Source organism: Phaseolus vulgaris, chromosome 5 (genome assembly GCF_051622355.1).
Source record: "Phaseolus vulgaris cultivar YP4 chromosome 5, ASM5162235v1, whole genome shotgun sequence".
NCBI classification, from domain to species: Eukaryota; Viridiplantae; Streptophyta; class Magnoliopsida; order Fabales; family Fabaceae; genus Phaseolus; species Phaseolus vulgaris.
Window position 1 is genome coordinate 29,002,570 of NC_143502.1, and position 144,179 is coordinate 29,146,748.

Genomic DNA, 144,179 nt, shown 5'->3' on the forward strand with positions numbered 1-144,179 from the left:
ATATCATATCCATATCATGTTATTGGAATCATATTAAAGACACATTTCGAAACGCACTCCCGTAATATCAGGAAGCCACTACACACGACTTAAGGACCACTACACATGTCTTGGCAAACTAATTATCTGGCCCACACGAGTAGAGGCCTAAGTCAACCTATAAAGGAGACTTCTAAAGGGAGAAAAGGTACGTTTTTCATATTCTGAGAGAACAAACAAAACACTAGCACTGACTTGAGCGTCAGAGTGCAATCGCAGGTACCCCGTCCGACCGACGGAGCACACGCGTAGGAGAGGAAGAGCTTTGAAGGATTTGGAGGCTACCAGCACGACAACGAATTGTGTACCAAGTGGACAAGCATTACTTAGGCCTCGACATCCATGCATATATATATATATATATATATATATATATATATATATATATATATTAATATTATATTCTTAATGATGTTTTTTAAATAAATAATCTAAAATACAAGTATTAAAATAATAGATAAAATTAAATTTAATATCTTTAAAGTAATTTATTTTAATATACTATTATTTAAAATATTTTTTATTTTTTAAATTTATAATAATATTTTATTTTAAATTTAAATTTATCTTAATTTAAATATAAATTTTTAAAAACTATTTTTTATATCAAATTTTTTTTAAATATATTAATACAAAATATTTAATCAAATAAACTAAAAATTTCTATATTTATTTCACTGAAATTTTTTATTTTTTTCTTTAATGTAAATAGTTATACTTCCTATCTCTTTTCTTTTCCATTTTTTCCTGTTTTTTACTCCCTCCCTAATTCTAAAAACGTAATTAAAAATACATCAGACAATGATCAAGAGTAAATGCACTTGAGTATAATAACAATTTTTTTTCAATAACTCGTTAGCCAGTATATTTCGATTAAAAATGTCGAATTCACGATAAAACATTTCGTATTTTATTTTTTGCATCTTATACAGTAATTTAAAAACATTAAAGTTATAAATATAATGGATAATTGCTTTATTTTGTCTTTCTTTATTTTCAAAATTAAATGTGAAAATATAATATTTTTGTTGTTCATATCGAGGAAAACTATTATAAATACAAAATAACCAATCGTGCAAAAGTTTATCAAAACTAAATACAAAATATCAATTTAAAACACTATTTAATTTCAACCAATCGTGCAATAGTTTATCTTAAACCTTAATTGTTCGTTATTTCATTGTAAGATGTCTTTATCTAAAAATGAAATTTATAAATGTAATAAATGTAATAAATGAATACAAAATAACCAATAAATGAGCAAAAAGATATTTATTAAAATCATTAATGTCTATTACTTTTTCTCGATATTTCATAATAAACTAAAATTAAAAAAATATAAATGATGTATTGAAAATTTAGGCTTAAATTCATATTTGATTCCAATAATTTTACTAGTGTGTAATTTAAGTCCTTATAATTTTAATAAAAAAATTTATTTTTCGGTTTTTTAATATTAAGTACTTTTTGTTCCATGTTTTTTAAAAATGAAGTAAAAATGTTATTGCATGTACTAATAGACAATCATTAAATAAAAATCAATCTTAGAGACAAAAAATAATTAATTGTTATATAAACTAAATTAAATACTATTTTGGAGATTAAAAAATTTATTGATATCTAAATTAGTTTTATTATTGATGAATAGTTTCTAAATTGATATATAATTAACTATCAAGACTTTAACTACCAATTATTTAGTTGATAAAGTTGGTAGTTAATCAAATACCAATTTAGAAACTAATTTAGATAGCAATTATTTTTTTAGTTTCTAAAATACTATATAATTTAGCCAATATAATAACTAATTATTTTTTGTCTCCCCCTCTCTATATATATATATATTTTAGCATGAAAATGTTTTGTTATTAGGGAGAATGGGAGACCCAAGTTTTAAATGAAAAAAATAGAAAGGCCATAAATAAACCATAAGCATTTATTCTTTACTTTATTAAGAATTTCATCTCACTAAATAGTTTTTCTTTGAAATCTAAGTTTAGAGAGAATAATTAAGATATTATTATGTTGTTAGCTTACATATGTGTGAGGAGGTAGAAAATGAAGACGATGTTAGTGTAGGGTTTGATAATTTGAAAATCAAAAACTATATTGGATTTTTGAAGTGAAATATGAAATATTTACTTAATTAGATGTGTAAAAAATGTTATTGTTGATTTATAAGCATGTAAAATGTATATCTTTATACTTATGAGCGAGAATAATTGTAAAGTATATATGAAGTTAATGTAGTGATTATCAATAAGATTGACGTATTAGAAGGATTTGAGTATAATATGAGGTTAAACTTAAAATTAAATCACTTATTGATTGAAAAATGATGCTTTTTCAGTGTGATATCACTCAAGTGATAGGTTACACTCAAGTGATACTTAAGTATGACTTAAACGATGAGTCATGCTTACATTTACCATTAATCAAGATGGATTGTAACGATATAATGTATAACTCAAGTTAAGTTTTGTAACTTGGTGATAGTGAAGTTTAAAAAACCTTTTCTCCTTTTTCGAAAGAGTTGATGTTTAAGCAATAATGTTTTCACTCATGTATGAAACATGAAGGTGAAACATTAATTTATAAAACATGTGATATACAAACATAATTTTATCTACCTATCATTTTTGTTATGTTTACTTTAAACCACTTTTAACCTATGAATTGATTAAAATGATTTGAGAATATAAGAACATAAATTGTTTAAATATAATTATATCTTTTAAAAAAATAACATTTTAATAGTAAAATGTCAAATAAATAAGATATGGATATTTGTTTTTGGAGTTTTTATTTATTTTATCTAAAACTGAATTGAAAGTTGGTGGTTTCAAGTTGTTTAATTTTCTTTTACTAGTAAAATAATTTTATACATTAACTATTTAGTCTGACCCACTTAAATTATTTTAATACGAGATGGTATATATAAAGAAGATTTTTCTTTATAATTGTTTTTTTTTACACAATTTTTTTCTTATTATACTCTTATTTAATATATCTTATTTTATTAATACAATGAAATATTTTGTCATTTCATACGAATTACTTAAAAAATGAAATTTTAATTTTTAAACTAATGTTAAGGGACAATTTTTATATGTAAACTAATTTTCCACTCTTCTCTTAATTTCTTATTTTAAGGGAACAAAATAAATAAATAAAGAAAAAACATATACTCTCTCTTATTCGGTTCTCACACCAAATCTCATATATAAAATAAAATAACATCAATTTCCAATTACTCTCTCCACTCCATTTTAAGCAACTCTATTTTTTGGATCTACTATCAAGTGAATCATAACCTTAATGTAAATCTCATCACACTCTTCGATTCCAAAACCACCATTCGAAAAAGAGAAAAAACTTGAAAAATAAAAGAAACTCAAACTAGAAAAGAAAAAAAAAAGATTGATTAATCAATTCATATTTTTCTTTACATGTTATTTTTTGTTTTTCAATTTCAACTCCTCCAAAATTATTTCCGTGTATATGTTAAATTTCTATGAAAAAGTTGAAAAAAAATGAAAAATGTAAATACAAAGTTGATGTTGCCCGCCTGTATTTCCGCTAATATCTATAGTAAATATCATAAATCAATAACATTCATACGTGTGTGATGTAAATTTAGCACCATTAAACTATTACAAGTATGATGAGAAAAATAAAATACTAGATTAATGAAATACATAACGTAAATTAATGTTTTCTTTAATTTAAAACATGTCATGGTCACAATTAGGATGATTAACATGTCACGGTTCAAGTTTACTAAATTACAAGACATATCACGTTTAAATTTTCATTAAAAATAAAATTTTCCAATACAAGTTTATCTATACAGATAATTCTCTAAATGCTTTTTTAGTGTATGTAATTACTTTTCCATTTTATTCTTATATAAATATTTTATATTATTATTATATAATTATGGGCATTCTCTTAAGTGGAGGGACGATTTTGAATGGAAATATATGTGGAGAACACTTTTAAATTGAAAGATTGAAAGAGATTGTTTATTTTCAAAACCAATTGTATAGAGAGTGTGTGTCTCTTCAAATTTTCTTCAAATTTTGAGAGAGAGAAAAATATGAGGAAAAATATTGGAGAAGATAGAAGAGAGTACTGTTCAAGAGAATAACTCGGCTTAGACATATTGAGTCGTAGGAGAATCGACACATGTTGGCATACACCACCACTTCCGACTACAACATTCGTTTAACAACATAGGGTTTGGTACAGGCATGTCACGCCGGCGTCCGCCTTTGCCGTGTGATTGGTGTCTCTGTCGTGTGGAAAGAGTCACAGATTTGGGAGCAGGATTTCTAGAACTTTCAGGTGAAAGAGAGGATGAAAGTAATAAAGGAAACTCGCAAACGTTTGGAAGATTGTTTTATCGCTTCTTCGTGGGAGAGTCTGCTACCAATGTTTCTTATTGTGTTTCAAATAACCTCTTTCTCTTTACCATTCCTCTCCAAATACTGCTCATTATTCTTCATTTTTATTTAATTTTATTGATAAATACTTTAACGGTTTAAATTAACAGGATTTGAAAATCATGAGGAAAGGTAAAGAGCAGAAGCACAACAACCGTCTTATATGTTAAATTTCCCTTTCTTAATTTTTGCTCAATTTTAGGTTTTCTCTTCATATCTTTCATTTTCACCCCATTCAATTACCACAACAAAATGTTGACGCAGCAGCGAAAAACTGAGAGCTAAAGGAATTGAAGTGTTAGGAGTTGTTTGCCATTTTTCTAATCCTCAACAATGGAAGGACTTGATACACAAAACTCTGCAGGTCAGACCTTCAGATAAATGATCTCTATCAGTTGAGTTGTTGCGACTTGCTGTTAGGGATGAGCCTCGTTGTGGGGTACGTGGCGACGAAGGTGGCGTTGGAAGGGTGGAAGGACAAGGAGAATCTCATGCTGATGTGGATATGTAGAGTTATGTGGATCACAAGAATGTGTGCGACATGTAATTTTTTTGTTTGGATATTCTTTTTTAATGCAAATACTTTAACACTAATCATCATTTTTAAGTAATTCTTATTGATAGTTTTAATTTACAGTATTTTTATTGTTTTTTTTAGTGTTTCATTTTTGTAAGAAAATCATGCCTTTATTTTTATTTTTTTTTCATTTCGTTGGTAACAAGTACTTTCTTATTGTAAAGAAGGATAACCTGCATTGTTGCCAAGAGTTTTGAACAGTAGAAACATTTTAACTTTCAAATCTTGTAAATTGCTTGCAATTTGTTTTTAAAGATTAAACATGAAAGAAACCCATGTCGTACTTTCGGCACAAAATAACTAAGGAAATCTTTAGTTTAAGAGCTAACTAAGCTAAATCATATTTCATGTGTATCTCCACATTAGACAGAAAACTGTATTTTCTCACCATTTTTAGTGTTTAGTTACTATTTGCATTCTTTTATACCCAATTTTGATAATAAATTTATATGTATATGCACTTTCTAATATGCAATATGTGTCATATTTGCTAATTTATTTGTAGGTAGTGTAAGATATGATTTGTTATTGTGTCCTGACCAGTCATCGGTCATCGACCTAGAGACTGGAGCACCTATGCTTGGTGATGGAAGGGGGTCACGAGGTGGACCCCAGACACACTTACCAGAAGATTGGTTAGTCTTTGGACGTTGGTAACCTAAGCCCGATGTTGGAAGATCGATATCGGACATCGCCAGCAGAGAGAGGAGATCGGACATCGATAGTTTGAACGTTGTAGAAGAACACGTAAGGTGGGCTTAAGAGTTACGATGAGTTAATAGTCAAAGACATGAGATATGTGAGAAGCCTAAGTCACGAGGAATCCATGCACGTGGTGTGTATGACGGATGAAGGCACAACACGTGAGGATAATCCTGGGAGGTGTTAAAGCCCATTAGGGTTAGGGTTTTCAGGGAAGCTACATGCATGACAGTGAATACTTAGGACACCCACGAAGCAGATAACGCTAGAGAATAGGTGCACAGGTTGGTACCCAAGCGGCCACTCTGATTATTCATTGCACTCCAGTTAAGGAAAGTTTCATGTGTTAGATACGCTAAGATTACCTAAATAGCGACGCAGAGACATTTTCCTAGGAACCCTAGATAAGAGTAACAATAGAAAGGCAAACCCTATAGTTTCAGCCTATATAAAGGGTGCCCAGAACCCTAGTAAGGTAAGCAATTTCTAAGACTGAAGCTAATATATACACTTGGTGTTTCTTTGCCCTAATACTGACTTGATCGTTGGAGTGCAAACGGCCGCTAGGGCGTCCCTTTGTCTTTGCAGGTGAGAGGTTTATTGATTAAGAAGGCACAATTCTCAGACAAGATTGAAAGGCCAAAGCAGCTGTTGGAGTCAACCGGTGAACGAAGTGAACTGACAGGATCAATTATCGTATATATTTGTAGTTAATAATTAAGGATAAACAAAATTAATTTAATACATATTATAAAAATCAATTACGCTACCTATATATATATTTGGTAGATTATTGTCATGATGTTATATCTATTATATATTATAGTAAGCTGTAATTAATTTTATCACAAATTTATCACGCCTGACAATATATTAATTAATTTAATAATAAATACAATTAAAAGATTAAATATCATAATAGTAAAATAAAAAATATTATTAAAAAATCATAAAATAAATATTTGACTAAATTAAATATATATTAGAAGTTGCATACTACACTACTTAATGTATACTAGAAAGTGCAGATAGGATATAAATATATGTACATTCTCATATATTATTTGTAGGTATACACTACCTATTTCGTATATAAAACTAAATAATATATTATAAAAGCAAATAGGATATAAAAATAATACGGAATAAATTTTGATAAACTATTACTATTATATTGTTCATCAAATTAAAAATCACAAAAAAATCACCACAATTATTTCCTTAATCTTTATCATTGCTTATTCATTATTAGTTTATATTCCTTAAATTATGTGATGCAGCAGGATGATATAATATTTGAGATTTCCTTCCAAATAGTTGTATATAAATTGTAAATAAGACATGATGACGTATTTTTTAATTTTATTATAATTTTAGTTGTATATATATATATTTCAAATATTATTACAAATTTATACCGTAATATTTTCATTTTATTGTAATTTTATATGTATCTAAAGTTTTAAAATATATTATTATATACTTAGGTGTAATCACATTTTATATTGTTATAATTTAATAAATATAGTATGATAGTTAAGGTATTAAGATTCAGATATAAAATTATAGCTCATAACTAATTTAAAAGGTCTGTTGTATAAAAAATATCTGTACATATATGTTGATATTTAAAAAATATAAATACAAATAAATTTATAATAAATTAAAATAATATAATATAAATTTATGTTTTATTTAATAAACATAAAAAAACACATATATAATATATATATATATATATATATATAAATAAGATAGTTTTATCCTTAAATATTTATTTAATTTGTATTTTTTTTGGGTAAGGTGATCAGAAATTATTAGAGTAATCACTTAATTCACATCCACCTTTGAAGCCGACATCATACACGATCTGAACGGTCCATAAGAATGAAATCCAGCGGTAGCCATCATCGATCCGTGTCATTTACTCTCATTGGCTCAATTTCCATGCAGCCTACTATATAAATCTCGCAACTGCTAAAATTATTTACTTTCAAATAAACTCTCTTCTCATATTCCCTAAAGCACTAACCTCCTATAGGCAATTCTTGCATCTTGCATTTTCTCTTTCCCACAATTAGATCACAGTTCATCAATGGCAGGTCGAGGCAAAACCCTAGGGTCCAGCGCTGCTAAGAAGGCAACCTCCAGGAGCAGCAAAGCTGGTCTCCAATTTCCTGTTGGCCGTATTGCCAGGTTCCTCAAGGCTGGAAAGTATGCCGAGCGAGTTGGTGCCGGTGCTCCTGTCTATCTCGCCGCTGTCCTCGAATATCTTGCCGCTGAGGTAGTTCCTTGTGTTCTTATAATTCTATATATAAATTAGTACTTGATGTTGTCAGATCTAGGGTTTGAAATATAGGTTCATTTCCCCTAATTAACCGAAGAATTATTTATTTACTTACAAGCAATTGGATGATTTGACTTTGGTTTTTTTTATTGTGGCTTCAATTGATAGTTTGATTTTGATGTTTTCAGGTTCTTGAGTTGGCTGGAAACGCTGCCAGAGATAACAAGAAGACTCGAATTGTTCCTCGCCACATTCAATTGGCAGTGAGGAACGACGAAGAGCTGAGCAAGCTTCTTGGTGATGTTACCATTGCTAACGGTGGTGTTATGCCTAACATTCACAATCTTCTACTTCCCAAGAAGGCTTCATCCAAGGGTGCTGCTGGAGCTGACGACGACTCTTAAATCGACTCAGTCTTCGTTTCACGAAACGTTATTTAATTTTATTATATTTTGGCTCTTTGTTTTGTAGTTTTGATCGTCATGATTTGTAGTTGTAGTTAGGGGTTTCTTTTAGTGATGTTGTTAATAGAAAATCTGTTACGCTCCAAGAAAAAGATTATTAAAAATTTAGTTTATTTTAATGTTTCATGATGTGGTTTTGTTCCTGAGTTTGATACATAATTGTTATTTGTAAAACTCGATTTAAACTTGCGGATTTGTCATCGCTTCTTAGACTTTGAGAAATTGGTTGCTGGTGTTTTGGCTCTGCAAGTGCATTATTTATGCGTGAGCACACAATTTAAGTGTTAGAGACAGTTCCAGTTCTCGGAATATAAATATGTTTGTGATAGTTTAAAGTGCTTAATAAATTTTAATGTGTAGGTTTTGAAACAGAAATAGCATGGTTTGTGCAGATAGATTGTTATGTTGTTTGAAATGTTCGACTTTCAGTCTAACCATATGCAATTTTGTTTGTCGGAAAGTGTTACATGATGGCACATAGTTATGTTTCGAAGGGTAAAATCAATTGATAGATCTAGTTCTCTATTTTGGTTTCTGGGTGTTTTTTTGTGTAATCAGTGTCTTGTTTTTGAAATGTTTGTGGTTCATGTTTTTGAAACTAGTTCCTCAGGTTACGAGTGAAGGAAAATTAAATCCTTAGTGCGAGATCTCTTTGGTAAAGGATTGAGATCACTTTTGTAAAGAATTGATTATCATCTTAGCGGGAAAGAAAAGGGCTAAAGCGGGAAGTTTGGATGTTGATTCGTGCATTCAATAGAAATCAATTTTCCCAGGAGCTATAAGCAAAGGGTTGTATATAATTTTTCAAAAATATAAAATTTAACAAAAGTGTTGAATTGAAAATTGGAGTTATTAATTTGATCTTATTATCAAGAAAATATTTATTTTCATTGTAATGGCATTTTGTAGGATATGTATTGTTTTTGGATTAGAGAGCGTAAAAAAAGAAAATTAAAAAGAAAGAATAAAAAATGAATTTTAGATATAAAAATTAAAAATTCATTAATTTTTTCAAAAGATTTGATTGATATAATAAATTAAAAAAATTAAAAATGTATAAAATTATTAAATTATTTTTAATTTTTAATTTTTAATTTTATTGTAGTTTGTTTTATTATTTAATGATTAATATTATATAAATTTATAATATTATTATCGATATTAATTTTAGTATTATGTAATTTTGTTTTGTTATTATTGTTATTATTTATTATTAATATCATTATATAAATGTATTTTATTATTATTATTTTTATCATTTTTTATTTTAGTTATTAATATTATTACCATTATTATATAAATCTATTTTATAATTATTATTATTTCTATTATTGTATTATATAATAATCGATATAATGTAAATATAAGTGATTAAGATATATATTATAATCGATTATCACCAATTAATTTTGGAAAACAAAGCTTTATCTACGTTTTTCTTTATCTCTTGCAAATTTGTCTGGTCTTTTTTCCCCAACATAATTAGATACAAATATCATCATTCTATCTTTTTCTGTATATGCTTACAGTATTCATTTTGAAACAAAGAGACGGTTAAAGTCACGAAATGTTTAATATTAATGTAAATGAGAGTTTTTGTAATTAGATGCTAAATGTTTATTTTTCATTTTTACCTATAAAATTAATTTAAACAAATACTTTTAATTTAAGGGAAATATTTCTTTGATATCTAAACAGTAAAATACGTATACTTGACAACCATTTATAATAATATATATTTTAAATTGAAACATAAATTAAATATAATTAAAATATTAATTTATTTATATGTAAAGTGTATGTAGGTTAAATACCACCACCCTTGTATGTTTTTTATTGACATTTTAATCTTTGTTCTCCACATTTGTTTTTATGTATGAACTGTTCTTGCAGAGGGATTTAAGAAATGATTATGTGTTTATTTCGACCATTTTGCGTGCATGTGGGGGTGTGGAAAATGGATAGGTATTTAGCATTTTTTCGCATGATGAGAGATGACCGCGAAAACCATGTTGACTTGCATTGCATATGATTACCCTTTTCTCTCAAAATTTAGTTGTTTTTTAAAATTTATTTATATTATTTATTGTTAAATTTTGGGTCAATATTTAATTTAGTATCTTGGTTTTTAAAAAAAATCAATTTGGTTCCTATATCTTTTAAAATGTTTCTAAATTGGTCATTTCGGTTAAGTGAGGGTATGTTTTATGTGTAAAGAGAGTTTTTATGTGGAGAGAAGAAGTTAGATTGAGAGTTATTATTATTATTATTATTAATATTATTAATATTATTATTGTTATTATTATTATTATAATTATTGTTATTAATAATAATAATAATAATAATAATATTATTATTATTTTTCTTAATATTAATATTAATATTAATAATAATAATATTATTATTACTATTATTATTATTAATATTATTTTTCTTAATATTAATATTAATATTATTATTATTATTATTATTATTATTGTTATTATTATTATATTATTAGTATTTTTAATAATAAAATAATAATAATAATAACAACAGTAGTAAGAATAATAATAAAAATAAAATAATAATAATAATATTAGTATTAATTGTAAAGATTGAGAAAAATAGTCTTAGAATAAAAGTTGTACAATTAAAATGATATATGAATATTTTATTATTAAATTTAAAAGAGCATATAAGTAGAAATTCTGATATTCAGCTTTCATTTTAAAAGGAATCTCCATCTCTCTAGAAAGTTATTTTTCCTTTTCTCTCCCTTCTTTCTAAGATTCTGACTTCCTCGCTCATCAGTTTGACGATCTGAGTCCACCATCAAACTCCTGGCAATGAATACTATAAGACTGCCCGATCAGAATCTTTGATAGAGTAAATTCATTTTTGCTCTTCTCTTTGAGTCAAATTTTGAACTTGTTAGGTTGTTTTTGTCCTTGCTATGCATATGACCTTTTTAGCTTCAGGGTTAATCTCGGTTAGCTTAGGGTCCTAGTGATATAGTTAGATTTTTGATTAGGACTCTGTGGTGCATGTTAAGTTACCTTTAAGTTCTTAGTGGATTTGGAGCTCTTAGCGAATATCTGCTAATTTCCAGGTAAGAGAAACTAGCCTTAATTTCAAATAGAACATTAGGCTAGAAGATCTGGATGTGGGGTGACGTGGTCACCAGTCTCAAACTTTCTTCCATGATTGTTTATTTTAAGTATATTAGAAATTGACTGAGATTTGAATGTGAAATTTGATATATGGTTGCTGTTATACAATTATAATGTGTTAAGTATTGGTTGTTTGATGTTGATTTAGAGTAATTTTCACCCATAACATGGACTTTGTTATTTTTGGGTGCCCTCTGGTGTTATTTAGATCAAACTAAACTATTTTCGATCAATCCAAATTTACTAGGTACCCTTTGGTGTTATTTAGATAAAACTAAACTATTTTCGATCATTCCAAATTTACTGGGTACTCTCTGGTGTTATTTAGATCAAACTAAACTATTTTCGATCAATCCAAATTTACTAGGTACTCTCTGGTATTATTTAGATCAAACTAAACTATTTTCGATCAATCCAAATTTACTGGGTACTCTCTGGTGTAATTTAGATCAAACTAAACTCTTTTCATTCAATCCAAATTTTATGGGTTCTCTCTGGTGTAATTTAGATCAAACTAAAATATTTTCGATCAATCCAAAATTTCTGGGTGCTCTTTGGTGTAATTTAAATCAAACTAAACTATTTTCGTTCAATCCAAATTTCCTGGGTGCTCTCTGGTGTAATTTAGATCAAACTAAAATATTTTCGATCAATCCAAAAGTACTGGATGCACTTTGGTGTCATTTAGCTCACACTAAAATATTTTTGATCAATCCAATTATCTATACACATATAGACATTACTATTATTATTATTTTAGCATAGTTTATTTTGGATTACTATTGTTAAATAACTTCTTAGATATATTTGGATTGTTAGAAAGTTTAAACTATATGTTATGATTGTATGGTGTATTGATGTGGTAAATGAAGTGTGCAATGATCTGAACGTAAGATCAAGACATAGTATTTTCAGGAAAGGGAATACCGTGTTGAGATTGTTATTGGGTGTATTGATTTCTGAGTATCCTGTGACTGAGATGATCCTGACTCTACTGATATAATGGAATCACATAGATGAAGTTATTCAGTTGGTGAGAGTCGAAGGAGGTCCATTAGGCCGAGTCTGAGGTTTGAAAGAACCGATAAGAGAAGATCAAATGGATTTACACTATCATATGAGTGGATGAGATGATGAGATACTGAGATAATTATGCGCATGGCTATGTGGATTTCACAGTAGTAGTATGACAGGTGCAGGTCTCTGGATGCTAATTTCAATACACGAGTCTTCCGGAAGTAGAGTCAAGTGTCTATGTGATATGAGTCAGTGGAAGTCTGACATGTGAAAGATGAATATTGAATTTTGATAGACACTTTATGATTTGAGAAATTGTATGAAACTTAATGATTTATGTTTATTAATTTCAAATTGAAATTATATATAATTTTGTTTTATATAGCTAGCTTACCCTGTTATTTGTTTGTGTTGTTTTTTTATCTGTGATGATCGTGTATTTACACGGGAGCGGATGATGTTATAAGTGATTGAGCTCCTCCTCAGTGAGAAGCCGAATGATGAAATTATTTTAGTTGAAATTTGAATATTTGTTTTAATTTTGTGTAGATATTTAAAGTCTTATGAAGAGAAATATGTACTGAAACATTTTAAGAAAGAGTTGTGGACATATTTTTATTGTGTTTATATATTCATTTTTAATAATTTATACAAATTATATTTTTTTTAGATGTGGGAAAATATAAGGATGTTACATTAAGAAAAATAATATTAATAATAATAATAATAATAATAATAGTAATAATAACAATTGTAATAATAACAATAATAATAATAATAAAAATAATAATAATAATAATTGGTGTTGTTATTTAATTCCAGGTTGAGGCTTTTCCCTGGAAAACTCAAATCAAAATGGTCAGGACCATTCCAAGTCAAACAAGTAAAACCATATGGAGCAGTGGAATTGGAAGATCCTATCTCAAAAAGAAGTTGGGTGGTCAATGGACAAAGATTGAAGCATTATTTTGGTGGTGAAGTTGAAAGGCACACCACTATGATCCACTTCAATGAGCTAAAATGGGCTAGCCTGAGCTAAAGAAAATTTGTTGCTCTTTGCCAAACTTTAGCTTGAGCTAGAAAACTCTATTGCTCTCGGCCAAACTCTAGTCTGAGCCAAACAAATTTGTTGCTCTCTGCCAAACTTTAGCCTGGAAAAAAAAGATCTTGCTTGAGCTAGTGAGATTTTTTCTAAAAAAAAAAAAACTGTAGCATTTTAAAATTACATTTGAAAACCCTGCACCCTAAATTCACATTTTCAGTCAAGCGTACTCCATTTTAAAAAAATTCTATCCCAAAGCTTTCATCTACATAGCCATTCTCAAACATTTCATCTACATTTCCATTATCAAGGTAAGTAATTATTCATCTCCATAGCCATTCTCATGGTTCTGTTGCCATTTCCATTCAACCATGTCCAGTCAAACATGTTTCCATTTCCATTTCCATTTTACAGTTTCGTTCTTAAATTGGAAGATTCAATCTTTTTGAAATTTCAATGTCTTGATGTTGAATAGGATAATCAAAGTTAAGTATTCTTCCAGGGATTAAATACCAAAACAAAAAGTACTCATTCAATGTCATTTTACATATCAAGTGTTTGTTACAATGCTAATCAAATAAAACACTTTGATTTTGACAAATGTTTATTCTTATATGTGCAGAAAAATGGGTCGTACCAAATCTACAACGGGTATTAATCTAACACGGTTTAACAAAGGCAAAAGAGCTAGAGTTGAGTCACCTAGCCAACCAAGAAATATTGAGCCAACCAAAGACAAGAAGCAAATATATGAACAGCTGAAAAGTTGGGCCTTTATTTTAGAAAGGAAAGTAATACTTTTGCCTGAAGAATTTGATTCCTTTTTGAATGGGCTACTGCAAAGAAATTGGACAAAGTTGACAGATCCTTAAACCAAGTATGATCCAAATATAGTTCTTGAATTTTATACAAATGCTTGAGTTGTAGATCCGAATGATTTGAAGGCCAAAGTCAAGGGTAAATGTATTTACTATGACAGAAATGCAATCAACCATTTTTTAGGAAATCCATTACTAGATAATGTGGAATGTACTTATCAAACAATAAAAAATTCAAGAGATGAATGGTTCAACGAGAGAGATATTGTACAAAAAGTGTGCATTCCAAACAAATCATTCCAAACAGGATCCACTGGGCACTCATTAAGGATCAAAAGAAAATACATGAAGACTCTAGCTAAGGTTTGGATGACTTTTCTGTTGGCTAACATTATACCTTTAGGACATGTCTCTTATCTGAATTTACCTAGATGCCAATTGCTTTATTCTATCATGAGAGATGACTATAAGGTTGATGTGGCTCAAATCATATATGGTCATGTCAATAAAATTGCAAGGTTGGAAATAAATAAAAATAATGAAAAAGCCAAAGGTTCCTTGGGGTTTCCAACACTCATTACAGCTCTATGTGCAAGTCAAGGGGTGGCAGTGAATCCAACAATAAAAATCAGACCTACCATTGACAAAAAATTCATTGATCAAAATTGTATCAATCTTGAAGAAGCTCATCAACAACCACATCCTCCACATCCAGCTCATGTTGAAGATCAATCTTCTACGGTTCCTTCAGAACAACATTCTGCAACTCCAATCACAATGGAGTATATCATGGAACTATATTAACTTTAATTTCAGTATTAATTTAGTTTAAGTAGTTTAGTTTAGTAAGTTGAATTTAACAGTTTAGTTTAATATTTCTTACTTTAGCTTTTATTGATGGCAAACTTAAGTTAGTATAGTGGCTGATGTTTGCATATTTTGTGAAATCTTGTATATAGATAGATGATGATATATTTTTTTTGGAAAAAGAAATCAAATCATAGTTCTAAATTAGAACAACCAAATGGATTGATAATGGACTTAATTTGAAAAAGAATTTGTGGTTGGAACCATCACTCAAATTGAGAAAGGATAGTGATGTGTAAAAGTTAGAACAAGGTAAACAATTGAAAGCAATGACTGGGAACAAATGAGGAATTGAAATTAGCCAACCAAGTGAGAGTGTGAAACCTTTAAACAATTTGAGAGACTTTCACTAGTGAAGATTTAATTGAGGTTGCCTAATTTTCTAGTCAATTTACATCACAAAATCAAATATGGAGATGATTGATGCATGTTTAATAGATTTGGATGTGAGAAAACTCAACGCCAAACAACTAACCTTTGCAATGCGATATATAGTGAAATGTGTAGAAAAATAACCCTTTTTGAGCTGAAATTTGTTTTATTGCACCCTAACTTTTGTTATACATATATTGTCCTACCCTGTGGTATGCTAACAAAAGGGGAGCATAGGTGCAATTCAAATTTCTATAATTAGAATAATTGGATTTGGTGTGGCTGCTAGGATCTTGAGAATGAAAAAAAAAACAAAAAGAAAAAAAAAGGATTACAAAATAATCCACATTCTCATTCTCTTTTCTAAAAAAAAAAGAAAAGAAAAAGGGAGTACAAGAACAAAAAGGGAAACAATGTTGATGAATCTTATGGAAGCGATAATGAATAACACAATTAGAAATTGAATTAGCTTGTGGCTAAAGGTTATAATAAAGAAGAAGGCATAGATTATGGTGAAACCTTTGCTCTAGTTGCAAGATTAAAAGCTGTAAGGTTGTTGCTAGCCTTTGCTTGTATGAGTGGATTCACATTGTTTCAAATGGATGTTAAAAGTGCTTTCCTCAATGGAATCATCAATGAGGAAGTCTATGTTGAACAACCACCGGGCTTTGATGATCATCAACATCCTAACCATGTATACAAGCTGAAAAAGGCTTTGTATGGGCTTAAGCAAGCTCCAAGGTAGTGGTATGAAAGACTTAGTAAGTTGTATGTGTTCATCCTATGCTTTTGGCTTCATAAGACCAAATGAAATTCTAAACATGCTTGAGGTAATGCAAAGGTATGAATGTATTTCAGTATGCATTTCCCATCACTTTGAAAGATGATTTGCTTTGAAAAATAACATTTTCTTGTTGTCTTAGAAAAACAACCTATTGTTTTCACGAAACAACCGATTGTTTTACCTCTGGCACATTTGAATAAAGCTGTTATGATTTCTTATGCATGATTACAACTATTTCTTTTCTTTCATAACCCATTATGAGTCAAATATGCATTCTTTGTGCCTCTGAATTAGATCATAAAGAGGTATATTCTTTGTTTTCCTTGAAATTCAAAGCTTTTTATGAATGGCAACCACATTGGTGGTCATGGGGTTGAGGAATATTTGTGAATGTATCTTTGGAATGTCTGGAAGGTTTTCTCTTAACAGAAGAAAAAATATTTCTACCAAATCCACCTCTTCAGCAATCATTTGACCAACTTGAATTGCTGGATGAAGAAAAGATAGGGGGAGAAACTGTGGTCTGCTTGCTGAAATTTTTGGGGTCTATGGTACTTTGATTATGTTGCTATCATAGCTCTGATACACCATAGATTTTGCTGCAATTCTGATATGGTATCAAAGATTTGTTGTTGCAATGGTGCTGCTACACACATTGGTTTTCTGGTTTATTATGTTGCTGCTATATGCTGGTTTTCAATGCTGGAAAACACTGATGCAAACAGGTTATTATGTTTTTATCCCTTTTTTCATTCTATTTGTGAAGACAAATAGGGGGAGAATGATGTGGTTTTATGTGTTGTATTGCTGCTGCTACACTCTGGTGTTATCTGGTTTTATCATGGTTTAAATTTTGTTGTTGCCATGTTCTTATTCACCATAGTTTTGCTGCACACAAGTCTAATTTTGGTACTGGTTTTTATGGTTATTTGACTGGTTTTTCTGCTTAAAGGCTTATGTAGAAAACTGGTTTTGTGTGCCTTGGTATCCTGCTGGTATACTTGCTTTGTATATGCACAAATTCTGTTTTGCAGGACCTTTCAAGTTCAAAAACAACAACACAAACAAACTAGGGATTTGTTTTCATCAAATAGGGGGAGATTGTTGAACAAGATGCTTTGCTCCAAATCCAAGAGGAAAGCTTGAAGACCTTGCTGCTGGGTGTGTGTGTCGTCTAGTTGTTTGAAACTTGTTAATTCACTCCTTAAGATGGGTTTTCAAAAATGAATGATCCAAGTTCATTTGAATCTTTAACCTTTTGAAAAGATGGGTTTTCTAAAATGCTGTTGAAATTTCAACAGGTTGAAATTTCGAAATAACAGGTTGTTTTACCTTAGTAGTTTTTGAAAAGGTTTTGAAAAGCTTGACTTTGCTGTCAAGTCAATTCAACCGATTGTTTCGACAAAACAATCAATTGTTTTTCTGAAAACCTTAACATAATCATGTTAAGTGGTTTTAATATGTTTTAAATGATCCTAACTACCTTGACTCCTTTATTAAATGTTTTTGACCACTTGGTTGGTCTATATAAAGGCGGTTTTACGCTCCTAATCTCAGAGTAAGAAAAAGAGTTTATCAAAAACAGTTTTTCTAAGATTTGAAAGAGCTTTGGATCATTCTTAAGTGTGTGGAATAGGATTGGGTTGTAATTTTGAACTTTAAGCTTTGTAATACCCAAGTGTATTCTACTCCCTTCTTCCTTGATTATTGTATTTCTGGTGTTGTGTTTCCAAGGAGTGTTGTGTGTTCTTGAGGTGTTCAAGATCAACACTTTTGGTGTGGTTTGCCAAAGGTAGTGTGTATCTTGAGGGGTTCAAGTTCACTACTTTGGTGTGTGGTGTTTGTAATCTGGTTTTGATTGCATAATGGATTATCCAATGGTTTTTGGGGACTGGATGTAGCTCTTGGTGTAAGAGTGAACCAATTTAAATCTGTTTGTGTGACTCTCTCTTTCCCTGATCTCACATATATCTGTTTTAAATTGTTTTTATTAACTGTTGATAAAAACAACCGGTTGAATCACAAAAACAACTGGTTGATTTTCTGGAAATCAACTAAAACAACTTTGTGCATTGTTTTCCTTAGTTTCTTTTTATGTGATTCTTTATTGGCTTTCATTATACCTTCAAAGTTTTCGAAAATCTTTCATAAACAATTCACCCCCCTCTTGTTTAAGGCTACATATTCTAACAGTAGCTAGAGAAGGTTCATACATATGAAAACTTGTCTGACATGTTGACCAAAGCAATTTCAATTAACAAGCTAATAGACTATTGTAAGGGAGCCAAATTGATGATACCCCTCAATTAAGTCGAGAAAGGGGATATTTGTTGGAAATTCCTCCTTAATTATTAGGAGACCATGACCAATGAATCTTGGTAATTAATCCATTGAATATATTTAATGATGGTGATTCCAAAGTCTTGGAAGTATACCTCTCTTGAAGATTATGAAGTTCAACCTAGAAAGTTGAAGATAATTTTTTCAAGGTATCTTGAAAATGTGACAAACATTAATTATCCATTATCTCTTTATGATGAAGTATTTCTCTCATTTTCTATATAAAGGGAACTTGTGAGGAAGAGAATAGCAACATAGAGAGAAAATGAGATAATTTATTTTCACTATAGTGTGAGATTAAAATCCTAGTGAGAACTGGACAGACATGGTATTCGATCCTTGTTGGATGAGATTAAGTGTTACTCTCATAAAGTGAGAGAAAAAAATATCGTAATTCTACTTTCATAGTGGAGACATCTTATGAAATAGGTCTCATGAATTTTTACTTCTCAAGTTGATGAAGTTTCGCAATGTTAAAATTCTCGATATCCGAAAGTAATGAGGTTGAGGTGTGTATGCTACAATTTGCGGATGATACTTTGTTCATGTATATAAGTTCTCTCACCAATGCAATCACCATCAAGGCCATCCTCAAGGGTTATGAGTTGACTTCAGATCTGAAGATCAACTTCCTTAAGTCAAAAACTAGCTGACTTTAAGGTGGAGAGTAACAACCTTGCGTTCTATGCGAAGATTTTAAATTGTAACCTGATGAGGGTTCCCTTTGTTTACCTAGGGCTGGAAGTGGAAGGTAAGCCAAGAAAAAAGCATTTCTGGGAGCCAATCCTAGACAAATTAAAAGCCAGACTCAGTGGGTGGAAGGGGAGATTCGTGTCCTTGGTAGACAAAATATGCTTAATCAAGTCGGTCTTTACAAAGATACCTCTTTTTTATATATCCTTCTTTAAGGTCTCGAAATCAGTCTGCAAAAGTATTATCAGTATACAAAGGAAGTTCCTATGGGGTTGGAGGAAGGACAACAGATCTATCTCATGGGTGAGCTGGGAGACTCTGTGTAAACCTAAACAGGAGGGAGGTTTGGGGTTTAAAGATATTCGAAAGTTCAATTATGCTATGTTAGCTAAATGGAAATGACAGATAACGAGTGAAAAGGAAGGGAAATGGAAAGATCTGTTGGTGTCAAAATATGGCACAGAAGCAAACAACTTTAATGTACATGATAAACATCAATCTTGGTGGTGGAGGGACTTATCAATGGTATGTTGTGAGGGAGGAGGAGCAGGTTGGTTCCAGGAGGCTTTAAGCTGAAAAATAGGAGCAGGAAATAAAGCCAGATTTTGGGAGGATGGATGGCTTGACAATTGCAATCTTAAAAACCGTTTCCCTAGGCTTTTCTCCCTGTCCTTGGACGAGGGTCTAAAAGTGGGAGAGGTAAGGGAGTGGGAAGGGTCAGTTTGGCGGTGGGGGCTTAGGTGGAGGCGCGAGAGGTTTGAATGGGAATCTCTATAGAAGGCTGATATGTTCTTGTACCGCCCTGGTGGTCGGGAGTGATGACGTGGCACCCTGCTACAGTATAGGCGTGTTGGCAAGGCGCCAGGTTGGCAAAAGGGAAGGAAGTCGGGGGGCTCGTGAAGCCGCCAGTTATTAAGTTGGCGTGTTCCGATCTCCAGCATATCAGAATAGGCGATCACCGGGTTAAATACGAAGTCGCCAGATGTGAACTCGGGCGATCAAGCAGTTGGAGATCGCCGGAGAAAGCACATCGCCGAAGATGAAGGAGAAGCAGATTATGAAGGCGGCCGGCGAGACCACAGGAAAGGTGTATGAAGGCCCCTAACTCGCCAGTTCCAGTAGAGATCGCACTCCCAAGTTAGCTATGCACTGGGCAGTACCATGCATAAGTAACTTAGCCAAAATAAGAGTAGAAGCAGCGCCAAGTCAAGGAGGCTCCAGAGGATGGCACGTGTACGACTGGATGCGAGCCACGTGTCCAGGTCTGTAACTGCTAGGAGAGAGAAAACAACCAGGTATATAAGAGTTCTCAACAAACTTTCTGAGGTACGCATGTTCAGTTTATACTCTTTACGCTTGCGAGTTGTAGAGCTGACTGTGAGAGAGGATTTGCACGGTTCTTGTTCTCTTAGTATTTGGTGATTCGGTCACTGACTTGAGCGTTGGAGTGCGATCGGCCGCAGCGGCGCCGCTCTGTTTCTTTGCAGGTTCTTGAGGTGGATCTCGAAGAGGAACGGAGGTGAGAAGCGGTGCGCACGTCGATCCTTTGACGAGGCAGTTTCCAGCGTTCCGGTCAACAGGCAGGATCAGTTCTCATTATTATCAAGGGTCCCTCTAAATAGGGAGGCGAAGGATATTCTGAAATGGGGTAGCGATTCTGGGTCGTTTTTAGTGAAGTCTACATATGATAGACTTGGTACTTACACTAGTGGGCAACATAATGAAGTTTTTAGCTGTCCGTGGAAGACCAAAGCTCTTCCCAATGATTTAACTACAACTTGGAGGGTCCTGCTGGATAAAATCCCTACCAGAACGTGTCTTAGAAGGAGAGGGGTACAAGTTATCTCATCTTTATGTGGCTTGTGTCAAGTTGAGGATGAAACTAGCCAACACCTATTTCTAGAGTGCAAATTCGCTCAAAGTGTATGGTCTTTCTTTTTATGATAGACCGGCATCCTTAATTTCCGACATAATGATCCGAAACACCATTTCGTGAACTTTCATCTAGTACATATCAATAACAAACAAAATCTAGTTTGGAAAGGTCTTTGGGCAACGATAGTGTGGAGTATCTGAAAATATAGGAACGCTATTCTATTCAAGCAAGGTGTAGTTGATGTTGAAAAGATCTTTCAAAATGCACAACTTAAATCTTGGATGTGGTTGAAACACAAGGTACCGTATTATGACTACTCCTTTGTGGATTGGGTGTTAAACCCCCTTCCTTGCATAAGAAGCTTTAGGTAATGTTATGAGAGGTATGGGTAGTTTGTGCAATAATGCTCATCTCCTCTAGCAACACAATACTCTGGTGTCTATGTCTTATGCAGGTCTGGTACAAAGATCTTTCCTGAGCTGATTTCTGCTATGTTGTTTGAGGTTGGGACTGATCCTAGTGATCTTAATTACGGAGGGTTTAGCTTGAGGCAGTGTAGATTGCAGTTTGGTGCTTTATGGACATGTAGAAGCAGAGCCTTGTAGGCTCTTGGGCTATATCTATAGGGAGTTATATAGTGTACTGTGTATTGGTAGGAGTTGAAGCTCTCTGTCTTCAAACTTGATCATGCTAGTTAAATTGAGCAAGTAATAGGCCTCCAAATGCTGTAATCTTTATTGAAGGAATGCATATGGAAAATAATGCAACTTTGGTTCACTAAAAGGTAGTTATCGGTTCTCTAGCAGATTAGAAGTTAGCCATGGTCTGTGGTGGGGTGGAAGGTGCAATGGTATGTGGAGAAGGTCATGATGAAGATGGCTTGATGTAGTTAGCTTTGGATGTAACGAGAGGATGGTGCAAAGGTGTTGCAAAGGCGTTGGAGTGTATGCAACGTTTTCAGTATCTCTTGTTGTAGATTATGGAGCAATGTTTTGGTACGACCACATATGATCATGTTGCTATATTTAAAGATTCAAGGCCTAGGAATATGGGCACGATGGGTGGAGGTGGACTTAATCGCTCCATAGGTTGAGAGATGAGATTGTATAGAATTTGTGGAACTATATGTAAGTTTTGAACTTGGCAGCTGGGCCTGTTTTTAGAGCAACCATAGGTGATACCTTTATGGTCACAAGTGCACCATTTGTTTCTTAGTTAAACAACTTATGCTACCATGACCATTGGTTTTGTCTTATTGCAAAGGGCCTAAGTAGGTCGCTGTGTGGGCTGATTATGGGCCTATTCTGGGCAGTTTTTTGTTAACTATGGATTGTAATTTTGAAAATCCTAATCCATAGTGTAATAAAAGGTGTTGAACCAAACCTTTACAATTGGAGTCTGATTTTTAAGTATGGAGTGGAATGATGTTTATGGAGGAGGCTGTGAGGGTGTGTAGCTGCTAAATGCCTGTTATATCAATGACTACGGTGGATATTTGGTCAAGTTTTAGTGGTAAAAGCAATTATGCCGCATCTGAAATGGAGTGGGAATCACCATCCGATCATGTTCTTTTTGCTAAATTTGATTCGGAAGGGTGTTTGTCGGTAACAGTATAGCATCACTGGTGGTATGTTTATGTTGTAGCTGTTTACACTGCCAAGGGAGCCAAACTTTTTTGCTTTTGAGTGTTATTATAAAATAGATAAGAGATTAACATAAGAGTAAAAAGGAAGACAAATGATATGAGAATGAATATCTCTAATATTATTCTATTGAGATCAAAACAAATAGTCTGAATATATACAAGCAGTACACTCATTCTAGGTCTAGCTAAAGAGAGAAATAATCAATCAATAAATACTAGAATCATAACATCAAAACAAAATAAAGGTTATTCACCTCTATAAAGAGAAACAACTAATAATTAGAAAATACACAATTAATATTAGGATCATTCTATAACTCTGGTATCCATATCCTTTAATACCCCCCACAAGCTGGGGAGCAAATATTGATGAGACCCAACTTGGAAAAAATACTCTTAAAGATTGAGGACTTAAAGCTTTGGTATAAATGTCAGGAAGTTGTTTTGTGGTGGAAATGGGAAGCAAATGGATGAGACCCTTCTTTAATTTTTCTCTAACAACATGACAATCTATTTCTATATGTTTTGTACGCTCGTGAAACACTGGATTTACTGCAATGTATCTTGCCGAGTCATTGTCACAGAATTAAAGAGATGGTTGCTCAAAAGGAACTTTGAAATCTTGAAGAAGATAAGTTAGCCATTGAATTTCACATGTAACAGTGGCCATTGCCTTGTATTCAGCTTCACAAGAACTCTTTGATATTGTTCCTTGCTTCTTTGATTTCCAGGATATGAGAGAATTCCCAAGATACACACTAAAACCAATCATTGATTGTCTTGAATCACTGCAGGTGCTCCAATAACTATCACAAAAGGCTTTTTTGAGATGAACATAAGTGTTGGAAGAGAAAAATAAACCAAGACTTGGAGCTCTTTTAATATATATGACAATTCTAATAACTGCAGTATAGTGAGCAATTGTAGGCTTAGCAAGAAACTAAGAAAGTTGTTGCACGAAAATGTTATGTCAGGTCGGGTATTAGTGAGATACATAACCCTTCCAATCAATCTTCTGTAGACTTAAATATCTGTGAAAGGAACATTTCAAGTATAAGAGAATTTTTCATGATTATCAATAGGAGTGGGTGCAGGTTTGTAGGCTAAAAGACCTGCATCTGTTAACGATTCCAATGCATATTTCCTTTAATTCACCATTATTCCTTTCTTACTTCTTGCTACTTCTAGACCAAGAAAATATTTTAAATCTCCAAGATCCTTAATCTTGAATGTTTGATTCAAGACTTGTTTAATTCGAGCAATCTCTTCTTTATCATTTCTTGCCAATATTATATCATCCACATATACCAATAATGTTGTAAAAGATCATTCAGAAGAATTAATGAACAAGGAATGATCATTCATAGATTGAGTACATCCCATAAAAAGCAAAAATGATGGCAGTTTGGCAAACCACTCTCTGTTGGCTTGCTTAAGGCCATATAAAGCCTTTTTTAGTTTACAAACTTTTCCTGGTGGAATAGAAGTCAATCCAGGAAGAGCAACCATGTATACATCTTCTTTCAAATCTCCAAGTAAAAAGGCATTGTTTATATTTAATTGTTTCAATTCCCAATTATAGATAGAAGCTAAAGAAAGAAGCAACCTTATGGTGGTCATCTTTGCTACTGGAGATATAGTATCAAGGTAGTCAATGCCTTCTGTTTGTGTGTATCCCTTTGCTACTAACCTTGCTTTATACCTTTCAATTGTCCCATCAACCTTATATTTTATTTTGAATACCCATTTGCAACCTATGGCAGCTTTGTCCTTAGGCAGAAGAGTAGTCTCCCAAGTTTGATTTGACTCTAAAGCAGATATCTCACATTGCATAGCTTTTCTCCAACAGTCATGTTTCACAACTTCAGAAAAAGTGTTTGGCTCAACATGTGAAGAAATAGACATAACAAAAGATTTGTAAGAAGGTGATAAATTGTTATAAGACAAAACAAAATTCAAAGGATATTTAACTCTTAAGATGTATTGGAAACATTAAGATTGCAATGATAATCCTTTAAATACTTAGGTGGCTTTTTATTCTTGTACTCATTCGGACAGATTGATCATATTCATAATTTTGTTCTATGTCATGATCTTAATTGAGGTTTTGGTCTATATGGGAACAAACTTCTTCTAGAATCTCAATGTTTGACTCACATCTATTATCATTGTTATTTTCAGCATTATCACAAGGTGCAAGATGGTTTGTGATGGCTGACTCAAGACAGGTTGATCTTCAGTAAACAAAACTTGATCATAAATGTTAGGACTGCTAGTTTCATTGCTAGTATATTGAACCCTTTGATATGGAAAAACATGTTCATAAAAGACAACATCCCTAGACACAAAAATTTCTCTTGATTGAATATTCAACAAAATATATCATTTGGTCCCCTTTTTAAAACCAATAAAAACACATTTTGATTCCATTTTGATGCCCTTGGATCAAATTTTCTTCTATTTGTTGACAAAGAGCTAGCATAACATAAAGAACCAAACACCTTTAATCCATTAAAATTTGTTTCAGTTTTGTAAAGCATTTCACGAGAAGAAAAATAGTTTAAAACAGGTGTGGGAAGCATGTTTATAATATACGCAACATGTATCACAGAATATGACCAATAAATTTTGGGTAAATGAGATTATATCATGAGAGCTCTTACTACATTTAATAAATGATCATGTTTCCTTTCAACTATACTATTTTGTTGTGGAGTATTGACACATGATGTTTGATGTATTTATTGACAAAAAAATTAGTCATGAAAAATTCAGTCTCATTATCACTTCTTATTATCTTTATTGCTGCCTCAAATTGTGTTTGAACAAAAACAATAAAATGTTCTAAAACCTTGACAACTTCATATTTTTGTTTTAAAGGAAAAATTCATGTGTACCTCGAATAGTCAACAATTATGGTCAAGAAATATTTATGACCATGAATTGATGGTATTGAGGATGGTTCCCAAAATCAAATCAAAACATTTTTTTTAGATGTACTAATAGGAAATGAAAGCTTTTTTTGCTTTGCAAAATGACAAACGTCACAAACAAAAGATTTATTATATTTAACAAAAGGAAATTTATTCTTGATAACATCAATACATTTATTTGAAATATGACTTAATCGAAAATACCAAAGGGTTTCTAGATCACTAGCACTGACTTTAACAGTATTGATGGTGTGTGTAGATTTGATGGGTTTGATTTGAAGTTTCTGGTAAGATGGGATCCTGAGTATATAAAGTCTATCTTGCATCTTAGTGGAGCCAATCATCTTCAAGGAATTCTTGTCCTGAATGTGACAACCATTAGAGTTAAAGGTAAGGACACAAGATAGTTTATCAATCCATTTTGCTACCGAAAGAAGATTCAAAGTAAAGCAAGGAATATACAAAACATTGTCTATGACATGATTTTGATTGAGAAAAATACTTCTAGAATAATTGGCAATGACTTTATTACTATTTAGTAATTTGACATAAATAGGATTAATTTGATGATATGAAGTGAAATAAGTTAAGGATGAACACATGCGATCACTAGCACCTCTATTAATAATCCAAGAACTGAAGGAAGAAATAAAATTATTACCAGTTTGTGTTGACATGTTGGAAGGAATGACAGAGACTTGATTAGAAACATTGTCATTGGATTTGACCTATTGCAAAAGAGCTAATAATGTTTGATACTACTCAGGATTAAAACCAATTTGTTAAGACTCCACTTCTGACTTTGAACCTTCTGCTCATTATTAAGATTTGTATTCTGAAAAACTGCATTAGTATGACTATGATCATGGTTCTGATTTTTAAAATCGAAATGAGGTGGAAAACCATGCTTTTTATAGCATGTATCAATGGTATGCTCTGTCTTTCCACAATGACTGCAAATTTTGGGAGTATAACCTCTTCCATAGCTTCCTCTTCCGTATCCACCTCTGCCATAGGTTGTAGTATTATTTTTATAATCTCCTTTGCCAGTAGCAATCATTGCCTTGGATTGATCACCAAAAATTTGTCTCTCTTGTTGTGTAACAAGAGAACAACAAACTCTATTCAAGGATGGCAGAGGATCCATCAAAAGAATTTGAGTTCTCACAGTCAAATAATTATCATTTAGCCCCCTTATAAATTTAATAATTTGATCTTGTGCTTTATATTTAGAAACATTCACAAGAGCATAACATGTGCATTTAGAGGCACATGAACAAATAGGTAGCAGGCGAAAAAGATCAAGTTCATCCCAAATAACTTTTAGCTGAGTGAAATAGTTTGTAACAATCAACTCACCTTGTTTAAAAGAGGAAATCATGTCCTGGATATCAAAAATACGAATCATGTCTCCTTGTGATAACCTTTCCTTTAAATCATTCCATATGTCAAAGGCATTATCCAAACGGATGATGCTCTGTGCGATGGATTGAGAAACCGCCTTAAGAATCCAGGAAACAACCAGCATATTGGCTTTCTGCCATGCTGGAAACAATGATTTGGTATGATTGGGAGCTTCTATAGTCTCATCAATGAAACCTATTTTGTTCTTTGAAATTAGGCTCATTTGAAACGAACAGAGACCAATGATGATAATTTGGTCCCTAAAGAATAATATGGACAATGAGAAAGGAAGGATTATCTTATGAACTAACATGGTAAGGTGAAGAAAGATCTTGTTAGTGATCAACAACTTCACCCATGGATAAATGTAGCAACCAGAGCTCTGATATCATATTATAAAATAGTCTGAATATATACAAGCATTACACTCATTCTAGATCTAGCTAAAGAGAGAAATAATCAATCAATAAATATTAGAATCTTAACAGACAAAACAAAATAAAGGTTATTCACATCTATAAATACTAGAATCTTAACAGACAAAACAAAAATAAGTCTGGTATATATATCCTTTAATAGAGTGCTTGCATATTATGTTGTTGGTTGGTTATCCTTCAAGCATTCTATGCTGGTTTTGGATGGTATACTGCAGTTAGCACCTCAAATTTTGTTGGTCCTCATGTAGATGAGGGGTGGAAACTATAATCACGGTAAATGAGGCTTGTTTTTTAGGGATGCTTTGCTTTAATTTACAGCATAATTATGCAGTAAAATTAGGCACTCATAAGCCTTATCCTTGTTTTGTTCAAGATTGATATGTTTATGGTTTTAGTAGTAAAATGGTTAGGAATTTGTATTAGGGGTGTAACATTCCTGAAGTGTCTCTTTTCTTAATTAATAAATTCTTTACTGATAAAAGAAATCAATATAATTTTTTATTTTGTTATATTTTTTTTGTTAGTTTATTGCTTTCACAAGTGTCTATTTTATATTTATACAAGGAAGGCAAATTAGTTATTATTTTTCCACACATTGGTCATGAGATTCATCCATTACGAACTAGTTCGAAGTTTGGATTCCATGTAAAAACATGTATATATAACCTGGTTGAGGATCCCGAGATCCACTTACTAACATAGGAGATATTTCAAAGGGGAGTGAAAATTCAAAGAAGCCTTTCCCTAACGAAAATGCACTCTAGTGATTTAAAGGTTTCCAAATCTTAGAAAGCCGTTGACAAAGATCTTGATATGTAAGTGACTTATCACTTTTAGAAAAGATTACTCTTTCATGAAGATGTGTTTTACATAAATCAAGTTCTAATTTGTATTCCTCCTCCGAAATCTTGGCAACTATGGCATCATCTTTAATGCACGGAATAAGAAGCTGATTAATAAGATTTTTCTACTATATCAGTGGAGAAGAAACCTTCAGAACAGAAGAGATTTATCTTTTGGAGTTAAAACAACCAAAAAGATGATAAAATAACCCATCTTAGGGTTGGACAGAAGAATGAAGAAATGAATCTCGAATCAAATTTGAATGAAACAAGAAATTCACTCGTAAACTAAAAGTCCAATCCCAATGGTTTAACAGTTATGATAACAATATCAAATTCTTTGGTTAATGTTAGCTCCACACAAATTTGTATATGAATGACATTTTTAGTTTGACACAAAGAATCAATACCATGCCACTTTGATATAGAACCTCTAATCATGCATCTCTACAAAAGGAATGTTGATAAAACCATGAATCTACATTTAAATGATTAATAAGACAACTTCTTCCCTTCAAAATTAGACAAGTATAAGCAAGTGGTGACTCTATTACAACATTAAAGCTATACAACAAGGACATGGACAAAGAAAACGAGTTTTACAAGTACCACTTCCAACTTAAACCTAAGGACTCTCATCATCTGAACTAAAGTCATCCATCCCCCTATTTGCGATTTGTGGAGAAATTCGTTGACGCATTAAATCATGAGAAGGAGGAAGAGTATCAGAGGAAGAAGGTTTTCTAGAATGATTAGGTGTTTCTTGCTTTGCACTTTTTGCTGCTGGCTTCTTTGGTGGTGCAAGTTGTATCTCCTTGCACACCTTATCCAACATTACTAAGAAATCACGTACTATTATAAACAATCTCAGCCCTTCATCCTTCCCTGAATCCCCATGAAAGTAATCACCAGTGCTCTTCACTAGACCCATGATTTTCTTCTCCTCTTCTAGCAAACTTTTGACATCAGCCTCAGCTTTCTCCACGAAACTCTTCACTGTCTCATAAAACCCTTTATCACCCTTCACGTTTCTCATGTCATTGATTACGAAGTCTCTTGTCTTTATGAGACCATGCCCTAGTCTTGAAGTTGTTCCTACTAAGCCATCAGCATCTAAAGCTGCTGCTTTCTTCACATTCTCAAGTTCAGTGCTTAATCGTGAAACCACCTGAAGACCAAGTTCACGATAGTGGTCATCTGATTCATATGAGAAGTCCTCAAGAAGGTCTTCTGTTTTTATGCTGGAGAAACTGTGATTCTCTTTTGCCATGCGTGCAGCTCTTATGCCCTCAGTGCGCATTATCTCTTGAACAACGAAGTGCAAGAGCGTGGTCTTGCCATCTACTCCTTTTACATCAGATAATTTCAACAGTGTATCGAGTTTGAATGCTTGTGCACCACCACGGAATGTCCCATCATTCATACGATTGCCAGTTTTGAGAACAGCTTCAAGAAGCTTGAGGAATAATCGACTGCTTCTTAGCTTTTTACAAGCAACCTAGCATCATGTGAAAAGTGAAAGGAAAATTAGATCTGGTTTTGGAAGGAGTTTTTCGTAGAAGAAAAAGTGCAATAAAGTCTTGAGTGTAGAAATTCACTCTTAAGTAAAAGGAATGCTAATAAAAGGATGTAAACAACTACTAATGCATACTTAATTGTGCTTTTTTAGAAATTAACTAATCACTAGCATAAGAAAAAAAATTGATCTCACGATACTGAATAACACGATCTAACCATGGCATGTGTGCATGTGAAAGTGAAAGAAGGTGTGGATTTAAATGAAATCTGGTGGTAATCTACAGTGTACTATGAGCAATTTTGACAAAAAAAAAATTGTTTGTAGATATGTACGTCTCAAATTTTGTTTTTTGTACTGTACTTACGACATCTAGATATTTTGACACTGTAAAGTTTGAAATATGCCATATTGAAATGGAATAACACAAGTCATTTCATGATCTTGTTATTCATTAGCTTATCTATTTCTTAGGTATCATGCATCATATTATGGTATAAAGAGTGTAATCAAGCAGAAAACGAGTAAAGGGGGAAAATAGTAATGTAATTTGGAAATCGTACCTCTAAAATTGCAAAGGAATCTCGAGTACTAGTGAGATCCTCTTGAAGAGTACCCATGTAAATTAGTGCTTCCATTCGTTTATAAGCACAGGGAATGTCAACTACGGCTTTAAGGAACCTATCTGCAGGGGTGAGTAGGGCTGTATTACCAGTGAAAACTCTAAGCTTAAGTTCTTCCTCTGACGTTGGTGCCATCTTCAACAAGGTCTGAAGGAATTCTGTGGGGAGCTCATTTCCTGATCAACCAAAGAAAGGATTCAAAGCTATTATACTAGTAGAACCGTTGACAACAAACTATTTTAGTTTTACATTTCTCTGTACTGTTATCTTTGAAAAATATATGTATCATGGTTTTGTACCTAATATCCAAAGGAAAATATGCATATATTTTGGAAATCTGTCTCAGTGGCATAAAACAACTTCTTAAAAATTGAAAAAAACCAGTTCATCAAACTAGTGATAATTTGTTGTCAATATTCAACAAAGGCATTTGTGTGTAAGTATATGTATATTGTGAATAGTGTGAAATGAAACCTCAACATGATTCACTAATGACACTTGTTTGTACGTTTATATATTAGTTCAATTTCAAAACTTTTCCCCCTAACTTCATGTCATTGCGAATCTCCCTTTTATTTCTTATATACTTCTAAGTTGTCTCATATCACTCTTTTGTATCACAGTACATAGTCTACCACCTTAAATAAATGTTTATGCACATAAACTCAAGGCCAAAATAAAATGTAAGCTGAAGGATGTCATATTTAAAAAGAAAGGTAATTTACATAAATGCTTGAGAATCACTAAATCCTTAACATTGTGATATGTGACTAAGATACTTTGAAAATAATACACAAGTAACAAGAACTCCCGCATGTCATCTGCCTTAGTTGCAAGAAAATGATTTTAGTTTCAAAGGATCTACTTCATACTACCATTATGAGATTACAAGCATCTTTTGGAACACAAAAAAACCTAATAAATAAATTATTTGTTTTTATTAGACGAAACTAATATTAATATTATAACTGTAAATACTTGTAGAAAAAAGTTGTAGTAACAAAATAATCACCTTCAAGAAGTGCATCACAAACTTCATCTGAGGTCACATTCAATGCTTTTAATAGAATAGATAAATTTTGTGCTTTCTTTGAGTTAATGATTTGTATAAGTTGGGGAGTAGCTGGTTGGGAGGCAACCTCTTTTTTTGCTTGGCCTTTTCCTTTATCCGCTGCCATGGCATTATAGCCAAAGAGTGTCTCCATCATTTCTTCATTAAACCTATGGAATATTCACCATTAAGAATATGTATAATAATAAAAAAAAATTACTTTAGGAGCAAGAGAAGTTTGAGATGTATATTACTCACTGGAACGATCCTGCTTTGAGTTGATTCCATACCATTGTTTGATCTGAGTTAGCTTGAACCTTATCCCAGAAGAAAGGCTTTAACTTAGCTTTAGGAACATACCCTTCACCTTCATAGTCGGGTTCTTCCTCAACAACCTTACCGGAAGGAGCTCTTGGTGGACCTGCACCACTTCTGGGGGGTGGAGGAGGTCTAGGACCAGCACCAGGACCACCCTTGGATCTAGGTGGTGGTGGTGGTGGAGCTCTGGGGCCTTTGCCAGGAGGAGGGGGTGGTGGTCTAGGGCCATTCCTAGGAGGTGGAGGGCCAGCATTGGTGGGCTTTGGTGGTGTTTGAAGACGAGGAGGAGGAGGGGGAGGAGGAGGAGAAGGAGAAGTTGGAGCAGGTGGAGCAGGTGGAGCAGGCGGAGCAGGCGGAGCAGGCGGAGCAGGTGGAGAAGGTGGTGAAGGAACAATGGGATCATCAGGAGGTTTAATTGGTTCAGGAGGAGGAAGAAGATCAGGCCTTCCAGGAGGAGGTTTCAAAGGAAGCAATCCATTTACTACTGCTCTCCCAGGAGGAGGTTTTAGTTCAAATGATGGTCTTACAAAAGAAGCACTAGCAATTTCTCCTAATTGAGCTTCATGCACCGAGACTGACTTCCTCTTCTCATCAACCAATTGAATACTTGATGAGTGAATCCCAATTGGTCCTTCTTTCATTGAATTTTGGAATGCAATATTATTATTCGAAGAAGAACCTGTAAGATTGAAGTACATTTGTCAAGACTAGTCAGGTAGATGTATGTCACTTTAAGAAGGTAAGGTATTAATGAAACTTTTGTATGTACCAACTGAGTATTCATTCATGCTCATGCTGAGAAGGGGTCTCTCATCATTTTGGCTAACTTGTCCACTCCCACAAAATCGATAACAACATAAAATGAGCAATGCTGCAGCTACAAATGCCACCACTATAGGTATTGCCATACTAGTCCCAGATGCTTTATCTTTATCCTTAGAGTGGGAAGATTTAGATGCAGAGTCTTGATCTTTAATATTTGTATGTAATTTATGTTCCTTGTTTGGTATTTCAGATAGGTGCTGGGGCAAAATTTGACCCAAATATCTTCTAGATGAAGGTGATCCCATGTATGTTGCATGCCAAATCTTGGAGACAGCCTCTTCCTTGAGAGGATGGAATGGAAAATTGTTTTTTCTAAAACAGTTAAGAACATTTTCCTTCAATTGAGGACAACATGCATTAATTATTTTTTGGATGTTTTCTCTAGCTACTGAGCCAATTTCTAAACTAACTTCATTGGTGTTTCTGCATAATTCCCTTGGGAGGCAAAAGCCAAATTCGTCGACTTCTTTCTTTAATCGAATCAAATCTTCCCAACATATGATCCATAGTACCTCTGCCTGTGGTCATGAAACTAAAACCAATTTCAGAGTCCATTTAAGCACTATGTGCTTTCAAATATGAATACATAATAATCTAAACACTGTAATTTTGTACCATGTGGTCATAAGCAAAAAAAGTACTAGTAAAATCTGAAACTTGTCCTTACAAAACAGAGTGCGTGCTTATTTATATTGTGCAAAAGATTTCTAAATGTCAAATCAAAATTGGATTGAAGTAGAAGCAGGTATGTACTCTTAACTTATATCATCTCACTTGATCAAGTAAGTATGCACATCACATATTCAACAAAAATCTTAAAAGAGCTCAAATAAAACAAAAGCAATGATGTCATATAATAAAGCTTTTCAGTTGTATGATCTTTAAGATAGAACACTTGGAAGACTAAATTCTGCAAGCAAAGGATAAAAGTCCAAAAGGGAGCATAAAAGGAGGATAGCATTCATGTTGAAGATGTGTGTTCATTTACCTTTCTTATTTCTGGAAGAGGGGGAAGTAAACTGAACTTAAAAACTATCTGTATCTACAATAATTTACTACTGAAATGAGTCTTACCGTATCCTCAGTTAATAGTGCAGATGTAGGATCAAATAGTTGGCTAATGAATTCTTCTTGAGTTTTCTTCTCTTCACTGCTGACTACGGCCAAAATATGAAAAACCAAAATGCTGCAAAAGATAACCTTTGTTGTGATACCCATAAATTGTTGAATAGCCATTCCAAAGTGCTTCATCTTGTTCTTCGTATTACATCAAGGTCTAAACCAACAAGCATGCAGGTTTCCATTGTTTTCCCGATCAACATCGTTTTTCATCATACACCGTCAGTCAACCCGTTATGATGATCATTGGCTTAACAACACAAATTCGAAACCAAATATGTTGCAACTTGCACAATGCTAGGATCATACATTATGAGCCAAAGCAAAACCACCTCTTTCTACCTTCTCCAAAATTGCCAATTTGTTATTAAATTGGATAACGTTCAACAACCAGTTATGATAATTATAATAACAAGAAATGCAAAACATCCTACAATGGATCTTGGCACATGGCTGATTGATCAAATTCAACGCAATTACAAACGAAAATCAAAATTCAACAAAATGGTCGCTTGTATTCTTTTTGAATGTGACAATTGAAGGAAAGCAACAAAAAAAGCAGGTGGTAGCAGATCAATGCAAATAGAGGATGTTGTTATTGTTGATAATGAAACATTGGAGAATGTAACAACAACAACATTTGTTGTGGTAATAATAATAATAATAATGAATTATACTATGAAGTTGATGAATGCGTTTTTGTGCGTCCAGGGTTACGATGCGATGATGGAAAATTTGTTGGCGCGAGAAACCCTAGCACAAAGGGCCGTCCTATCAATTCTTCTGGATTAGGACATTGGCGCCTACTCTCCAACACAAATTCTCCTCTTTATCTTTCTTTCTCTTTCTCTCTCATCTTCTCTTTTTTTTTTCTTCATTTTTTCCATATTTTTTTTCTTACCATTTTCTAATTTTATAGAAATTACATCAAAATTTAAGAGCCATTGTAAAATCACATTTTTATTATTTCCTCTGCAATAATCTATATAATATACATACAATAAATACTGTTCGCCCACATATTATATCTATACAATACATTACTAACCTTATATTTCTTTAATTGGTATATGCTAAGTTCATAATACTTTAATAGATAAATATCAAAATTAATAAAGTGAGACAAAAAAGAAAAAAAAAACAGCAACTAAACAGATAGTATGAAGTGGTAACAGTTATTCATATTACTAATTATTAATATTACTACAAAATTATTATCCATTACTTATCAAATAATATTTTCAGTCTCATAATTCATATAAATAAAGTCGTAATTTGGACTCTTGAAGCTAGAATAAAAAATATAATAAGATTAAATATACTAATGTTAGAGTTAGTTGAATGTAATCTTGTTCAACTTTAAAATTTAAATTTTTTAGGTTAGTTGACACTAATCTAATTATTTTTTAATATTTATTTAGATTAATATTAGTTTATTTTACTTTATACATTTATTAAAGTTATTGTTAACTTATCTTTTTTTAGTATTATTTAATTTTAATTTAAGTTATTGTGGGTTTAGTGATATGAATATAATTTATTTTTATATTTATTCAATTAGTTGGCGTTAATATAATTTTCTTAATATTTATTAAATTTAGCGTCAATTTAATTAACATTGATAATTTGTAATACTTATATTTATTTAGTTAGTATTAACTAAGCTGATAATAGTTCTATTTATTTAAATTAATATAAATTTAATTATACTAGATAAATTCAATATATTAACATAACACAAAAAAAACCCACGAAAAGAAGGAAATTTTTCCTTTGAGAAGTAAGGGCACGAAACATAACTGAATTTTACTCATCGACAATGTTGGTTTCTTTGGAAGAGGTGAAAACGTTAATTATAACTTCTTCATCAGAATGAAACTAAGCATGTTACACCATCGCATTGAATATCCCAAGTTATTTAGAGTTAGCTTCACCTTAAAAATTTCACTCTACTAAAACTATTTTTAATTTTTTATTAATTTAATTCTTATGAAATGTAAATTCTTATTAATTTATTATCTTTTATAAAAAACCAATCTTATTTGAAAATATATTTTAAATGTCAACACCTCTCTTAAAAACTGGTAATTCACCACTCTACCAAAAAAATTCCTTTCTCTTTTGCTGAATTGAACATGTTTTTGGTTGATTCCCAAATGCTGAATTTTTGAGGTAGCTGGTTGAAGTTGGTTTATCCCCAACTTAAAAGGTAATGATAACTGATAATGTTATCAACACCGCCCTAAAGGACCCCACCATTTAAAGTAGCTTCACTATCTGATGTGCTACAAATTCTAACATCCATCAAGTAGATTCCAACCCCCCTTTGCCAAAAAAGCTTCTCCATCAGATGCCCCATGAATGATTACCAATGCCCTAAGCTTCATTGCTACAAGTCAAAAGTTCACAAAAATGTATAAAATATATATGTATGTATATTTCTGATATACACCCACTTTCTATTAAAATATGCTTGAATGTTATAGTTAGAAATGTATATGAGAGTAGTTTGTTTACAAAAGAAAGTAGATGAGAGGGTATGTCAAACAAATGTTTGTGGAATTTGTTATGATACACCTTTTTTTTTTGGTAAATATGCTCATATGATGGATTGAGGATGTGCATCGAGACAACACACATCCACTCCTTCCAAGGCATGCAAAATCAAGATTCCTTCCACACATCTTTTCTCTGTGGAGAGGCATGTCATGAAGAATCTGGAGTAAATGCCATGGATTTGGTTAATAACTCAACTGAAAGGCCAACTACAGGATTATAGGAAAGGACTTATATTTTCTTCTGATATGATTAAAAAATTGAATAGGGGCAATAGAAAGTTTTATAATGACACTTGTAACAGTTTATCACGCTTCAGAAAATTTAAACTTTGTGATGATGAGCCATTATTAGCATAGCAAAATTGCAACCACTTGTATATCTGCTCTTGTTAAAACATGCACCATGGCAAAGTCCTTTGTCTTGATTTTATCATATGCAAGCAATCTACAACAAGAAAGCATCAATTCTTCATGCCTGGCACGTGACAAACAGGTAAATAAGCCGGTTGCAAAGTATCTTAGCAGAGAAAAGGAGCAAGAAAGTTGATGCTTGTCGGTGCTCAATCTGTGAATTCAGTAATCTTCTGTTCGAGTTTATGAAGTACATATACATTCATGATTCATTGAATAGATCAAAGCATGTCCCACTCTAGCTCAGTAATTGGAAAACTCTTGCCCGAGTAATATGGATGTATGGCATAAGATAGAACATGAAAGTTGAATCCCTTATTTTCATGTAACAACCAGAAAGAGGTTGAAGTATGTTTGGGAACTACTTTTTCTTGAAAATAATTAATTTGATTCTTTAAAGTTCTCTTGAAAAGTTGACAAAAATAAATGATTATTTCTTTAAAATAAGCTGACAGAACCAATACTGTGATGGCTAGTAAGTAATTCAGTAGCCACTTAAAAGAATAACTAGAGTTGCATAAACATTATTTATTACAATGAACTTAATTAAGCCAAATCATTCCCACAAAGGGTTCACAGATTCTGCTAGAGCATCTATCAGTTGTCAGAAGACTTTGACTTGATTGGTATCCCTTTCCATTTTTCACATCTTGTGTTAGACAACCAAAATGCATAGGGATACCACATATCCTTTAGCTATACGCAATATGCCTGACATGGTTTCTCTTTTGATGGAAGAAAAATTTAGAAAAGAAAATATTCCTTCATTGCTTTACAGCCCCCAAATATGCCAAAGGAATTTGTTCTGTGTTTCATTAGATGGCTTCTCTCACACTATAAGAGAAAGGTAACAAAACTCTCTCCACCAGAGCCTCACAATTATTCAGTTTTTCTAGCATAGATGACTAGTTCTAACAAGAGGCTTGAGGTTCAAACAGAAGATCAAACTCCACATAAATGGTGTGTTTCACTGGGAGAAGAGCCTTTCAAGAGATTCTTCGGCCAGACTAATCCATCAGTGCATAAGGTTTTTGGTGAAGGATCACTTTTCAGTCCACTGTTGTTTGGGAAGTTCTTTGATCCTTCTGACGCCTTCCCTCTATGGGAGTTTGAGTCAGATGTATTGTTATCTCATTTAAGGAGCTCCAGCCAAAGCACTGTGGATTGGTGTCAGACAGGTGAAGGCTATATATTAAAAGCAGAAATACCAGGTAAGACAAAGAGCTTTTCAATTACCCTTATTTTGTAAACTGAATATATGTTAAATTATGATACAATGAAACTACCCCATCATTTTATAGATCTGAAAAAAAAACTATGATCTCAGAATTGGAGGAACTATATTATATTTGTAGGCACCTAAGGAGAGCTTTCACCTTGCTTCAAGAATTTTCTTAACTTGTACTAAGGGGTAGTAATCTATGAATAAATAATATAGGCACTAATAGTGTAACACTGTCACCTAACTATATCTAATTACAAACTGTCATGTATGCTAATTACTTTGTAAAGTAAAATTAAGAATAATTTCTGATTAAGAATGGTTTCCGATTAGTTGATAGTGCAAACTTACATTTGTTAAGCTCACAAACTATAGTGCAGTGGATCTTTGAAGCAAATAACCAAATAAATGAACTTGAGCCGATTGGAGTTGATGGGGCCAAGTTTCCTTAGATTCAATTAAGAAAAGTGCTTAACTAGACAAAATTTCTGTGACACCAGTGGTTTGTCAAAACAGGAACTGGGAAAAGTAACATTCAAGTCATTGTTGATAAAGGGAAGGTTGTGGAAATTAGTGGACCGTGGAAGCAGCAAAGAGACTCAAAGGCACATGACTGGAGATGTGGCCATTGGTGGGAACATGGATATGTGCGAAGGCTTGAGATGCCAGAGGATGCAGATTGGAATAATATAGAAGCATACATACATAATGATATATACTTAGAAATACGGATTCCGAAGAGCCAACAGGGTCGTGATCTTCCTCAGGGAAAGGACGTGGCTTAAACATGCAGAAGCACTGTAAATTTAAGAAATAACAGGTGAAGAGCTACTAGAGTTTGTCACAATCTATTAGCAGCTTCTATGCATATTAACATTTAACAAAGTTATAACTCTCAAATCTCAAACTGATATCAGCCAGCATGAGAAGGCCTTCTGATGATGTATAACACATATATATGTGCTAGGGGAAGGGAATAAAAAGAAATTGTGTTTATTTAATGTTAGAGTTGTTTTTTTAATGATTATTTTGATTGACAGTGATCATTGAAAGACGAACAGAGGACTTTACTATTGTAGTAGCCAATGCAATATCATGATCCCCATCAGCATACATTTCTACTGAGAGTTTCAAGTTTCCAGATTAAATACATAGAAAATAGTAGAAAATGTTCATACTACATCAAAGAATACTGTTTCATTGGTTGCTCTAAAAAATCATAAATTTGTAATAAATTGGTCTCTGTAGAAACACAAATCGGTAAGAATCATCTAAAAATAAAGTTACATGAGAGTGGAAGATGTACCTAAAAAGATATTAAAAGCAATTTATCCAACTTAATTTTCAAACTTAAATTACCCAGATAACTGCTCCTTACAGCATAAAAAACAGACAAATCATAACAATGTCCTAAAAAGAGAAATTCTGAAGTTGTGCTAAAAACTAAGTTTAAATCAACATGAAATACATACCACATAATAATGAAAATGAAGAGATAGAATGGAATGCAACACATCTATATCTTTATATATACATATATTTTATATAGTGAAGGCCAATCCTCAATTTCTAGATGCACAGGCAACAGAACAGCATTTAATGACGCAAACAAAATTATATATGCTTGAAGTTACATAAACATTTGTTTCATAAAAATATGCAATGGGTAAAGCAGCAATTCTCATTCTTAACAAGTCCATGGACATGTATATTAATCATCACAACTCCATTGTGCATGCACATTTCAAAAGACATTCATGATTGAGTAAATGGGTTGGTTGTAAAAATTTATTGTTAGTTGAACGTGAGCCTCATGACATTTAAAGGAATTATAATCCGACAGCTGTTTTACCTGCAAAACTTAACAAGATTAGGCACCACAAGTCACACATGTTTTCTACTCCTAATAATCTCTTGCATTGTCTTCAGGGGCACCTGGTTTTACTTATCCACTTGCAACATAAAGGAAACATTATTTTGTAAGTAATAATGTGATGTAATAGACAAAGAAATGTTGTTGTACAATACTGTGTGAATAACACAATTCTAAGTATCTTGAACAGTGTCATGCAATTTTCTCACTGCCATTGTCCATCTCATTTTAGAGGGTCAATAATTCATTATGATGATCAATTAAGCATTGAAAATTGTGCCCTCACATCAGGTAGCAACAAAGGAAACGAGATAAAAAAACACCATGACAAGCACTACTCGTCCAAATTTACCTGATTCACAAATTGCATAATAATGACGACTTTCATGAAGGATTGGAGCAAAACAACATGAAAATTGAAAGAATCATCAGACCTAATGAAAGCCAGAAAACTCAATGACAAAATATACTATTCCCAACTTCAAATAGTTATACGAAAAGAACATTGCATCCATGAACTATATAAATCTTAATTTTGGTGTGTAACGAAAAGGGCTATTAGGACAAATGGACCCTAAAACACTACTGATTAATTAAAACCCGGCAAAGATTCCATATCAGCTAAATAAGTAAGTGAAGACAAACTCCCCTTACAAAGTAGGTTTTACATGATTAAATTATATCTTCTAAACCATTTTTGATATAGCTTAATACTAAGGCACCCTCACAAAAATGTTAACAAGGGAGGGGAATTTCATCTCTTATGGGCACTTGTTAAATACAAAGAAGGCAATGTATAGCAATTATATAGCATAAAGAGCTGAAACTTTTTGAGACAACCTTATCAATGAAGAGGCCCAATACACCTGGTTGCGTATGATTTCTGAAAATATAACTGTCCCAGAGGCAGTTTTTTCCCGAACATGTAAATGGCATTAATTGGACACAGTTACGTGTAAGCCATAAACTTTGTAAGACACATTTAACGGCTTGCCAAATGACACTGACAGAGACAACTCAACTGTTTCGTGTAAAATAATCAAAAGGAAGAATTTCTTGCAAAAACAATGTTACTGTTTTTTCTTCTTCATCAGAATACACCAAAGAAATGTTACCAGTACCTCTCGCATGCTAAGCGAGCGCTCTACCATATGAGCTACATCCCCATGTTATTTTCATTTGGAATTATTCTATAAAACAAATATAATATCTTATTTCTATTGTATGTTTATGGATAATGGATGAGAATATATAAGATTAATTAGCGAATGATCAAATAAATTTCTGTTCAAATATCGTCGATTCTGAATTAAAATCTTTGAATTTTGAAATGTTAAATATGCGATGAAGACAAATTTGCCTTTTCATGGTTTTCAGAGTTTTTGAATACCGAGTGAATTACGTTTTCAAACTTGTTTTGTTCGACTCTTTTAACACATTTCACTCTCTCTAAATTTAGTTTATTTTATGGGTGTTAGTATATTTTAAAATTATAAAATATAATTCAAATGTTTTTTAGATATTTCAATTAAGAATTTATAAAAAAAAATAATTCAAAAGAAAATTTTAATTTGTCTTTTCTATTTATTTGATATCTAAAATATTGGAAAATAAAATTAAATGAAGTAATTATAATAATTTAATAGCAATAAATATGATATGATAAGATTTTGTTTTTTACTTTCAGAAAATGAAATGAAATTATGAACTGAAAACAGTTAAAGTCATAAATGATTGAGCAAGAAAATCATGAGATTGATCAAGTCTTTGTGTTGAATGCTGACTTCATTTCCTTCATTTTCAATTTTTTTTATCATAAATATATAATAAATTAAGAGAAAATTTAAGATTAAGCCCAAAATTAAAGGAGTGAAATATATCTTATCTCACTGTAAGGAAATCATGAAATAAAAATCAATTTTAAAAGAAAAAATAATAATTAGTTGCTATAATGACTACATTAGAGATCATTTTAGAAACTAAAAACACTTTTAATTTCTAAATTAATTTTTATTATTGTTAAATGATTTTTAAATTTGTATCTAATTAGCAACTAATGATTTTGTTACCAAATTTAGAATATAAATAATTGGTAGTTAAAACCTGATAGCTAATTAGATACCAATTTAAAAACTATTTAACAATAATAAAAACTAATTTAGAAATCAATTTTTTATTTACTTTTAAAATGTCTTTAATTTAGTTACTATAGTAATTATTTATTTCTTATTTTTAAAATTGATTTTTATTTCAGAGTTTTTTTTTTTATTGTGTGATAAGCTTTAATTTTGAAACCATAATAAATGTCTAAAGATAAACAAACAAGAGAATTCCAAATTCCATGTTGGTTTCATCATCCAGGTTCCCTAGAGCAAAACCAAGCAGACCAAAACACTCAGATATGGCTTCAGTTTGGTCAAACCAAGGTTCAACTTTCATTGTAAAGTACTAGCTAGGTTTCAGGATAATCTTCAATTCATGACACTTGGAGAAGTCACTGTTCAGATTACTGCAGGCCAACAAGTGCAACCAAAATTCTCTACTTGAGTTGATTTCAGTTTTAATTAGTCTACTCATTTTGTCCCACACTACCTTGGAATTGTTAAACTAACATTAACCCCAAAAGCTAAAGTGAATAATCAAACTTAGTTTACTCAATGATCATGTGAAAGTCAAAGGGCCACACATAAAAAAAAATGATGCCATATACCATTTATAAACCAACAAATTTTAAGCTACATGTGCTCTTTGTTATATGTAGAAACTTATGTGTGACCAAGAGCTTTGTATTATACACCCAAATGATAATTACAATGTCAATAGTTATTGGTAGATCAATGAGCCGATGGAACAATAAATATGCAATACTTACTAAGCAATTATGTAGTTATTACTCATCACACCTAACTGATAATATTCCTTGCTGCCTCCAACAAAGACTTAATTAACCTTTCCACATACTTAAGAATCAAGCACGGAATTGCTTGGCAATCTAGCAAAGGAAAATTATGTGGTTAAAATAGTATTTGTGACAAGCCTAAAATCACCAAAAATTTCCTAAACGCACTTTCATTTGTGGTAACACAGACCAATACTTAATGAGAATTTATGCAAAGCAAGACCAAGCAAATGGTGTGTGATTGATCTATTATTATTCCCTTGTAATTTTGCCGACAGTGCCAAAGGGCAAGATCCGAACATCTAGAGTGAGATCGTGACACAAAGAATTTTGAGCTTTATTCTACTTAACATGGACAATGATGTCCACTATATATATTATTGTAGCAATGCAATGCAATGGAATGCAATGAACACGCTTAGGACAAACTTTCTTTTGGTGCATAGAGGGAGGAGGATAAGTCAAATCAAGAAGCATAGTTGAAGAAGAAGGCTCAAAGAAAAGAGGGGGTCATAAGAAAAGGACAAGGAATGCAGCTGAGTACCAAGAAGTGAATGGAAACACCAACAAACAACTACTTGTGTTGAGTCATGTATGGTACCTTCTTCACTGTTTCCCCTTTCATAACTTGGCACTTGGCAAAGGGTGTGCAGGCTAATTAACCTCTCTTGGCAAAGTGTAAATTCTTAACTCGCTTCTGACACAACTCAGATAATTGTTTAGTGGTCTAAGAAGGCTGCAAAAGTTTGGATTTAATTAATTATTAGGATTTGGATGATGTTCTGTTGGATCCTGCTACAGCAGCAGAATGAACTAATAAGGTAATTAATTTATTCTTTTTTATTTATTTAAAGACTGTTGAAATGGATTTTATTCATTTATTTGTGTCACTTGTCTAAGGTCTGTTGCTCCTGCAGTTTGGGAATAAAATTACCATCAAGAAAATGTTTCTTTCTCCCTAATCATCTTGTGTGATGGAAAAAACACACAACTGTTGTAGCAGTTTAGTTAAAATGCTGAGAAAAAAATTATTGGTACAGAAAAAAAATTCACCCAGTTCCACTTTTTTAGATGTGTCTTCATCATTTTTTGTAATCCAAACGTTGGGATTATAATAATGTATCACGCGACATCACTGCTAGCTTTCAAAAATCATAGACAAATAGATATTAAAATGAAAAAAACAAGAGGTTTTATATGGTTTAGCTATTTATTTTGTAAAAGATTATATATGAATCTAAGGTAAATGAAAGCATTTCGTATTCCTGAAGGTAACTTCAGTGCTACCAAACCATCACTTTCAAGCAAATATTACACATCCTTTTTCAATTTGTTGAAGTCTTCATCAACTGGTATTTAATAAGTTTCAGTTTAACCCTCTTTATAACAATACAACAAAGGCAATACATGTAGTTTGTATAAGATTCTTTAATGTTAACAGATAATATGCAGTTGTGTTAAATATTTAGAAAATAAATATTTAACTTCCCTGATATGGTATAAAAAAAAATAACTTGCATAAAATTATTTAAAATAAGTGAGAAGACATAAAGTTTAGTAAATATTTAAATTTAAATTTCTTGGGGTAATTAATGTATTGCATGGAAAAACGAATCTTACACGTGATGGGCAGGAGGTGATTTAAAAAGTTGAAAATGTGAGGCAGTAAAAAATCTAAAGTAAGTCCTCACTGACAAACAGTACCAAACACAACACAACACAGATCTACAATTCATTGGAAGTCCACTTACCAACACAACAATAACAACAATCCATTAACACTTTTTCACCTCTTTTTTTCTTTTTAAGGATCCACCTCCATTTTTCTTTCTCCTCTCTCTTTATGCTCTTTTGTGTTTGTGTGTGTGTGGATTATCACCAATCTCTTCTTCCTAAAGCAACTTCTTTCATCTCTTGTTAGCTTTCAACACAATCCATGACATGACCCCACAATACTAGTTCTTTCTTTCTCTCTTTACTGCAGTTAGTGGAGTGGTGAGCGTCAAAACGGAGACTGATGCCAACCATCATTCACATACACACCTTCAACCTCTTCAAGGTTCAAAGGTACCTTCTTTTCTCATGCCCATGATTTGTTTTTCCCTTTTTCACCCGAGTTTCAGTCACGGGGTTGTGTTTGTTAGTTTCCCGTAACATTTTCTCAGTGCAAGTTAAATATCACGGTTAAAAAAGTTATCTTTTTGTTGTGGTTTTCCCAGTTTGTGGGTAATGAGCTCCTCATAGACAAAGACCAGCGAGCTGGGTCAGAAAGAAGAGATGGTGGGAACTCCTATTAACGGAAGAACAAGGCCAGCTTTTGGGGTTGTAAATGGTGGCCATGATCTTGGCCCTAGTAGTGCTCCACCAAGCAATGCTGGCTCAGATTATGGCATTATAGAGTTCACCAGGGAGGATGTGGAGGCCCTGCTGAATGAAAAGGCCAAAAGGAAAGACAGATTTAATTATAAGGTTAGTTGAAGTCTGTGGCTTGGCTTAATGGTCATTGAGTTTGTGTGATATGTATTTTATTTCTAGGTTGTTGGCATTGGCTATTTATGTTTGAGATCCAAGGGTTGCCAAGGTTTTGGTCCTTAATTAGGGTATACTTGTATATATGGTAGTTCTACTTGAATTACTGCTTGGTTAGTTATCATTGCCTTATGTTAACATCAGGTTTTGTGCTCTTAGGAAAGATGTGAAAATATGATGGATTATATAAAAAGGCTGAAGGTTTGCATCAGGTGGTTCCAAGACCTTGAGATTAGCTACTCACTAGAGCAAGAAAAATTGAAGAGTTCATTGGAATTAGCCCAGCAAAAATGCAAAGAGATAGGTTGAGATTGTTTCTCCTTTCCTTGTTTGGAAAAGCATTATCAAGTTTCTGGACTAATGCAGTTAGATTTATTTAATTGCAGAGTTGTTACTAAAAATCAAGGAAGATGAACTAAACTCAATTATTGTTGAAATGAGACGGAATTGCACTTCTTTACAAGAGAAATTAGTGAAGGAAGAATCAGAAAAAACAGTAAGTGAGATTTTCAAGTCAAGTCAGTGGAATTTCATGGGTGAAGCAAAATGCTACGGAAAGGTTAATATTTGATAATAATTTATACTCATTATCTCTGAAAACACTAGGCAGCAGCAGAAAATCTTGTTAAGGAGAGAGAGGCCAGGCTGAACTTTGAGAGGTCACAGAATACACTACAGGAAGATCTTGGGAGAGCACAACGGGACCTCCAAAGTGCAAATCAGAAGGTAAAATAATATCAAAGTCTCAATTCAATATTTTTTATGCTTCTTGTCTTGTACTGTTAGTTGTGTCAGGAATTATTCTTATATCTAAATGTCCACATCAATGGATTTCTACAGATATCATCACTCAATGACATGTATAAGCGGTTACAAGATTACATAACGAGCTTGCAGCAGTACAATGGAAAACTTCATTCAGAGCTTTCTTCAGTTGAAACTGAACTTAAGCAGGTGGAAAAAGAGAAAGCTACGGTAGTGGAGAACCTTACTATGTTAAAGGGCCAGCTTACTTTGTCTATGGTGAGTTTGCTGCTCTGGAGTCTGAACTGTTTTAAATTCAAATTCAAGTAGCCATGGTTAAGAGAGCAATAATAGTTGATACCTACAAGTAATATGCATTTTATCTTTCTTCTGTATTTTCTTCTTTATTTCTAATCATAAGTAAATGCGGACATGTTATTATTATCCTTCCTTGGAATTTCAGGAACACATTTTACTTACCATGCAACTAGTATCTTACGTAGTTTCATTGGTTGTTTTACTAGTCTTCTCAAGAAGAGGCCACGAAACAGAAGGATGCCTTGGCCAGTGAAGTTGGATCTCTTCGTGTTGAGCTGCAACAAGTGAGGGATGATCGGGACCGCCAACTATCTCAAGTGCAAACTTTGACTTCAGAATTAGAGAAGTCTAAAGGTTCTACGGAGAAGTCCTGCTCTGAACTGAATAACTTGACCATAAAAACAAATGAAGTGGAGGTTGGTTTAATCTTGTTCTTTTCAACAAATGTCACATTCTCTTATTATTGTAGAAATCTGATTATTTTTCTGCACAGGCAAAATGTGCTTTGCAAGATGAGCGGATAAAGATGCTGCAAGAGAAGCTCACCATTGCAGAGGAAAAACTGCAGGTAATGAATTAGGCATAAGGTTAAAAGAAAAGGAAGTCCCATTGGACTTGTGATATGATACATTGTATTTTGTTCCTTATTAGGTTTCTGACATATCTGCAAGTGAGACAAGAACAGAATTTGAAGGGCAACAAAAGCTTGTATATGAGTTGCAAAGACGTCTGGAAGATGCAGAATATAAAGTTATAGTAGGGGAAAAGCTGAGGAAAGAATTACACAATACGATTTTGGTAATTCCCTGAGCCAAATATTGTTGATTATGGAAAAAAATAAAACAACATCCACACCATACTAATATCTGTTTTTTACAGGAACTGAAAGGGAACATCCGTGTGTTCTGTAGAGTGCGGCCTTTGTTACCTGATGAGGTTTGTAGCACAGAAGGAAAGGTTATTTCTTATCCCACATCAATGGAAGCTTCTGGACGGGGCATCGAATTGACGCAAAGTGGTAAGTCTCATGATACTAACCTTGAAGTTGCTCTTTTTTCTGATTGATGTATGCTTGTTATATTTTATTACTTAACTATGTAGTAACTTATATTGCTATTTCTGTTTTAGGCCAAAAACATTCATTCACATTTGATAAAGTTTTTGCACCTGATGCATTACAAGAAGAAGTTTTTATTGAAATTTCACAGCTTGTGCAAAGTGCTCTTGATGGTTATAAGGTAATCTCTTACAGTTTGTCTCTTATTCCTTATATATTGTTTCAAAATCATATTATATAGATTGCACAACTGCTGACAATTGAGTAATTGCTAGTCAGATATGGAACAAAACTAATCAAAAAGGCTTTCAAGTTTTGATTTATAATGTGATATAATGGACATTTTCTTTTCCAGGTTTGTATTTTTGCCTATGGTCAGACAGGGTCAGGGAAAACTTATACAATGATGGGCAGACCTGGACATCCAGAAGAGAAGGGCTTGATCCCTCGTTCGCTAGAACAAATATTTCAAGCAAAACAGTCTCAGAAACCCCAAGGCTGGAAATATGAAATGCAGGTGATAAAGAGTACAGTTTTCTTTATTCGTGGAACATAAACTGTGATGTTAAGGTCTAAGAAGGTTTTTGCTTCTTAAAAACTAACAGGTGTCAATGTTGGAAATATACAATGAAACCATTCGTGATTTGTTATCTACAAATAAGTCATCATCAGATGGAACACCAACACGTGTGGAAAATGGTACTCCTGGAAAGCAATACTCCATCAAACATGACGCCAATGGAAATACACACGTTTCTGAACTCACGGTAGTGGATGTTCAGAGTGTAAAGGAGGTTGCATTTCTTTTAAATCAAGCTGCTAATAGCAGGTAATTACTTCATAAGGTTCCTTATAGGTTTCTATTGCTCTTATTCAATGTAGATATTATGGCCACGTTATATTGCACATCCCTGTGATTCATAGTATAGGATCAAGAGACAAATGAACTACTAATTTTGGGAAAAAAAGGACATAGTTCTAGTGCAACAAAATATTTTGATACACTTCTAGAAGTTAAAATCCTTTGCCTGTAGTTGTTGAATTTAAATGTATTTGTTTTTCTTTTAGATCCGTGGGCAAAACTCAGATGAATGAACAATCTTCTAGAAGTCATTTTGTATTCACTCTTCGAATCTATGGTGTGAATGAGGTATGGTTGTTTCTCCTCTGATGAAAATTGAACCATTTAATGCACTCTGAAACATTCTGACATGCATTCAAATTGCAACCTGTGTTGTTCTGCTAGAGCACTGACCAACAAGTACAAGGAATTCTAAATCTCATTGATCTTGCTGGGAGTGAGCGTCTTTCGAGGAGTGGCTCAACCGGGGACCGATTGAAAGAAACCCAAGTATGTAAATTCATGATGTTTTGTATTTCAAATAGCTATACTTATTTGCTTTCTATCAATCTAAACTTTCCTTCTCTTGTAATTAGGCAATAAATAAAAGTCTGTCATCATTAAGTGATGTCATATTTGCCTTGGCCAAGAAGGAGGATCATATCCCATTCAGGAACTCAAAGCTAACATACCTACTTCAGGTGATTATTTTTTGTTCTTATTTTAAAATAATCTGTAGTACATAGTTGTTTACCGTATATTAAATTCAACACAGTCTCATAATTTTCTCGCCTTGTTGAAGCATATATTTGAATGGTATAACATTATTAGTATCCCTTTATTGTAATTTCTATACAAGAAACTATTTCATAACTAAATTATATTTCATCTATAGAAAACCAAAGAAATCATGTCATGTAGCTGGGATATTAGATAGGCAATCAGTTGAATGTTCAACAAAAATTGCAATGCAGCAGATTTGACAATTTTACTATATTGATTGCTTCTTTGTTGTCTTGTAATCATTTGAGGTGATCTAATTTGCTGTGCTCGATGGTGAACAGCCTTGTCTAGGTGGGGACTCAAAAACATTGATGTTTGTTAACATCTCTCCGGACCAAGCTTCAGCAGGAGAGTCACTATGCTCTCTCCGGTTTGCATCAAGAGTTAATGCATGTGAAATTGGAACACCACGCCGCCACACCAATGGACGTCCTATAGAATCTCGCTTGACCTATTTCTAATCTTTCCATACATCAATGAATGAATGAATATATTGTTTAACCTATTTGTGTAATCGCTACTATAGCCAAAATAACTCCAATTCTAACATCAGTGATGTTACATCACCTCTATAGATTGTAATGTATAGTAAAGAAGTTACTAAGTATTCATTTAGTTAAAAAGAGATTTCTCATTATTATAGTTCTTTTGGAAAATTCAGCTTGTTCTTATACTTGTCAGTCTTGGACATTTTTGGAGTATTTAATTTTGTCAAACGTGTAAGAATCAAAGTGATAATCATTGTTATCTTCGAGAATGTTTTATAAATCAGACGTACTAAATTCACTCTCGAAATTGTTTACATTCTATACTGTGGAGATAGTCACGTGCTTCTGTACTTTTGTGTTCTTAAAAATTGTTGGATTGGTTTTCACTCAAGCATCAAGTATGCCATTTGGGTGTAAGGTAGCATTAGCATGTTTCTAAAGTATAATGCAGACATCATATAATGGCTAGGGTGGTGATACACATCCATCAATAAATGAAATTACTGTAATAGTACTTGACACTATCATACATTTGCAATTCTTCTGAAAGGCACCTATTAACATCTTCCTATGTTCTTGATGAGCAGCCCTTCTCTTGGAATCAGTATTTTACATCAAAAACGTATAATTGGTTTTTGACAAGAGAAATAGTAACACAGCTTGGTTAAGATCATGTCAAATTGTTTCGTACAGTACATCCATCCGGTCCATGACCTCTCTAAGCAAAACTTCAGTTTCCTGATAGCATGATTGTGTCTCAGGTAGACTTTTATTCCTTGAAGCTTCTTCAAGCTGTCATTGAATCACAAAGTCACTTTGACAATTAGTCCAGCTACTATTATAGCATAATAACTGATAAAACACATAATTTTGATTGGGGAGAAAAAGAAAGAGTATTACCCTTTCAAAATTATCAAACAATTTGTTAGCCATATCAGTTAGTTGCTGCTTTTCATCATCCACTGGAGTGGCAGAGATAAGCTTGTCAAAATCATAGTATATGATGGTAGACTTGAGTCTTAGGTACTTCCTCACATAGTTGAGTGTGTCTGCATGTACCAAATCTGCCATCGCTAGAAGATCAAAGGAATAATGCTTTATCCTTTGCACACTTCCTTTCAGTCCAATATTTGGCATGAACAATCCCCTTTTAAGAAAAGAACGTGTCCCCGTTTTCTCATTTGCAATATCTAACCAAATAATAAACATTCACATCAGAAGATATGAAATGCCCTATTTTACTCATCAAAACTTGCAGTACAAAATTTAGGTAGTTTAATGTCTACCCAATTGTGAGTACAACAATTTTTACACTATTAACTAAAAGAAAAAACTGTATCAGAAATCATTTTTAAGACAGTTATTGTAAAAATGAACAAAACTAACATGTATGATTATTAAGTCATGTAAGAAGTTTTCATAGTATCTGTACACATTCTTAGCAGGTTAAACAATAAAATACCGTAATAATTGAAAGAAAGAAGTGTGAGTAGAATAAATAATGAAATTATTGAAAATTTGAACTGTTCCTTTGTTAGCCAATACTTATTGTATCTTACTTCATCTTTTAGAATACAAGATGCAGATTTTAGAGGGTAAAATAAAAAAGTACTATTGTCCCAATATGCAATGAAAGCCAAATTTGAACTCATTTTATTTGCCATGTATGTAACTATGTGTTTAAACTATAGTTACAAGAGAGCTTACTGTTAGTGACAGTTAGTCGAGGAAGAGGGTGATCTTCAACCCAGAAACCATTATCTTTGGCTAATGAAATCTTGTCATTGAATGGCCATGTGAGCACTAGAGTGGCAAGCCCTATTGCTGCTGCTCTTCTTGTGGCTTGAACTGGACATTCTGATGGTTCCTCTTGTGTTTTGCTTCCAAGAAATCCAACTACTTGTCCTCTTTTTATGCTATTGTGTGCATTTGGAAGACATGTGAGGGGTATTAAGGTTTTGGAGACTCCTCCATGCAAGTTTGTGAAAGGAGCCATGGTGATTAAGGAACTCAAATGAGTGAAGTGTGAGACAGAAAGATGGTTCATCAAAGCTTGGAAAAACAAAATTTATGTTATATCACTGATATCCTTTGCCAAGTGATTTATATCCAATGTGTGCCAATAAAATGTTTATCCTCATCAAGGATTGTATAGTAATTTCAATTTATCTCATGTATGGGTTTGCTGGGCCTGTTCTGTTATGTTGTGGCCCAATTATTTTTTTAAGTCTTCTTTTTGCACCAATTTAAAATATTAATGCATTTTAATTACTCGTAATTTATTATAACTTAAGAGAATATCTCGTTTTATTGAAGTAAAATCCTATATTTGATTTTTATAAATAAAAGTATGGTTGAAAAATATATATTTCATTGAAAATAATAATAAAAGCATTTCACTAAACATCAATGATTAACAAAATTAATAATGTAATCATTCAGAGGCTGAAATTTGGAAAACTATAATAACATCTCATCAATATCGTTCTTTCTTAACTTTTTTCATTCTTAGGTTATTTAGATTTTGGACTAACCCTTTTTTTCAAATGCATGAAAATATTATATTTCAAGGAAAAATAAAGCTTAGTAAATTAAATTGTCTAAATTTCAAAAATATTTTAATCTTTTATCTTAAAATTTCATTATTTGAAATTATAATTAACTAAATTAATTTATTTGAGAGAATAAAACTTTCTTAGTCCCTGTTTTTTTTAATTCATACAAAACTTTATTAGAAGCTTACTTGTCAGAAATTAAATAATCACGCACAATATCAACCTTATGTTAAAATGAATAAAAGTAAGAGTTAAATAAATATATTAAAGAAAATTCCAGTGTTTAAATTTCGAAGATGAAAATATACTTAAAAATTAATAATATAAATAATTGATATCTATTTTATTCTTATTACACGATGAAAAAACTTTAAATTGCAATTTTAAGCTTTCTAAATATTTTATTTGGCAGTATTTTTTAAAATTTTAATTTTCATATCTTAGAAGATATATTATGTTTCTCTAATATCTATTCTATATGCATTTTACTTCGTTTATTTTTTTTCAATTAAACTCTAAATCCAACGTATTCATTTAAGATATTTGTAAAAATATTTAATTAATTAAAGTATAAAAATATTTATAAAATTTAGAATGATATCTGATGCAATATATTTAAAGGTTCCACATCATTTAAAAGTAGGTGATAATTTATAAATATTTTCTCTTTTAACTTATCCTTTTTTTCCATAAAATAGTGATAATGAATAATAACTTGAGATATCATAATTATTCTTAAAATTTTTATTTTTTAAAATTTTATATATAAAAATATTTGTGTGTCCCTCTAAACAGAAAATATGAAATGTTTAGTATGTCATTATAAATAGTGAAAGAGATATGAAACATGAAACATCAGATAATATTTAGATATGATAATGATGCTATTATTTAAGGCGGAAATAACATTAAAATTGTAAATGTTTAAAAATATTAAAATTACAGAAAAAATAGAAAAAAGCAAAATCATATATAAGAAATAAAAGAAGGTTAAGATTACTGTGGAATTAATAAACTGGTGTATAATCCAACAACTGGGTATGATTAAATAGGTTAAGTTACCTTATCACCTTCTAATGCTTGATAAGGTTGATACCCAATAATTTTCATGAATGGAGAGCCACATAAATATATCAAACATGAATCTGAGGGCAATAATGCCCTACATACCACAAACCCAAGTTTGTTTGATATACTATGTAAAATGATAAGGTTAATGACAAATAATAACATTTTGTACGCATTAAATGATGAAAGGGACATTGATGAGATTGTTACAACCTTAACTATATTGAGATATTATATTCGATTATTGTATTTGAAGTATTATTCATTTTATAGTTTGAAATTTTGTAAAGATTTTGTTCTTAAAAAGTGTATTAGAGAATTAAAGGAGGAATGTGTATTTAAATTATTCTTAACATCAACTCTTTAACAATGTGAGAAAGAAGGTTTTTCATCCCCATAGGCGATGTCAATGTTTCGACCTTAAATATGTTAAATAACATTGTTTGGGTCAATCAACTATTGTCCACTTTGGAGTTTGAAACTCTGTCACGATTTTGTCCTTAAAAGGTGTCTCAAGAGATTAAGAGAGGAATATGTGTATTTAAATTGTCTTTAACCTTGACTCCTAAGCAATGTGATACAATTGGGTGTATCGAAACTGAGCTTATTCACCTGTTTATTGGATTTCAAACTAGGGGTAACTACCCGCAATAATCAATAATCACTCAAAAAATATGATAATTAAATCATAATGATCAGTTCATACTATGATCATCGCTTATTTCATGATTTATCTATCCATAATGTTTCATAATACCTATTGAATATTCTTGACAATGATTTGGACGTAGAAGATTTACAAATATATGATAATTTCCAGAAAGTACACATTGAATCTTTCTTACTCACTTATATACATTGATATTTCCAAAAAACTCTAACTGACTTGAGTTGGAGAGTCTTTCTCATGTGTACCTTCCCTTTTTTTCCTTTTTCTTATTGATCCAGCCGGTTGACTAAACGCAAGAATGTTGCCTCGTCACGACCTACACTCACCAGCTTCAACACCACGTGCACTTCAAATCCTCGCTCCAGATTTCCTCTTTGAGAACCTGAAATTACAGAACGACGCCACTGCGGCCAGTGGCGCTCCGACGCTCAAGTCAACAGCAGGAACACCAAAAACTCAGAGAAAATGGATCTTGTGGAACCGTGCTCAAGTGCCCTATCTCTTAAATGAATCGTAATGAATCCCCCCCTTGAAATTCTGTTAAGTTCAGCTTTTATACCTAGGCATTTTCTCTCTCCAGACAGTTACACTTTTGGACACGTGGCTCGTATCCAACTCTACATGTGTCATCATCATCTGGGGCTAAAGTAACTCAAGCGTCATTTCTACGTATCTCGGTACGCGACTAAGTTACCCATACAAGGAGTAACCTAGCACGTAACACACTCTGGAGTGCACACCTGACAAGGCAAGTACCGGGATGCAACAAAGTACACCATCTTTGTGGTATCGTCTGTCGCAAGTGCCACCTTCTTCACTGACACGCCATGCATGTTCTAGCTAAGGAAACCTCGCTATCAATGAATGTCCATTCTGGGAAACCCCATCACCGATGAGCAAGCTGCTTCCTCTAACTCACTTCTCATGCTAGGACATGATCACCTTGTATCTTAACCTCTATGTTCTGTGATGATGTTTACACGCCTGAACCTCCTAACAGCCTTAACTAAGTTTACTAAAACATCCGACAATGTGTTTCTTACGGCGATTCCTGACCACTTGATCTTCTATTCTCAAACACAGCGATGATATGAAACTCTAGCGACAACGGACTATGTACACTAAAGAACGCCGCTTCAACGAATGGCGACTATGTTAACTTCTTGACTACTCGTCTTTCTCTCGACCACGTGTCCCTCTAAGCATGCTCCACATAGTCACTCACTGTCCACGTCACTTATCTTTTGTCAATACTAAATAACTTGACTTGCAACACAATTATCTCTTTACCACCTTAGATCTTCAACACTTCCTCCTAGTAAGAATATATATGATATAGAACAATCTCCAATATATTTTATATTTTTGTTAGCTATTTTCTACCCTTAAACTTCCAAATAGTGAACCATAAGAAATTAATAACATTTTCATATTCAAAGTCTCAAGACACATGATAGCTTTGACCAAAAGGACACTTGTTAATTTTTGTTATTCAATGTCATGTATTACTTATTTCAACAATGTGTGTTGATCACGAGTTCATTAGAGATAAGATTAATTTAGAGTGTATAAGTGGAGTAATCCTCACTTTCGATTTTGTGAGGCTGAGTTAAACTTTAATTTATTTTCTAATATGATATCAAAACTTATTAGTTGGTTTTTCATGTCACTGTGAAACCACCCTCAAATATTTAACTTTACATATGAGATGTTTATGCCACGTGATAAAAACATTAAAATTCTACGTGAAATAAAACTAATTTTTAACTAATTTAAAATATATAATGGGACCATTATCACAATGTATGTTGAGTTATTCATTACTCATACTGTATACGGTCCATTCTTCTGTGCTCTGATGGTGAAACATAGCAGCATTGATTATATCGCTTTTATTCGTGTCAACCTACACTACACGAGACATCAAGAGAAGTTGATTTGGCAAATTTCTAGACATCATTCACTGTTACAAATTTTTCTCAGATATTCTAAGTGAGACTTGTGTTATATTTTAATTTAATGCATGAACCATATGCACATGATGATAACCACAAAATTGGCTAATCCATAGGCCCCAGCTTGACTATTTTTGTTGTATCCCATACACATCAATCTAAAACCTAATGACTTATTCAAGAGAACAAAAACTATTTAGTAAGATAAGATAAGTGCAGTGTTGTTCTAATATTTTCTCCTAGAGCATTTGTATTTGTATAAACCTTTCAAAGAAGCAACAGAAGCATTGAGAAATGGAGGACAAAGAGAAGCTCAAAAAGTCCAAGGTTATCAAAATAGACTCCCAAAAATCATGGGAACACTACATCTCTCAGGCCACCAATCAAAAGTACTCTGTGAGTCTCCTTTGTTCATGTGAATTCATCATCAAGCATAAATCAGTATAAATTTGCTTTAAACTATGTTTTTTTCTTTGTATGAAATTTTGCAGGTTGTGGTTCATTTCTCTGCTTTCTGGTGTGTGCCTTCTATAGTAATGAATCCTGTTTTCGAAGAACTGGCCTCCACTTATCCAGATGTTCTGTTTCTGACATTGGATGTGGATGAGGTTAAGGTAATTTGATTCCGACACAACACATGATTTGTTTGCTACAACATTACATGCTTGGTTTGGTCTTATTTTAACACATATCTCCAATTTCAATTCATTAATTTATGTGTTGTGTTGTGCCTGTAATTGGCAAAAAATGCATTGTTATCCAGAGTCAATAGAGTAAAGGGATTCCACAAAAATTCTTCCAAATTGTTTATTTTCTGATCCAAACCCACTTTCAGTTCACGTGATTCTCGTTTAATACAAACAATCATAGTATAATAACTAAATCTTATCTCTAATATAATCTTCAATAAAAATATTCACAAGGGGCTTTAACTTACACCAATGAAACTGTTGATTATACTATATTAAATGCATTCCTTTTTCAGAGAATCTTCAAATTTTTCTCTCTAATGCATTGTGTTTGCAACTAGAGTATCTACTTTCTCATCCTTTTCTTCCTTTTTCTTGCAAATTGAAGGAAAGGATTATAAGCATAACTTCATGATGAAAGTGGAATGATTGTTCATATTTGTCTTAACCCCTTTTGACATCCACTTTATGTGCATTAATTATGTGCCCTCAATTCAGGAAATTGCCTCCAAGATGGAAGTCAAAGCCATGCCCACTTTTCTGTTGCTGAGTGGAGGAACTCCTGTGGAAAAAATTGTGGGTGCAAATCCTGATGAAATAAGGAAAAGGATTGATCATTTGGTTCACTCAAATCCTTCTTACAAGTCTGAGTGAAGTTGCACATGGTGAACAATGAGTTGGACAAAACCTTGAAGTTTATTGTAGCAGGAAGCATTTAATATATGTTTTATATTTAATGTAATGATACATGTTGTTCTGTTCTTGTTTGTATATGTTTGGTGAGCCGTGGAAAGTCACTGGAGTGTTAATGTTATTTTAGTATGTATTGAAGTTTCATCATGATCACATCATTCTCTTATAATATTCTTTCCTTTCCTATCATTCCAAGTTAACCATATCATTTGGTTTCAAATTTGTATTATTCCTTTTTTTTACTCATATTGGAGATTTCATATTCAAAATGATATGTGAGTGTTTGTTATTTTTCCACTTTTCTACTTTATTATTATATTACTAGATGTCAACCATGTGATGTGCATGGTTTTACATTGAAATGTGAATTAATACTTAATTTATATTGGAATATAATTTAATGATATTTCTACTCTGAAAATGCATTAATTTAACACAGACTATATATAACTAACAAAAAATCTTGTTGGGAAGCCAATGTGGTTGAAGTAGAGTGCCTACTTAATAAAGTCATAGTTAGGGATGTACAATGGACCCCAACTTCTCTCAATGAAAAAAAAAAAAAAAAGTAGTACTGTAGGGAAAAAATGGCTAATAGTTTTTTTAGGGGAAAAAATTGAAGTGGCATGTCTTAAGAATAAAAAAAAACATGTTATAATAAATTATGATATACAAATACAACATAAATATCAAATAAGACACGAGTATAAGATAAATTCCCAAAATCAGAAAATAAATCTTTCAACTTAAAACTTCAAGGTTTTGTTGTAAGTTTTATTTTTTTATATTTATTAAAAAAATTATTTTTATTCAATATGGACTTTTGAATTAGATTCTTGACACTTCAAAAACCAGATAGATATCTCTTCCAACATGAATATTTTGGTTGTCAATAGTGTGAATGTATCACAAATGATGAGTGATAGATTTGGATTCTCTCCCTCTCCCAAAATGTCTATATCATTCTCTGATCTTTCTTCTAATAACTTGTTTTTATAATCATGATGATGGCCCCTCTTTTTTCTATTTGCTCCCATTCAACCTATTTTATTTTTCATATAGTAATATTATTTCCCTTTCAATCATTATGTATTCCATCTTAATATATCAGCTTATTATTTCGAAATGAGTTACCTGTAAAATCATTATTTTTAAAATTTAAGTTAACTCAATTTTATAAATTTTATTTTATTTTATTTTTAAATAGTATGAATTTTTCCCACCAAGCATTTTGATCAAGATTTAGTGAACTACTTACTTTAACTCCATTGAGTTTTTTTAACTACTATTGGGAGATATCATTGGTTTAGTATATCTTAATAAATCTTTAATGTTATGTTTAATATAGAGAAAGACAAAAAAATAAGTTATTTAGTTGAAAATAAATAAAATTTATTTACTATTATTAATACTATTATTATTTTAATTATTTACTATTATAATACAAAAAATACATATACAATTATAAGATTATAGAAAAACACTTTAATCTCCTATAGTCAATTATAAAAATAATCATCATCTCTATAAAAAAATTCATTTTCTTTTCCTCTGCCTTCTCTATAAGATTCTGATCACCTCACTCATCAACTTGACGATCAGAGTTCATCATTAGACTCTTGACCGCAAAGACTACAAGATTGTCCAACCATAATCTCTGATAGAGTAAGTTCATATTTGCTCTTCTATTTGAGTCAAATTTTGAACTTATTAGGTTTGTCTCTGTCTAGGCTTTGCATGTGACTCTTTTAACTTAAGGGTTAATCTCTGTTAGCTTAGGGTCCTAGTGATATAGTTAGATTTTTTTATCAGGACTCTATGGTGTAGGTTAAGCTACCCTTGAGCTTTTGGTAGATTTGGAGCTTTTAGTAAGCATCTGCTCAAGTTCAGGTAAGGGAAGTTAGTTTTAAATTCTCCAATAGAACCCTAGGCTAGAAGTTCTGGATGTGGGGGTGACGTGGTCACCAATCTCAAAATTTCTTGTAGGATTGCTTGTTTTTTAGTATATTAGAAGTTGATTGAGATTAGAATGTGAAATGGTAGATATGGTAGATGTTATAGAATTATATTGTTTTTTATTTGAATAAGTAAATGAATGTATTTAAAGAGTTTGATGAATCATTTAAAGGATAATGTTGATGAGTATTAGTCATTTGATTTTGATTTAAAAATATTGAATATGTGGTATTATAGATTTATAGAATAGTTATATTAGAGTAATTATCCAACTCTAGGAGGGAATTTGTTTTCTTTGGTTTAGTATATTTGATAACATAACAATTTGAATGAGAATTTTTGGGTGAAAATATGAAATAGATCAGATTTTATAAACTGTTTTCTACATATCTCGCTTGAATGAAAATATGAGGTGCTCTCGAGTCCATTTTCGCTCAAGCAAGATGGGATCTCGTTCAAGCAAAAATGGAGTAAATTCTGAGGTGCTTTTTGGTCCATTTTTACTAAAACGAGATGGGATTTTGTTCAAGCGAAAATGGTGAAATTCTGGGGTGCTTTAGGTTCAATTTCGTTCAAATGAGAAATATTTTGCTCAAGCCAATTTTTTTTTAAAAATAAATTAAAATTTTTATTTTTGCCTTTGAAAGCATAGTTTATTATTGCTTGTTTTTTTAAAGTGAAAATTCTAAATTTTATTTTAAAATGTGATTAAAGGAACTTAGTTATGTGTTTAAGTGAATTTTGAGATATATTTTGATTGTTTAGAAAGTTTAAAATATAATGTGATTGAATGATGTATTAAATGAAGTATGCAATGAGATGAAATTGTGATCAAGAGCACATGACTGTGTGGATGACAATAGTAATGTAGCTTACCTGTGTTGTATATGTTTATATTTAATTAGATATTGCTTGCATATTATTTATTAAATATGGATAAAAATAGGGATGTTACAATTTATCTATACATGAGTCATAATATTTATATTTCACTACAATAAAATTATTAAATAGAACTAAGGTATTGTCCGTTTTTATCGACTCTTAAGCGATGTAGGACTATTGGACATACCAAAACAAGCTTCCCAATCGAGGGCTAAGGGAACGAGGGTTCGTCTTTGGACGCCTCAATGCATCAAGGGAGGAATGAGTATATAATCTGTCTTTGGCCTCGACTTTTAAGCAATGTGGGACTATTGGGAGTAATGGAACACAATGTTCCGACCTCAAGGGTCAATCACCACATCTGAGGTATTGTCCGCTTTGGAGCTTGGAACTCTATCACAGTTTTGTCCTTAAAATGCACCTTAGTGGGTTAAGGTAGGAAGGAGTATATTGGCCTCAACTCCTAAGCAATGTGACACTATTGGGCGTATCGGAACAAGCCTCAGTCGAGGGCTAAGGGAATGAGGGTTCGTCTTTGAAAGCACTTTTCTACTCCCTTGGGGAGCGATGATTCGTCTTTGAAATCTTGCCGATCCCCACAAATGGCGCCAATGTTTTGACCTCAAGTCCGTTGAGATAACATCGATAGGGTCAATCATCGCATCTGAGATATTGTCTGCTTTGGAGCTCGAAACTCCGTCACAATTGTCCTTAAAAGGCGTCTCAGTTGGTTAAGGGAGGAATGAGTATATAAATTGTCCTTGACCTTGACTTCTAAGCGAGGTGAGACTATTGAACGTACCAAAACAAAAACTAAATTTTTATAATTTGTAAAATAGTATCTAATTTAGTCAATATTTTTTTTTTCTAAAATTAGTTTCTTTTTAATGATTTTCTAATAATATTTTTAATTTATTTTAAAATTAATTACATTTATTTTTTTGCCCAGAATTAGTCGATCCATCCTTTTCTTTTATTTTCTTACTTTTATTTGGAATTAAGTACTTGGTTTATCCCTAAAACCTCCAATTTGTATGAATGTGAACCTTTAATTTTAGACAATATTTTAGGTTAGCACGTAGATGTGGCTTTGAGTTAAATGGGCTTAAGTTGTAACAGTTCACAACCTACTATCTATAAATTGGTTGTTTGAATGAGGTAGAAGGTACCAAAATTTGTGTCTCTATTATTGAAATGGAAACACTTAATCTATTTTAATCTTTTATTTATTATTATTTATACTATGTTATATTATAATAGAAGGGGGTAATTCTTTGTAAAGTAGAAAAAATTAGAACAACCAACTAGATAAAGGATGAAATTAAAGATAATTAATAAAAAAATTGTTGTTGTTCATGTTATTATTTGTCATATTAAAAAAATTATACTTTTTATTTAGATTAATACTTGAATTTTAATTTATTTGAAATCTAGTTATTAATTACTAAAAAAATGTGTTTTCACACATGAGTATTCAAATTTTTATTATTTTATTATTTTTTAATAATTAATTAAAAAATAAGAAAATAATACAATTTATAATATATATATATATATAATTTTATGAAATTATATTAAAAAATCATGTAACGTTATTTAAAAAGATGTTATTGTTATTTTGAAATAAAAAAGTTAATAAACTATTTATTTCATTAAATAAATAATATAAAATATAATTTTGTGTGGGTAGCATATAGGCTAGATCTACGCAAAAAAAAACACACCACTTGTGTTCAGCGCATCCACCACTAATTTTACGTCGAGCATATTAACTTCCAAATCTGAATAAATGCTAATCTCATGCTAATTACATTTTTGGGTCCGTTTATTTTATCTAGTGTCCGATTTTGATCCATGCTAAGAAGGATATTTATTGTAGTGGTTTTTATTTATTAAAACATAAAATTATTTAATTAAAACATAATATCAAAAAATATTTTCAAATGAAATATGTCTTATATAATAATATAAACATATGTAATCTTGTAAAAATAACACTAGAAAATAATGTAATAGTCATTTAAAAAATATTTAATTATTTTAAAATAAAAAATATTTAATTGATTTTGTATTAAATAAATAAATAAATAAATGATTTTTTATTTATTAAAAGATAAAACTGTTTAATTGAAAAATGATACAAAAAATAATTACCAAATATGTATATCTAATGATATAGATATTTGAATTGAAAAACACGTTTTGATAATTTATGTATCAAAAGAGAAAAAGGACAAAATCCGACATTTGACAGCGAGACAAATGTATTTAATATTTACAACTTTAATAATGACCCATTTTTGTCGTCCTATTTTCCCATGTGCAACTTATGCTTAAAATAATACTTTCAAAATTAATTCAGGTTCAAACTATTTTGAGTAACTTTCATTCATTTATTTTTATTTATTTATATAAGATTCAAATTTTTATACACCAAATTAAGGCATGTACTTAACACAACCCTGTCATGAGTAGTTGTAATTTCTTTCATAAAAGTTTCATGCTTATTCTTTTATCTTATTTGTTAAAGATTTTTAAGTTTTTAAAGCACAGAAGATATTAATCTTCACAAAATATTAAGAGGAATATAAAAATAAATTTAAGGAAATATAATATTTTTCTTAAAATAACTATTTTATGCAGTAAGCATCACAAATAAATAACATTAATATAAGTGACAGAGATATAAATAAAGATACAACTTTTGTTAACATCATTATTCTTTCAATATTGATGATGACCATTTAGAAGCGATGATTTAAAAAAAAACTAAGATATTAAAATATAAATATGAGTAATAATTGTAATAAAAACATGTTTCAAATTAGCTTTTAAAATATTTTTCAAATTAATAGTGAGTTTATATAATATTCCTAGTTATATCACTTAAATAATATATTATGTAAGTAATTATCTAATTAAATATATATATATATATATATTATTTATAGTATTACAAAATATGTCTTAAAAAAATTAATATATATATATATATATTAAAAACAAAATAATAAAAGGATATAGAATACTCTATCAATTCAATATGGAGTTTTACCATTTTTTTTAATCATCAAGAGTTTTGCCACTTAGCAATATCACATGCTTTCACACAACAATAAATGAAGTTAGTGTTTCGAAACTTTCAACATAATTATAATTTTCAATCAGAAACATCTAATTTACCATTTTTCATATATTACATTTTAACAAAACAGTCATGTTTCTATAAATAATTCATGATCAACATTTCTTATGTCAAAACTCCATTGACAAACATACATAGATTCTTAACTCTACTTTTGAAAGACGCGTATGATAAACATAATTTTATTCACACTTATTAACTTTAATCATAAATTTTTGAAGTGTAATAATAAATTCATTGTTTTAATTAATATTATTCTAATTGGGTTTATTTGGGCCTTAATTATTATTTTTGTTAATTTGTATTTTTAACCCAAGTTGCTTCTTTTGGATCAAAACAGAAAACAAAATCTAAAATAAAAAATTAGAGAACTAAATCTGCAAATCTCTCAGAAAATGAACTGAATACAAATTTCTGCAAGGATATTCTCTAAAAATCCTACAATTAAAATTCCTCCGCATGGAAGGTTAAACTTTTTTTGTTGATTCCTTTGTAATTCCCCATTGAGTTCTGAGGTTTGATCAATAAAAGTTTCGCTTCTTAATTCTCTATAGCAGTATAACAATTGTTTTAATATTCTAATATCCTGAAAAACTAGTTTTTATGAGAGGTTGTACTTGAACGCTTGATTGAGAGTCTTCGTTATCTTAAATTGGTTTCTTAGTTATTTCACATTGTTCTAATTAATTTCTTGGGTGCATGATTCAAGAGAGAGGAGATGAGCATGTTAGAAAGTATGACTTTAAACTGGGGGGGGGGGGGAGGGTGAATGGTTTAAAGAGAGTTTTCGCAAACTTTTAAGTCTAGAATGAATTTCTTTCGAGAAAACTTGATTCAAAATTCAGTTTGCCAAAAACACAAAGCAATTTAGCATAGCACCAGAAAAACAATCGGTTGTTTCGCATAAACAATCGGTTGTTTATACCAGTTCACAAATATAAACTGAATTTAAAGAGTTTAAGGGAAGAGAGATTGAACACACATGTTTATACTGGTTCACTCTTAACCAAGAGCTATATCCAGTCTTCCCAGAAATCACTGGAGGAATCCACTAAGCAATCAACCCTATATTACTTACAACACCACCAAAGAAGTGACCTTGATCCCCTCAAGACACACACTTCCTTTGGCTCAGCACAAACACCACTAAAAATGTTGATCTTGACAACCTCAAGAACACACAACACTTCTCAGCTTCACACACAAAGTTTACAGAAGGTACAGAAGGATTACACTTGTTACAGAAAGATCTGAAATCAATACAAGATGAAAATCCTATTCCACACTCTCTTGATCCAAGCAATCTCAAAGCAAACTTCAACTCTTCAAAAGAAAAATCAGTGAAAAACTCAAATATGTTTTTCTTTGATTAAATCTCAGTTCTTGTTTGTTACATGAACATAACAAACTATTTATTGCTTTCAAAGACTGGTCAAAGTATTTAAAACTGGAGCGTAATCAGTTATAAAATCATTTAATGCTCAGTCAAAGCACAAAACAGTTTTCTGTTATAGTCCCAAAACAAACAATCGGTTGAATACTCGAATCAATCGGTTATTTTGGTTTGACAGCAAGTCAACCATCAAAAACAGTTTTCAACCTTTCTAAAAACACCTAAGTATAAAACAATCGGTTGTTTCGACAAAACAACAGATTGTTTTTCACTTAGTTTGAAAAACACTTTCAATATAAAAGTTTAAGAATGCTTAAGCTTTGGATTCAATCAAGAGTAGATTTACACAGATAATCTACCCCAAATCCTATTCTAAAACACATCTGCAACAACAAGCATAACCAGCCTTCCATCAAACTTCAAAGGGTTTGGATTCTTCAAAGCTTGAACACACTTGATTCAACAATCTCCCCCTATTTGATGAAGACAAATCACTGGTTGCTTGTGTTGGATTTGATTGAATCTGAAGCAGTTCCTGCAAAAACAACATATATACAATCCAATGCTTTCTACAACAGCAGGTTAGTTTTAAACATATTCAAAACAAGATTCCAGAAAAACAATCGGTTGTTTACACGAAACAATCGATTGTTTCTATCAGCAGAAGCATAAACAATTTTAATATCAGAGATTTCAGCAGTTTTAAACAATTCTAGAGAAAGATACACAAGAACCAATCAATTCTCCCCCTATTTGTCTTCACAAATAGACTCTAACAGCTATTAAAACAGATTTAGGAAAGATTTTGAAGGTCAAGGATACCTATCTCATTTCGCAAAAAGAAGAACCTCTCTTTTGGTAAAGGTTTTGTGAAGATATCTGCTAGCTGCAGTTTTATCTCGACAAACTTCACTTCACAGTCCCCATTGCTCACATGATCCCTGATGAAATGATGGCGTATCTCAATATGCTTAGTTCTTGAGTGATGAATATGATTTTTGGTAAGATTGATAACACTTGTATTGTCACACATCAAAGGGAACTTGCTGATTTGTAATCCAAAGTCTGCAAGTTGTTGTTTGAGCCATAAAATCTATGCACAACAGCTTCCAGCAACTATGTACTCAGCCTCAACAGTAGAGAGAGCCACACATGCTTGCTTCTTGCTATGCCATGATATGAGGCTTGAACTAAAAAGGTGGCAAGTGCCACTTGTGCTTTTCCTATCTAGCTTGCATCCTGCAAAATCAAAATCTGAATAGCCAATTAAATGAATGGGAGAGTGAGAAGGACACCATAACCCAACAATTGATGTTCCTTTGAGATATTTCAGAATTCTCTTTGCAGCTTTGAAGTGTGACTCCTTCGAATTTGCTTGATATCTTGCACAAAGACATACCGCAAACATAATGTCCGGTCTACTTGCTGTTAGATAGAGCAAAGAGCAAATCAAACCTCTGTATTTAGTTTGATCTATCCCTTTTCCAGCAGCATCTGCATCCATGTAGCAGCTTGATGGCATAGGTGTGCTTGCTTCCTTGCAACTTTCCATTTCAAATTTCTTAAGAATCTCTTTACAATACTTTGATTGGCATAGAAAGATTCCATCCTTTGTTTGCTTAACCTGCAATCCAAGAAAGAAAGACAATTCTCCCATCATAGACATTTCAAACTCACCTTTCATAGAAGCCACAAATTCTTCACACAAACTATCTTGTGTAGTACCAAAGATGGTGTCATCAACATAGATTTGCACAAGGATAATTTCAGAATTTGACTTTTTGATGAAGAGAGTCTTGTCAATCATTCCCCTTTCATAGCCATGAGACAACAAGAAGTTGCTAAGACTTTCATACCACTGCCTTGGAGCTTGCTTCAGCCCATACAAAGCCTTTTTCAGCTTGAAGACATGATTGAGATATTGGTAATCTTCAAAGCCTGATGGTTGATCCACATACACTTCCTTATTGATGTAACCATTTAAAAAGGCACTTTTGACATCCATTTGAAAGAGTTTAAAACCACTCATACATGCAAAAGCCAGCAGCAACCTCACAACTTCCAATCTTGCAATAGGGGCAAAGGTTTCACCATAATCAATTCCCTCATCTTGATTGTAGCCTTTGGCTACTAGCCTTGCTTTGTTCCTTGTGATCACACCACCCTCATCAAGTTTGTTTCTAAACACCCACTTCGAACCAATGATGTTCATCTCAGCTGTTTTAGGGACAAGAAACCATACTTCATTCCTTGCAAACTGATTCAGCTCTTCATGCATAACTTCAACCCATTTTTCATCTTTGAGAGCTTCATCATTTGACTTTGGTTCAATTTTAGAGACAAAAGCAGTGTGCCTGCAGAAGTTTGAGATGGAGCTACGTGTTGAGACACCTTCCTTTATCTGCCCAATGATGTTCTCCACTTACAGATCTCTAGGAATCCTCCATTCTATGGGCAACTCACTCTGCTGCAGAATTTCAATCGGTTGTTTCGAGGAATCAACCGGTTGTTTTTCTGCACAAATGTCCATCTTCTCCAAACTGATGTTCTGCTCATCCTCTTCAGCACTGTTCTTCGAGATTTGAATGCTTTTGCGATCCACTTCATCAAAGACAACATGAACAGACTCTTCTACAATCATTAGCCTCTTGTTGTAGATTCTGTATGCATGACTAGTTAGAGAATAGCCTATGAAGATACCATGATCAGCTTTTTCATCAAACTTCCCTAGGTTTTCCTTTCCATTATCAAGAACAAAACAGTTGCAACCGAAAACTCTGAGGTGATTGATGTTTGGCTTCCTTCCATTGAAGAGTTCATAAGGAGTCTTCTTCAGAATTGGCCTAATTAGCACTCTATTCATCACATAGCAAGAGGTGCTAACTGCATCAACCCAAAAATACTTAGGAAGAGAAGATTCACTTAGCATTGTTCTAGCTAGTTCTTCAAGGGACCTGTTCTTCCTTTCCACCACACCATTCTGTTGTGGAGTTCTTGGAGCTGAAAAGTTATGCAGAATTCCCATCTTTTCACAAAACTTGCTGAATTTTTCATTTTGGAATTCACCTCCATGATCACTTCTTATTGAGCCTATGTTGTTATTCTTTGTATTTTGCAATCTTCTAGCAAGCTTCTTGAATGCAGAGAAGACATCACTTTTTGATTCCAAGAAGAGAGTCCAAGTGAACCTAGAAAAATCATCCACAATAACAAGAGCATAGTAGTTTCCACCAAGACTCATGGTTCTTGAAGGTCCAAAAAGATCCATGTGAAGTAGCTCAAGAGGTTTTAAAAAAGAAACAACATTTTTTATTTTAAAAGAGTTTTTCACTTGTTTCCCCTTTTGGCAAGCTTCACAAATATGGTCCTTCTCAAACTTGAGCTTTGGCAGCCCAATCACAAGATCTTTAGAAATCAACTTGTTCAAGTAATTCATGTGAATGTGAGCAATTCTTCTATGCCAAAGCCAAGACTGATCATGCTTGGATAGAAGACAACGAATTGAACAAGGAGATGAGATATCTAAAAGATAAACATTATTGATTCTCTTACCAATCAACATTACCTCTTTTGTGTTGGGAAGACAGATTTCACAGGAGTTTGATTTGAAGATAACCTGATATCCTTTGTCACACAATTGACTAATGATCAGCAGATTGTGCTTTAAACCTTCTACATAGAGAACATCATGGATGACCAAGATATCTTTATCTCCTATGGATCCTCTTCTAAGAATCCTCCCCTTGTTGTTGTCCCCATAGGTAACGTGCCCTTCTTGCTTAAAAGAGATGCTTAGAAACCTTGATTTGTCCCCAGTCATGTGCTTTGAAAACCCACTGGCCAGGTACCATTGCTGCATGCTCTCCTCCAAGGTTTCCTACAAAGAAGATTTTCAAGTACAAAGATTTGGTCCCCTTATGAATGTGGGTCCATTTGGTTTATATTCATCATTTGAACCTTTACTACTCTTGGGAATCCACTTCATAAAGCCCCTAGGAACAACATATTTTCTGATTTTACAGAATCTGACAGAATGGCCTCTTTTCATGCAGTAGAAACATGTAACAATCGGTTGTTTCGACAGATCAATCGGTTGTTTTTCTGGCAGTTTCGAAAATGACTTTGAAAATCTATCTTGCTTGTTATGTGGGTTAAAACCCAATCCAGCTTACCAAAAACACAGTTTTGAGATGTCAAGACATTCTCAAAGTTGGATTGACCTTTAGAAAGCTTATCCACAGTTTTAACAAGATAATGAACTTTCTTTTCAAGATTTTCGCAATTTTCACAAATAAGAGTATCACACTTACAAGAGGAGTTTTTGTAAACTATTTCAAGGTTTTCAAAATCTGTTTTTGAATTTTCTAATTCCTCTTCCAATGTTTTGACTATGTTTTCAAGCCAGTTATTCATTCCCTTTAACAGGTTGTTCAAGAGGGCCATTTGGTTAGCTTCTTCATGTGTTTCTTGAAAAGCTTGGAGCAATTGACTGTAATTTTCATAGTTTGAGGAGTTAGAAGAACTTACACTACTTGAGTCATCTTCCTTTTTGGCCATGAAGCAGAGGTTGAGGCTTTTTTTCTGTTTTGCCTCATTTTCCTTCGTGCTTGACTTCTTGACCTTACTTCCTTTGATTCATTGATGTTCTCATGAGTAGCTTTGAGTGTGTCCCACATCTCTTTAGCAGATTTGCATTTTGATATCCTGAAAAACTCATTAGTATCTAGTGCAGAAGCTATTATGTTTTGAGCAGTACAATCAAGCTTGGCCATTTACATTATTCATTGGTCCATCGGGACCAAGGTTTTGCAATAAAAGATCCATTCTTTTTAAGCTTTGGAATGAAAGGGCCATTTTCGATTGAATCGCAAATTCCTTGATCAATGGAATCAACAAAGATTTTCATTCTAGCCTCCCAATACTTATAATTCAAACCACAGAATAAAGGTGATTTGTAGATTGAAGCACCTTCCTCAAAAGATATTTTTCCAGTCATAGAAAAAGATTTTCAGATCAAACTTGATTATCTTTCAAGTACTAAGCTCTTGATGCCAATTAAAGATGGTTTTCGCAAACTTTTAAGTCTAGAATGAATTTCTTTCGAAAAAACTTGATTCAAAATTCAGTTTGCCAAAAACACAAAGCAATTTAGCATAACATCAGAAAAACAATCGGTGGTTTCGCAGAAACAATCAGTTGTTTATACCAGTTCACAAATATAAACTGAATTTAAAGAGTTCAAGGGAAGAGAGATTGAACACACAAGTTTATACTGGTTCACTCTTAACCAAGAGCTACATCCAGTCTTCCCAGAAACCACTGGGGAATCCACTAAGCAATCAACCCTAGATTACTTACAACACCACCAAAGAAGTGACCTTGATCCCCTCAAGACGCACACTTCCTTTGGCTCAGCACAAACACCACTAAGAATGCTGATCTTGACAACCTCAAGAACACACAACACTTCTCAGCTTCACACACAGAGTTTACAGAAGGTACAAAAGGATTACACTTGTTACAGAAAGATCTGAAATCAATACAAGATGAAAATCCTATTCCACACTCTCTTGATCCAAGCAATCTCAAAGCAAACTTCAACTCTTCAAAAGCAAAATCAGTGAAAAAATCAAATATGTTTTTCTTTGATGAAATCTCAGTTCTTGTTTGTTACATAAACATAACAAACTATTTATTGCTTTCAAAGACTGGTAAAAGCATTTAAAACTGGAGCGTAATGAGTTATAAAATCATTTAATGCTCAGTCAAAGCACAAAACAGTTTTCTGTTATGGTCCCAAAACAAACAATCGGTTGAATTCTCGAATCAATCAGTTGTTTTGGTTTAACAGCAAGTCAACCATCAAAAACAGTTTTCAACCTTTCTAAAAACACCTAAGTATAAAACAATCGATTGTTTATGTTAGAAAAGATGGCTTTAAACTAGAGGGGGGGTGAATTGTTTAAAGGGGTTTTCGCAAACTTTTCAAAGCTAGAATAAATTTATCTCAGAAACCAATTGATTCAGCAATTCAGTTAGCCAAAACAACAAGCAAAAACTGTAGTACCAGAAAAACAATCGGTTGTTTTAACGAAACAATCGGTTGTTTATACCAGCAAACAACAAATAAACTGAATTTAAAGAGATAGAGATAGAGAGATTGTACACAATTGTTTATACTGGTTCACTCCAAACCAGAGCTACATCCAGTCTTCTCAGAAACCCTGAGGATATCCACTAAGCAATCACCACTTGATCACTTACACAACAACCAAAAGAATGACCTTGAACACCTCAAGAAACATACTCTCCTTGGACAACACTAAGATTGTTGATCTTGAACACCTCAAGAACACACAACCAATCTCAGCAAACACAGAAACGAATTGTTCAACAGATTACAAAGATTACACTTGTTACAGATGAATATCTGAAATCAATACAAGTAGAATCCTATTCCAGCACCTTGATCAATCACAAACTCTTAAGCAATCTCAGCACTTTGAAAAACTCTTTAGAAAAACTTTGTCAAAAAAATCTTCTTAATTCTCAAATCTGTTTTTCTTAATATATTCAAAGATGTATTTGTTATCAAATCTTAACAAACTCTTAAATTGCATTAAAAGATTGGTCAAAGCATTTAATGATTGGAGCGTATTCAGTTAAAGCATTTAAAGCTCAGTCAAACACAAAACAGTTTTTCTGTTATGGTTCCAAAACAAACAATCGGTTGTTTCCTCGAATCAATCGGTTGTTTTGGTACTTAACAGTTTCTACCATTTAAAAACAATTTTCAATCTTTCTCAAAACACCTAAGTATAAACAATCGGTTGTTTCGACAAAACAATCGGTTATTTCAACTTAGTTTGAAAAACATTTTACTTTCATAAAGATTGAGATGCTAATTGCTTGAGATTTAATACAAGGGTGGATTACAACATATAAACTACCCCAGAACAAAGCTTAAACCAGCACAGCAACAACAAGCAAAGCAGAGGCTTCAACATCCTTCAAAGGATTTGGATTCTTCAAAACATTGAACATCACAAGGTTCAACAATCTCCCCCTATTTGATGAAGACAAATCCCTGATGCTTGTGTTGTACCTGATTAAATTTGAAGCAATTCCTGCAAAAAAACTTTGGGCAATACATTGAACTTCTGATATTCTGTTAGCATACAGATAAACAATTTAAAGCTTAAAACATCTAACATCAGAAACATATTACATATTTCAAAAAGTTTTATCAACTTTAAAACAGAAACTTAAAAACAAACTCGAAACACAATATATATCTCCCCCTATTTGTCTTCACAAATAGACAAAGATAAGAGATAAAACAAGATATTGTTTTCATTACATCAGAATAAAACAACAACAACAGAAGGAAAGAAATTTTAAAACCAGAAAAGAACAACAACAAAAAATCGATTGTTTCGATGACCAATCGGTTGTTTTTTCTTCATTCTTCTTCATCAGCAAACTGAAGATCAAAGATTTGATTCTGGACAACTTCAATCTTTTCATCCTGAGTCATAAACCTTGCATCCATGTTGTCAAACGTGGTGTCAATTCTTTGGAAATTACTAACACAAAGATCATGGAGACTCCTTTGATTTTCAGCAAAGCTATCAAGCCTATTCATCATGATTCTTTCAAATGACGACATGGTTGGCATTCTTTCTCCTTGATGTCCATCAGCAGCACTAGGTCCTGCATCTTGAAAATCTTCAGTTGGATCTTCATGTTGAACATCCATATTAGCAGGTTCATCTTGTTCAAGATTTGCAGCACCACTGGATGAGGCACCATGATCACCATCCTTGCTTATCCATTTTCCACCTACTTTTGTAAAGCCCATCTTGCTGAGTGATCCATTGTTCAACTCCTGAGTTGACTTGACCAGCTCAGAAGTTTCATCTTCAAGATTAACTTCAAAAAAGTGTAGAAACTTAGATATTAAAACAGCATAGGGATAATGATAATCACCTAACCTCATGGCTTTTTGCATGTGTTCTTTGATTATATGAATCCAATTGATCTTGATTTTCTTGGTGATGCAGAAGATATAAACCAGATCTTCTTCAGTTAGCACAAAGTGGTTACTCCCCCTTGGAGTTAGAATCCAAGTTACAATGAGAGCAAGCAACCTCTCATCAAGCTTCAAACCTCCAACCGAGCATGTACTAACTTGAGATTGATTATTCTTCAAGCAACTTTTGTAGAACTGGATTTTGTTAAAATCCTCCACCACACCAAGGTTTCCCTTGTTGATTCTCAGACCAGAAAACTTAAGCCCAGCAACAGCAGCCCAAACTTCATGAGTTATCTCCATTTGCACACCTTTCACATGAGAAACAAGATTGTTTCCCTCAAACTTCAAGTTGGTGTAGAATACCCTCACCAAATCTGGATAAATTTTTCCCTTTATCTCTAGGAACTTTGTGAGAGATTGATCCTTGAGCAGCCTTCTCACATTATCAAGCTTTTGACTTTTCAGCCAATCAAAGCATACAACCTTGGGGTTGTTTATCTTCTTGATACTTGTCTCATATCTATACTTCTCAATGAGATCATTGTCTCCAGAAAACCAACCTTCTAGCCTTCCTCCAGATGTTACAACCCTGGTTTTGACTCTCTTGGAGGTGGGAGGGGTTGATTCCATGACAGCAGAGACGAAAACAGAGGATAACACACTTAACAGATTTTTGCAAGAGATGGTGCAAGAGATATTGCAAGAGATGTTGCAATTGGTTGTTCTTGTGGAAGAATTCTGCACTGGATTTTATAGCAGTAAGAGAATCAATATGAATTTAATTTCATTAAAGGGTACCTGATTTTCAGAGAGAGAGGACTTGACTCTGCTCTGCACAGAAAATGGTCTTCACATGTGATCTTTGACTAGTCATTAAGGCTCTTGAATTTCCAAGATTTTGGAATATATACCTTTATGACTGTTATGACTTCTTTCTGAACATGATCAGCTTTCAACACAGATCATTTGACCAAGATTCTCTCTTTTAAATTGATCTGCAACGGATAGAAATTCAAAAAAGCAATTAATTCAATTTCTTCATAGTGCTGTCAGACTCAAAACAATCGGTTGTTTTTCTGCATCAGTTAAAAACTTGATTTTTGAAATTTTAACCATGAGCAGAAGCAGTTTAAATAAGATGACATTGATTAAAAGAAATAAAGGAAATTCTTATCCTTATGTTGATTCTTCAATGAGCCAATTGCTTGTTGATCAAGAAAACCCTTTTCACTGTTTTGATCTTTTGCATAGCATTGATTCAGCTTCAAAGACTGCCTTTTTCTTCAACAGCTTGATCAGATGGCTCAGTTCTTCTTTTTCTCTTTATTTTTCCTGCATAAATAATTTCAAGTAGCAAGATTTGGTCCCCTTACAAATTTGGGTCCATTTGACTTTTCTTTGCTGTTAGAAACATCACATCCCTTAGGAATCCATTTCATAAAATCTTTAGGAACATAATATTTTCTAATTTTACAGAATCTAACAGAGTGGCCTTTCTTCATGCAGTAAAAGCATGTAACAACCGGTTGTTTCGTCTTAACAATCGGTTATTTTTCAGATTTTCTTAAAAAGCTTTTTGAAAACCTATCTTGCTTGTTCTGTGGGTTGAAGCCTAAACCAGCCTTTCCAAAAACACAGCTTTGAGATGCCAAGACATTCTCAAAGTTTGATTTCCCCTTTGAAAGCTTGTCCACAATTTCAACAAGATAGTGAACCTTCTCAAGATTTTCACAATTTGTGCAAATGAGAGTATCACACTTGCAAGAGACATTTTTGAAATGATTTTCCAATTTTTCAAAATCACTTTTTGCTTTTCTCAGATCCTCTTCAAGTGATTTAACTTTCTTTTCAAGCCCATTGTTAAGATCTTTCAATCGGCTGTTTGAAAGAACCAATCTATTAGCTTCATCATGTGTTTCTTGAAAAGCTTCAAGTAATTCACTATAATTTTGTTCATTTAAGGAAGCACATGAACTTACCTCACTTGAACTGCAAGAATCATCATCATTCTCAGCTACCAAACATATGTTTGCTTTTTCATCTTCACTCGATGAAGAACTTGATGATGACACCTCATTTTCATCCCAAGCTATGTAGGCTCTTTTTGTCTTGCCTTTCTTCTCCTTGTAGCTTGTCTTTTTCTCTTTGCTCTTGTTAGGACAATCTTCCTTTATGTGACCTTGCTCACCACAACCAAAACAAGTATAGTTATTTGAATTAAATTCATTGGGTTTCTTGTTTCCATACCTATCCTTGTAGTTGTCTTTGTTGCGGTTTCTCTTTAGGAATTTGCTGAACTTTCTTGACAGCACACTAAGATTTTCTTCATCACTATGATCACTTGAATCTTGCTTTCCCTTATGTTTGGATGCTTTCAAGGCTATGCTCCTTGTGTGCTTATCTTCACTCTCTTGAACATTGAGTCTATTCATCTCTAGCTCATGTTCCCTAAGCTTTCCAAACAAAGAAGCAACACTTAATGATGTTAGATCTTTAGATTCGGAAATAGCAGTTACCTTTGGTCTTGTCTAGGCTCATAAGGTGATTGATGATGTGTGTAAACCTTTTCTGCACCTCAGCTATTGTTTCTCCTTTAAGCATTCTAAACATCTCATACTCTTGGATGAGAGCATGCTTTCTAGCTCTTTTCACCTCATTTGTTCCTTCATGAGTGACTTCCAAAGTGTCCCACATTTCTTTTGATGATTTGCATTGTGAGACCCTGAAAAACTCATCAGAATTTAAAGCAGAGGTTATAATATTTTTGGCAATGCAATCGAATTTGGCCTTTCTACTTTCTGCATCAGTCCATTGAGACCATGGCTTCTCAATGACAGAACCATCTTTTTCAAACTTTGGGATAAAAGGACCATTTTCAATTGCATCCCAAATTCCTTAGTCAAGAGATTCCATAAATATTTTCATTCTAACTTTCCAAAACTGGTAATTCAAACCACAAAACAAGGGTGGTCTGTTAATTGAGGCACCTTCCCCAAACGGTAGTCTATCATCCATTTTAAAAATATTTTTAGGATCAACTTGAATAACTTTCAAGAACCAAGCTCTTGATGCCAATTGTTAGAAAAGATGGCTTTAAACTAGAGGGGGGTGAATTGTTTAGAGGGGTTTTCACAAACTTTTCAAAGCTAGAATGAATTTATCTCAGAAACCAATTGATTCAGCAATTCAGTTAGCCAAAACAGCAAGCAAAACCTGTAGTACTAGAAAAACAATTGGTTGTTTTAGCGAAACAATCGGTTGTTTATACCAACAAACAACAAATAAACTGAATTTAAAGAGATAGAGATAGAGAGATTGTACACAGTTGTTTATACTGGTTCACTCCAAACCAGAGCTACATCCAGTCTTCTCAAAAACCCTGAGGATATCCACTAAGCAATCACCACTTGATCACTTACACAACAACCAAGAGAATGACCTTGAATACCTCAAGAAACACACTCTCCTAGGCCAACACTAAGATTGTTGATCTTGAACACCTCAAGAACACACAACCAATCTCAGCAAACACAGAAACGAATTGTTCAACAGATTACAAAGATTACACTTGTTACAGATGAATATCTGAAATCAATACAAGTAGAATCCTATTCCAGCACCTTGATCAATCACAAACTCTTAAGCAATCTCAGCACTTTGAAAAACTCTTTAGAAAAACTTTGTCAAAAAAATCTTCTTAATTCTCAAATATGTTTTTCTTAATATATTCAAAGATGTAGGTTGTTATCAGAGTGGATTGGTAGGGATTACACAAACATCATTAAATCCCTACATCAGAGTGGATTGGTAGGGATTACAAAAAATAATGTGAAGAACAGGAAAAAAACATGTTTGTATGGGCTCACTTTGGGGTTCGAATAGCACAATAGGCTAAAGTAAGTTCACATAGCATAAAAGGAAGTGTACTTAGCGAAATGGGCTTGTACGAAGCTCATTTTTTCAAGACAAGGCACCTAGAAGTAGGGTTTTAACCTACCTTCTAGAAGATGTGCCAAAAGGGGTGGTTTTGACTTAGATAACACCCTATGGTTGCCCCCTCCCTTTGTCCATTTTACCCTTCCCCATCTTGCCCACCAAGGCACCCATTCCTATAAATAGGGTGTCTTGCCTCATGTATTGAGACCTTGAATTTGAATAGTAAAGAAACTTTGCAGGAGTGATTTTGTGAGACTTGTGAGCTCATGTCGGGTCTTATCTTGATGGAGATCAAGCTCAAGTGGACATGGAGGCCAATCATCAAGAGCAAGAAGAGGATGAGGCTCAAATAGAAGACGCCCATGGAGGTCAAAGCCCACCTCAAAGGCTTACTAGGAGCATGTTCAAAGCTTTAGGAGCTAATGGACGTTTATTTTCTCTTTTTATAATTTCTTTGTTTGAAGGTGCTTAGAAGGAAACATTAGAAACCTCTTTTGTTAAAGCATCTTTATGTCTTTAGAATAGGAGTCTTAGGGGGGGTGCGTTAGTAGATAGGTGTAGGAGTAAATAGGGAGGTGCCAAAGTGAGAGAGAAGGTCACACCTTCTTCATGACTATAGTTGGCGCCACTTTCATTTGTTTTTGGGGGGAATTTTGAATTCATTTAGCTTTGCATTTCAGCACCTCTAGGCTATAAATTAAGGTGCTGCCTTTGTATTTTTCAGATTTGAAATTTGATTAGAGAAACTATACTCAATTTTTGAGAGAGCATTGGAGAGCTTTGTGCCTTCCTCACTAGTCTTATCTTGAGAGTTTCCATGGTTACCTCAAGTGGCGGCTTGCACACTCATCTTGGAGTCACCATCCTCTAAGTGGCGTGATCATCCAACCATTCCTCCATCTTCATGAGCTTTCTCTTCTCCTTCCTTCCTTCTCTTTCAATTGTTCATGTCTTAGCTTGCTTCTCTTGAATTTTTGTTCGACATTTTCATTTCTTATGAGCTTTGCTTCGGTTCATTTGTTTACTTGTTGTTCTTCATCATTTCTTCTTCATTTCTAGTCTTTTGTTCGGTGCATTTCTATTTTTGTGTTGTTTAATCAGTGCCTTTGCCTTTTCTTCCAATTCAATCGGTTCAATTTGACAAAACATGGAACTTCCATATGAGTTTGGGTTTGGTACTAGTCTTGGTGAGTTCTTGTTCATAGAACCTTGATCCAATTCTATGATAAAGTTCCTATCTCATATCCAACTCAAGATGATTCCTAAGAATGTCGAGAATCATTCAAAGTGTGCTAGTGGAATCATATCATGTGGTATCTAGAGTTTAGGTGTGTTCTTGTTTAAATTTTGAGTTGTGTTGCACTTTAATTTCAAGAGCTCTTTAATTTCTTGCAATTTACGGTTCTGTTTTAGGCTTATTTGAGTTTTCTTACTGTTTTCTTAATTGTGCCTATCATATGTTTGAGTATTTTCCTTTTTGAATCCATACAAGTTTTGTCTCAGTATTGTTTTTCCATAATTGTCATCACTTCTTGTAGTACTTTTATTGATTTTGTTGTTTCTTGTTGTTCCGTCTGATTGACCTGGGACGTCTTCGTGCGCGACCTCAACCGTTAGCTAGGGACTCCTTCCCACTGGTTACCTGTGGATTCCTGCAAAGAAGGACAAAAGGGCGCCCTAGCGGCCGTTTGCACTCCGACGCTCAAGTCAGCCAGCAAGAAACACCAAAAACTTTGCACCTCCGTATCGGAGCACCGTGTATGGCACTCTGAAGGTGGTATAAAGGAACTGTTTCTAGTGTATATTTTCTCGTTCTGGCCAAAATCCTTCCCTAGTCCCTTGTGCGTAACCTCAAGGCTCGAGCAAGCAACTAGAGTGTTTCTGGAAAATTAGCCAAAAATCCGAACCTTGTTTCCAACATTCAAAGCGCTATTTAAGCTACTCCCGCATTCAAAGCGCCTTAAAGCGCATTTAATTATAAAACGTAGCGCATTTAAGACGTTTAAACCGATTGGGAGCATTTATAGTACCTTAAACGCTCGAAATGGAAAATGTATTAAATAACCTTAATTACCTTGTACTTGACAAAATGGCGTTTCTAATCTGACCTGGCTGCTGTACACGTGGAGGGCCTCACAGCGCCGTGACCCATCTGAGGGTATCTCCTCGTGTGAGTCCTCCTACCTGGGAGTGCGTCTGCGCTAGGGGTGACTCTTTGGGTGCCAACTCATGCCCCCAACATCTAGTCACTCACTACGAGAGCATATCTACCTTCCTCTCGTACCCCGCACCTGTCTACCCTGGGCGTGATCCTCCTCGTGAGTCGTATCTATCCCAAGGGCGTCTCTGGGGCGGCAGGGGCACTTCACGAGTCAGGTTGCTCTACATTGGCGCTGTTACTATGGCCTTGAAGCCACCTTTCTCTTCTCTTTATTACTACCCCGGATCATTGATAGCTGTCGTTTTGCTGTCAAATTAATATGATTCTAGCGTAGACTTGTCTAACACTAGAGAGATGATAATATAGTTGTGGTCAGATGACCCCAAGTCGTCTCCCAACGAATCCAATAGTAATTTCAGTGAATAGAATTCAAAACCTATCTGCAAACAATGAAAATTAGCAATAATGGTAAAGAAACAGAGGGGTTGTGATCGTTTAGCAAGAAAATATAAATGATAATTTGAATCAGTAAAGAATGCAGATTGACTCCCAAGTTCTTCCACCAATGAATTCTTCACAGGCTCTCTAAAGATTATTCTTTTCTCAATCCTCAGCAGAGCTAAACTAGATTGAACATGCGCCAAACCTAATTCAACTGAAGCTCACCAGTAAAGCATGCGTCTACCGGTTTAATCAATACCCACTTTGTTCCATGCGTATACTCCATGGGAATGCTTATCTCCTCTCTCTTGAATCATGCGCCCAAGAAATTAATTAGAACAATACGAACTAACTAAGAAACCAAAGTTTAAGATAAGGAAGACTCTCAATCATGAGTTCAAGTACAACCTCTCACAAAAACTAGTTTTCCAGGAGATTAGACAATAAAAACAACTGCTATAGAGAATTAAAAATAGAAACTTTTATTGATCAAAACCTCAGAACTCAATGGGGAATCACAAAGGAATCAACCAAAAGGTTTAGCTTTCCATGCGGAGGCAAAAGAATTACAAATAAGAAAAGAAACTAAGAAACCCTATGAAGCTCTCTCCCTTTCTACTTGATGCTTGTGTCCTTTTATAAGGCTTTTCTGCTCCAAGGATCTTGGGAAAATATTGCAGTTTAGATTTTGTAAACAGTTTCCACTTTCAATAATTCTTTTTATTTTTGCAGAAGATTTGCTTCCAATTCTGTTTCTGGAATCTTGTAGCTTTTATTTTCTCTTTCTTCTCCTCAAAATTTGTTTTCTGTTTTGATTCAAAGAAGCAACTTGGACTTTTGCATATTTGGCCCATTCACAAGGGTAGATGCTTCAGATCATTTACCCTAAAAACACAAAATTAACAATAATAATATATAAGGCCCAAATAAACCCAATTATAAGAATATTAATTAAAACAATGGATTTATTTATTATTATAGTCCAATAATCTATGATTAAGGCTATTGAGTGTGAATAAATATATGCTCATCAAATACCCCCACACTTATCCTTTTTGCACTCCTGGGCAAAACACTCTACAAATATTTAGAAAGCTAAAAGGAAAAATAATGAAAACTAAAATGCAGCAAACCAGAACAACTATATCAGCATGATACATTTTCAAGACAATCAAGGAATCAAAACCAGCGTGAATGGAATCCTATGAATTGAACTACAAGTAGGTAATCGAATTCAAAGGTGAATCAAAATTTGATAAACTTCTCACCAAATGCTCTCTAACTCTTAAGTGTTTAGGTTTGTATTTACACTCAGCACCCATGCAGACAAACACTACCATATGCTTAGCAGGACTCAAATATTCACAACCATTGAAAAATATGCAATCAAAGATCAAGAGGACTTTATAAGGGATGTAATGGGGCTAAGGTAAAGGTAGGTAAAAGTGGGAAAATAGGCTTAAAAACCATATAAAAACAAAGGAGCAATGAAGGATAAGTCTAAAAACAAGTGTAAGTATTATCACAATTCAACTCCTCTTTTTATTTCAAGATATATTTTTTTTTTCATATAGTAGATAGTCAATCCAATGTATTAGAAGATCTACTCTTATTTTGTTTATTTTGCTTTGCTTTTCTTTTTCTTGTTGTATTCTTTTTTTTTCTATCCCTTTTTTTTTAAAAAAAAAAACTGAAGAGGTAAACTATGAAAATGACATACACCCCCACACTTATTCAAAAACCTATTCCCAAATTATTTCAAAGCTCCTTTATCTTCTAAGGTAGGGACAAACATGGTTTTTCTTGTTTTGAGGCTTGTAATGAGGGTTAAAAATAAGAAAAAGGTTATAGGCTCAAGGGGCTAACAAATGGATTATCATAAAGGTAGGCTAATATGGCTAGTGGGTTAATTTAAACAAAGAATGCCTCTATCATATCAGTTCATGCACGTAAATCACAGTTGTAAAACAAAGAATCAAGCTAAGTTCTAGAGTATAAGCAGACACAAGTGAAAACACACTAAAAAGAATATTAGACAATCTGTCAATGAAGCTCAAAATCTCACCTGGGACAGTTTATCACAAAAGATTCAACTCTAAATTTCTCATAACCAACTTATTTTTCAAAACTTTTCTAAGAAATCCACACAACAAAGATCAAGAAACTCAAAATTTATCTAGAAACATGCATAATGCTTGTATTAGATGCTCTAAATGTTTGCTAGAAGAAAACAAAAAATATTAAGGAATTTTTATTTGAAAGCAAACCAAGTAAACTCCCAGGAAAGAGAGGTGAGTCACAAATGGACAAACTTAAATACCAAGTCTTTCCTAGCCAGAGTCTTCCCTGGATCACTTTTCAAAATAATTTTTTCTTTAAATAAAAAAAACATAAATAATGAATAAAAGAAAATAAAAATAAAAATAAAACAGTAAAACAAATCCTAACTACAATTCTCCCCCCACACTTAAATCATACATTGTCCTCAATGTAAAAACAATTAATATATGTGTATGATAAAAGCAAGGGAAGAAATACTCCCTCCTCAAGCTTGAGGGTAATTCGGGTGCTGCAAGGTAATCTCTTCCACCGTCTCGTCTTGAGGAATCTCATGAAAGAGCTTTAGACGGTGTCCATTCACCTTAAATGTATTGGTAGACGTCAGACTCTGCAATTCTACAACACCATGAGGGTGGACATGGGTGACCAAAAACGGTCCAATCCATCTTGAACGCAACTTTCCAAGCATGAGTTTTAATCTGGAGTTGAACATTAACACACGCTGGCCGACAACAAACTCCTTTCTAGTGATGAAGTGGTCATATAGATGCTTGGTCCTTTCCTTGTAGAATTTGGAGTTCTCATATGCCTCCAAACGGATCTCGTCCAACTCTTGCAGCTGAAGTTTTCTCTGTTCTCCTGCCTTGTCATAATCCATGTTGCAAGTCCTTATTGCCCAGTAAGCTCTGTGCTTGATCTCCACAGGTAGATGACAAGCTTTTCCAAAGATAACCCTAAAGGGAGACATCCCAATAGGTGCTTTATAGGCTGTACGATGGGCCCAAAGAGCATCATCTAAACGTTTACTCCAGTCCTTCCTTGTTGGCTTAACCATCTTCTCCAAAATGCGTTTTATTTCTCTATTAGAGACCTCAGCTTGACCATTTGTTTGTGGATGATATGGTGTGGACGCTCTATGGATCACCCCATATTTCCGAAATAGGACATCGAGTATCTTGTTGCAAAAATGTGTGCCTTGGTCACTGATGATGGCTTTAGGAATCCCAAATCTGCAGAAGATGTTAGATCGAATAAAAGCTGCAACAACATGGGAATCATTAGTTCTTGTGGCTATTGCCTCCACCCATTTGGAGACATAGTCCACAGCAAGAAGGATATAAGTGAATCCAAAAGAAATAGGGAAGGGACCCATGAAATCAATACCCCACACATCAAAGACTTCACAAAATAGCATGGGTTGTTGGGGCATCTGTTGTCTTTGGGAGATGGCAGTGCCTGCTCTTTGACACTTCTCGCATGTGGATGAGACGGTCCATGCATCTTTAAAAATGGTTGGCCAAAAGAAACCACAATCCAATACCTTTCTTGCAGTACGTTGTGCAGCCAAGTGTCCTCCAACAGATGAAGCATGACAGAAATTTAGCACAGATGGGATCTCCTGGTCAGGAATGCATCTGCGTATGATCTGATCACTGCAGAAACACCATAGTATGGGTCATCCCAGACATAGTATTTGGCATCACTCTTGAGTTTGTCTCTTTGTGCCTTTGTTGCCAAATGTGGAAAAACAGAAGCAACAAGGTAGTTCACTATGTCAGCGTACCAAGGTATAAGTTCAGATGTGCTAGATAATCTAGAATATGCATTAGATGCTCTGGTTGGACCGTTTACTGATTCCGTTATAAGAAGAAGATGTTCATCTGGGAAATCATCATGGATGGGCTCTGCATCTTGTTCCTTCTCAATTCGACTAAGGTGATCTGCAACATGATTACATGCCCCACTCCTATCTTTAATCTCCAAGTCAAATTCTTGGAGCAACAACATCCACCTAATCAACCTTGGTTTTGAGTCAGTCTTCTTATTGAGATATTTCAGGGCAGCATGATCAGTAAAAACAACCACCTTGGATCCTAGGAGATATGATCTGAACTTATCTAAGGAAAAGACAATAGCCAACAACTCCTTTTCCGTGGTGGTGTAGTTAGACTGAGCAGCGTCTAACGTTCTAGAGGCATAATAGATCACATGTGACAAACCATCTACTCTTTGTGCAAGGACAGCTCCAAGTGCATAATTTGAGGCATCACACATGATCTCAAAAGGGAGTGTCCAATCAGGGGTTTTTATAATTGGAGGTGTCACAAGTGCTGCTTTAAGGGCATCAAATGCCTCTCTGCATCTTTCTCCAAAATCAAACAATACATCCTTCTGTAGCAAGTTAGATAAAGGTAATGCTATTTTGCTAAAATTCTTGATGAACCGTCTATAGAATCCTGCATGACCAAGAAAAGACCTAACCTCCCTCACAGAAGAGGGATAAGGTAGTTGTGAGATAACATTCAGTTTAGCAGGATCTACCTGAATACCTTTCTCAGAGATAATGTGACCCAACACTGTACCCTGTGTAACCATAAAATGACATTTCTCATAACTTAATACTAAGTCATTCTCAATGCATTTGTCAAGTACTTTGACCAGGTTAGCCAAACAATCATCAAAAGAAGAACCATACAGGCTAAAATCATCCATAAAAATCTCTATGCAATGCTTAATTAAATCAGAAAATATGCTCATCATGCATCGTTGAAACGTTCCTGGAGCATTACATAGGCCAAATGGCATCCTTCTATATGCAAAGGTTCCAAATGGGCAAGTAAAAATGGTCTTGTGTTGGTCCTCTGGTGCTATACATATATGATAATATCCAGAGAAACCATCCAAGAAACAATAATGCGTTTTACCTGCTAGACGTTCCAACATTTGATCAATGAAAGGAAGAGGAAAGTGGTCCTTCCGAGTGGCTTGATTCAAGCGTCTGTAGTCAATACAAACTCTCCAACTGTTCTGCACTCTAGTAGGAATAAGTTCATCATGCTCGTTCTTTATCACTGTTATCCCAGATTTCTTGGGAACAACCTGAATCGGACTCACCCAAGTGCTGTCAGAGATAGGGTATCTGATACCAGCTTGTAGCAGCTTAGTGACCTCCTTCTTCACCACATCAAGAATCTGGGGATTAAGCCTGCACTGAGGTTGTCTCACAGGTTTTGTCCCTTCTTCTAGTAGAATTCTATGCATACAAATAGAAGGGCTGATACCTAGAATGTCTGCCAACGTCCAACCAATGGCTTTCTTGTGCTCTCTAATCACCTGCAATAATTTTTGCTCTTGTTCATCAGTTAGAGAAGTAGAAATAATCACTGGAAGTTGCTCCCCTTTTTCCAAATAGGCATACTTAAGATGATCCAGAAGTGGCTTCAGTTCAAGTGATGGCGGTTGGATGATGGACGGTACTGGTCTAGTGCTGAGAGAAACTTTCGCAACCTGCAATTCGTCCTGGTTGATATCATCTAATGTCGCTAAGTGTGAATCAACAACATCTACATCAGTTACAAAACCTAGAAAATCAAACACATTATCATCCACAATATCATCTAAAATGTCAAGATGATACACAGAGTGATCTTCAATTGGGTGTTTCATAGCGTCTAGGATATTGAATTGGACTAAATTGTCTCCAAACTCCATAGTCAGTGTGCCTGCATGAACATCAATCTTGGTGCGGACTGTCTTCAAGAAAGGTCTGCCCAAGATGATGGTTGTTGAACCAGAATTTGAATCTTCTCCACCCATGTCCAAAATGTAGAAATCTGCAGGAAAAACAAGTTTATTTACTTGAATAAGGACGTCTTCAATAAGCCCTGCAGGTTGGACTGTGCTTCTATTAGCGAGCTGAATGACTATGCCTGTGGGTTTAAGAGGACCAATAGACAAAGAAGTAAACACAGATAAAGGCATAACATTTATAGATGCTCCCAAGTCAAGCATCGCATTTTCAAATAGGTTATTGCCTATTACGCAAGGAATGGTGAAAGTGCCTGGGTCTTTGCATTTTTCAGGAATTGTTACCGCAGGCTTTTCAATGAGAGCAGAAACATTCCTTCCCATGTTTACCTTTTCGTTCTCTTTAAGACGCCTTTTATGTGTGCATAGATCCTTCAAAAACATTGCATATTTAGGAATTTGTTTAATAGCGTCTAGCAGAGGAATGTTCACCTCAACCTTTCTGAATGTCTCGAGAATCTCCTTGTCAGTTTTTTCCATTTTTCTGCTCGTTTGAACAACTCTTTGTGGAAAAGGAAGAGGAATAGATGGTTTATCGAGACTAGCATTTTCTCGTTGTATATCAACTTCATGAGACAGTCTAAGAGGAGCATCCATGTCATTATTCCTTGTGTTGACCCTCCTTTGCTCATCATTTTCTGGAGGAGTAGTAATGTTGGAGGTGTTAGACGATCTCAGTTGATCGTCTACTTTGGTGGGTTTTTGCACAGGTGCTTGTAACTGAGTACCACTTCTCAGAGTGATGGCACTAACATTATGTGGATTGATGGCCGTCTGGGAGGGAAGCTTATCAGACCCTTTGGAATTCATCTCATTCATACGAGTGGCTAATTGACCCACCTGATTTTCCAAGTTATGAATGCTTGCCTCTGTTCTCTGTTGGAATTGCGTATTAACTTCAGCCATATGCTTTATTACATCCTCTAGAGAAGATCCACCTTTTTCTGATACAAAATTTGGTGGTGGGGATGGTTGTTGTTGCTGTGAGTTACCCCATCTAAGATTCGGATGATTCCTCCAACCTGGATTATACTTATTAGTGGACAAATCATGGTTGAATGGTTGTTGAGGTGGGTTAGATAGTCTATTATTGAAGAGAAAATTAGTAGACTGTCTACCACTATTAAAGATGTTTGCAGCATAAGCTTGAGGACATTCAGCATTGTTTCCTCTTTCAACTTCTTGAAGAGTGGGGCAAGCATCAGTGGCGTGGTTAGCGGTGCAAATTCCACATACCCTTGCAACCATCTGAGGCATAGTTAGTTGCTTCATCATGGATGTGAGATCGTCTAGTTGTGCCTTCATCTGAGCATGATCAGCTGCATAATTGGTTGTCATCTCATGAACTCCACGAACAGGTGTTGCAGAGTTGCTACGTGTTTGGAATTGTTGATTGTTAGAAGCCATGATCTCAATCAATTGTCTTGCAGCGGCTGGCGTCTTGTCAACTAGAGCTCCTCCACTGGCAACATCTATCATTTGTCTATCAATAGCTATCAGACCCTCATAAAAATATTGTATTAGAAGTTGTTCGTGAATCTGATGGTATGGACAACTTGTACATAGCCTCTTGAATCTCTCCCAGTATTCATAGAGACTTTCTCTATCTTGTTGCCTGATCCCGCATATTTCCTTCCTTATTGATGTGACTCTGGATGCTGGAAAGAATTTTTCAAGGAACACTCTTTTCAACCCTTCCCAATTAGTCACTGATCCTGCCGGCAAATAATATAGCCAATCTTTAGCTGCATCTTGGAGTGAAAAAGGGAATGCTTTAAGCTTGATGTGCTCCTCTGTGACCTCAGCTGGCCTCATGGTGGTGCACACTGTGTGAAACTCCTTAAGATGTTTATGCGGGTCTTCACCTGCAAGGCCATGAAATTTAGGCAGCAAGTGTATCAAACCAGATTTAAGCTCACATTGCTCATCTGGGTATTGGATACACATAGTTTGGAAGGAAACATCTGGAGCAGCAAGTTCTCTAAGGGTCCGTTCGTCCATAATTCCAGAGTTAGGGCTTCCGACAGTAGTTGGTGATGAACTAGAAGACGAGGTTGTACTAGACATGTATTTCAATTGAATATTCTATTAGACCTCTCAGAGCAAAATCTTTTTTTTTTTTTAAAGAGAGGAAAGAGAGGTGAGTCACAACCCAAGTCAACTCCCAGGAAAGAGAGGTGAGTCACAAATGGACAAACTTAAATACCAAGTCTTTCCTAGCCAGAGTCTTTCCTGAATTGCTTTCAAAATTTCTTTTTAAAAAAAAAACAAAGAGTAGCAACTGAAGTGTCTACCCTAAATGCAAGATTTAACAAAAAACTAATGTAATTACTACACTTAATGCTTAAAAAAAACGACAAGGAAAAAAATGTAAAAATGAATAAATAGGGAAAATAAAAAGATCAATAATAAAAATAAAACAGAAACAGAAATAAATAAAGAATGACAAAAAAAATAACTAAAAACAGAATATATATAGATAAAGAAAATAAAAACAAACAAAATAAAGATAAAAGATATAGGAGACAAAATCAAATCAAATAAAAACAAAACAAAATAAAGATAAAGATAAAAGATATAAGAAAATAAAATAAAAACAAATCAAAACAAAATAAAGATACAAGATATAAAGAAAGAAAATATAAAACAAATCAAAACAAAATAAAGATAGGAGATATAAGAGATAAAATAAAAAAATAAAAAGATGTTCTGAATATTATATTTTTTTAATTTTTAATTTTTAATTTTTTTATTTTATTTTTTTGTTTATAAAAAAAATAAGAAAAAAAAAGTTGAATATTAGATTTTTTAGTTTTAATTTTGTTTTTGTTTTTTAGGGTATACTAAATAAATAAAAACTAATAAGAAGAAAACAAAATTTAAATATGAAAAAAAAAATTAGGAAGGAAAAAAAAATAAAAAAAAAATTATATAAGAAGAAAAACCTGATAACCAAAATCAAATTGGAATCCCCGGCAACGGCGCCAAATTTGATAGCTGTCGTTTTGTTGTTAAATTAATATGATTCTAGCGTAGACTTGTCTAACACTAGAGAGATGATAATATAGTTGTGGTCATATGACCCCAAGTCGTCTCCCAACGAATCCAATAGTAATTTCAGTGAATAGAATTCAAAACCTATCTGCAAACAATGAAAATTAGCAATAATGGTAAAGAAACAGAGGGGTTGTGATCGTTTAGCAAGAAAATAAAAATGATGATTTGAATCAATAAAGAATGCAGATTGACTCCCAAGTTCTTCCACCAATGAATTCTTCACAGGCTCTCTAAAGATTATTCTTTTCTCAATCCTCAGCAGAGCTAAACTAGATTGAACATGCGCCAAACCTAATTCAACTGAAGCTCACCAGTAAAGCATGCGTCTACCGGTTTAATCAATACCCACTTTGTTCCATGCGTATACTCCATGGGAATGCTTATCTCCTCTCTCTTGAATCATGCGCCCAAGAAATTAATTAGAACAATACGAACTAACTAAGAAACCAAAGTTTAAGATAAGGAAGACTCTCAATCATGAGTTCAAGTACAACCTCTCACAAAAACTAGTTTTCCAGGAGATTAGACAATAAAAACAACTGCTATAGAGAATTAAAAATAGAAACTTTTATTGATCAAAACCTCAGAACTCAATGGGGAATCACAAAGGAATCAACCAAAAGGTTTAGCTTTCCATGTGGAGGCAAAAGAATTACAAATAAGAAAAGAAACTAAGAAACCCTATGAAGCTCTCTCCCTTTCTACTTGATGCTTGTGTCCTTTTATTATAGTCCAATAATCTATGATTAAGGCTATTGAGTGTGAATAAATATATGCTCATCAATCATCGGGATTTGAGGCCTTCCCACGGCGTCGCTCCCTCCATGGTCTTTCCTACACATGGGTATCGGGGAGCCACACTGTGATTGCCTTGCCTTTGTGAAACTTGACCTTGGCGACGCCCTAGTTGGGCGACGCCTTAACTGGGCGATGCTTTTACTAGGCGACGCCTTACCTTGGCGACGCTTCCTCTTGGCGACGCTGGCACTTGGCGTCTCTTCACCTAGGCGACGCCTTATGCTGACTTTGACCCCCGACGTTGACTTTGCCTTGACTTTGTCAACGCCTGGATACGAGACGGTACACAAGACCCCCAGTCTTAAGCTGAAGACTTGTCTTCAGCGCAAAGATTAAGGTCTCGCCCACGCCGTCCACGTGTCACCCTGGTGACGTGTCATTCCTTGTTGACTTAACACTTCTCGAATTATTGACGTGACACTCTCTGAGTTAGGTCCCTCCTCCATGAGTGTATCTACCTCGGGCGTCCCCCTCACGGGTGTGGCCTCGTCAGGCGTTGACCCGGCGGGCGTCGCCTCAATCATCGATGTGTCCGCACTGGGCGGACGCTCAAACACCATGAACACGCTTCTCTTTGTTTTCAGGTTGTTTTCATAACACTTCCGCGCCTCCTCCTGATCTGACTTGATGACTATTACCTTGCCGCTGAGGTCCGGTAGCTTCATCTTCATATGGCGCGTGGAGGCTACTGCGTTCAGCCTATTCAGTGCCGGCCTGCCCAACAAAATATTGTAGGCGGAGTTGGCGTTTACGACCAAGTACCGGATGCTTTCGGTACGCGAGGTCTCTCCATCCGTGAACGTATTTCTCAACTCTAGGTAGCCTCGGACTTCCACATGGTGATCTGCGAAACCATATAAGCACCCTATGGAGGGCCTCAAAAGGTCAGGAGACAGCCGCAACTTGTTGAATGTCGACCAAAACATGACATCCGCTGAGCTTCCTTGGTCGACAAGAACCCTGTGCACCTTGCGGCCCGCCGTGACAACTGAAATGACCACGGGATCGTTGTCGTGCGGCACCACGTCTCGGAGATCCCCCCTCGTGAACACGAGGTCCGACTCCCACGGTTCACCCGAGATCCTTTCTTCAATCGAGTTGACCCCCCTCGCGTATTTCTTTCGCTGGGAGGCGGTGGGTCTTCCGCCGGAAAAACCTCCAGCAATGGTGTGAACCTCGCCGAGAACGGGCATCTCGTGCGCTTGTTCTTCCGTTCGCGTCGTCAGGGCGACGGTCGTGGCGGGTTCTGCAACATAATCCTTCAGAAAACCGCTTCTCATCAGCTCGTCTAGCTGGTAACCCAACGACAGGAAGTTGTTGATGTGATGACCAAAAGCCTCGTGGAACTCACACCAAGAGTCTTTCCGTGGCCCCAACACCTTGTCAGTCTTCGCCGGGCGCCTCAACCTCTCAGCTATGTTAGGCACAGCGATCAAGTCCTTCAACTCCACTACAAAGTTGTATCTCGCCGGCCTTGCCCTCTCCCTAGCCGGGCGATCGCCTCCTGCTGGACCCCGGGGCTGGGGTTTTCTGGTTTCGTAGGGGCGCCTCCCCTCCTGCTTCTTCCTTCCCGTCGTGGTCTCGTTGACAAATGTTGAGTGAACCGCTGGCAGGGTTGTTCCCCGACACCCATGGGAAGGAAGGGCCATGGAGGGAACGACCCCCTGGAGGGCTTCAAGCTTTCCCAGCACTTGGCGTTTCTAGACACCCTGAGGACGATACGGCGCTGCTGTAGCAGGCCTCTCCTTAGGCGTGGGCGCCGGGCACCAAGAATCAAGGGACAAATCGCTTTGGTGTTTGAGACACCCCATGGACGATACGGCGCCGTTAGGCAAGCCTCTCCATGGGCGTGGGCATCGACGCGTGACCTTATCCCAAGTGTTTAGGACCCAGAGTAGGTCTCAACTTTTGCGTTGCGGCAATGGTAAAGCCACTGACGCCTTCACGAGGCAGAGGCCTCATAGATACGAAGGCGGGACAGTTTCTGAGGAACACGATAGGGGCAAGGCACCGGGCATACAGGGTCGCCCAACGCAGCGAAAGAAACGGGTAGAGTACAGGCAAAGCAATCGAAGCACGTGAAGGCGAAAAATGAAGGTAAAATCATACAGACGGAATTCGATAACTCAAAGGTACAAAAATTGTCATCCATAGTTGTAGCGAAAGGGCCGATAGTTCAAAGAAGTTACAAGTTCATCAAAAGGGGGCAAAAACAAGTATAAAGTGCAAGGGAGTAAGGTGGCGGTTGAGGGCGGCGGTTCAGTCATCCAGCTCAAAGGGCACGACCTTCCCGTCGACGATGTGATGAGTGGAATCGCAGTTGGAAACGTCGATTCCCGGGTTCTCGCAGACGGCCTGGGCCAGAGCCTCTTTGAACCCCTCCTTGAAGGTGCCCGCCATGTCATTGATAAGGGTTTTCTTGTCCTTCTCCAACTTCTCGATGGTGGCGTCCCCAGAAGCTACCTGTTTCTCCAGAGCCTCCTTCTCCACACGGAGCCGGCTGACCTCGATCTGCAGTTTGTCATGGTCAACCTGGAGAAGGCCCAAAGCCTTGGCCTGAGTAGCCATCGCCCCCTCCATCCGCTCCAGTTCTTCAGCCTAGGCTTTATAGTTGGTCTTGGGGGGAGAACCGGAGCTTGATTTCGGGCGCACCATGATGCGGATAAATAACTGGAGAAAGAGGAAAGGAAAAAGGTTTAACAAACGATGCCAAGGCAGGAAAGAGAACAAAACCCTAGAAAAATGCCACCCACGCGAGGAAACCCGGAAAGGAGGAGAAGAGAACGGAGAAGAACGGAGGAGCGGAAGAACCCGGAAATGCAGAAACATAAACAGTCCCAGGCAGTTCAATACGCAGCGATGCAATGCAACGAAGAAGAGTCATGGAGATGGAAAAATCATACCTTTGATGTCGAAGTGTGGAAGGAAGGAAAGCGCGAAGGAAAGAGCAGAAGTTGCACAGAAAGGGCTCGAAGGCGATGAACAGTGCATAAATGCAGAGAGAATGGATGAAACAGTGGTTTGAGCGCGGGGTTTTGGGTAACTTGAACGTTACATTTGCAACCCAAGAGGCGCTAATTGGGGACCGTGTGATCGTGCCGCGTGTCAAAGGATTAAGCGCTCAAGGGGAGCGCAAGGGACTCTAGAGGCTGGCCGTGTGATGAGCCACGTGGCACGCGATTAAGTGTGGCCCCAAAAGGTGTTACTTTCCCCGCTTCAGAGGATGTCTAATCAGCCATTAAGGGCACCCCCATGGTTCAGAGAGTGTCACGTCAATAATTCGAGAAGTGTTAAGTCAGCAAGGAATGACACATCACCAGGGTGACACGTGGACGGCGTGGGCGAGACCTTAGTCTTTGCGCTGAAGACAAGTCTTCAGCTTAAAACTGGGGGGCTTGTGTACCGTCCCGTATCCGGGCGTTGACAAAGTCAAGGTCAAAATCAACGTCGGGGGTCAAAGTCAGCATAAGGCATCACCTAGGTGAAGAGACGCCAAGTGCCAGCGTTGCCAAGAGGAAGCAAGGTAAGGCGTCGCCTAGTTAAGGCATCGCCCAGTTAAGGCGTCGCCCAACTAGGGCGTCGCCAAGGTCAAGTTTCACAAAGGCAAGGCAATCACAGTGTGGCTCCCCGATACCCATGGGTAGGAAAGACCATGGAGGGAGCGACGCCGTGGGAAGGCCTCAAATCCCGATGATCCGGGGTAGTAATAAAGAGAAGAGAAAGGTGGCTTCAAGGCCATAGTAACAGCGCCAGTGTAGAGCAACCTGACTCGTGAAGTGCCCCTGCCGCCCCAGAGACGCCCTTGGGATAGATACGACTCATGAGGAGGGTCACGCCCAGGGTAGACAGGTGCGAGGTACGAGAGGAAGGTAGATACGCTCTCGTAGTGAGTGACTAGATGTTGGGGGCATGAGTTGGCACCCAAAGAGTCACCCCTAGCGCAGACGCACTCCCAGGTAGGAGGACTCACACGAGGAGATACCCTCAGATGCGGTCACGGCGCTGTGAGGCCCTCCACGTGTACAGCAGCCAGGTCAGATTAGAAACGCCATTTTGTCAGGTACAAGGTAATTAAGGTTATTTAATACAATTTCCGTTTCGAGCGTTTAAGGTACTATAAATGCTCTCAATCGGTTTAAACGTCTTAAATGCGCTACGTTTTATAATTAAATGCGCTTTAAGGCGCTTTGAATGCGGGAGTAGCTTAAATAGCGCTTTGAATGTTGGAAACGGGGTTCGGATTTTTGGCTAATTTTCCAGAAACACTCTAGTTGCTTGCTCGAGCCTTGAGGTTACGCACAAGGGACTAGGGAAGCATTTTGGCCAGAACGAGAAAATATACACTAGACACAATTCCTTTTTACCACCTTCAGAGTGCCATACACGGTGCTCTGATACGGAGGTGCAGAGTTTTTGGTGTTTCTTGCTGGCTGACTTGAGCGTCGGAGTGCAAACGGCCGCTAGGGCGCCCTTTTGTCCTTCTTTGCAGGAATCCACAGGTAACCAGTGGGAAGGAGTCCCTAGCTGATGGTTGAGGTCACGCACGAAGACGTCCCAGGTCAACCGGACGGAACACTTGCTTTGGTGTCATATAATTTTCTGAGTTTGATACTTGATCCTTTGTGCATTTTCTGTTTTAGTTTGAGTTCATGCTTGTATTCTAGACCTATACAAGTTTCTATACATCATTTTCCATTATGTCTTTGCTAGTTCATAATTCTATTTTTCATTCCTATTAGGATTCCTCTGTTTTCTAAAAACGTGCTTACTGTTTTTCCTTATTGCAATTGATTTACTCACTGGAAAATTCTGAAATTATGGATTTGTGTTCTTCAAAGTGTTAGAAAAGAGTAGAAAAGAAACTTTGCAGGAGTGATTTTGTGAGACTTGTGAGCTCATGTCGGGTCTTATCTTGGGTGAGTAATATCTCAAGTGGTAGCTCTAGTTATCTAGGTCTTATCTTGGGTGGGTAATATCTCAAGTGGCGGCTCTTGCATCACTCATCTTGTCATTCCTCTACTCTAAGTGGCATGACCTCATTTCTTTCCATAAGCTCTCTTCATATCTTCCCCTTTTTAATTTCCTTTTGCGCCTTCCTTTCCCCTTCCTCTATGTTCATTCACGTTGTCTTTAAATTGTTGGTTCTCTTTATCTTGTCATCTTAATTTCCGCCCCCTTTTGCATCATTCACACCATATTATTTTTTTTTCTCTTTTCCCTTTTGAAGTGAACTTTCACACTTACTTAATCACTTGGTTAAGTTCGTGTCCAGTGGGGATCTTCTTAGGGTTCTCACCATAATTGCTAAATCAAAAATCATAAACAAAGAGAAACTGATAAAATGTGCAATCTTAAAACCAACTCACATCAAGCCCTCATGGTGGACGTCATTGATCTGCATTTGGAAAGGCTTATCACAAGGTTTGAAGGATTAACTGATATCCTTGAGAGGGGTAGTGATCAGTCAGATAGGCTATGTCATATTGCTGAGTGACAAGCCATTTCATTTGAGGTTGTTGCTTTGTCATCACAGCGAGTGGCTAATGCTACGAAAGAAAATCTGCAATATAATAGACACCATGTTGTTGCAGAAGAAGAACGAAACTCCATATTTCGTGAACACACGCGCACACTCCACCGTACATTGACTTTCCAGTACTCTGAATCTGATATCTGAGAAATGTTAGTGGAGATGAACATGCAGGATGAAGATTTGTTGGATAACTGTTACGACTTCTTGTGTGGTCATCCTAATGCGGTAAAACAACTCTTTGGCCTGCCTCTCGAGCGACGAATGAGAAAGCTGGTGAAAATAATGACTACAAATCCCTAAACTACATAAAAATTTGGTTGTATTTTATTATGCATATGTATTTTTCTTTTGCGATCTATAATCTTATTTATGATACAAATTCCTAAACAAATTAAAGACTTCCACGACTCTTTTGAATGATACATATTTCAATGTATTATTCATATGATTTTTTTGAAACATTATTATTATTATTATTATGCATGAACTTTATCAATGAATTTTTCTTTAATAAACTAAAATATTGCGTTAATATTTATTTCATAAAAAAAATTCCTTTATCAAATTATAGCTCCAACACATTATCATAAATAATTTGTTCCAGTACCGAAAATAATCTTTTAACTGCATATAACTATAATTGAAAAATAAATAATCTACAATTACAACTTTGTTCTAAATAAAGTTTATGCCAATCATAAATATGGTCAAAAAAATTTACATAATTTATATTTTTTCGAAGTTAGCTTGGAAACAGTATCGAAAATAATGTTTCAATTACTAAAAATAATATTTTAATTCAAAAACAATTATAATTCACTAATAATCAATCAAATTATTTCTTAACAATTTTTAAATCTAAGGGCAAATGTGAAAGTTACATTTTATCAATTAAAAAAATACAATGTCAATCACACTCATCATATCACTCACAAACTTACATAAATTTTCTTTACACTTTCCCTTCAAATCATCTCAAATTGAGTCTCTCATTTCCTCTCTCTAATTCAAACAAAATCTTAGTGAATTTTTAAAAAAAAGTATATAGAATAACCAAAAAGGGCAAAATTTTTCCAATAAACATGACTAAGTTGATCACTTTTGAAAGATAATATCTGAATTTAATTTTTGTATAGCATATTTAAAAAGAAGTAGAGAGTCCAAGCGTGCGAAATTTTCAACTTAAAAATAATGTTACGATTAAACAGATATAGATAGAAGTTTTTAAAACACATGAAAAGGGTTCTAAGAAGAAAAGAAATGCAAATTATAATTATTTTTTTATTAAAGAAAGTAGGTGAGCCTTGACAAAGCTAGGGTGCATTAGACATTTTGATTGTATATTCTACATTGAAATATGCAAGGATCATTTTATTTAATTTTATCGTTTACTTTTTTTTATGATAACAAAAAAATAAAAATTTAATTCTTATCATAATTAGTAAAATAAAAAATATTGTCAAATTTATTAAAATATATTCATAATAAATAATTATAAAAAAATAAATTTTATAGTTTTATTAAGTATATTTTTTATTATAGTTAATTAATTAAATTTAAAAAATAAAATAATAAAATAAATTGGATTGGTAAATGTACTGGATCAGACTTCGAACATCGGCATCGACATCAGACATCGACACCTGTGAAGTAGGTTGGCTATGTGGTCTGGTCGCGATAATGGGCCACGTAAGTGGGCCCCTAGAGATGCATGTGTTGAAACTCGTATATATGAAAGACCTAGTCAGCGAGAAAATGCATGCATGTGGTGTGTATAGTACATTCCGGTCTAGCACAAACAAATATCCCCCGAAGACGTCAAGGTCAAAGAGCGCTAGGGTTTTCAGGGAAAAGTTGTATGCATGATAGTAAAGAACTAGGGTGCCTACCGAATAGATGGGCCCCGTAACGTTGGTAAATGAGTTGGTAGGTGACCATGTTGTTAAGATTGTGCACCCCAAAGAGGAAGATTCTGTGCAGTTGTTGTGCTAAGATTGTGTAACAATCCCTCTCTCACCAAAGCCTTATCTCTAGTGGAATTTGGTTACCTCATTGTTTCTAAGACTGAAACTTGCTTACTTACTCATTGTTTCTATAAGCCCTGAATTGACTTGATCGTCGAAGTGCAATCAACAGGTAGAGTCCCTTCTGTTTCAACGGAGTCGCTCTCCAACATCCAAGAGGAAGCAGAGAATCCACCAGAAATAAAAGGAGTCATCGCTTACCTTTGAAGTCAACCGACGAACCACTTCAACCGGCTAGAAGAGTAAAGATAATCTAATAATGAATTTTTTACATTAACAATTATAAAACGCTTAAGAAGATGGTGACAGTGTTGCTGTTTGCTTGTGCGTGCAAACTGACATCCAATTTGAACCACCCATTACAAGATGCAAATGCAACTAACAAAACCACTTTTTATTAGGGTTGGATTTAGATCCAACAGTTCCCTAGTACATCAATTTATGTTGTTTTATCCTTTTAGGCTTAACATTTTTCTATAACATTTAACTTTGTCTATATCAATTTAGAAACTTTTAGAAAGATATATTTTTTTTTCATGCAAAAATGGATAAAACTTTAGATTCTAAGAACAAGATTTAGCAAATTTGGCCTTTATAAGAGTGGGAATTGGTGATGTGATGAGTGTGCTGGTTGTTGGTTGAAGTTAGGATTTTGATGGTGTGAATTGTTCATTGATGTGTCATATCATGGGTCACTGTAGAGGCACAACCATAGATTAGATTCCCCTTTTCCAAGAACCCTTTCTTTTTCTCTCTACCCTCCAACGTGCTCTCCTCCACACTGCCCTGCACCCATTCCAAATCCTTCACTCTTTCACAATATCTCTCCAAATCGGAAGAAAAAACAAATAAACACCCAAAATTCACGATTTTTCCGGGAAAATCCCAACCAGACATGGTTTCCCCGGAAAACAGCAATTGGCTCTTCGACTACCCGTTGATTGACGATGACATTACCGTCGGAGACGGTTCCTTCACCGTCTCCGCTTTCTCCTGGCCCCCACCTCCCTCCAATGTCAGGTATTCGTTCATTCCCTTAATTATGATTTCTGTTTCAATCCCAGTCCCCTAATTTGTGTTTTGGTGATGCTGTCTGCTTCCAGTGTTGAAATTGATGCTTCACTCGTTGATTCTGATGGCCTCAAAGATCCTGCCTTGAAAAAGAGGTATGCAATTCTCCCCCACATTTTCTTTCAAATACTTTCAAATTAAAGAAAGAATTATAACCCGTAACACCATGCAATTATATCAATTAGTGTGTGGAATTTTATTTCATGTCTGATTCCTGAATATATTTATTCGGCTTAAGTTGGCTTGTTTTCGATAGAAGATAGCTATTTTTTTCAATCCAAAGAGAAGAACACATAATCCCCAGCTAGCACTTTATTGGATTTATTTTCCAATTTCGGCTGTTTGGCCTGTGGTAGAGTCCAACTTATTTACTTTCCCAATTTTTTTCTTTAGCTTTGATAACAATTGAAGACTGAAATTAAAAGGCTGCATGGACTTTTTAAATGATTTAAAAAGACAAGCTATGCTATTCATAGGTTGATCATCGATTAACTGACAGTTGTGAAGTAATATAATTAAGTGAAATGGTGATTCAACCATGTTTCCAATATGAAGATGATAAGTTCCTCAGCATTAGTTCAGCAGCATCGATGGAGAAATGGCTACGACTATCCTATTGCATGTAGCATATATGTTATTTTGCTTAAGTATGATATTGTGATGTTTTCCCCTATTTTCTCTAGCCACTCTCACTGTCTAGAACTTAAAGATTGTGGATTCAATCCAGATGCTTATTCGTGGATGAAGTTGTGCTATATCTCTTGTTTATTCCTGTTGCAGGGGTAGATCTGATTTATGTACTGCTTCTAGCTCTAAGGCGTGTCGGGAGAAGTTGCGAAGGGATAGGCTTAATGACAAGTAAACTTTTGAATCCTTGCCATCTTCCTACTGTTCATAACTGTTTTGGGAGCTTGTATCTAATACGATTGACATGCATAGATTTGTTGAATTGGGCTCCATCTTGGAGCCTGGAAGGCCTCCCAAAACAGACAAGGCTGCCATTCTGATTGATGCTGTCCGTATGGTGACACAGCTGCGGGATGAAGCCCAGAAGTTGAAAGAGTCAAATACGGGTCTTCAAGAGAAGATTAAAGAGTTAAAGGTGAGACCTCAATTTATATTCAATACATTTCTTTTTAAGATTGAAGGACTGGTTTGGGATGCCCTTATTGTATGTCATTTTCATTTTCCTAAATATTTTTGCCCAGTGGGTAAGCATATGTTGAATTTTGTAGCCGGACTCGTCTAGTGGAATAAGACTTTGTTGTTACAGTAGTTAGTAGTAGGTGTGATGGAAACATCTTGAAAACCAAACCTTACAAAGTACTAACTGTTGAATTCCCATATACTATGCAGACTGAGAAGAATGAACTTCGTGATGAGAAACAGAGGCTTAAGGTAGAGAAAGAGAAGTTGGAGCTGCAGGTAAAATCAATGAATGCCCAACCTGCTTTCTTGCCACCCCCTTCTGCAATCCCGGCCGCGTTTGCTCCACAAGGTCAAGCCCCGGGCAACAAGTTGGTGCCTTTCATCAGTTATCCGGGTGTTGCCATGTGGCAATTTATGCCTCCGGCCGCAGTGGATACATCACAGGATCACGTACTCCGTCCACCAGTTGCCTAAGTTGCTTATAATTATTTGGGCTTCCATTTTTTTGCCTAAAAGTTGTATTCATTTTACCATAGCTTCTAAGTATTCCAAGTAACTGGATTCAGAGGTGACTTTGACTGTATTTGACATCTGATACTATTATGAAGTAATCGCTGGTATTTGCATGTAAGTGTTCATAAGCTTGTCTGGCTGTCTTCGCGGGGGCTTTAATCTTTGTTACTGGTTTTGATATAAACCAAGTTCAGAACCAAAATAATAATAAAAATCAAGCACAGCAACTTGTTGTTTCGTATTCTTTTTATGCCCCAAAAACAGTAAATGCTCTTTTGGTTTAAAATTTGTAGCAGCCACAGGCCACAATTTTAGGAGAAAAAGTAAGGGAATAAGTTCTGACTAGTGGGAGCTATCCATCATAACAATGGATGTCAATTGAGATGCCTGCGAATAAAGCAATGTGTTAAATTGACATTGTATTATTTTTCAGGTGTATTTTAATTTTAACACAAGATTTAAGTAAAAATTGTCTCTGTTTACTTAACTTCCCATGGCAGTAGTAGGTTTAGAAGTTATATCCGTTATCCTCCAGCACATGTTGTACTATTGGGTGGTTGGGAACAACCGGTGCATGCTATTACCTTATCCGGATAGAGTTTTGTTGATTAAAACAACTCTTTCATATCAGAACTCTAACATCTTACAACTCTGTAAAACCATAAATGGCATCTTCCTATCTCAGCAGACCTCATTTCCAATCTATCCAAATTTCCAAGCCATCTTCATGTCCGCCTCCACACTCGAATACTAAGATCACATCAATTTCTTTTCCTACTCAATATCTGTACAACCACTGCCACAACTCCTGCATCAACCCATGTTCCTTTGTTCCCCTCAAAGCTACATCCACTTCCATCCATTCCTCCCTTTCTTCCCTTAAACCACCTATCTCAAAGGAGGAGGCCATACTTCAGGCCAAAACATCCCTTTCAACAACCTTAGAGAAACCCCTCAACAATCCCAAACTGATAGGCAAGTTCAAGAAACTAAGGCAACCCAAGTTCCGGGTTGAAATTCCAGTCATTGATGACTCACCGGATTCACTATCCCAACTTGCCCTTGACTTTTTTGGTGATTTACCAATCAAAAGAAAAGGTTCTCCCACTAAGATCTTAATCCTATGGCCCGATGCTAGCTTGAAGGAATCTGCCACTGTTGCCTTTCAGTCTCATTCAACTATTGAACACATTGACATTCCTTCAGTGGCCAAAACAGACCCCAGAATCTTGAATTCTGCAGATGTCGCAATATTTTTGGCGCCTGATAGCTCCCAGTTGGCTTTGATAAAAAGAGTTAGTGAGGCCTTTTATACAAAGCCAGTGGTTTTGTTTAACCCAAAATGGGCATTTGAGGAAGAGAGCAACTTTGGTGATCTGAGTGGCTTTGTTGGGTCGTTTGAAGTGGTTTATTCTTTCATGGGGTTGGAAGTGAGAGGGATCTTGAGCAAAAGAAAAGGGGTGGTTTTTAAGTGTGTCAGAGATGGGGTTGCGAGTGGAGAGAGATGGAACGTTTTTGTAGAAGAGGGAGAAGAATTGAAAGTGATTTCCTCATTCAAGGCCAGACCAAATATTGCTGAAGTTGAAAATGTATTGTACAATCTGATGGCTATCAATTCGCCCATAACCAAGTCTGCGAAGTTCATCAAGGGATTGGTGTCCAATGTGACAGGGAGAAAGTAAGTGAAGCAGAAACATTGGTCTTCAAGATCTCTCTATTCATATAAATTGTAAGAAGAACATATTAGCGAACATGTTACAGTGATTGGAAGTGCACTAGTATGACCATTGTATGAAGTGCACACACCAATTTTGAAGGAGAATTCATATTATTTACGAGGACTATGCCTTAAGTTATTGATGGTGTGCGCGCAAGATGAATTGCATGACAAGAATTGCATGAATTGCATTCTCTCTATGCCTGAACATGAATTGCATGACAAGAAGCTCTGTGTTAGCTTGTTGTATTATATGTGAATTTAAATGAAATAGGATAACATGGTCCTTTGATCAATCGTTTGCCCTGAACTTTATATATCTCATCTTACAAAAGCGTACTCTTAAAAACCTTGAACTCGAAGGTTTGTTTTCTCATAAAGAGTAAAAAAATAACTGTTGTTTTAATACATGTATATGATCTACAAATACTCATACTTACAATATGGATTTGAAGAGGAAAGAATCCGAGAATTTCAATTGAAGACAGAGTTAAAAAAATAAATTTTCAAAGCAAGAAAGGAGCATCATGGTCATCATTTTTGTCTCTTTGATGTGGTGGAAGGCCTGATGCTTGAAAGAACTCTCTCGTTTTCCTTTTCCCCCGGATGCAAATTCCATTTCTTACACTCATCAACGAGGTCATGTTTTCTTAAGATATTAGCTATGATGCCCTAATGTGACAACTTTTGATGAACTTATCTGAGAAGTCAACATACTTCGTCCACAATTTACTTAGTTGTGGAAAAGCTATTTCTAGCCATGGCTTTGCCCTGCCATTGTAATGGACGACACCAGCACTCTCAGCATCAACAAAACTTGTATTTTCCTGATATCCCAATCCCAGCATATGCCAGAAAGGATCAATAACGTGGACATGGCCATGAAATGCTATCAATCCAGGAGGTAATGTCCCTAGCTGCCACAAACTGAGGTCTGATTTGATATTCTACATGAAGCAAAACAGAAATATCAATAGATATCGACTATCACTCTTATGGAAACTCAATTCTAATGACACATTTGAAATATCCTAATTTTAGTTTTTTCTATTTCATTATATTATCATGGTACAACGGAAGATATATATATATACCTGCTCAACCCAGTAATGGTAAATATTGCTTATATTAGTCTTCCGCCAAGCCTCCAAATCGAAAATGTTCATGCCATAGGCCCAGGCACATTCATTGGGATTAAAATTTTTGGATATTAGAGGGTGGGAGAAGTTCAAATAGCTTTTCAACTTCTTTGACATCACAAACTTATCTTCTCCTGTACATGTTTCTACAGCTCCATTCACTTTTCCATTCATTTCAATGTCCCACAGAGGTGAAAGATCAGTTTGTACAACGATGTCATCATCGAGGAAGACCACCTTGTTAAGACTAGGAAACAACTGTTGAGAAAAAAACATTGTGGTAGTAAGCATCACAGTCATCAAAGACTTACCTGATTATGATCTATCGTATAAAATCTTTACTTGGTATACTATTATTTTTATTTGTTACCTCTGGGAGATGTATCCGGATGTGGTTCATCACTGAATTATACTTGGGACTAAGTGCTTGCAGTTTTGCTGCAATAACTTTTGGCTTCTCAGTTGTATTTGCAATTATAGCTGATGATCCCCCTCTAAACTGTGACCTCACCTTTTGATCCTGCTCCATGGCTTCCAGAACAGGCACCTTTCCCTTTGTAAACCAATCAAAATGGTGCAATGCCTTCACCTCAATTATAGCAGGAGACAAAGAATGCAATGAGAACCAAGCCTGCATGGGGTAATAAGTCTTCCTGTCTGTAATTATGTGCAGAACAACCTTCTGAGGTCTCAAAAAGTTGCGAACAAGCGATGTTGCAACCACTGATGCAGCCAGCACATTGTCTGAGGCAAGGACAAAATGGAAGTAGGAATTGTCAACCAGGGCAGGGACTAGTTCTGCAGAGGGGAGCTGAAGGCGTGCTGCGGCGTTGTTGGTGTGTTCATTGGCCAAACTCAAGGAAAGGCAGTGAAGTTGTTTTGGTATACTGCTTGATGCTACATGTCGATACAGATATTCTTGGATCTTGGCCATTCTGGTCCTTTCTTCCATAAGGGTCACCTAAAAATGTTCAGATTTGTGGTTAATGGAGAGTCAACTTGAACAACTAATAAATGCACGAAATGAACTTTCTTCCTTTTCAAGAGAATTGGAGAATGGTACCATTTCTCGAAGTTTAATTGCAAATGTCTTGGCATCATATCCACCACTCTTCATTTCAGTCATGAACTCTTCTAAGGTTTGTGGAATATCAAATCTACCCTGAAGTTCAAGTTTGCCAAGAGGTTCATTTAATGTTTGGTATATCACTTCTGGGACCTATCAAAAGCCAAGTAATTATTCTCAGTCACCAATGGAAATTAACGTCAATCAAAAGCAAAAAGCATTAAGAAGTTCATAAATATAATTAGAAGAGTTCAGGAGATTACAGTTGATTCAGACCGTCTCCCCAAAATCCTTGGTCCTAGTTTTTTTCCTAGGCAACCTACGAATATGATTTGAAAGTAAATCAAAATGTCAAATATAATGATATAATAAACATATTTTCTGAAATTGTGATTTCTAGCCATAAAATTCATGTACATGGTTGAAAAAGTCAGGTTTCCTTTCCTTTTAATAAAAAATAAAGTCAAGAATCTATGGTTTCCTGATTCTGAAGTTCATCCTTTTTCATTGTGTCTTTAAGATCAGGAAGCCTATCAAGTGTGCACGTGAACTGGTACTGTAATATACCTTATCTACACTTTAAAATGGAAATCTTAAATGGATGGTCAGATTTGCCCCGACAACAACTGTTAACAAATTCTATCCGCCAATACAATACAAGATAGATAAAGACCAATTCTCACAAAAGGGATGGTATAACAAAACTCAAATAGTAGACTTACTTAATAGTCTAATGCATCTCTTTCAGAGATTCACAGTTTCCACATGGATCTGTAGTAGGCTGGTTAAGATAATATACAGATAGATAAATATTTCTGATGTGTACACCAACAAAGTTTAAAAAAAACAAGCATACAAAGGTATATGCATCTTTTCCAAAATGTGGCAGGTTCCCTTAATTTATCAGAAATCTCGTTAGTTACAAAATTTTTAAATCAAAGGTCGGTGAAGATTTGACGATTTGTTCGAGGAGTGCTAAATAGTTATCTAAAATTATTATATTTCAAAGCTTTGAAAAATAGCAATATGCTTTGATATATGTGAAATCCATGCCCTATCCACCCGAGTGCACCTGTTTGTGTCTTTATGTCCATGCCTGCATGTGTTTATCTTTGTGATCTTATATGTGTGTGTGTGAGTGTGAGTGAGTGCTTGTGACAGAGAGAAGGAGGAGCTGATAGTGTGTACCTATGGTAGAGCATTTGTTTTCTCCATCAATGCCATCCACTGCTGTTAAGACAAACACAAACCGAAGAAGAAAAGTGAAGAACAAGAGAAAATAGAAGAGCATCCGATAAGAGACACGCCTTGATGCAACCTTCACTTTGATAAACTCCTTGAACCCTTTGCCTGGAAACACAGTGACATGCCTCAAACTTGGAGATATGTGCAGCTGCATATTGTCCTAATACAAAAGAAGAAAACACCAATAACAACACAATGAGTCAAGGCAACACCAAAGGGGGCCTTGAGTTCCTCCTCTTCAGCTGCTATAGTCCTTATTACATTTGACAATTCAACAGCAGAGGAGAACTGCAAGAACCCTTGTCAGGTTATGGTATAAAAGGAAAGGCTTTGGTACGCTTAAGGTTGCTATCTTCCACCTAACCTTGCTTAGCATTTGGGTCAGGCATGTCAATGGTGTTTGAGGCTTTAATATTTTATCTTTATGAGGTGAGAACTGAGGTGGTTGTTAAGGAGAAAGAGACATGGGACTAATAAGGAGGGTGTTGTTTGGTTCAAGTTTTGGGTACTGGCTTGGTTTTGAAGGAGGGAAGTTTGAGGAAGAAAAGAAAATTAAATTTGAACATTGTGTTTGTTTGTTTGTTTGGTGTATAGTTGATGTTTTGGCTTTGCCTCCACATGAAGCTTTTTAATTAGTGTATAGAGTTTGGAGTTTGAACTATGACAGAAAAAAAGGACTTGTGTATAGAAAAGGACTAATGCCCTCTCTCTCTCTCTGGGGTGGGGTTGAGATGTGGTTGTTGGAGTGAAAATTCAGTAAACCTTATTTATATTTCTCTTGGAAGCATATGGAAATATATGGTAGTTCAAACCCTTGTTAGGCTTTTATTAGCAAAGGGGTTATTGGCAATTAGGAAAACCTTCTTTGACCAGATTCAATGTTGTTGATTTGTCTGTAATAAATGGTGTAGGGAGAATAATTTGGAATTTGCATTTGGTGCAAGAAATTGTGTTTCATCATTTTCAACTTCGTTATCACCAATTCTATCTGCAGGACTCAGAGAAATGGTCCATGGCCTTAAGTACTACACACAAAATCTTTCATTTCTTTTCACAAAAGACCAACAACTACTGAAAAACTCACTCAGTCTTAATTTCCTTCCAAACCATCTAGTGTTCTACACCCATATATGAACTTAATCAATGGTATGCTGTGATTTTAATACTTCATTTTTAACAATTTTTTCATAGGATAATTTTATGTCTTTAGTCCATAAAATTTAGGATAAATTTCTTTATAGTTTCCATTTTTTTAAAAGAATGTATTTTATTTTTTTTAATTTTAAAAACACGACTGCAGTCTCTCCAAATTATAACTTATAGACTAAAATGTTGTTTTGAAATTAAGTATTTTTTTTAAATTAAAAATTTATTATTTTTAAATATTCATTGCAAATTTTTAAAAGTCTCTAAAGTTTATTTTATGTATTTACTTTTTGCTTATTTCTTCAATCACATTACATACTTTACTAATTATTTTCTTTCTTTCATTTATTTATTTATATATATATATATATATATATATAATTTTTTACTGAGAAGAGAAAAAAGACTTATAAATTAAGTTAATGAGATATTATATTAAATAAATAATATAATATGAATAAATTTAACTGTCTATAAATATTATAGAGTAAATTATAATAACATTCTTTGATATTTTTTCAGATTATACTTATCTTTTTTTTTCTTTCTTATTCTTTTTATCGTGATTTTATACACTGTAACTTATAAGAATAAGTGTAATATTTTAAAAATTTAAAAAGTTAATATTTACATAAAAGATACAATTAATGTAATAGCTTAAAATTATATAAACAATGGTTTTGTATACACCATGTACAATCATTAAATAAAAATTATTTTTGAAAAATAATAATAATTAATTAATATATTAACGGTACTGGTGTGGGTCGGACGGTCGTCTCGATTCAGTTAGCGTTACAGATCATTTGATCACTCACGATAACAAAAACCGCAAGGTAGCGCGCGACCGACCGACCCATGGCAACGAGTCATGAGTTGATCAAGTCAGAGTTAATCCATAATTAAAGGTTACTTAAGGCAACCCTAAACACGAACCAACCCCCTAATTCATCCCAACAACGAAGGTCCATCAAGGTAATATAAATAGCGCAGATTCCAAGAACCAGGTACGTCATTATCTACAGTGCTCTGACAACTGAGACACGAGTCCTTTGCTGACTTGATCGTCGAAGTGCCTTCTGCAGGTACCATCCGAGCATGTGCTCCCGAGCGACTAAGAAGTGAGACGAGAGGGAAAAGAGAAGTTTGCGAAGAGGAAGATTGAAGATCAAAGTGACCGACCGGCAGGTGTATCAGGCAATCGTTCTCTAGCCCCAATACCTGAACGAGAACAATTGGCGCCCATCGTGGGGCCCGAGAGAATTATAGTGGAAGAAAACAGTAAATGGTGTCCACTTGAAGCATGGCAGGCGAAAAAATGTCTGAGGCTGATCAGATGACGATGTTGATGGCTCTACAGAAAGAGATGACTGAGGTAAAAAGGAAGTCGTTAGGAAGAACGAGGAAGAGACATAAGCCTCCGAAAGGAGAATGAGAAGATGAAGAAGTTCGTTGAGGGCGACCCGTCTGTTGGACCGACCAATGTGGTGGGAAGGTCCTTCGTCACCATTGTCGTACCGAAAGCTACCGGGGAGCCGAAAGACAAGGTTCACACCTTGGAGATGGGTGACGAATCTCATCCCAGCAAGTCACTGAACACTGTCGGGACCATGGGTATCAATCGCCGACATCCGTTCACTGACTCCATAATCGGGACTCCATTGCCAGATAAGGGGAAGGGGTTCAATAGGGATTGCTACGACGGCACGACCGATCCCGATGAGCACATGGATGCGTTTCCCACTTCTATGAAGAGAGGAGCCTTGAGTTGGTTCACCAAGCTTCCTCCCAACTTCATAGATTGCTTCAAAACGCTAGTGGTCAAGTTTGACACTCAGTTTGCGACCAGCCGACCACATTACCTGACCTCCATCGCATTGGTTAGTATCCGCCAAGAGAAGGGAGAGTCACTGAGGAAGTTCATTAATAGGTTTGGTAAAGTAGCAATGAGTATCCGGAACCTCAACCCTGATGTAGCAATTCATCACATGCTTGCGATCCTCCGACCGAGTCCTTTCGCAGACAGCCTGTGTATGCAACCAAGTCGCTAAGTTCATGCAGTTGGAAGAACTGCGCGAGTTCAGAAACCAAGCTCGAGCGGAAGCAAGCGGAGAAAAGAAAGAAGATAAGGACCGGCAGGGAAAGTCTGGGTTTGGGCGCGAAGACTCAAGGAAAGACAACCGAGGACCCCGGTTCTCTTGGTATACACCCCTCAACGCTGATCGAGGGAAAATTTTGCAAGAGGCATTAAGTGCAGAATTGATGCCACCACCAAGAAGGGCCCTAAGCCCCGACAATGCCGACCGTAGCAAGAAATGTCGGTATCATCAGAATACTGGTCACACGACCGAAGAATGTCAGACCTTGAAAGACAAAATAGAAGAGTTTATCTAGGCCGAGCATTTATGCCGGTTCGTGCAGAGTGGCCAAAGCACGAGGTGTTCACCGCGTAAGGAAGAACACATCGCGAAGAGAGATCGCACTCCTCCAAGGTTAAGGGAGGATGACCGACGTCAAGAACGTCTTACAAGGAGGGACGACCCTCCAGGGAACGACAGACGTGGCAATCAGGAGGTGATAAACACGATTGCTGGAGCATTCGCTGGAGGCGGTGATGCAAACAGCGCAAGGAAGAAACACCTTTGCATAGTACATCAGGTAAACTATGTTGCCTTCCGACCAAGAATGCCCCCGATCACGTTCACAGACGACGACTTCAAGGGCGTTGACCCCTCCCAGGACGATCTGATGGTGATATCGATTTCTCACATATTTATAAAACTCCTTATCATTACGAACAGATGTTATAAAACAATTAACATTTCAAATATATTCCCAACATTCAAATATGTTAAGCATTATTATTTAGGACAGATGCTTAGAAGTACTTTCCTGACAAATCTAAGGATCAAAATCATGAATAAATGTTCAAACTTTAATAATAAAATAACAATATCAATCATCAATCAATAACGAAATATTATAAATAAATATCACTTCAATACATAAGAGTTTGAACAGATTACTCCCAATACCAAAGACAAGAATTAGCCACTCATGTTGGTCATTACAAGCATGAAAAATAAGAAAATAAGATACATGATGTTTCTCCTTGACACATGCCTCCTCTAGGGTTTTCTATCTTTCTCTATTCTCCTAATGATGTCTAGGATTCTCCCAATGATCTCTCTCTATTTAGCCTAATTGGGCCTAGGCTAAGTGACATCTCACTCAAGCGAGATATTGCTTAAGCGAATTTGACGAGAAAAAGTTCAACTTCACTAGAGTAAACTCGCTTAAGTGAGCCTTGGGTGAGTTCCTCTAGAGTGATCTTGCTTGGACGAGTTTAGACGAGTTTCTAATGTTCCAACTTTGTCTTTTCATCTTGTTTTTAACTTGTTCATTCTCTTTTAGCCCTTTTATCTCCATTTTCCCCTAGAATCCTGAAACTAACACAAAATTGGGAATAAATCATTCACATTCATCTTATGATCCAAAAATGTGTAAAAATGTTTAAATTCCTAAAGTTGGGATTGAATTATAATTAGTTTATCAATAAAAATTCATAAGGAGATATCTTTTTATATGAGATATTACTGAATTATGGCCCTTATCATATACACAAATATGCATAGAGATATATTTTAAAGTCTTACACATTTATAAAAAAGACAAGACAAATAGTTTAACAAATGTGGGGGCTGTTAATAGTAGGATTTTATTTGGTTTAATGTTTTTTCCTTCTTTTATTAGTTTAGATTTTTTTTTTAAATTGGTTTAGCCTCCCATAATTAAGATTTGGTTGATTTGGTTTATTGTTTGGATTTGTTGTGTATTTTTATTTCTTTTTATAGTATTTATGTAGGATAACATATGATTGATGACATTGAAGTGTCTGATATGTTAATCTTTCATATTGATACCTAATAGGTGAGTTTTAATAAAATAAAATTACTTTTTATTCATAAAAAAATTATAATACCTTTTTGACAACAAGTTTATGCAAGCTGTACAAAATCTAAGAGATTTTTTTGTCTTGTTTTTCAAATATTTATTAGATTAATAAATTAAATGAGCAAACATTATAAAATAAATCTTTTTTTTTTATTCTTTTATGAAAATATATGGAGGACATTTAACACTAATGAGTCATGAGTCAACCGAGATCATGATACTACTTATATAGTGTGAGTTTTTCTCATTTTATTTAATGTGTAATTTTTAATTCTTACTTAAATTCCTAAACTCTTTAATTTTGAAGTTTAACTATAAAGAGGACATTTTAGCTAGCTACCAAAATCTCCCTTCATTTATTATAGTGTTTATTAACTATATTTGTTTCAGTAGTTTAAATCTTGGCGCAAAATCACATGTGACAATTTTCTTATTGTTAATGTTCTTAATTTCATCGGTAAGGTTTGACCAATGTTGAATTATTTGAAGTATAAAATTGATTGTTCACTTGGTGAATGGGAGAAAGTGATATGAGATTATATGATTCTTAAAATTTATTTTACATGTAATTTTTATATTAATTATTTAAAAGTTACTAATCATATGTAGAAATCTATCATATTACATAAATTAATTTGGTTAGATGGATTTAGGTGCTGAAACTAATTGGATTGGCCCATATGAACACCCCAACCCCCATTGAAACGTGTGGAAAGTGTTGTTTTTTAAGTCAAGAAAGGGAAGCCCATTAAGCTAAGCTTTCGGATCAAAACTCCTTTTTTCTCCAATCTTATTAATCACCAAAATATTTGTGTCAATTTATAAAAAAAAAGAAGAGAAAAACATTTAATTTAAAACTAGAGAAGATATAAGTGTTTTTAATATAACAATAGGAAGGTAAATACAATTATTTATTAAAAAAATTAGTATAACAAATAATACTTTTACATATATTTTGAGTTCATCTTATAATTTAATCTTCATTTTCATTTATCGTCAAACGTCATATAATTTATTAAAAAATGGTTATATTACATAATAAAAATTATTTTTATATAATTAAATTTCATTAAAAAATAGAATTTTAAATACATAAATATAGTATAATTATAAATTATAGTAAATAAACATTTTTAATATATAATAAATTATATTTTTAAAATTTCACATGAATAATAAAAACGAATTTTCTTAAAAAAGTGAGAAATAGTAGAAAAGGTTCTCCAACATGTATACTAGTTAGGAGATGTGAAAGATAAGAAGATGTTTAACAAATAACCATGAAATTAAATGCTGATTTATCTTCACACCAACTTTGAAGTTGATGTACTAACTCAAATGAAAATAACTGATACTATATATGTAAGTATAGCCTCTGATAATAAAAATAAAATACATGAAAAAAAACTTTATACTCCTTTAAATTAGCTTAAATAACATTACAATACTAGGATAAATATTTGTGCCAAAATTAAGAAAAATTTAGCATTGAACAATTAATAAGCATCTAATAGATAAAGAAATGAATCTTGAATCACATAAAAACACAATTAAAATGTTTTTGTTTTGTTTTGCATGTTTTTTTGAATGAGAAATAGAGTAACGTAACAAGATCATGGTCTTGCATTCTCTTGAACCTTTGAAGACACTCTTGTGGACAGTTGAAGCAGCCAAAACTGACCAATTTATGGTAATTTTACACTCCAAAACAAAGGAGCTTTCAAATACTTTATTTGTATGTTTCTTAAGTACAAATCAATCCTTATTACATTACCTTTATTTTTCTCATAAGATTCTTGGAACACATTCATCAACCCCCTTTCATCTTATTATTTGCGTAGGTAATGATACATTGACAATTTCAATTTTTTATACAATCACATTACAACTCTCAATACATTTTAATATTTTTTTATATCATTTAATTACAAATTTACCCCTTTACTATATATATTTATTTCTAAACCTATCACATCAAAAATTGTATACAATTTCAAGAATTGTCAAACTATCATTTTCCTTATATGTGTACATAAACATCTCACAACATAAATGGGATAACCGATTCCTTCACCAATGGTTTTCAACCTACGTTCAATCAATTTCTCAAATTTTAGAATTGTCCTTCATTCTAAAATTTAAAATTCAGAATTGAGAAATGTATTTTGAAAATGAAGATTTAAAATAGATTTTTTTTTTCATTCCAGAAATAATATTTTGAAATAGAATTGAAAAACCAAAATCTAATTTCAAAAAGACAAATTTGAAAGAGAAATAATACATTCTAAAAAGCAAAATCCAAAATCATATTCTAACAAATAAAAATCCGAAAATATGATATTATGAAAAACGGATCCAAAGAGTCTAATCCAAAAAGTGTTTTGAAAATATATTTTAGAATATCAAAGTTGGAATACATTTTGTATAAGAAAATGATAAAAAATAGTAAGAAGAAGAGATGTTTTTTATTCTCTTATGTGTATATTACATCACTTCATGTATAAGAAATATATAGGGAGTTTCTCTCCCCAAATTACAATCTAATTAGGTAGATACTAATCATGAGATTCTATAATTATTAAATTAATTGCATATAATTGAGTACAATATCGTCAAATATTGCATACAATAATTGCATATAATTTGATAATTATTATTTCCTTAATACTCCCCTCAAGTTGGTAGGTGAAGATCAAGAACCCCCTAGCCTCAAAAATCGTTCCTTGCCCAATGCCTTCGTAAAAATATCTGCGAGCTGAGGTACATATGAAGGACAGATTATCCCAGCTTGTAATTTTTCTCGCACAATGTGGCAGTCTATCTCAATGTGTTTTGTGCATTCATGAAATACTGGGTTTGCTGCTATATGTAATGCCGCTTGATTGTCACAGAAAAGTTGAGCTGGCAAGTTACATGGCACCTTTAAATCCTGCAACAGATATCGCAACCAAACTATCTCCAAACAAGTATTGGCCATTGCGCGGTATTCTGCTTCTGCTGATGATCTTGATACGTTTGTCTGTTTTTTTGACTTCCATGAGATAATAGAGGAACCAAGAAAAATGCAATATCCAGATACTGATCTCCGAGTTGTCTGACAACCTCCCCAGTCTGAGTCGCAATAAGCTGTCAATGTCAGATTGTTTTCGGATGGCAATAACAATCCTTGTCCTGGTGATCCTTTGATATACTTTAGGACTCGAATTGCGGCATCCCAATGAGGTTTCCGTGGATCCTGTATATATTGACTTAGGGTCCGAACCGAAAATGCTATGTCAGGTCGAGTAACCGTGAGGTATATCAGTCGTCCCACGAGTTGCCTGTATTTGACTGGATCCTTTAATAACTCTCCATCGTCTGGTGTGAGTTTTAGGTATTGTTCCATTGGAAATTTGTCTGGACAAGCACCTGTGAGTCCCGTATCCTGCAAAATATCAAGCGCATATTTTCTTTGGGACATGTAAATACCAGCTTTGGAATGGGAAAATTCAATCCCTAGAAAATATTTTAGGTCTCCAAGATCTTTAATGCGAAATTGTTGTAATAAACAATCTTTAACACGCTGAATTTCTGCCAAATAATTTCCTGTCAAAAGAATATCATCCACATAAATCAAAAGGGCAGTAAATGATGAGTTATTCTGTCTTGTGAATAGAGAGTAATCTGTCTTGGACTGTTGAAATCCTATAGATTTAATCACATGAGAAAATGTTGAAAACCATGTTCGAGATGCTTGTTTGAGACCATAAAGGGATTTGTTGAGTCGACATACAATTCTCCCCCTGTCGATGATGCCCGGGTGGCAAGTCCATGTAAATAATTTCATGCAATGTGCCATGTAAGAAGGCATTTTGCACATCTAGCTGGTGAGTAAACCAATTTCTGGCTGCTGCAATGGTGAGGAGACACCTCAAAGTTGTTAATTTTGCTGTTGGTGAAAAAGTTTCAGAATAGTCGACACCTTCAATCTGAGTGTACCCCTTTGCGACAAGGCGCGCCTTATATCTGTCGACGCTACCATCTGAGTTGTACTTTATTTTATAGACCCATTTGCATCCGATGGGTTTCTGCCCAGCGGGTAACAGTGTCAAGGTCCACGTTTGATTTAGCTGCAAGGCGGAAAACTCTTCGTCCATTGCTTTTTGCCAATTTGGATCAAGGATAGCTTGAGCATAAGTGTGAGGTTCTTTGGTGGCTGTGATGTTAGCAAGATATGCACTATGTGTAGAAGAAAATCGTGAATTAGAAAGAAAATGATGCATAGGATACCTGGTTCCATTCGGTCGGTCTTGGGCAGTGGTCGAATGATTGGCTTGGGATCCCGTTACGTAGTCTTGAAGCCAGGAAGGTTGGGTTGATGTGCGACTGGATCGTCGAACAGGAAGGTCGGTTGGGGAAGGTTTGGTAATGGGTGCTAAACTTCTTGGCATGGGAGAAGAAGGTTGGTCTACTGGAGGTTCAGGTGTATTATGATGAGTAGGAGAAGAAGGTTGGTTTGATGGAGGTTCAGGTGCATTGTGACGAGTAGGAGAAGAGAGTTGGTTTGATGGAGGTTCAGGTGTATTATGACGAGTAGGAGAAGAAGGTTGGTTTGATGGAGGTTCAGGTGCATTGTGATGAGTAAGAGAAGAAGGTTGATCGAGTGAATGTTGGACAGGAGTGGGTAAGTCAATGTCAATAGTGGGCAAAATACCTTGTAATAGAGGTGAGGATTGTGTTTGTGACTGTTGGCAGAATGGGAAAACACTTTCATGGAAGATGACATCCCGACTTGTAAAAAAAGTGCCTGCATCTATATCAAATAATTTGTATGCTTTTATACTGTGAGGATAACCAATGAAGATGCATTGTCGGGCGCACGGATCAAATTTTTGCTTAGGTGAAACAACAGTTGCGTAACAGAGGCAACCAAAAGTTTTTAGGTGAGAAAGTGAAGGTGGTTGATTATATAGTAGCTCAAAAGGTGATTTATTTTTTAGTAAAGGTGATGGCAAGCGATTAATGATATATGTGGCGGTTAAAACGCATTCTCCCCAAAATTCTAATGGTAAATTGGACTGAAATAGGAGGGCTCGTGCTGTGTTTAAAACATGTCTATGTTTGCGTTCTACTACTCCATTTTGTTGAGGAGTGTAAACGCAAGTGCGTTGACATTCAATACTTTTTTGAGAAAAAAATCATACATTGAAATAAATTCCAGTCCGTTGTCAATGCGGATGGTTTTAATAGATGCCTGAAATTGATTTTGTGCAAATGTAATGAATGACTCTAAGAGATGTTGGGTTTCAGATTTGTGATTCATAAGAAATAGCCAAGTACATCTAGTATAGTCATCGACTATAGTGAGAAAAAAACGTTTTCCAAAATGAGTTGGGGTGTTATGAGGACCCCAAATGTCACAATGCAATAGATTAAATGGGGAATGAGATTTTATTGTGCTTAAAGGAAAGGGTAGCCTTGTCTGTTTAGCTTTGGGACAAATACTACAATGATTATGAATGGGAATGAGATTTTTACTGATAGGATAGGTAGTAAGGAAGATACAAGTTGTAGACATGCCGGAGAAGGATGTCCAAGGCGCTTGTGCCATAAATCAGGATCTGTCGATATTTGAGATGCGTGGGCTTGGTTTGGAAGAGGGGACATGTAGTATAAGCCTGCGTGTTGTTTACCCGAGCCAATCATCCTCCCCGTAGCCAAGTCCTGTAAAACGCAACCATGTGGAGTAAAAACGACACAACAATTTAGTGAACTGGTAATGGACATGAAATTTAAATTAAAAGAACGAACACAAAGAACATCTTTGAGAGTGATTTTGTCATTGAATTTAATTGTGCCTGTAGATGAGATGGGCGCAGTTGAAACTGTGGGCAGATTAACATTTGAAATAAATGATGATGAAGTGTGTGTGAAAAATTGTGAATCAGATGCAATGTGATGGGTTGCTCCGCTATCCAAAATCCATGGTTTCGTAAAAGCAGAATTAGAAGAGGAGTTATGGGCAAGCATACCTGCAGAGCTAACAAACGTGTCACTTTTACCGTTATTGTTGAGCGAGTAAATAGCCTTGCCAATGGTTGAATTTGCTCGGCACTTAAGCGTTGTACGAGGTTTCTATCGGACTCGTTACTGGTGCCTTCTTTGTCAGACATGATTTTTATTTAGGGAATAAAAATGGAGAGGTTGTCAGGGTGCCAAGATCGGTGCTCTGATACTATATAAGAAAATGATAAAAAATGGTAAGAAGAAGAGATGTTTCTTATTCTCTTATGTGTATATTACATAATATATAGGGAGTTTCTTCCCCAAATTACAAATTAGGTTGCATATAATTTGATAATTATTATTTCCTTAATATTTTGACTTCCATTATCCACTCTATTTAAAAACTAAAAGAACATTTTGATCATTCAATAATTGATGGACAAAAATACTCTTCTGATATCTTTTAACATATTCTAACAAAGTATTATCTCCAATGTATTAAAAAACTTCAAGAATAACATGTTTATGACGACAATATTTCCACATTCATGGTCCTCACCAATGTCAAACACATTTTGAATTATGCATTCTCGATAAAACCGAATACTTTTCTAAATTATTATTTCATAATTATGTTAAAAGACATTCCGAAAGTATATTCTAAAATTATGTTAGAATTCTGAACAATGCATTTTGTATTTTAAGAAAATTGGCACAGTTGAAAATTTAATAAATCGGAAGGTGCTGAAAGAAAACATTGGTGTTGAAAGATAAATCCTACTTTGTTTTTGTTATTTATTAAACCCTTGAAATGTTGTATACTCAATAAGATGGTCTGACTTAGTGGACAAGTTAGATATTTGCTTTACGAGAGTGCTAATATAAATTAAGCCTCAACGATTTGAATTTAATATTTTAAAATCTATACCTAATTATTTAATTTATTAGGTTAATTGGATATGTATTATTTAATACTAGCGGGAACACAATGTGTATCCGCATTTCTTATTTTTTCATTTATATATATATATATATATTTAATATTAAAATTTGAATAAATAATATTATTATTTGCACATTTATCTTAACAATATAAGTTTATAGTATATTATAAATAAAAAATGATATTATCATTATTATGTAAAATTATTATACTTTGTGTGAATTGGCTTAACCAATGCGAGTAATTGATCATCATTCTAAGTGTTTTATTCTTTACAAATTTTATTTCCTAAGAATGTCACACACATTAACCACTTTTGCAATTCAAAAGTGTTCATCTTCTCCGGTATTTCCACTAATATTTTTCTTTCTCTCAAATTTGAAGAGACATTCTTCTTTCTATGCAACTGTTTGAAAAGTAACCACTTTTTCAATTCAAAACCGTCTCCAACCTCTATTTCAATTTAAAATTGTTCCTCCACATATATTACATATTTTAGAGAAAATAAGAAATGACAACAATGTCCATAATATAATCAAATATTTATATAAGGATAAAATAGGGAAAAAATTAAGGGCGGTTAAAGATGAGAATCCCCTTTATATATAGGTATAGATATATATATTTTTAATTAAATATGTTTAAAATAATTAAATAATTATATTTTTTATCACAATAAATCAAATGTGATATTATTTTAATAATGTGATTCTTAATGAGTAAAGAAATTGAAGTTATTAATTTATAAAATAAACTAAACATCTCTATTGGAAAAAATAAAATAAAATGTATACATTAAAGAAATAGGAAAAGCAAAATAAGATAAATAAAAGAGATGAAATATGAAGAAAATTAGCAATACACATTTCAGAATCTAAAAATTAGAGTTTTTGAAGCATTGGGGAGACGGAATACATGGTGAAGTGGTTGTGATGAAATGTGAAGAGGAACAGTAATACACTAATACACTGTTTCAGAGTCTCAAAATTAGAATTTTGAGAAGGCGGGAGGCATAGTGGCAGCCAAGGAAGACTGTGTGTGCTTGCATTTAGATGTTGGAAGGGTCAACAATGAAACGCTGAGCATCACAACTTGGAACTTCTCAATTTCTTCTTCTCTATCTCCTTCTTCCTCTTGTGCTTGAGAAATATGAAAGAAAACACACCAAAATTGAATTTGTTGAAAGAATACCAAAATTGAATTTGCACGCACTTGGGACTCTGTAGAAAGAATATCAAATAACATCAGACAATAGTTTTTAAGATGTTTCTATATTCTTCCTCTCTCATAGTTTTCTTATATATAATTTTTTTTGCCTAAAAAATGTAACCGTGCATAAACCCACATTTCACCCCTCACTCCACTTTTCTCTCTAATAAAACGTATAAATCTCTCCACTCTCCTGCCCATTAAGTGAGAACAAATAAAATAAAATTTTAAAATTAAAAAATGCTTATTTAATAAAGAAAAATATTAGTTTTAAAACAGAAAAGTAACCAATTCTCCACTCACCTGCCCATGAGAACAAATAAAATAAAATTTTAAAATTAAAAAACGCTTATTTAATAAAGAAGAATATTAGTTTAAAACAGAAAAGTAAGGGTAAATTCCCTATCTAGCACCATTTAGACTTTTATTTCCCTAACTAACACCCTTTTGTTTTTATTTCCCTATCTAGCACCCTTTTGTTTTTATTTCCCTATCTAGCACCCTTTTATTTTTTATTTCCCTATCTAGCACCATTTCAAAAATAAATAAATAAATAATAATTTTTTTTTTGATAATTTTAATTCTGAATGCATTAAAAAATAAATATTTTTAATTTTTAAAATAGTTAGAAATATAATTAATGAATAAAGAAATGAGTTTTTATAAAATAAAATAAAAAAAAATTAAAATGTTTAGTTTAAAATTATTTTTTTAAGAATGAAGAAAATAAAAAATTAAACCCTACAACAACATAAAAGTTGAATCTATAAACATAAATTACTATTTATTTTTATTATTATTGATGATGTAATCATGTTAATTTCAAGTAAAAAATACATGACATAATTACAAAAAAAACAAAGTCAATTAGTATTAATTAATAGTGGATACACAAGTAATATTGAAGTGTCTATCCTAAATGCAAAGCCTAAAAAAAACTAATGCAAATGTTACACTTAATGCTTACAAATAAGAAGCAAAAAAAGAAAAAAAAAATAAGTCTAGAAAATAAAAACAGCAACAATAAAAAAAAATGGTAGAAAAAAAATAATAACTAAAAACATAAAAGATATAAAATAAAGACAAAACAAATTAAGATAAAGATAAAAGATATAAAAAATAAATCCAAATAAGATAAATATAAGAGATATAAGGCGATACTAAATAAGTATATGTTGATCATAAAAATGAAAATAAATGAAAGATGATAATTCATTTAATATTTTCTTCAATGGTACATTAAATAGTTTGTGCGAAATGAAACATAATTAATGACGAGAAGTGCACAATCCAGAAATGTTGGAACATATTCTTTATGTGTGTCTTGGTGTTTGACAATATGAACATTTTATTTTCGATCATGTTGTTCTTTTGTGTCCATATCAGCAGTCCTTATTTAACTTTGTTTTTTTATAATTATGTCCTGTATTTTTTACTTGAAATTAACATAATTATATCATCAATAATAATAAAAATAAATACTAATTTATGTTTATAGATTCAACTTTTATGTTGTTGTAGGGTTTAATTTTTTATTTTCTTCATTCTTAAAAAAATAATATTAAACTAAACATTTTAATTTTTTTTTATTTTATAAAAATTCATTTCTTTATTCATTAATTATATTTCTAACTATTTTAAACATTAAAAATATTTATTTTTTAATGCATTCAAAATTAAAATTATCAAAAAAATAAATAAATTATTATTTATTTATTTATTTTTGAAATAGTGCTAGATAGGGAAATAAAAAATAAAAGGGTGCTATATAGGAAAATAAAAATAAAAGAGTGCTAGATAGGGAAATAAAAACAAAAGGGTGCTAGTTAGGGAAATAAAAGTGTAAATGATGCTAGATAGGGAATTTATCCGAAAAGTAACCCATTTCTCTCCACTTTCCTGTCAGTTAAGTAGTGAGAACAAATAAAATAAAATTAAAAAACTGTTTTATTAACTTCTAAAATTATAAAATGTTCAAATAACAAAAATAAATTGATAAAACAAAATATTAAGTAAGGATAAAATAGGAAAACAATTTAGAGCAGTTAAAGTGGAGAATCTAAAATGTCCAAATAACCAAAATAAATTGATAAAACAAAATATTAAGCAAGGTTAAAGTAGGAAAACAATTTAGAGCAGTTAAAGTGGAATCCCCTTTATATATAGGTATAGATTTTAAAATTTATACCTGATTATTTAATATATTAGGTTGATTGGATGAGAATTATTATTACCAATGATAAAATAGGTTAATCCAGACTATTTTGATACGGTTCACCATTAGTTTGTCGAATCAAGAGGTTGTATGACAAAGAAATTCGTTATTTTTTATTTTAAATTTTTTTGTTATATATATATTAAAAAAATACAATTAACTATATAAATAGTTTCTAAATTTTTAATTGATTAAATGATGTATCTAATTATATAAATTAAAACAATTATTATATTTAAATATTAAATTATCTTACTATAAATAATAATTAAAATTTAATTTGTAAGTATTAATAATTTAGATTATACTATTATTATATGTTTGTATCCTTCAAATAATATGATCCTGCCGGTTGACCTGAGTGCAAGAGCCTTGCCACGTCAAAGGTTTCTCCTTCTGGATCAGCTTCGCACCACGTTAGCTTCTGTCAATTCTTCGTAAGAACCTGCAGAAAACAAAGTGGCGCCACTGCGGCCGATCGTGCTCCGACGCTCAAGTCAGTGACGGAATCACCAAATACTCAAAGAGAATATCAAAACTCAAGGAACCGTGCGCAGTGAATCCTAGTGTTATGAAAAGCGTACTCTAATGTTCTCAGAAAGCGTACCTCAAAGTCTGTTAAGAGTTCCTGATATACCTGAGCACTTTCTCTCTCCTGACGGTTACACCTCTGAACACGTGGCTCGCATCCAGCTGTACACGTGTCACCATCTGGAGCCCCCCTTCTACTTGAGCGTCACCTCTACTCTTCAAGCTATTCGACTAAGTTACCCATGTGAGGAGTAACTACAGCTTCCTTGGAGCGCGACCCCTTAAGCGGCGAGTACAGGGTGTCACCAATGCACACCTTCTCTGTGGTCTCGCCTGCTGCTATTACGATCTGCTTCACTTGCACATCATGCATGTTCTGGGAAACTGTTCCCTTGCCCCGACTTCTGGCTAGGGAATGATCATCTGATAACCTCGTCCTTCGTATTTGTACCCCTTGAAAGCCTTAAGCAAGCCTCCCTGATCTTTCAGCGATGTGCCCCTCTAGGCAGTCTCTAACCACTTGATCGCCTAAAACTCTCATACGGCGATTATGACGCAAGCCTGGTGACCACCGGTTATACATACTAGAGATCGGAGAACGTCAACTCAACGATTGGCGACTACACAGACTTCCCGGTGTACTTCCCTCCTGTCAGCCAGGTGTCCCGTTCAACACGCCTATATTATCGCTTGCTGCCACGTCATCACTTCCGATTACCTGATCGGTACACAAGCCCCAATCTTAAGTTGAGACTTGTCCAGCGAAAAGACTAAGAGGTCACGTCATCGTCGATCTACGTGGCGCTAGTACAGATTTCCGTACGTTCGTACCCTCTGCCTTTCTGACGCTCCACCAACCCCTTTTTTCAATCACACGACACGTGGCTTCATCAATGGTCGTCTTTAACTGACGTTTACGCTTCCTAAAACGTTCGTAAACCCTTAAACTCTTTCGCGCTTTTCACTGTTCCATCGTCTTTCTTCATTCTCAAGCATTCCAAACATTCTCTCTGTGAACCACGAAGCTTCTCGTCTCTCTCAATCTCCAACTTTCTTCATCGCTCATCCGATCATAAAAAGGTACCCCTTTTACTCCTCCTATTGGTATTTGTTGCATTTTAATCGGTTTGCATCATCCATTAACTATCTGAAGCATACGTTGTGGGCTGTATCTCTTTTTCCTCGTAACCTAAGGTTTCGTTCCTGATAACGTCCATCCCAGCGAAACCTCAGTCGTTCGTTCTATCTTCTTCGTCCCCAATCGAGTCATTCTCTGCTATCTTCATTTCATCCCTTTCTCTTTCCTTTGCAGTTCCTGCGATGGCTCACACGAAGTCCACCGCTAACCCTCCTTCATCGCGAAACCCTCCACCCAAAACCAGTAGGGCTGTCCCCTGGGACAAATCCTCCATCGATACGCAACCCATCTCGAGCCTCTGGTGCTCCCTCTGCACAAGCTGAGAGGCCTGCTCCTTCTCATGCCAACCCTACCCAGGCAACTCCACCACTCGCCGGAGGAGCCTCTATTCCTCCGCAAGACTATAAGAAGCTCTACCCTTGGGCCACCCCAACTCTGCTGAAAGAGACTTCCTCGATAACCACCGAGTTGGGCGTGCACCGACTGAGGAAAGGAGATCAGTCCGACCTTTCCTTCCACAAGGAGCACGATAGCAAAGTGGTCGTGCTGCCCTGCTGCCCGGGTGAACCGATCTGCGCGGACGATAAGGGGAACAACAGCGAGTTGTTATGCTTCATCTACACTACCTTCTACAAGAAAGTGAAGCTTAGGCTTCCTTTTACCCGTTTTGAGAGAGAGCTACTGACCGAGCTCAACGTCGCCCCTGCCCAGCTCCATCCCAATAGCTGGGCGTTCGTGAGGGCGTTCCATATTATCTGTGCACACTTGAGACTACCGGCTTCGGTGGATGTCTTCCTCTTTTTGTTCGAGGCAAAGAATCCCGGAGATCGTCTCTGGGTCAGCTTGAACGAGATTGCTGGAAGGTCAATCCTCTCGATCTTCCAACAATCTTACAAAGATTGGAAGGGAAAGTTCATCAAGGTGTGCCAAAATGACCAAGACCCCTCCCTGCTCGACGGCTTCCCTTGTATTGGGTAAACAAGGGGAACAAAGACTCTAAAGAAAGCTTCGGGAGACCAAGGAGCCCTGACAACATGGGGGAGCTAGACAAAGATCTTTGTCTCTTCTGGAAGAGTGTGGATGCTGCCAACATCACCTTCCCCACCGCCTCAATAATTTCCTTCGAGTTCCTCGAGGACCAACTCGAAGCTCACATAGGTCAGCCCCTACCTCAACACCAAGTCTCCCACTTCGCGTTAAAACTAACTCTGAATTTTTACCACTCTATTTTGGCATTCCATTACTTATCCATGTGCTGCTTGTGTTACCTCTGCATGAATATACTTGTATCTTTTGCTTCTGTTTTGGTTGCTTACCTATCCCTTACCTTGTGCAGATAACATGTTGGGCAAAGGGAAACTGGCAGAACTGAGGGCGATCGCCCGATCTCACAAGCTCGCGGCGGGCTCCCAAACCGTGCCCAACTCAGTGGTGGAGATCGCCGCTGCTCAAGGCAAGACCCCTCCCCGAGGTCCAACCTCTTCTGGGGTATTACCCGCCCCAGAAAGAAAGAAACTAGTCTTGAGGAGACCCAAGAGGAAGGCTCCTCAAGTGGTGCAAGAGGAAGAAGAGGATGATGAAGAGACTGAGGATGGCCTCATTACTAAGAGAGCAAGGGCGGCCCCCTCTTCACCACCTGCACTCCAAACACCAACACCGCCCTCACCTCCAGCTCCACTACAACCAGTCCAAGCGACGCCCTTAGCCGTCGCGCCCCCAGTGGTCGAGAGCAGCGACCCAAACTTCATAGAGAACCCTCCAAGCGCCTCCACACCATTCGTATCTGTTGGAGAGGGTCCTCCTTCCACCACTTCTATTGCTGGGGCCGCACTAGGAGGAGATGAGGGCGCTCAGATCTCGCCGATACTCATAACGGAATCTCCGACCTCACCACCACGCCAAGAAGCCCCACTTGCTCTACAAATTGAAGAGGGTGGTGGTGAAAGTCAGCACCAAACCCCCCAGCACCTCCAGCAACAACCTCAAGCCTCCCAACCTCCTTCAAAGAGATCTTGGGACCCTTCACAGCCCGACTGAAGATGATGGCGGAGGATCTTCCCTTGATTGTATCGAGAGCTGTGAAGGACTCACTGAAGAAGCTCCAAGATGAGAACTCCGCGCTGAAGGAGTCAAATCTGATGACAAGGGCTGAGGCGGAAAAGCTCACGTGCAACCTGCTGATGGTGGAGATTGAGCACTCAAGGCTGGAGGACGCCATGGACGCTGAGCTAAGAAGCACGCGCAAGGAAGCCTCCGACCTGCGCTAGAAACTGCATCTCCAAGTCCAAAAGAAGATCGACTTGGAAAGCAAGTTGGTCCCTTATAGGCTCAAGGTGGCAGACTTGGAGGCTGCGAAAAAGGCGGATGCGACCAAGATGGAAAACCTTGAGAAAAGATCAGCAGATCGGGAGGTTCTCCTTGGGAAGGTCGAAAAAGAAAGGGACGATGCTCTTGCTGAGCTCGCCGAAGCTCGAGAGGAGGCCAAAAAGACTGCTGCAGAGCTGGCCCAGGCTCGGGACGAAGGAAAAAAGGCGGCTGAAGAACTTGCTCGAGCTCGCGAGGAAACTGAAGAGCTGAAGAAACAAACACAAGAGCTCGAGCAGAGCACTGCCCAAGTCCTCACCGCCGGGTTTGACGCTGCTCTAGAGCAAGTAGCATGTCAATACCCCGAGCTCGACCTTTCCATGGTGTCGATCTGCAACGAGGTGGTGGATGGGAAGATTGTACCCTCTGAAGACTAGCTGCCTTCCTCCATCACCTTTCCTTTTGTAAAAACTTTATCTGTAATTACTGCTTATGTAACTGTTTACATTTATATGCAAACTCGAACTGCAACTTCTTATATGATTTTCACTTCTCATATATCGTTTTCTATTTACTTTGCACGCTTTTACCTTTACTTGTCGTGTGGTTTATCAACATAACTGGTGAGACTTACTCAAACGAATTAACTCAGCAACATTCGAGCCTCACCTTTCACACACTGCTTCGATCTTGAATAAACTGTCAACCTTATAACAACTTATCAAACTGTTAACTCAAAGTAAACTTGAGCAACTATTAACTCTTTAGCGATGACATTTAATATAACTTGTGAACTCAAGGCAATAAACCTTAACATAAGTTACTTACTAGGCAGCAGGTTTTAACTTAAACTAGTATCACAATACAGTTTACCTGATCTGCCCAGCAAAGTGAGCCCTTATTCCTGTCATCACCTGGAATTCTTCTGATCGCCGTAGGGTTCTGACGATGTGAACTTTCTTGCCTTCATGACTTGACCATTGTTCCCTCATCTGGGAGGTAGAGGCGCCTTTCGAATCCTTCTCTACCTCCCTGAGTTTCAGAGCAATGAGCTGGATAGCGAGGTGTTCTCTTTGAACCTACCTTAGCCATCTTTTTAACTTCTTTCACCCTTCACGCCATACCTGAACTCGTTCAAGACGAGAAGGATTTTATCTGTCTTCGCACCACCTACAAGCGTGGAAGCTTTCTCTTGTCTTACTGAGTCAATATTGATGTTTCACTTAAAGGGGGAAAGGCGTTTTCCTTCCCTTCCCACCGTTTAAGGTCACGAACACCCCTGACTTTTCAGTTCATCTTGCCTGAACTCACTTTGAGGTGAGAAAGAGTTTTTCTTGTGCCTCAACTTGCCCAGGGTGTACATCTCCTCCCCCCTGGATGCACTGAGGACTTTTAATCTTGCCTCTATCTGCTTGTGCAGAGAGGTCTTTCAATCTGTTCTTGCCTGCACTCGCTCAAAGGCGAGGAGGACTTCTTCTATTCCTTTTGTTCTCGCCTGCACTCGCTCAAAGGCGAGGAGGAATTCTTCTGTTCTCGCCTACACTCACTTAAAGGCGAGGAGGACTTCTTCTTGCCTGCACTCGCTTAAAGGCGAGGAGGACTTCTTCTTGCCTGCACTCGCTCAAAGGCGAGGAGGACTTCTTCTTACCTGCACTCGCTCAAAGTTGAGGAGGACTTTTTCTTGCCTGCACTCGCTCAAAGTCGAGGAGGACTTTTTCTTGCCTGCACTAGCTCAAAGTCGATGAGGACTTTTTCTCTTTCTCGCCTCAAAACGCACAAGAGCGTTGAGGTCTTTAGTCATCACTGGTGCCTCCGATCGCCGAAAGACGATGAGGACTTTAAAACTTTAACTACTGCCGCCGATCGCCGAAAAACGATGGGGACTTTAAGACTTTTAACTGATGCCGCCAATCGCCGAAAAACGATGGGGACTTTAAAACTTTTAACTGATGCCGCCAATCGCCGAAAAATGATGGGGACTTTAAAACTTTTAACTGATGCCGCCAATCGCCGAAAAACGATGAGGACTTTAAAACTTTTAACTGATGCCGCCGATCGCCGAAAAACGATGGAGACTTTAAAACTTTTACTAGAAAGCATGCAGCATAACTTTGCCTTAGATCACGTACGAGTGATAAGGTCTTTTTTTTCTAAAACTTTCGAAACAACAAGCATACAATCTCAGAAACTTTAAACTTTGAAAACTCTTCTTTATTGGGTGGCCTCATTAATAACCCTCCTTAGGGAAAAAAGAGTGCCCCCTTCAAACTGTTTTAACAGAAAGCTTGTAAATCTCTTCATGTTCGTTCTTACTTACAACGCTTTAACTGTAATATAACTTGAGGTGTGTGGCGTTCCAGGTGTGAAGAATCGCCCCTCCTTCTAACGTGTTTAAGCGGTAGGCGCCGTTCCCGAGCACCTCGGTTATTCTGAACGATCCCGTCCACTTAGGCGATAACTTGTTCTCCATCTCGTACTGATGGGCCTTCCTCATCACCAGGTCGCCTTCTCTAAATCGCCTTGGCATCACCTTAGAGTTATACCTTCGCTCAATCCTTCTTTTTACTGCCTCGGCCTTTACTCTTGCCTCCTCCCTGACCTCATTCAGTAAATCCAGATTCAATCTTCTTTCTTCGTTCGAGTCTTCCGCCACAAAGTTCTGGAATCTTGGCGAGCTTTCCTGGATTTCAACTGGAATCATCGCATCACATCCATAAACCAAGCTAAACGGGGTCTCATGGGTTCCTGACTGTTCAGTGGTATGGTACGCCCAAACTATGCGGGGTACCTCTTCAACCCACGATCCCTTAGCTTTCTCCAGCCTTCTCTTTAAACCTCTCAGCAACACCCGATTGGCAGACTCTACTTGGCCATTTGTCTGTGGGTGCTCGACGGATGCAAACACCTACTGTATTCCCACCTCCTCGCACAGCTTCTTCAACAAGTGACTCGCAAACTGAGTTCCATTTTCCAACACTAGGCGCTTAGGCACACCAAACCGGCACACGAGGTTCTTCCATATAAAGCCTTCGATCTTATGTGCGGTGCTCTGGGCTACTGGCTCCGCTTCGATCCACTTGGTGAAATATTCAATCGCCACCACCAAGTACTTCATCTACCTGACCGCCAATGGGAAGGGTCACAGAATGTCAATTCCCTAAGCATGAAACGGCCAAGGGCTGTAAATTGACTTCAGCTCTTCTGGAGGCGCCTTGTGCCAATCGGCGTGCTGCTGAGATTGCTTGCAACATTGTGCATACTTCTTGCAGTCCTCCCTCATCTTCGGCCAGTAATAACCAGCACGGAGAGTTCTTGCAGCCAGAGCTCGACCCTCGACGTGACTCCCACATATACCTTCATGGAGCTCGGCCATAATTCTAGCGCATTTTTCTTCGTGCACACATTCTAGGAGTGGGTGTGTAAACCCAAACCTGTACAGCTCGCCGTCGATCATGGTGAACTTGCTAGAGTTCTTCTTTATCTTCCTAGCCTCCGTCGGATCCAGGGGGAGAACGCCATCTGCCAGGCAGCGCTGGTATTGCGTTATCCATGTGTCTGGCTTATGCGTAGCGCAGACCTGCGCCACGTTCACCCTCTCCCCTCGACATGCTCTTATTCTCGGCGATCTCAAGGTCTCCTGGGTCAAGGACCTGTGACTCCTCGCCGCTTTCTCCGTCGACTTGCTTATCTGGAGGACCTGGTGGTCTGCCACAAATGCCCTGGGCGTCTTTAGAGTTTCTTGAATAACTGTCCTCTGCCTACCCCCTTGCCTGAACTGGCGAGCTTGGCTAGCAAGTCAGCTCGGGCATTTTGCTCTCTGGGTACATGCACCACCTCAAACGAGGCAAAGGAACCCTTCAACTCCTGTACATACTCCAAGTAAGCCGCCATTTGTGGATCCTTGGCCTGGAACTTGCCTGTTACTTGTCCCGTGACCAACAATGAGTCACTCTTAGCCATCAACACCCTAGCCCCCATCTCCTTAGCCAACAAGATGCCTGCGATCAACGCCTCATATTCTGCTTGATTGTTGCTAGCTTTGAAGGCAAACCTCAGGGATTGTTCTATCAGCACGCCGTTGGGCCCTTCTAGAATGACTCCAGCACCGCTGCCCTGCTGGTTAGACGATCCGTCCCCCGAGAGTACCCAACGAAAATCGTCCCCCTCAACTCGTGCTGCCTCCGACGAGAGCTCGACCACAAAATCAGCGAAAATCTGCCCCTTGATCGGTCCTCGGGGCTCGTACTTGATGTCGAACTCCGACAGCTCCACCGCCCATTTCACCATTCTCCCAGCTACATCGGGCTTCTTCAAGACTTTCTGGATAGGCAAGTCGGTCATCACCAGCCCTGTAAAACTGTGAAAATAGTGGCGCAACCTCCTCACCGAGAATACGACCGCCAGTGCAGCTTTCTCCAAGGCCTGATACCTTACTTCTGGGCCTTGTAACACCTTGCTAACGAAGTAGATAGGTTTCTGAGCCTGATCTTGATCTTGGGCGAGCACCGCACTCACCGCCCTCTCAGTTACAGCAAAATACAGCCTGAGAGGGGTTCCCACCAAAGGTTTGCACAAAACCGGCGAGCTCACCAGGTATTCTTTAAGCTTCACGAAAGCTTCTTCGCATTCCTTCGACCAGACAAACTTATTGTTTCGCCTCAAGCATTGGAAATACGGATGGCCTTTCTCTCCACTAGCTGACACGAAACGAGATAGGGCGGCCATCCGACCTGTAAACTGCTACACCTCTTTCATGGTATCCGGGCTCCTCATCGCCAAGATGCAGCACACTTATCAGGATTTGCCTCTATTCCTCTTTCAGTTAAGAGGAAACCCAAGAACTTCCCTGCCTCCACGCCAAAAATGCACTTCTCGGGGTTTAGCTTTAACCTGTACTTGGCGATAGTGGTAAACAACTCCTCCAGATCTGTGATGTGCTTGCTTTTCTCCAGCGAAGTCACGACCATATCATCTACGTACGCTTGCACATTCCTTCCCAGCATCGGTGCAAGTACCTTATCCATCAACCTTTGGTACGTGGTCCCCGCATTCTTCAGCCCGAAGGGCATCACCTTGTAGCAGTAGCACGATTTCTCAGTCATGAAGGCGGTCTTCTCTTCATCCATGGGATGCATCTTTATCTGGTTGTACCCCGAGAAGGCGTCCAAAAAGCTCAGCAACTTGCACCCTGCTGCGCTGTCGACCAGGGCATCTATGCTTGGCAAAGGGTATGAATCCTTTGGACAAGCCTTGTTTAGGTCTGTGAAGTCAACGCACATGCGCCACTTCCCGTTGCTCTTCTTTACCAGCACGACATTAGCTAACCACTCAGGGTACTGGACCTCCCTGATATGGCCTGCGGCGAGGAGCTTTTGCGTTTCATCCCTAATTGTCTGTCTCCTCTCCTCATTAAACTTCCTTCTTCTCTGTCGTACTGGTCTGACCTGTGTGTCCATTGCCAAATGGTGACACAAGAAATCGGGGTCGACTCCCGGCATGTCTGAAGCAGACCATGCAAAAGCATCCAGATGCCGTTCTATCACCTTGGCGATCTGGTCTTGGAGCTCACCTTCCAAAGATCTTCCTAACTTGAAGACCTTGCCCCCCAATCTCCCTCTCGAGCCACTCCTCGACGGGTTTGGGCCTGGTTTCCCTAGCGATCACCGCCCTGGCGATTCCCGTCTCCCTCGCTTCCTCTGGGCGATTTCTCGCTTCTTCTTCCCGTCCGACGCTCTTTCCCTCAACCTCAGCGTCTACCATGGTGACATCGCCTCCGGTGGTCACCTCCATCGCCGCATCAACAACTCGCCATTCTGTTGGCCCGGGCTTTACACCGGGAGGCGGCGTCGTGGTGATGTAGCTCACCGACCTCTTATTCTTGAGGCTGTTTTCGTAGCACTTCTTTGCCTCCTTTTGGTCAGATCTTATGGTGATCACCACCCCCTCCATCGATGGCAACTTAACCTTCATGTGCCTGGTTGAGGGCACAACTCCTATTCTGTTGAGGGTCGGCCTTCCCAACAGAATGTTATACGCCGAGGGGGCGTTCACAACGAGGTACCTGATCTTCTCTGTCCTCGAGGCCACCTCATCCGTGAACGTAGTTCTCAGATCAATGTACCCCCTGACCTCCACCTGATCGCCAGCGAACCCATATAAGCATCCTCCATAGGGCCTTAACTGGTCAAGGGGTAGTTGTAACTTGGTGAAAGTCGGCCAGAACATTACATTTGCCGAGCTTCCTTGGTCCACCAGTACCCGGTGGACCTTCCTTCCCGCCGTGACTAGCGAGACAACTATGGGATCGTTGTCATGAGGTACATCGTCCCTGAGATCCTCCTTCGTGAACGTAATGTCCACATCTGGCGAGTGATCTTCGAACACATCTACTGCCATCACAGACCTTGCATATTTCTTCCGCTGTGATGCAGTGCATCCACCACCTGAGAAACCTCCGGCGATGGTGTGGATCTCGCCATGAGTGGGCATCTCATGCTGCTGACCCTCATTGCTCGCCGGCTGAGAGCTTGACGCACCCCTCATCCTCTTGTCCAGCAGGTAGTCATTCAAGAAGCCATTCTTGACCAAGTCGTCGAGCTGGTAACCTAGGGCCAAACACGAATCAAGGGTGTGACCAAAACTCTGGTGGAATTCGCACCATGCGTTTGGTTTTGGCCCTAACACCTTGTCGCCAGCTTTCTCAGGCGCTTTAAGCCTGACTGCTATGTTAGGAATGGCGATCAGGTCCGCCAACCCCATGACAAACTTGTACCTGGGTGGGCGATTGAACTCCCTAGGGCGCCCTGGGCCCCTTCCCTTGTTTTTCTTTGGATCGTAAGGATGGCGAGTCCTCTGATCTTTCTTAGCCGCCGCCGTCTCCAGCACCCTCTGGGGATGGATTCTAGTCTGGGCCCGTGGCCTAGCAGAAGCCACGCTCCCTCTCTTTTCGGCGACTTCACTTTTGTCGGCGATGTGGGCCACAACAAGTCGCCTAACTTCAGCAAACGTGGCGGGGTGGCCCCTAATCAGCGCCTCACAGAAAGGCCCAGGCAGCATGCCCTTTTTGAAGGCGTATACCAACATCTCCTCATCTTTGGCAGGCGAGCGGACCATCTGCGCTCCAAAACGATTCAAATAGTCCCTGAGGGACTCTCCCTGATACTGCCTCACGTCGAACAGGTCATAAGACACCCTAGGTGGCGCCTTGTTCACAATGTACTGGTCGACGAAAAGCTTCGAAAACTGCTGGAAATTGGTTATGTGACCGGTAGGCAGGCTAACAAACCATTCCAGCGCTGTTCCCTGGAGTGTGCTCATAAACATCTTGCAATAAACAGCATCTGAGCCTCCTGACATCATCATCTGCGTGTGAAACGCAGTGAGGTGTGCTTCAGGATCCTCCACGCCGGTGAAAGAAGCTTTCACAGGCACCACGCTCACAGGGATCGCCGTGTCCGTGATCGCCTGAGCAAACGGCATCGAAAAGACGCGCGGTGGCGACGACAGCGCAACTTCCTCAACAGTTGCGCGTCCTCTCTGCTCGTGAAGAGCTTGACGCAATTCCTCAATGACCTTGCTGAGCTCTTCATTTCTGGCCTGAGAGGCGACCAGGTCTTCATGCATCTTCGCCTGCTCTACGCGCGAGGCCTCCACATTTGCCTGCAACGCACGCATGATTTCCATCATCTGCGCCATGGTCATGGCGCCTTCTGCAGCAGCTGGCACAATGGGAATTGAACGCGTACTTCTCATCTTTCTCATGAAAAATCAACAAATAAAACTTCAACGACCAAAACCTTCACCAGCGGAACGATCGATCCAGCAATCAATCGGTCAAAACCTCTTAAACTACAAAGAACCTCCAAGAACGCAACCACAACAGCACGTAATTGATTCGGATGCAAAAACCTTCACAGAAACTTGCAATCTCGACACGAACCTACCACTTCTCCACCAAAACTCCCGATTCACCGATCAGAAACTCGAACGAACGGGAAAAACTTCGATTTACCGATTGAAAACTCAAACAAACGGTGAAAAACTTCAAACTACCGATTGAAAGCTCGAACTAAAGGTGAAAAACTTCAAACTACCGATTGAAAGCTCGAACAAACGGTGGAAAACTTCAAACTACAGATTGAAAGCGCAAACAAACGGTGAAAAACGCCAAACTACCGATTGAAAGCTCGAACAAACGGTGAAAAACTTCAAACTACCGATTGAAAGCTCAAACAAACGGTGAAAAACGCCGAAAATGGTTGCACCAGGACGCAACCACACAAGAATCGCAGAAACTTCAAGAACTCACACTGTGGATGGGAAACATGTTTTACACGGCCCCACGGTGGGCGCCTGATGATCCTGCCGGTTGACCTGAGTGCAAGAGCCTTGCCACGTTAAAGGTTTCTCCTTCTGGATCAGCTTCGCACCACGTTAGCTTCTGTCCTCCGCACCTCAATTCTTCGCAAGAACCTGCAGAAAACAGAGTGGCGCCACTGCGGCCGATCGCGCTCCGACGCTCAAGTCAGTGACGGAATCACCAAATACTCAGAGAGAATATCAAAACTCAAGGAACCGTGCGCAGTGAATTCTAGTGTTCTGAAAAGCGTACTCTAATGTTCTCAGAAAGCGTACCTCAAAGTTTGTTAAGAGTTCCTTATATACCTGAGCACTTTCTCTCTCCTAACGGTTACACCTCTGGACACGTGGCTCGCATCCAGCTGTACACGTGTCACCATCTGGAGCCCCCCTTCTACTTGAGCGTCACCTCTACTCTTCAAGTTATTCGACTAAGTTACCCATGCGAGGAGTAACTACAGCTTCCTTGGAGCGCGACCCCTTAAGCGGCGAGTACGGGGTGTCACCATGCACACCTTCTCCGTGGTCTCGCCTGCCGCTATTACGATCTGCTTCACTTGCACATCATGCATGTTCTGGGAAACTGTTCCCTTGCCCCGACTTCTGGCTAGGGAATGATCATCTGATAACCTCGTCCTTCGTATTTGTACCCCTTGAAAGCCTTAAGCAAGCCTCCTTGATCTTTCGGCGATGTGCCCCTTTAGGCGGTCTCTAACCACTTGATCGCCTAAAACTCTCATACGGCGATTATGACGCAAGCCTGGTGACCGCCGGTTATACATACTAGAGATCGGAGAACGCCAACTCAACGATTGGCTACTACATAGACTTCCCGGTGTACTTCCCCCCTGTCAGCCAGGTGTCCCGTTCAACACGCCTATATTATCGCTTGCTGCCACGTCATCACTTCCGATTACCTGATCGGTACATAATATAATACATAAAATTTAATCTTTTAAAGTAATTTTTCGTTTAAGTTTAAAAAATTCAACGCATTCCAAAATACATCTAAGTATTATAATATATGTTCTACATATTTCCGTACAAGTTTAAAGTTTTCAAAACATTCCTAATACATGATTAGGACTTAGAAATACAAATATTTACAAATTCATAGTTCAAAACAAAACTTTATGCCTTTAAGGCTCTCCTGCACCTGTATGGTCATTTGTTCGTGTACGTATTAACATCGCAATTCAAACATAACAAGAAAAGCAAGGGTAAGCTAATGCAAAGAAAATTCCATAACATAATTCATGCAAAAAGAAGAAATTAGACTAATAATTTATAAACATTTTTTATAATGTTTTCATATAAAATTTCAATATAAATTTCATCATTCTTGTACCGACCAGTCCTTAGACTTGGACGTTGACCAAAGTCATGGTGGGGCCCCAAAGACTGGGTCCACTGGGAGGCTGGGAGGATGAACCAGAGTCTCGGGGAGCTCGCGGGTGAGGGTAGCCGAGGAGGGGGAGGCATCAAGGCGCGGGGCGTGGAGACCTCGGACCTCGGTAACCCAAACAGTAAAGATGAGCCGAAAAAGGTGGTTTCCAAGCCACATTCCAGCACTCAGTAAGGGAGAAGTCAAGGTCACAGAGGGTCCGTGCATGGGGGTGTGGACGAGGCAGTAAGGTGCGCCACAATCAAAGAGCCCCTAGGAAAGAGACGACTGGTGAGAGTCACATTCCAGGGGTGATCTGCATGCATGGCACGTGAATAAGATAGGGCACTCCCAGGACGGATGACCCAGAGATTGGGTGCATGAGTTGGCACCCAAGTGGTCATCCCGCGAAGGTTGCACTCCAGTAAGGGGGTCTTGCACACTAAATGACCCTAAGAGTGAGTGATAGTGACGCTAAGACGCACCTACAGTAAGCCTAAGTCACAGTTAGTGAAAGAAGCAGAAACACTAAAGAGTATATAAAGGGTAACAACCAACATAATAAGGTATGCAATTCTAATGCAAAAACACACACAAAGCTCTCAAAGTTTAAGTTTTTTGGTGTTTCATTGCCTGGAGTTTGACTTAAGCGTCGGAGTGCAAACAGCCGCGAGGGCGCCCTTTGTCTCTTGTTTTTCAGGTGATCCACTGGGAGGAAAGCACCGTTAGAGTGGAGGGAGTCCTAGATGCAAAGGTTGGTGTGAGTGCACGAAGACGTTTGGGTTAACCGGCGGGAACAATTCTTATAGACCGTACATGGATCTATTTTCAATCACAATCATTGAATTTCATTTCAATCCATAACACTTTGATTTCATTTCAATCACACTAATTACACATGAATCCATCGTCTACCCGAAGACTCATCAAGTATGTCCCTACTAGAAATTAACACTTGATCCAAAGATTACCAGCGAATCCAAGAGAAATGATCAGGGTAAGTTCAAACATCCAATACTGAGTGTCTACAGTGGGACCTGGTGTGTATGAACTCCCTCTCAGCTTCTCACCACCTGGTATCTTAGTCTATATGACTTAGATCATCAGTGAAGCTAGAGAATTTATGTTAAACATAAGCTTTTCATATTTAATGTTATCAAACAACAACTCGTACATTATCACGAATGTATGACATCAATTTCATACAATTTTCATCATTCTTATATAATATATATCATTCAATCACATAAAATTTTAAAATTCATAACATTCAATAACCTTTTCGACATAAAAAACTATCAAAATCTAATAATATATAAACAAACAACACAATATATAAACAAACAACATCCTTACAAGAGAAATTGAATATTGGGACAATGTTTCTTCCACATTCAGATCTTCTAGCCTAGGGTAATATTGAAAGTCAAAGTTAACTTCTCTTACCTGTAATTTATTATCCCGAGAAAATTCCTGTTCAGGTAGGAGAACCACTACAAAATCTAGGGACCTAAAACAAGTTATACAAACATTATCAAATTTTAGTATGAGCTTAATCAAGTTGAGATAAACATTTTTCTCAATTAGCCCCACTAAGATTGATGATTAAATCATACAGAAACACAGAGAATAAAATATCTTTAGAGTTAAAATGAACTTACTCTGTTTGAAAATCTGATCAAGTAAAAATGTAGTCTTACTCCTCAGCTACTACAGGGTGTGAACAGATTTTGAAATAAATGAGGTATGGGAGAGAAATTGAGAAAAGAAAGAAGAGGGAAAGAGAAAGGATGAGGGGGGAGTTTAGTTCCGTGACTTTTTTCTAGGGGGTTACAGTTATTTAAATTTAATTTAAATTAAATGAATTCTTTTTTAAAAAATTAAATTTTTTTTATTTAATTTTAAATAAATAAAATATATCTTCAGTAGAGAATTTTGTGTGTGATTCTAATAATTATTTTCATAATATAATATGGTTTTGCGTAATCTATTACTAAATTTTAACAAAAAAATTGATCAAATGAAAATAAAATTAAAAATTTAAACTTAATTTTTGACTAAATTTAAACAAAACTGATTGAGATAACAACATTTGGATTGAGTGATGAAACCATAGGTACTCTCAAACACTTCAATCTTTTGGTTTGGCTTAGTCACTTTTACAAAACAAATGGCCTTTTACAAACTTATCGTGTGTTACCATTTGGGTCACATATTTTACAATAATTAGTTTAATCAATTTTCATACTAAAGAACTTAATGAAGAAATTGAGTTTGGGCACTGAATAATTTTGATCCTGCCGGTTGACCTGAGTGCAAGAGTCTTGCCACGTCAAAGGTCTCTTCTCTTGATCAGCTTCGCACCACGTTAGCCTTTGCTCCTCACGCCCTAATTCCTTGCAAGAACCTGAAGAAAAGAAAGTGGCGCCGCTGCGGCCGATCGCGCTCCGACGCTCAAGTCAGTGACGGAATCACCAAAAACTCAGGGAGAATATCTCAACTCAAGGAACCGTGCGCAGTGAATCTCAGTGTACTAGAAAGTATTCTGAAAGCGTACCTCAAAAGTCTGTTAAGAGTTCCTTATATACCTGAGCACTTTCTCTCTCCTGACGGTTACACCTCTGGACACGTGGCTCGCATCCAGCTGTACACGTGTCGCCATCTGGAGCCCCCTCCACTTGAGCGTCACCTCTACTCTTCAAGCCATTCGACTAAGTTACCCATACAAGGAGTAACTTGGTGCACAGCTTACCTTGGAGCGCGACCCCTTAAGTGGCAAGTACGGGGTGTCACCCTGCACACCTTCTCTGTGGTCTCGCCTGCCGCTATCACCATCTGCTTCACTTGTATACCATGCACGTTCTGGGAAACTGTTCCCTTGCCCCGACCTCTGGTTAGGGAATGATCATTTGATAACCTCATCCTCCACTGCTGCGTGATAAGCATATCATTGGCGCCTTCTTCGTACTTGTACCCCTTGAAAGCCTTAGGCAAGCTTTCCTGATCTTTCGGCGATGTGCCCCTTTCGGCGGTCTCTAACCACCTGATCTCCTAGTACTCATATATGGCGACTATGGCGCAACTCTGGCGACCGCCAATTACACACACTAGAGATCGGAGAGCGCCAAATCAACGATTGGCGACTATACAGACTTCCCGATGTACTTCCCTTCTGTCAGCCAGGTGTCCCGTTCAACACGCCTATATTATCGCTTGCTGCCACGTCATCACTTCCGATTACCTGATCGGTACAAATTTTATAAGTATTATTTATTTTATAACTTTATATTAAGCTCAAGATATGTTTTAGTATTAAAAGAAAGAAGATTCAAGAAGGACCAATGACTACTTGGAAAGATCGTTTAGAATGACTTGTATAAGAAGAAATACCAAATCTAAATTTTCAATCAACAAAACTTAGTGTCACTGTGATTCGAGTAATTGATTTTAAGTATGTTATCTTCGTGAAATTTAAGTTTACGTATTTATCCCTTGAGAAAAAAAAATTTACACCACTTCTTCATTCTTTAATATTATTGAAAAACTTATTCTAATATATTTAAAAGAAAATCAACATTATGAATAGTTTATATGGGGTAAATTTCCTATCTAGCACTATTTACACTTTTATTTCCCTAACTAGCACCCTTTTGTTTTTATTTCCCTATCTAGCACCCTTTTGTTTTTATTTCCCTATCTAGCACCCTTTTATTTTTTATTTCCCTATCTAGCACCATTTCAAAAATAAATAAATAAATAAATAATAAATTATTTTTTTTAATAATTTTAATTTTGAATGTATTAAAATATAAGTATTTTTAATGTTTAAAATAGTTAAAAATATAATTAATGAATAAATAAATTAATTTTTACAAAATAAAAATAAAAGAGTAATAAATTAAAAATGTTTAGTTTAAAATTATTTTTTTAAGAATGAAGAAAATAAGAAATTAAACCCTACAACAACATAAAAGTTGAATCTATAAACATAAAATAGTATTAATTTTATTATTATTGATGATGTAATCATGTTAAATTCAAGTAAAAAATATAGGACATAATCATAAAAAAACCAAAGTCAATTAGTATTAATTAATAGTGGACACACAAATAATATTGAAGTGTCTACCCTAAATGCAAAATCCTAAAAAAAAACTAATGCAAATGCTACACTTAATGCTTAAAAATAAGAAGAAAAAAATACAAAAATAAATAAGTATAGAAAATAAAAACAGCAATAATAAAATAAAAACAAAAAACAAAAATAAATAAACAATGGCAGAAAAAAATAACAACTAAAAACATATAAGATATAAAATAAAGACAAAAAAAAAAGATAAATATACATGATATACAAAAAAGTAAAACTCCAAACCAGATAAAGATAAGAGATATAAGACGATGCTAAATAAGTAGATGTTGATCATAAAAAGAAAAATAAATGAAAGATGATCATTCATTTAATATTTTCTTTAATGGTACATTAAATAGTTTGTGCGAAATGAAACATAATTAATGACGAGAAGTGCACAATCCAATAATGTTGGGACATCTTCTTTTTGTGTGTCCTGGTGTTTGATAATATGCACATTTTTTTTGTACAATCATGTTGTTCTCTTATGTCCATATCAGTCCTTATTCGACTTGACTTAGGTCTTCCCTTTGAGGTTATTTTCATGTCGGGACTTGGCCATAGTATTTGACCAGTGTATGCATGTCAATACTCTTCATTTCTGAGTTCCATCAAATAGTCTTTCGTAACATGAAAGATTTGTTCCAATGTTGTTGTTTTTATTTTCTATATTTATTTATTTTTACATTTTTCTTCTTCTTATTTTTAAGCATTAAGTGTAGCAATTGCATTTGTTTTTTTTAGGTTTTTGCATTTAGGGTAGATAGACACTTCAATATTATTTGTGCGTTCAATATTAATTAATACTAATTGGCTTTGATTTTTTTATAATTATGTCCTGTATTTTTTTACTTGAAATTAACATGATTACATCATCAATAATAATAAAAATAAATATTAATTTATGTTTATAGATTCAACTTTTATGTTGTTGTAGAGTTTAATTTTTTATTTTCTTCATTCTTAAAAAAAAATTAAACTAAACATTTTTAATTTATTACTTTTTTATTTTTATTTTGTAAAAACTCATTTCTTTATTCATTAATTATATTTCTAACTATTTTAAACATTAAAATTACTTAATTTTTAATGTATTCAAAATTAAAATTATAAAAAGATAATAATTTATTATTTATTTATTTATTTTAAATGGTGTTAGATAGGAAAATAAAAAATAAAAGGGTGCTAGATAGGGAAATAAAAACAAAAAGGTGTTAGATAGGGAAATAAAAGTGTAAATGGTGCTAGATAAGGAATTGAGCCGTTTATATGCATCAATATTTTTTAATTTAATTAAGGTCAAAATACTTAACATAAATGTTTTTTATAAAAAAATAATTAAGGTCAGAATAAATATGTGTTAATTTATTTTATTTTTATTACTTGTACTTGTTAATTTTCTGTAGGAGTTTTAGAAGATAAAAACCCTACTAAACACACTACAATAGTATGAAATTGTTATCAAGCATCTACTTTATTTTAGAATAAAAAAAAAGGCATCTACTTTATTTTTATGTTAAATGTATTAACTTTAAATTGTAAACTATATGTGTATGTACTTGAAATAAATGTTTAAATTAATGTCAATCATAAATTATTATTAAATTATTATTGGTATATGAAAATATATAAAAAAATAATAATTATAGTGGGTGGCCAAATAAAAGGTTGAAAACTGAAAAGTTTATTTCATGATTTTTTTCGGGGTCGTGATGGCTCCTCTCTATAAGTCGAAGTGGTTACAAAACGGTAGAGGTATTTGATTGATTAAAAGACTCGTAAAATTGGTATAAAACTGATATATCATTTAATGGTCGATTTTGTAGGTTTTCATGGGATTATTCGAGTCAGGTAACAGAATTTTGGATTGATATTCTATTATCAAATAAAAATAATAATAAAATAAAGTAGATCTTTATCTTTATTTTCTAAATTTGTGCTAAGTTATTTTTTTAATACCTTTGGAATCTTTCAAAAGAACTCTTTAATCAACCATAATTCTCCCATATGAGGGATTTCAAATTGGAAAGGTTACAAGTTGTGATAGACCCTGTTAGAAAAGGATTTTCTTCTTTAATAATTTTTAACCAAAATATTTGGTTTTCACTGAGATAATATACAACTTTTCTCATTATCAATTTTGTACTACCCACTTTTCCCTCATTGAGAAATCTCATAATGGTTCTACAACCAAAAGTCAAAACTAATGCTTCTACCCTTTAACAAATATCTCATATTTTGTACTAAGTAATGCTTCTATCCTTTAACAAATCTCTCATATTTTGTACTAAGAGGATGATGCTCCCTAAATCGTCTAAAGTAAGAGTTGCGCATGTCCCTCATTATCTGTACCTAGAGAGATGATGTGAGTTGAATCAAGCATAGACACTTTTCAGCATATGAAAATAACAAGATATGTGAAGAAAGATGACAAATAGGAGTTATAATCAAAGAGAAACAAATCGGTACAAGTGAAGGAACTTAAGAAAACATCAGTGGAGAATAAAACCTTCCACAAGATGAACCAAACTCAAGATTGAGTGTCATTCCACATTGAACTGAAAACAATAAAAGGAATTGAATACAAATTACCAAATCAAATGAAGCTATAAGTGCAAAATTGAGAAAGAAAACACAAGAGGAATAAGAACAACCGAATGAAATTGAAGAACACAACACAAGAACACAAACTACCGATTGAAATTACAAAGACATGATTAGGAAATGGAGATGGAGATGGAATGAGAAAGACTTATGTGGTTGTAGTTCATGGAGAGATGAACACGCCACTTGGAGTTGATGATCCAAGATAAGTGTTTGAATGCCGCCACTTGGAGCTCTCCAATCACTCACAAGATGAGACAAGAAGAAGGAGAAACAATTCTCACAACTCTCACACAAATTTGTGTATAGTGACCTTTCTTAAATTTCAAATTCTGAATTTACATGAGCATGACACCTCTATTTATAATGTGAGGGTGCTGAAATTTAGGTGGGAAAATTCAAATGAAACTCATTTGAAATTGCCACCAAAAACAAGTCACATGGAAGGTGTGACTTCACATGGGAGGTGTGACTTGGTTTCTTTCTTTGGCACCTCTTAAAACTACACCTACACCTTCTTTTTATGTCACATGGAAGGTGTGACTTATCTTTGTACATTTGCACCTCTTATATCTATATCTACACCTTCCTTTTATGTTCTACTACAAATACCAAAATGAAATTACAAATAGAGACATCCAATGATGCTCATCTCCTAAAGCCTTGGCCTTGCTCCTCATGGGTTGGGTTTGGCCTTTTTGGACTTGGGCTTCTTGGGCTTGGGCCTCATTTTTTGAAAAGACCAATAAGAAGAACTTTAGATGTTTTTGGCCCTTGTCCATTCCTCTTATTAATGAGGTCTTTATTTGCTTGTTGAGATGACCCTTCAAGTGTAGCATCCTTGGTCATCTTTATGTATTTTTTATTCTCATCAAGAGAAGTGTTGGCGGACGCCAAAATAAGCAGGGGGCTTTGATACCCACAACCAATCGAATGGATCATTGACCCAAATTGAAAAGAATGGTATGAGTTTCATCGAACTCGTAGTGAACATACCAAGACTTGTTACGATCTAGCCAACTAGTTAACAAGATTGACAAATGAAGGTCACCTACGCAGATATGAGGATAAGCCGACAAGAAAGACATGATCCTCTCGAAGGAAGGATACATCCACAGTCTATCGACTGTCAGCAGTGAACACGAAAATCCCATCTTGGGTGATTTTAACACTATCATAGGAGGGTTTGTAGTAGGAGGGGTTGATGTGTGTAGACTTTACATACTTGAATAATGTCTACCCAAAAGACTCTTACCCTTGCCCAACATTGATGCAATAGTAAACATCACATCGAAATGTGAGCTACTCAATTTTATTGATGCATATTCGAGTTACAACCAAATTTGAAAGCACCTATTGGATGAGGAGAAAACAATGTTTATGGCAGAAATGACCAGCTACTACTATGTGATGTCATTCAAACTGAAAAATGTTGGAGCCACTTATCAACATTTGATGTATAAAATTCTCCAGCCTATGTTGGGAAGGAACATGGAAGCATATGTAGATGACATGATGCTGACTTCTACCTCCACAATTAATCACAAGGACGATTTAGAAGAGTTGTTTGCCACCATTGCATAATACGAATTCAAGCTCAATCCAAAAAAAATGTGTTTTAAGACTAAGGGCGGGGAAGTTCTTGGGTTTCATCCTCATGGAGCGAGGAATCAAGACAAATCTAGAAATATGTGTTGTCATCATTAATACGAGAAGTCCAAACAATGTAAAAGAAGTACAACGAATAACTAGGAGAATGGCAACACTATCCCATTTCCTTTCCAAATACGGTGACAAATACTTCCCTTACTTATAGTGCCTTCAGAAGAAGGATCAATTGCATTGATAGAGGAGTGTGAGGATGCCTTTGTAAACCTAAAGGAATACCTTTCCAGCCCCAAGTTCTTGTGAAACCAAGGAAGTAGACATGGTTGCAACGATACATTATTGTGAGTGACTGTGCTATTATTTCAGCCTTAGTCCAAGAGAATGAAAGGGAGCAGAAGCATATGTACTTTGTGAACAAGGTATTGCAAAGACTACATACACAATAACAAAAGCTGGAGAAAACGACATTGGCAGTAGTAGTAACTGCCCACCACCTACGTCATTATTTCCAAAGCTACATTGTCATTGTAAGAACCAATATGCCCATTAAATATGTACTTTGAAAGTTAGATGTGGTTGGATAGATGATGAAGTGGTCCATCAAACTTTATGAGTATGACTTCATTACAGAGCTAACTCCACCTCCAAAGGAATCATATTCGACAACAACATGATGTGTATTGTCAGTGAATGTGTCGTCCAACCTCAAAGGTAGCGGTGCATGGATCATCTTAAAGGTCCTGCGAATTAGACGGTTTGATTCACAATCACATGTTAGACGCTCTGTTGTAGTTACATTTTACATGTTTATAATTTTTTGTCTAAACTTTACTACATTATATTTTTACATTTCCTGTTTCAATTCCAATTTCTCCCTTCTTAATTTGTGAATAAAACAATATTACATAATAGATTCAATTAATATGTTTTCTTTGGGATTCAACCTATTTTGACCTTATATTGCATTTGGGAAAAACTTAGTATTTTTGTTTGAAAAAATGAATGTGATTGAGCAATTACCAGTGACCTAGTCCTACGAAAGGTGATACCACATTAGATCGAGAATAAGTTATCCCTCAAATGTGTCGATTAGTACAAAATCAATTAAATACTCGATAAAGACGCATACAGGCTGAAAACTCTAGATGAAGGTCTCATCTCTCAGACTTGGAACACTTAATGCTTGCGCTTTTATTGTAGTTAAAGTTTATTACCTTATGCAACACTCTTTTCCTTGAGAATTTCCTATTCTCAAGGATTTTTAAGAAGGTCAATTGAAATTTCAATAGACATTTTGTATTTATATTTACAAGTCAAATTATTTTGCTTGAAGGACTCTAGCAAGACTAGAATCCAATATAGTACAATCTTAAACCGAACTAAAATTAATCATTCTACATGAACAACTCTAACACGATTGGAGTCAAACCTTAAATCGAACTAAGACTGACCATTATGCATAAACGACTTTAACACAATTAAATCAAACCTTAGACCAAATTAAGATTAACTAATCTACATAAATAGTTCAATCTCAGTTCGAATTAGATCTCGACCTATAAATACAAAAATCATCACTCAAAATCAACTAACATCGGATGTTTCTCATTTAAATTCAATTAAATTTTAATTGAAATGACAACTATTTAATAAATCATAAAAATAACTTATAATATATATATATATATATAACAAAATGTATTAACACTTTAATATAATCGGTTATATTGTTAATTTTTTTTAATATTTACTTTTTCTTTATTATAATAAAATAAATAATTAATATAATATTATTAAAAAAAAAAAAAATATATATATTTTCAATTGAATTTATTACAAACTTTTCAACTCAAATTTATTTAATTTCTCTAAATTCAGATAATCTCAAATATCATTTTTTCCACATACAAATATGTGGTAAATCTTGATTACACATTAGAATATGGGATTGGTTTTAGATAATACACAGGTTGGCACATAGTTCCAAGTGACAAA

At 35.4% G+C, this 144,179-nt stretch overlaps 11 protein-coding genes across 15 annotated transcripts; 6 read left to right on the plus strand and 5 right to left on the minus strand.

Moving 5' to 3' along the window:
* Positions 1–7,738: 7,738 nt before the first annotated feature.
* On the plus strand, positions 7,739–8,640 carry LOC137835330 (putative histone H2A.3). The gene is made up of 2 exons (XM_068643799.1): positions 7,739–8,047; positions 8,239–8,640. Exons 1-2 carry the CDS (start codon positions 7,859–7,861, stop codon positions 8,452–8,454), a joined length of 405 nt encoding a protein of 134 aa, XP_068499900.1. The 5' UTR covers positions 7,739–7,858; the 3' UTR covers positions 8,455–8,640.
* Positions 8,641–26,380: 17,740 nt separating this feature from the next.
* LOC137834188 (uncharacterized) lies at positions 26,381–27,680 on the minus strand. The gene is made up of 3 exons (XM_068642251.2): positions 26,862–27,680; positions 26,715–26,781; positions 26,381–26,415 (listed from the first exon to the last, which is right to left on the minus strand). Exons 1-3 carry the CDS (start codon positions 27,678–27,680, stop codon positions 26,381–26,383), a joined length of 921 nt encoding a protein of 306 aa, XP_068498352.2.
* A 1,517-nt stretch (positions 27,681–29,197) lies between these two features.
* On the minus strand, positions 29,198–35,077 carry LOC137835331 (uncharacterized). Of its 2 annotated transcripts, none has more exons than XR_016520764.1 (6): positions 34,144–34,993; positions 33,014–33,587; positions 32,185–32,923; positions 32,015–32,096; positions 30,816–31,051; positions 29,198–30,234 (listed from the first exon to the last, which is right to left on the minus strand). XR_016520764.1 is itself a non-coding variant. In XM_068643800.2 (6 exons), exons 1-6 carry the CDS (start codon positions 34,318–34,320, stop codon positions 29,362–29,364), a joined length of 2,808 nt encoding a protein of 935 aa, XP_068499901.2. In that variant the 5' UTR covers positions 34,321–35,077; the 3' UTR covers positions 29,198–29,361. The 2 variants fall into 2 exon arrangements, 1 of the variants encoding a protein (XP_068499901.2); XM_068643800.2 differs by having other exon boundaries at positions 31,888–32,096; positions 34,144–35,077.
* Positions 35,078–37,668: 2,591 nt separating this feature from the next.
* LOC137835332 (HSP20-like chaperones superfamily protein) lies at positions 37,669–39,380 on the plus strand. Of its 2 annotated transcripts, none has more exons than XM_068643801.2 (2): positions 37,669–38,368; positions 38,896–39,380. In XM_068643801.2, the coding sequence occupies exons 1-2, from the start codon at positions 38,059–38,061 to the stop codon at positions 39,162–39,164; spliced, it is 579 nt and encodes a 192-aa protein (XP_068499902.1). In that variant the 5' UTR covers positions 37,669–38,058; the 3' UTR covers positions 39,165–39,380. The 2 variants fall into 2 exon arrangements, 1 of the variants encoding a protein (XP_068499902.1); XR_016521186.1 differs by having other exon boundaries at positions 38,228–38,368; positions 38,880–39,038.
* Positions 39,381–43,551: 4,171 nt separating this feature from the next.
* ATK3 (kinesin 3) lies at positions 43,552–50,079 on the plus strand. 2 transcript variants are annotated; one of them, XM_068643803.2, is made up of 19 exons: positions 43,552–43,743; positions 43,863–43,972; positions 45,136–45,218; positions 45,371–45,620; positions 45,840–45,984; positions 46,067–46,176; positions 46,287–46,406; positions 46,521–46,703; positions 46,949–47,158; positions 47,236–47,310; positions 47,394–47,540; positions 47,622–47,760; positions 47,871–47,980; positions 48,155–48,316; positions 48,405–48,628; positions 48,868–48,949; positions 49,046–49,150; positions 49,237–49,341; positions 49,705–50,079. In XM_068643803.2, the coding sequence occupies exons 4-19, from the start codon at positions 45,429–45,431 to the stop codon at positions 49,882–49,884; spliced, it is 2,289 nt and encodes a 762-aa protein (XP_068499904.1). In that variant the 5' UTR covers positions 43,552–43,743; positions 43,863–43,972; positions 45,136–45,218; positions 45,371–45,428; the 3' UTR covers positions 49,885–50,079. The 2 variants fall into 2 exon arrangements, with proteins under 2 accessions (XP_068499904.1, XP_068499903.1); XM_068643802.2 differs by having other exon boundaries at positions 43,552–43,972.
* Positions 50,080–50,370: 291 nt separating this feature from the next.
* PNSL3 (PsbQ-like 1) lies at positions 50,371–52,007 on the minus strand. The gene is made up of 3 exons (XM_068643804.1): positions 51,619–52,007; positions 50,812–51,101; positions 50,371–50,703 (listed from the first exon to the last, which is right to left on the minus strand). The coding sequence occupies exons 1-3, from the start codon at positions 51,956–51,958 to the stop codon at positions 50,587–50,589; spliced, it is 747 nt and encodes a 248-aa protein (XP_068499905.1). The 5' UTR covers positions 51,959–52,007; the 3' UTR covers positions 50,371–50,586.
* A 4,278-nt stretch (positions 52,008–56,285) lies between these two features.
* On the plus strand, positions 56,286–57,730 carry LOC137835335 (thioredoxin-like protein CXXS1). The gene is made up of 3 exons (XM_068643805.1): positions 56,286–56,555; positions 56,651–56,773; positions 57,347–57,730. Exons 1-3 carry the CDS (start codon positions 56,454–56,456, stop codon positions 57,500–57,502), a joined length of 381 nt encoding a protein of 126 aa, XP_068499906.1. The 5' UTR covers positions 56,286–56,453; the 3' UTR covers positions 57,503–57,730.
* A 24,308-nt stretch (positions 57,731–82,038) lies between these two features.
* On the minus strand, positions 82,039–87,428 carry LOC150027555 (uncharacterized). Its single transcript, XM_090302916.1, is given in 4 exon segments — positions 82,039–83,034; positions 83,170–83,222; positions 83,225–83,271; positions 83,698–87,428. Coding segments are annotated over 4 exon segments (4,827 nt in total).
* A 9,655-nt stretch (positions 87,429–97,083) lies between these two features.
* LOC137835336 (transcription factor ILR3) lies at positions 97,084–99,624 on the plus strand. Its single transcript, XM_068643806.2, has 5 exons — positions 97,084–97,793; positions 97,877–97,939; positions 98,625–98,702; positions 98,784–98,946; positions 99,201–99,624. Exons 1-5 carry the CDS (start codon positions 97,669–97,671, stop codon positions 99,465–99,467), a joined length of 696 nt encoding a protein of 231 aa, XP_068499907.1. The 5' UTR covers positions 97,084–97,668; the 3' UTR covers positions 99,468–99,624.
* Positions 99,625–100,121: 497 nt separating this feature from the next.
* Positions 100,122–101,519, plus strand: LOC137835338 (plant/protein (DUF1995)). The gene has a single exon (XM_068643808.2). The coding sequence runs from the start codon at positions 100,172–100,174 to the stop codon at positions 101,186–101,188; it is 1,017 nt and encodes a 338-aa protein (XP_068499909.1). The 5' UTR covers positions 100,122–100,171; the 3' UTR covers positions 101,189–101,519.
* A 46-nt stretch (positions 101,520–101,565) lies between these two features.
* On the minus strand, positions 101,566–105,242 carry LOC137835337 (putative galacturonosyltransferase 12). Of its 2 annotated transcripts, XM_090302008.1 has the most exons (7): positions 104,617–104,963; positions 104,151–104,209; positions 103,692–103,747; positions 103,426–103,581; positions 102,733–103,323; positions 102,318–102,620; positions 101,566–102,170 (listed from the first exon to the last, which is right to left on the minus strand). In XM_090302008.1, the coding sequence occupies exons 4-7, from the start codon at positions 103,486–103,488 to the stop codon at positions 101,886–101,888; spliced, it is 1,242 nt and encodes a 413-aa protein (XP_090158134.1). In that variant the 5' UTR covers positions 103,489–103,581; positions 103,692–103,747; positions 104,151–104,209; positions 104,617–104,963; the 3' UTR covers positions 101,566–101,885. The 2 variants fall into 2 exon arrangements, with proteins under 2 accessions (XP_090158134.1, XP_090158133.1); XM_090302007.1 differs by lacking the exon at positions 104,151–104,209 and having other exon boundaries at positions 104,617–105,242.
* Positions 105,243–144,179: the final 38,937 nt, after the last annotated feature.

Excerpts from the sequence above, each read along its gene's own strand:
- LOC137835330 (XM_068643799.1), top strand. The coding sequence starts at position 7,859 with ATGGCAGGTCGAGGCAAAACCCTAGGGTCCAGCGCTGCTAAGAAGGCA. Across the intron at positions 8,048-8,238 it reads TCGAATATCTTGCCGCTGAG|GTTCTTGAGTTGGCTGGAAA; the intron begins GTAGTTCCTTGT and ends TGATGTTTTCAG.
- LOC137834188 (XM_068642251.2), bottom strand. The coding sequence starts at position 27,680 with ATGAGCCTAATTTCAAAGAACAAAATAGGTTTCATTGATGAGACTATA. Across the intron at positions 26,782-26,861 it reads ATCTTAATAATGAGCAGAAG|GTCAAATCCAATGACAATGT; the intron begins GTTCAAAGTCAG and ends CTTTTGCAATAG. Across the intron at positions 26,416-26,714 it reads CAACATGTCAACACAAACTG|GACAAGAATTCCTTGAAGAT; the intron begins GTAATAATTTTA and ends TGTCACATTCAG.
- LOC137835331 (XM_068643800.2), bottom strand. The coding sequence starts at position 34,320 with ATGAAGCACTTTGGAATGGCTATTCAACAATTTATGGGTATCACAACA. Across the intron at positions 33,588-34,143 it reads CACTATTAACTGAGGATACG|GCAGAGGTACTATGGATCAT; the intron begins GTAAGACTCATT and ends TCATGACCACAG. Across the intron at positions 31,052-31,887 it reads TTGTGATGCACTTCTTGAAG|GAAATGAGCTCCCCACAGAA; the intron begins GTGATTATTTTG and ends TTGGTTGATCAG.
- LOC137835332 (XM_068643801.2), top strand. The coding sequence starts at position 38,059 with ATGACTAGTTCTAACAAGAGGCTTGAGGTTCAAACAGAAGATCAAACT. Across the intron at positions 38,369-38,895 it reads ATTAAAAGCAGAAATACCAG|GAACTGGGAAAAGTAACATT; the intron begins GTAAGACAAAGA and ends TTGTCAAAACAG.
- ATK3 (XM_068643802.2), top strand. The coding sequence starts at position 45,429 with ATGGTGGGAACTCCTATTAACGGAAGAACAAGGCCAGCTTTTGGGGTT. Across the intron at positions 47,981-48,154 it reads GTGCTCTTGATGGTTATAAG|GTTTGTATTTTTGCCTATGG; the intron begins GTAATCTCTTAC and ends TTTCTTTTCCAG. Across the intron at positions 48,317-48,404 it reads GCTGGAAATATGAAATGCAG|GTGTCAATGTTGGAAATATA; the intron begins GTGATAAAGAGT and ends AAAAACTAACAG.
- PNSL3 (XM_068643804.1), bottom strand. The coding sequence starts at position 51,958 with ATGAACCATCTTTCTGTCTCACACTTCACTCATTTGAGTTCCTTAATC. Across the intron at positions 51,102-51,618 it reads TCGACTAACTGTCACTAACA|ATATTGCAAATGAGAAAACG; the intron begins GTAAGCTCTCTT and ends TTATTTGGTTAG. Across the intron at positions 50,704-50,811 it reads TGTTTGATAATTTTGAAAGG|CTTGAAGAAGCTTCAAGGAA; the intron begins GTAATACTCTTT and ends ATTCAATGACAG.
- LOC137835335 (XM_068643805.1), top strand. The coding sequence starts at position 56,454 with ATGGAGGACAAAGAGAAGCTCAAAAAGTCCAAGGTTATCAAAATAGAC. Across the intron at positions 56,556-56,650 it reads CCACCAATCAAAAGTACTCT|GTTGTGGTTCATTTCTCTGC; the intron begins GTGAGTCTCCTT and ends GAAATTTTGCAG. Across the intron at positions 56,774-57,346 it reads TGGATGTGGATGAGGTTAAG|GAAATTGCCTCCAAGATGGA; the intron begins GTAATTTGATTC and ends CCCTCAATTCAG.
- LOC137835336 (XM_068643806.2), top strand. The coding sequence starts at position 97,669 with ATGGTTTCCCCGGAAAACAGCAATTGGCTCTTCGACTACCCGTTGATT. Across the intron at positions 98,703-98,783 it reads AGGGATAGGCTTAATGACAA|ATTTGTTGAATTGGGCTCCA; the intron begins GTAAACTTTTGA and ends TGACATGCATAG. Across the intron at positions 98,947-99,200 it reads AGAAGATTAAAGAGTTAAAG|ACTGAGAAGAATGAACTTCG; the intron begins GTGAGACCTCAA and ends TATACTATGCAG.
- LOC137835338 (XM_068643808.2), top strand. The coding sequence starts at position 100,172 with ATGGCATCTTCCTATCTCAGCAGACCTCATTTCCAATCTATCCAAATT.
- LOC137835337 (XM_090302007.1), bottom strand. The coding sequence starts at position 104,827 with ATGCAGCTGCACATATCTCCAAGTTTGAGGCATGTCACTGTGTTTCCA. Across the intron at positions 103,582-103,691 it reads GGAGACGGTCTGAATCAACT|GTCCCAGAAGTGATATACCA; the intron begins GTAATCTCCTGA and ends GGCTTTTGATAG. Across the intron at positions 103,324-103,425 it reads CAATTAAACTTCGAGAAATG|GTGACCCTTATGGAAGAAAG; the intron begins GTACCATTCTCC and ends GAACATTTTTAG.